The sequence below is a fragment of the Squalius cephalus genome, assembly GCF_949319135.1.
Source record: "Squalius cephalus genome assembly, chromosome: 22".
Classification (NCBI taxonomy): Eukaryota; Metazoa; Chordata; class Actinopteri; order Cypriniformes; family Leuciscidae; genus Squalius; species Squalius cephalus.
In genome coordinates, this window is record NC_137143.1 from 27,360,426 (window position 1) to 27,499,979 (window position 139,554).

General features: G+C 37.6%; 2 protein-coding genes across 3 annotated transcripts; one reads left to right on the plus strand and one right to left on the minus strand.

Moving 5' to 3' along the window:
• Positions 1–31,857: 31,857 nt before the first annotated feature.
• On the plus strand, positions 31,858–74,000 carry camkvb (CaM kinase-like vesicle-associated b). Its single transcript, XM_079856842.1, has 11 exons — positions 31,858–32,067; positions 61,878–61,985; positions 62,500–62,631; positions 65,676–65,750; positions 67,163–67,301; positions 68,107–68,227; positions 68,456–68,531; positions 68,903–69,039; positions 69,183–69,261; positions 69,740–69,827; positions 69,923–74,000. The coding sequence occupies exons 2-11, from the start codon at positions 61,891–61,893 to the stop codon at positions 70,262–70,264; spliced, it is 1,284 nt and encodes a 427-aa protein (XP_079712968.1). The 5' UTR covers positions 31,858–32,067; positions 61,878–61,890; the 3' UTR covers positions 70,265–74,000.
• A 5,160-nt stretch (positions 74,001–79,160) lies between these two features.
• Positions 79,161–138,623, minus strand: sema3fb (sema domain, immunoglobulin domain (Ig), short basic domain, secreted, (semaphorin) 3Fb). 2 transcript variants are annotated; one of them, XM_079856832.1, is made up of 19 exons: positions 138,285–138,623; positions 135,648–135,801; positions 103,952–104,112; positions 102,763–102,825; positions 100,598–100,717; positions 98,254–98,343; positions 96,541–96,634; positions 93,881–94,000; positions 93,470–93,609; positions 89,998–90,112; positions 87,218–87,287; positions 86,895–87,039; positions 86,476–86,698; positions 84,657–84,745; positions 84,231–84,272; positions 83,312–83,469; positions 82,642–82,709; positions 82,042–82,175; positions 79,161–81,278 (listed from the first exon to the last, which is right to left on the minus strand). In XM_079856832.1, the coding sequence occupies exons 2-19, from the start codon at positions 135,757–135,759 to the stop codon at positions 80,859–80,861; spliced, it is 2,364 nt and encodes a 787-aa protein (XP_079712958.1). In that variant the 5' UTR covers positions 135,760–135,801; positions 138,285–138,623; the 3' UTR covers positions 79,161–80,858. The 2 variants fall into 2 exon arrangements, with proteins under 2 accessions (XP_079712958.1, XP_079712959.1); XM_079856833.1 differs by lacking the exon at positions 98,254–98,343.
• Positions 138,624–139,554: the final 931 nt, after the last annotated feature.

Genomic DNA, 139,554 nt, shown 5'->3' on the forward strand with positions numbered 1-139,554 from the left:
GCAGATGTCTATACGCAAGTCGACTTATGCCAGTTCAAACAAACAGGGCTGAGCAACCGCGTTCGTCATTACTTCGTATGTCAAGTTCAAGTGTTACTCTTTCGCCGTAAATCTGTGCGTATGGCCGCATGGCGGAAACTAGTTATCTTAGTCTATAAATGTATAAATATGGATATTTTTCTTACACCAATGCATCACTTCGCTTAAGAAAGCCTCTATTAACCCCTCAAAGCAGTTTGGGACACTTTTATGATGGATAGATGCACTTGTATGGACTTGCCATTCATTCCCATTATAAAGCTTGGAAGAGCCAGGACATTTTTTTTTATATAACTATAATTGTATTCGTCTAAAAGAAAAATGTCATATACTCCAAGGATGACTTCAGGGTGAGTAAAGGCCTCATTATGCTTCTGCGTCAACTCCACGGCGTAGCTACGCCGTCACTCCTACGGCGTCATGGCCGTTTTATGGTTGCATTTCACCACCAGAACGCTAGGGGGGTATGTGGTTCGCGAATCTCTTTACTAGTTTGTTTTGGTTCCGTGCGCCGGTTCCGCTTTTTCATTTCCGACAATGGCGAGCGAAAGAGAGAGAGTGTTGTTGCCGTCTATGGTTGTTGCAGCTGGAGCTAATCGACGTTGAACAACAAATGTAAATAAACTTTTTTTCAAAACAACCGTTGATCTATTAATGTGCAATGAGTAAAAAAGCACGCCAAGAACAAAGGGCAAAGGTTTAAGTACAAAAAAAAAAAAAAAAAGAGTAATAGGTACAAGAAACACACAATATAAAACACAATATAAGTTAACCGTAATATAAAACATTATCTAAGAAAATTAACTATTTACAAATATTTATAAAAGTGCACTGAATCACTAGGGTGCAAATGTTCAGTCTTGCTCTCTGCTCTCATACACCAATCACAGCCCTTGCGGTCTGCGTCGCCTCGACGCGTAGTTACATTTTTTTGGAGGTGCACGTCGAGCTACGGCGGAGGGGTTGGAGAGGGGTTCGTGGCGACGCAGAGGGGTCTGCGGGAGTATGCCGTCGATTCGACGCAGAAGCATAAAACAGGCTTAAATCATGGGCTAATTAAAATTTTTGGGTGAACTATCCCTTTAATCTAAGTCACCAGTCGTTTCATGTAGACCAAAGCATCAAAAACTGGACTCCAATCGCTAGATGTATGGTGAAACAAATTGAAACATGTGACCCGTATAAATTAGGCTAGTTTTATCTTTCATTTACTATGACTAATGGTGTTCCCCATTATTGATCCCGATTCTCTTCTTTTCCATTGTAGGGACAAACAGACATTGCTTTTCCATTGAAATATCATCTTTTTCATCATTGGAGTTTAAATCTGCATAAGGGTAAGTAAATGAGAAAATTATAATTTTTACATAAACCATTCATATTCTGAATATGTTAGGCCTATTGCCTCTGTAGAATATAAGCAACAAGTAGCACATTAAGTTTTAATTTTTTTATTTGCAGATACAAATACTGTCAGTCATCTTAAATTGTTTTCTTTACCAATAGATGTCTGCCAAACCTGCTGACCTTGAGAAAATGCTTGCCTGTGTCTCCTTGTTTGATCCTTCTTGGTAAGTATGTCATATTAGACATGTCTGCATTTTGTTTCTCTAAAACAAAGCTAACACTCCAGACTGACACATAACTTTAGTTTATCAGGATAAGATTCACATTTATGTGCCTCAAGCTAGAATCTACTGACTATAAATGTACTCTGTATGATCTCCGCAGTTAATTCCAAGTCTTCAGTGAATTATCCAGTAGTTTTTGGTTAGAAATTTTTAGATAATCAAAATTATACACTGCAAATCATTTTAATTGAAAAATTTCTCCTCTTATTTTTCAGATACTTTATTCGAATAAATCCGGAAAAGAGAACCAAAGCTGCACAGAGAAAAGAGGTGTGTAAAATAACTGGGAAAACTGTGCAGAAAAAGACTTTAACCATCAGTCCAAAAGTATAAAATGCTGATATATATTTTATAAACTATTTGTTTTGATATAAAATAATTGGCTAGTGTTCACTGAAGCCAGACTTAAGAGTATATTTGTATTTTATGAATAGGTAATGTATTTATGTATGTATGTATGTATGTATATGTAATTATGTATGCCAGTTTTAAGGCATATGGTAAAAGTCTATCTAATGTTGTATGAGAATAAATCTAAAAGTTTATCTAGTGTTGTGTTGTTCTTAAAGGTATTAGCTTTAATAAAAGCATGTTTTAAGGTAATCTTTTGTTTGAGTCATTTGTTTGCAAGCAATTTTCAGTGTTTTTTATTTTTAGAATGCAAATTTTAAATTGTCAGATTCTAGTAGTGTTACAATGTAAAGATCACATTTTAGAGTACTTTAATACACTTTATAGTAATGCACAGTTTGTGTATATGCAGCCGAACACCCGACAGTATTATACTGTGCAGCCTATATTTTCTACAGCACAGTACTGTAATATTTTTTACAGTAATAAACTGTTACTTCAGATTACAGCATTCTACAGGTAAATCTAGCTGCCTGTAGTTTACTGTAAATTAACGGGAAAATGTTTACAGTAATAAACTGTTGTTTCAGATTACAGCAGGTCCACTGTAAAATTACAGCATTCTACAGGTAAATCTAGCTGCCTGCAATTTACTGTAAATTAACGGGGAAATTTTTTACAGTGTGTGTTTCAGTGCGAGGTAGCTCTAAAGTGTGGAATACTTTGAAAAAATATCAGAGCAAAAGACTTCCTGGATTTTCAGCAGAATGATAAAAAGATTAGCCTAAGCCTGTGAATGAAGTGAACCTTATGTTAGCAGGCAGTGCTTTTAAGGGGAAGTCTTTACTGCACTTCTAAGAATCACATCACCATAAAATAGGCTGAATTCAGGTGAACTGGGCCAGGTTTTGACATTGACAAGTTTTTTTTTTTTTATCCTGAGCTCACCCTACTGTCCACGGGTATTGCAAGAAGAAGATGAAGAGAGAAGCAGTAGTTCAAATAGTCTTTTAATAATACAACAGATGAGTCAAAGAAACAGTGTACACAAGCACAGACAACACCAGACAATGAGGAACTGAAACAGAGGACACACACACACACACACACACACACACACACACACACACACACACACACACACACACACACACACACACACACACACACACACACACACATATATATACATACATATTCTTTGCCTAAATGTAACTACCTTTTTGTAAAGATTTAAACATTTTTAAATGGAAAATTGTCGATTTTTTAAATTTTTTTGTTTTTTCAAGTTCTTCAGTGTCACTATAGTATTTATGTAAGCAGAGCCTAATTGTTCTTATCCCATGAGAATGCACTGTCTCTTAATTATTCATGACACAGCGTGACCTTTGACAGGTATTGATACCATACTGAAGGAATGGTTGCAGTTGTTGGTCTGCATGATGCAAAAATGTGAATATGTTGCATGGCTTCCCCAGCAATGGCAATAGAATGATAGGCTTTCAATTGATGACTGACACTTTTTAGATGTTTTATAGGAGAGTTTCTGGAACTCATCATGGTCTGACACTGGTAGTTTGAGTCCATAAAACATCATCCATTATTATGAGAGTGTGTTCAGATTCAGAACATATATAAACTTGCCTTCAAAAGTTTGGGGTCTTAAGACTTCTTTTAAAAAACATTTTAAAAATCTAATGCCACAAAATGCAGTGCACTTTTTAAAAATATTATTATAATTTATAATATCTTTTTTTCATTTTTAATATACTGTTTTTAATGTTTTTATTTATTCCTGTGATCAAAGCTGAATTTTCAGCATCATTATTCCAGTCTTCAGTGTCACATGATCCTTCAGAAATCATTCTACTGATATAAAAAAAAAAAAAAAAAAAGTCTTACTATTATCAATTTTGAAAACAGTTGTGCTGCTCAATATTTTTGTGGAATGCATTTTTTTTCCAGATTTATTTTTCAAAGTTCAAAACAACAGCATTCTTTTAAAATAAAAATGGTAACATTATAAATGCCACTTTTTTTTTTATCAATGTATGCATTCTTGCTGAATAAAAGTATTAATTTCTTTTCTTTTTTTAAATCTGATGCCAAACTAACCCTCACTCACTCACTCACTCACTCACTCACTCACTCACACACACACACACACACACACACACACACACACACACACACACACACACACACACACACACACACACACACACACACACACACACACACACACCTCATTTTTCAGATTAGCCCAGCTCTGCTGTGTTTTAGAGCATCATTTGCTACCATGAAGCTGGAGGCCATCGGGTCTTAACCAACTGACGCACATCTGAGGACCCAGAGGTCGTGGGAGGTGGGGAAATCTAATGATGCTGCACCTAACGTTTCCCCTCGTGATTTACAACCTAAACCTGAGGACATCCATAGACCTGATGGACGTCTACATCTTCTAACTTTAGTACGTGACATTTTTTGTTTCATCTGGGAAGAATCAGTAGGGGGAAGAAAAAAAAAAGATATGAAAAAAGCCATATTTGCCTTTCTGTGATTGTTAAAACTGAAAAAAACAAACAAACAAAAAAAAAAACCCGACATTTAAGCGGGTATTTGTTTTGACTGATTGTAAGGGAGCTGAAGTGCACATACAGTTATTGCTCTCTTTGTAGCAAAAGCATAATTTCAACAGAACAGACACAACAATTCTTTTGGTTTTGTTTCAAATTAGTCTTATCAGTGTGTGATTAAATGTGTCTGTGTCCCTCCTGTAATCCAGCTGTGGTGAATGAGTTATATATCTGCAGGCTAATCATTCGCTCCAGCCTTGTACGTATCTTGTATGAGTGAAAAACACATTAATCTTGTGTAGTTACCCTCTTACATAACCCCAAGCAGCTTTCCTCATTGTCATAAAGCTTATTATTTTTCTGACAGTTTCAGTGGTTGAAATTAGATTCTCTTTCTCACAGTAAAATCGTACATTACAGGCCTACAGGATTGAACCTCAGAATCTTGGTAATGGCTTTTTGACGCTAAAATACTTACTACTATCCCAGTTTAAAAGTGCACTCATTATTTTACCACTCATGTTGTGTTGGTTGGTGGAAGTCATCTTTGATTTACACTGATGTAAATCTGCGTTATTTACAGTGATGCAAAAGCTGCATTATGCACAAAAAAACAAAACAATTGCTTTTATCTACCGAAAGCATTGTAGAAATGTTATTTGTTGTCAGCTATTAATTCATTCCACAAGTAAATTCTCCCTTTCAGGAGTGTTCGGTAATAGCGACATTATCAGGAATAAATGAGTAGTGCTTTGCACGTCAGCCCGCATGAGATGGCCCTATGTTGTGTGTATATACGTATATACACTGAACAAAATTATAAACGCAACACTTTTGTTTTTGCCCCCATTTTTCATGAGCTGACTTTTCTATGTACACAAAAACCCTAAATCTGTCTAAATCTGTTAGTGAGCACTTCTCCTTTGCCGAGATAATCCATCCACCTCACAGGTGTGGCATCTCAAGATGCTGATTAGACAGCATGGTTATTGCACAGGTGTGCCTTAGGCTGGCCATAATAAAAGGCCACTCTAAAATGTGCAGTTTTACTGTATTGGGGGGGGGGGGGGGTGGGGGGGTGGTGGGGGGGGTCTGAAAAAAAAAAAAGGTTGTTGATTGTGGCCTGTGGAATGTTGGTCCACTCCTCTTAAATGGCTGCGCAAAGTTGCTGGATATTGGCAGGACCTGGAACACGCTGTTGTATACGGCGATCCACAGCATCCCAAACACATTCATTCATGCTGACTGCAGGAATGTCCACCAGAGCTGTTGCCCGTGAATTGAATGTTCATTTCTCTACCATAAGCCGTCTCCAAAGTTATTTTAGAGAATTTGGCAGTACATCCAACCGGCCTCACAACCGCAGACCACGTGTAACCACACCAGTCCAGGACCTCCACATCCAGCATCTTCACCTCCAAGATCGTCTGAGACCAGCCATAACCGGTTTGCATAACCAAAGAATTTCTGCACAAACTGTCAGAAACCGTCTCAGGGAAGCTCATCTGCATGCTTGTCGTCCTCATCGGGGTCTCGACCTGACTGCAATTCGTCGTCGTAACCAACTTGAGTGGGCAAATGCTCACATTCGATGGCGTCTGGCACTTTGAAGAGGTGTTCTCTTCACGGATGAATCGCGGTTTTCACTGTACAGGGCAGATGGCAGACAGCATGTATGGTGTCGTGTGGGTGAGCGGTTTGCTGATGTCAACGTTGTGGATCGAGTGGCTCATGGTGGCGGTAGGGTTATGGTATGGACCGGCGTATGTTATGGACAACGAACACAGGTGCATTTTATTGATGGCATTTTGAATGCACAGAGATACCGTGACGAGATCCTGAGGCCCATTGTTGTGCCATTCATCCACGACCATCACCTCATGTTGCAGCATGATAATGCACGGCCCCATGTTGCAAGGATCTGTACACAATTCCTGGAAGCTGAAAACATCCCAGTTCTTGCATGGCCAGCATACTCATGGATGGATTATCTCGGCAAAGGAGAAGTGCTCACTAACACAGATTTAGACAGATTTGTGAACAATATTTGAGAGAAATAGGCCTTTTGTGTACATAGAAAAAGTCTTAGATCTTTGAGTTTAGCTCATGAAAAATGGGGGCAAAAACAAAAGTATTGTGTTTATAATTTTGTTCAGTGTATATATATATATATATATATATATATATATATATATATATATATATATATATATAAAGGTTGTTGATTGTGGCCTGTGGAATTGTATCATTATATAGACCAAAACTAAATCTTGAGTGTGTTTCTGAAGCAAATGATGACAACTATTTTGACTGAACTATTCCTATTCCTATATATTATTACGTAATTCAGATCCCAATGTATCTCAGTGAATTAAAGTCTTATTCATATGAAATAAGCAATTAAAGCTTATCTTAGGACCAACCCTACATGCATATGCATTTTAGAAACACTTTGGGGCATTCACTCACTTATTCTTAACTTACTCAGTTGAATGCAGAGGTTTGGTATCTACAGATGTCTGTAGAACATTAAAATTTCATGGCCTGCCTCTGCATGTTGGTATAGTTTTTCTCTACACTGACAATTTAAAATATGGTCATGCACTGCAACAGAACCGCAGAGAATGTTTGAAGTCTGCACCCATGGTAAAATGATGCAAATATAGTAGCTCTACCTGCTTTTTTAATGCTTCCTTATTATCTATCCAGGCCAAATCACATGAGAAGCATCTTCGTTTGGAATGATTAATGTAATGCATCTATTGTGGGTGTCTCTCGTCTGATCTTACTACATAATCACCCATTTTAATACCGGTTCTGGCGAGCTGTGACCGTTTGTAAGAGCGTGGTCGTTGTCTTGTTTTCCTGTGCAGGGAAAAAATAAATGACTTTCTGTACAGCAGCCAAATACCTTTCATTTGTATTGCAGAGGCATTGCAGAGTAAATTTCCTCCGTCTTCAGTCAGAAATGGTAGGTCGTCCTTCAATGTCATTAACTTTTTAGGTACCCCATTAGAGTAGATGAACATATCAAAAGTTTCACATTTGCACACTAACTGCAATTTTAACGCAGCTGGGTGGCTAGAGGCAAGAACAACAGTCTGTTTGTACTACTTATTGTGTGTCACTTATTGTGAATCTACTAGGCTGAAATGTGGTATTCCAGTGTAAAAATAGTTATATACTATACTCACGCGGGCTGCATTTATTAAATTCAGTTAAATACGCTAATAAAACAGAGCCATTTAAAATAACGGTTTTATATTTTAATATAGTATGCCATGTATTCAGTGCGATGGCTGAATTTTCAGTGCATGAGTCTTCGGAATCAGAAATCATTCTAATATAATTTGCTGCTCAATAAAGATTTCTTATTATTATTATCAATGTTGAAAACAGTTGTGCTGCTTGATATTTTTGTGGAAACCGTGATATATATATATATATATATATATATATATATATATTTTGTGAATAGAATGTTCAAAAGAACAGCATAATGTGACATATTTCTGAGTGAAACAGTACATTCAATGAGAGGATTAGAGCTGGACTTGATTTTATCCAATGAGAAATGACTAGATTGTAAAAAGTGTTCTCTATATAATAGGTAGTTGTTAGGGAAAGGTTGAAAATAATGTAAGAGTGCTTGGAGACGTCAACAAAGAAAGCAATTTCAGGTGGAGCAAGTACAATTATATTTTGATGAAAGATTACATGCATTTGATGAAAGAAGACATACATGCACCAAGGATAATTTACAATAAGACCAGGAACGTGTTGTAAGAAAGTAAAGATACATTTTAAAACCATGTTGACTGTAATCACAGTGATGAATAGGGCAATTAAATGTGTATTGGAGATATATGGGATGCTGCATTGCTGGATTTAATGGTTTAAAAAGGAAACTGATGGGAATCTTTCTGAGAAAAGGTTTCGCTTTTTAGTAGCAGCTGAACTGTTTTCTAAGCACAGCTGTGGTCAACATCTCTGCAAAGTGCAGAATGGTAGTGGCAGTGAGAAAGAAAGAGAGGAGCAGATGATGGATGATGTCCTGTGTGAAATTTGAAATTTGTGACTTATCATCTTGGATCTAAACAGCATTGCATTACGAACGATGCAGCGTTTACGGCTGACTTATTTGAACATAACTTCAGATCTAAAACCATGCCAATGTAAAACAAAAGGTGGCCAATAAACAGCGGAAAAAAAGCATGTTGAAGCCAGTGAAAAATAGTTTAGCACTGCCACTAGGATTAATGTGTGTGTGTGTGTGTGCGTGTGTGTGTGAGCATCTTGCAAGATGAGCATTTCTATGACGATGTGTCAACTTTAAAAGATAGTTCAACCAGCCTAATTACAAAGGGCAAACACATTATTAGTTGATTTTTTTTAGGTGGATACTAAAATGCATTTGAATACCTTGTTGTGCATCTTGTTGCCATTGACAACTTTTTTTCTTCTTTTGAAAAGACTATCTGACTCACCTGGCAGAGCATTTTAGTCAAGCTGCTTAGAGCTGGTAAACCTCTTTGGACCTGCACAAATACAATTTCATCATGTCCCCCTTAACTAAATGTGTCCCTTTGCTGCTCTTCATCTTCTTTTTTTGTCCTTCATTATGATAGGACTCTTAGAGCTGGGCCTGAGCACGGCATGCTGTTCTCACCTCTCTTGGATAAAGGGAAATGAACAATTTCTCCAGGGACTTTAAATGGCTGCTAGCAAACCTGTGAAAGTCCCAGAGTGCAGCTCCCTCTGGTCTTAGGTAGTGTTATCCAGCATACATCATTTCCTCTCAAGGCTAAGTGTTTCTGTGCTCCTCCAGAGCTTCTTATCAAGTGAGTGTGCTAAAATGCCTGGGAGATTGGCTCACACTCTCTGCCTATATTAGAGCAATTTATCAAAGGATTGCATGGAAAATTTCAAAGAGTTGCACATGCATTTTCATACTTGGGCTCAGTTATTCTGTAACTATTATTTCCTCTAGGAATTCTCTGTATATAGTATTACAAGGTGTAATGTATTAAGTTAACAATTTTTTCATACTTTCCACATAAAGAGATTATATAGAGGATACAGCAGCAAGCCTATTGGAGCCCATAGCACATTGATTATGGCCTAGTGAGTTAAAAGCCAAATTCATCAGATTTTATTTCACAAACTATGATAACCACATTTTCCACCAAATACCATTCCATAAAAATATTCCATAGAGATACTTTGAGGTTCTTTAGGGTCAAAATATTATGTAGAATATAGAATGGGGTCTTTTGATATGGGTTAGTAAGCAATCGTTAGATTGTTATCTAGAAACCTTGTTAGAGTGGAAGTATTTTAAAACCACAAGCTTACTTAAGGGTGTGTTCACACTTTGCAGGTTTGGTTCCATTAAACAAACTCTGGTGTGATTGCTCTGTTAGTGCGGTTTATTTGAATAAGCGAATAACGCTGCTATCCGAATCCTGGTTGCGCACCAAACAAGCAGACTGAGGCCCCTGAAAAGGTTGGTCTCGGTCCGCTTTCAAACGAACTCTGGTGTGGTTCGACTGAAATATGAATGCAACACAAACCAAAGACATCTAGATGAACCAAAAACAGGACGTGATGTCACAAAATGCGACCCTAAAAAGGACAGAATCCTGAGGCATGCTTGTTTTTTTCTTGTCATACGAGATACATTCACCATTAAAAGTTAGGTAACTTTGTTTCCTTCTCAAACAAATCTTTTATTTTGATATTATTATTATTATTATTATTATTATTACTATTATCTTTTATTTATGTATTTATTACTTTTATTTTGTTTTTGTTTTTGTGATGGTTGTTTTATTTTGTGGTTTTAATTATTGTTTTGTATGTTGTATAACTATGTTGATTGTTTGAGATAAATAATAAAGAAAGAAAGAAAGAAAGAAAGAAAGAAAGAAAGAAAGAAAGAAAGAAAGAAAGAAAGGTACAGGCGTCAAATGCGTCTCCACGCAGCAGATCTTTGTTTGTGGTGGAGGGATTCCTGGTGCTTTTTTGACTCCTTTAAACATTTTATAAACTCTTCAGTTATCTTAGCTGGTCATCATACTATCATACGTACACCCATACGAGCGCATTTAGCGCAGAACACAGCTTTGTTTTGGATACGCAAAATACAGGGTTTTTTTTCTGTCTTAAAAATAACAGTGTGAATGCAAACCAATTTTTTTGGTCTGGATCAAAAGAACCAAGACAGCCGAACTACAAGTGTAAACCAAGCGGCAACATTCTAATCTGAAAAATGAAGCCTACCCGGAAGTGCGAAAAACTGCAATACATCGAAAATCCGCTAGGGGCAGGTTCCAAAAGGGAGCAAATGTCCATAGACCCCATGTTAAAATGTCCGTTTTCACAGCATAAATTCATGTTTTTACAGGTTGGTCCCATGGACTTTTATTGTATTTTTCGATAGGTTCCGAGTGCCTGACAACTGTGAGGGGGTGAATTTTTTTCTAACTTTTTTCTAACTAATTTTTTAGTTAACTTTGATTGACAGCTTGATTGACAGCTGATAACGAGCATAGGCTGCGCCAAGGAGAATGACAACATAAGAAGCGCCATTTTTTAATATACAGTTGAAATATAATACTTCTGTTTTTGTATCATGAAATGTTTTTATAGTTTTAAGAGTTTTTCAGGTGAGAATGTAGTTGTTTAAAGCTCAAATCTGTGTTTTATTTATAAAGATTTATGAAAATTTTATCCAGGTTGTGAGATGCAGACGACCACCGGGCGCTCGGCGCTCATGTACCCCGCCGGGAACAGCCTTTCCTCGGCTAGTCATTCTGACGTTTGCCGCTGACTCTGGCGTCTCTGTAGTGGTTAAACATGAGATATAATTCGTCTTGTGTATATCTAACCGGCGATTTTTGTGAATCATGTCTCGTGAATCTATAATTTGTTCCCTGGCCAATAGTTTTGGCTGAGGGCTAAGTTAAGTGAAATTTCATAACTTTAAGCTATTTAACTTTACCGTTGTATGGTTAGACTAGAGCGCTGACTTTGTATGTTTGACTGAATTGTTTGCTTTATTTGTATAGCTTCTTGTACCTTTTACTTATACTTTTATAATGGCTAATATTGATAAAACTGAAATTTAACAAAAAGAGACTGGGTTGAGTTTTGTCATTTTAAATTTTAATACAACGAAGATGATCTGTAATGTTGTTTACTGCAACATCTGTTGTTTAGTACAAATGCACATATTGCCTGGACCATATTAAAATGTTTAATATTTTTATATTATATTTAAACGAAAAGAGGCAGGGTTAGTTTTATATTTCGTTTTGTTATAAATAGGCTAACGTTATATGCAGTGAATATAATCAATACACGTTGCCTGAACCACATTTGTGTGGCTATAATGTTTAAGATTTCTTTAAATGAAAACGAAAAGAGGCAGTGTGGTGTTTTATAACTTATTTCGTTTTATTGTTGCCTAAAATATACATACAGAGATAACCGGAGTAGCAGAGCGAGCTGAGTGACGCGCGCAGTTCCATTTGCAGAATAACCGGACTCGCGTCCTTTACCCATATATGGATTGGCCAGAAGATGGGCGGGGTTAGGATTTCCCAAGATTTTCCAAGATGGCGCCGCCCATACCCCCCATAAACGGCTTCAAAACCGTTCTTCAGAAAGTCTATGGGTGACGTCACAGACGCTTTGTCCATATTTTTTACAGTCTATGGTGTGAACACACCCTAGGTCTTCCCTTGACTTTGGAGTGGACTGTTCTTTAAATGTAAAAGGCATTTACCTAATGGTGATGTTTTCCTTAGTGTCAAGGAACATTTACGATCTTGTGTTTGGATCACTGATCAACTATTTAGCTCTAAAATCTGATTTAAAGAGAAGATACATGTTGCTTTTTACATATCCTTATTTACTACCAATAAGGACAGAATCACACTCAAAAAATATATGACTTTACCTGGCTCAAAACAGTATTTAGTCCTGAAACCAAAGGCCTTCCTCCAGGACTGTATGGGTGTTTTAAATAGACATAATTTCCACCCAATAAGACTTTCCCAGTGTTTAAAAAAAAAAACAGGAATGGTAATGAATTTGGGAAGCTCAAAGGACTTAACGTATCCTCCACAGGCCCAATCAGTCTATGGAAATGCATTCATGGCATTGGAAAACATGAGTTATCAGGAAGTATTGGCTGATTCTTACACCCGCGTTTTCCACAGAGAAGCTGGCAAATAATTGCGCAGTCAACGGCACAGTTGGCTTAAATGAATTCTCATGCTGTTCCATCTTTAATAAATGTTATTTTCGCCGTGTGCTCGCCAAACTAAAAACATATTCCTCACCTATCCCCTTTCGACTCGGTTGTTGGCATAAAGCTGAATTGGAATCTAAGTGAAAATACAGCATGCTAAACATATTTCTGTGCTTTCATTTCAAAATGTCAGCTTAGTTCTGACTCAGTTAAACTGCTTTGTAAGACGGAGTACGTGGGTGTTGATGCCGCTCAATCCAAGGTGGGACCGCCGTGCCGCTTCCAGTTGATAGCAGTTAAGGATGTGTCAGGAAGTGCTGAAGCAGCTTGTTCTATCTCTCTGTCAGTGCCTGCTGCTCTCTGTAATCACCTGCATCTCAAATATTCATAGCTCATCTTCCACTTGGAGAAATTGGGATCACGGATTTCTTAACTCAGTGGGGAAAAAAGGGGATGATGGATTTCTTTTATGACTGCATAAAGGAGCTAAAGAGCAAAATGACGAGTGTGAGGGGATTGCTTTGCAGTAAAGGGCCCGATATACTTTGAGCGAAATCTAAGAATAAACTGCTGTGACGTAATTTCGAACAAAACCAGGCCAAAATGAAGTTTGTTTGGAGTTTGTTTTGGGAGTTCTAAACAGCTTTCCAAAGCGAACTTTTCCGGAAAAGTTTGTTTCGGCTGGTAAACACCTTTGTACTATCATTGGTCTGTGGTGATTGTGTAATAGGTGGGTGTGTGCGTAGGCCCCGCCTCTTTTCACGTGGAAGCCTTTTCCGGTTAATTTCTCCTGTTCAGTCCATCGAGGTCAAAAGAACTTCATCGGGATTATATCGGGGCCTTAAAGCCTCTACTCCGCCTCTGTTTTCTCTCCCCCCCCTCTCTCTCTCTCTTTCTCTCTCTTTCTCTCTCTCTCTCCATCTCTCTCTCATCTCTCATCTCTACAGACTGAATGCTCCTCCTTGGCCTTTTTAGGGATGAAATATGACAAGGTATGATGCAAGGCAGAAGCTTCTTTTCAGTAAATTAGTGTAAATCTGAATTTAATTGACCACACGCAACAATGTTGAATTGAAATTGGAGAAAAAGGACCTTATTTAATTGCAGTTTAAAATAATTAAACAGTTACACAACAGAGAAATTTCATTAGCCCAAAACACACAAAAAAGCATTCATTTCAAGAATTATCTTTTAAGATCTGCTTCATGTAGCTATATCCATTTGGAAGACTTTGGGAAAATTACTTTTTCACATTCTTAGGTTTAACCATAGAATATGTATTATTATTATTAAATATTATTATTAAATATTATTATAATTATTATAAAAATATAAATTCTATATTCTTTTTCTGGAACTGGACCATATGTTGTGTGCAGTGTTGGGTAAGTAATTAATTAGCTACTAATTATATCTTCAACAGTGTAATTAGATTAATGTCCTAATTACTCTCTCTAAAAAAATATTGCATTACTTATTACTAATTACTTTCTAAACCTCATACCAACCTCAACCAGTTGAACAATTTAAGGATAGATATGAAACTGCTCTTTAAATTTTTTCAAGTAAATAACATAAAATAGTAAAAATTAATCTTGAACTGACCAGAGTGTTTAAAGGGAGAAGGATACATTAACATAGACGTAACATACATAGATGTTACATTTTGATGTTAAATCCACTATTCTATTTAAATAGAATTGTTACCTTACTTTACCTTTTTAAGGGGAAATAAATTGAAATAAAAAAAAAAATTAAATAAATATAAATTAAGGGGAAACTGGTTGTGTGAATGAAAACATGTTTATGGGTAATTCATTTCAGGAGATATTAATTTCTTTTCTAATTATTTTTCCTTAAATTACAATTTAATTCTGCATCCAGTTTACGACCTCCAAGGGCTGAACTGGAATTTCAAAGACATTCTCAATTAAATTCTGAATGGTTTACAACATTTGCTACCTCTGCAGGCTCCCAGGCTGCCAGTTCTGCCCCAACTATGCTCTTCCTGGTCCTACTGAGGATGCAAACCATTGAAAGCACAGACCTCTGGGAGTGCAGTCTTAATTGGGCCTTTCGCTGCCATCCCTACCCCTGGCATGTGTTTTCACAAGCTCACACTTCCCTGGATAATCGAGTAGCCACTGGTGTAAAGGAAAGTCTACAGGAACAGAAAAAGAAAGGATGTGTATGCGGGGATGTGAAAGGAGGAGTAAATGAACTGCAATAAAGAGCATCATTAGTGTCTGGGCCATATTTATGCTGATTGGGCAGAACTGAAAGACTGCAGACAGCCATTTGCACCTCAGACCTTAATAGAAACTAGATTAATATTATTACAGATGTTTTAAAAGAAAATGTGAGTGCTGGACAGTTAAAAACTCGCTGTAATGATGCTCTAATGTTCTGTCATTGCCTTCTTGCATTCTTATACTGTTGCATTCTGTGTGGTTGCTAAGTGGTTATAAACAGGGCGAGGCAGGACGTTCGTATGCGCTTGCTAAGTTATTCAAGATGGATTTTAGTGCATTCCTATGCAGTTGCTTGAGTGACTTCTAATGTATTGCTAGGTGGTTTTTAAGACGTTGTTTTGGGTTATTGCTTTGGTGTTCTAGGCAGTTATTAGGGTGTTCTGAGCATAGATATACAGTGTATGTGTAAGGGATAATGTAGAGCGAGGCGGTTGTTAAAGTTGTAATATTGAGTTAATACATGTAAAAACACGTTCTCACCAAATGCTGAGTTGTTTCAACGCAAATATGGGTAAAATATGGACAAACCAAATATTCAAATATTCACAACCAGAAGCTGAGCAATGTTGTGGCATCATTGATTCTTACTGTAAGTGACGGCACGCTGACCGTTCCAAGATGGCCGGCACGCTGAAGTGTCTGCAGAGGTCCAATGTGGAATCTACGTATAAATATCTATGGTTCTGAGTGACTAATAATTGGTTGTTTAGGTTGTTCTGTGTGGTTGTAGGGTCTAGCATTCTTATTTGTTGACATTCAGAAAAATGAGAAAAACAAATCCCTTCCAAATAGTAAAAAGCACTGACAGAAAGACGGTTCTGTAAGCTGTAGAACAATTTGTCAAGTTATTCAAGTGCTGATTGTGTCTGAAAGTAAAATACGAACGGTTCAAAAGCAGTGCTCCAACAAATCCATGGGTTGCATAAAAATGAGCAAACATATTGCTAGCTTAATCTACTCTGTTCAAAGCCCGGTGAAGCCTGCGAGACGGAGGCAAATGCTGTAATACAATCTGAATGGCACTTTCTGTGTGGATGAGCAATGGATGTGAAAAAAAAAGAAAGAAAAAAGAAAGGATTCTGATAGATCTCTGTGCAGCGTTCTCTCAGCAGGCCTAAAGTGGAGCCCCAGGGGAGCTGGAAATCTCATTTAGACAGATCTATCCTTTGCCCTTAAAATCTCTTTCAAATAATATGTAATAAACATTGTGAGCAGTTCGCTCTAATATGACCAGTGTAAGATTTAATTATCTGTGAACAATAATGAGAGTTAGAGTTAGAGTTAGAGAGGGGCTGCTTGTATCTAAGATGAGTGTAGTGCTATTCAACAACCTATAATCATTGTTAAAGTCCCCGTGAACCGGAAGTTGCAAACGACTTTTCTCCAGTGTTATGATGTATTTCCAAGTGAAACGGAATATTGAACAGAGGGCAGGGTTTAACTCTAGCGCTCCTCCTCTCCATCTCTGCTCATAGCAGACTAACGGTTTGAGGGGAGTGGTTAAGCGTTTTCAAGCCAAGCCGTCAAACCTACATCATCAGAAAAAGACACCATTCCAGACCCGGAAGTAACTTTTCAGATTTTGATTAAAGATTACCATGGTAAAAAAAAAATTTTTTTTATATTTACTTGCACGGATTAATTGTTCACCACAAGACTAGTAATATGGGCTAACAAAGTAAATAGGGTCAATTTTGATTGCATGGGTACTTTAAGATTTATTGAGTTCCTGAGTTTAAACTGCAATCTGTCATCTCATTCGTGCTTTGCTGCTCGTTTCTAGAGATCTAGTGCATTAAAGGGGTGGTTCGGGATTTTTGACATCGGACCTCATTTTTAAGTCAGCCTGGTTGTTATTCATTAGTGGAGACATTTTTTTAAAAAAATGATCCAGTCCTTATATTTGGATAGTTAGCCGATGCTAGGCTAGCGCGAGTCAATGGTAGATGTTAGCCAGCCATTAAAAACCGTTTTACCCACTCCACAGTGCACCAAACGCAAATCAATTATAACACTAGACTATCGATGCAAATGTCCATTGAGAGAATAATGTTAGAAATCAAACTTACCTTTCATCACATTGCATTAGTTATAATTTGTTCCCTGTAATCATAAGCCTTGTCTACAGCAGCAGCGGAGTGATATTGATTACCTAGGCAACCGAGTGAGCCGGTACACACATGTACTACACACACTGTAGTGCGCTTCTGTTCTGTTTACTTTTTGCCGCATTACTAACCGGAGCAAAGTAAAATTACGCAGCTGCTGAGAAACTAGTTCCTTTGGGATCATTGAGATGAAAGGTAAGTTTGATTTCTAACATTATTCTCTCAACGGACATTTGCATCGATAGTCTAGTGTTATAATTGATTTGCGTTTGGTGCACTGTGGAGTGGGTAAAACGGTTTTTAATGGCTGGCTAACATCTACCATTGACTCGCGCTAGCCTAGCATCGGCTAACTATCCAAATATAAGGACTGGATAATTTAAAAAAAAAATGTCTCCACTGATGAATAACAACCAGGCTGACTTAAAAATGAGGTCCGATGTCAAAAATCCCGAACCACCCCTTTAACGTAATTTTGGGCAAGAGAATCCAGCTTTTTAGGAGAAAAGTACTGTGGCATTAGTTTTTAAGAACTGCTAATTTTTAATACTACACGATGACCATATGACTAAAAATACATCCAGAAATGTGTAGTGTGTGCACTTGTGCGTGGCATGTGTGTCATGAGTGCGATGTAATGTCACCATGAAATCGAAATTGACAATTCTTATTGTTTTATGGAATCTAGCAGTATTTATTATAAATGATTTATCTGTCATGTGCCCTCATAATCTTTAACCAAAATAGCTTTTCCTCTAGCAGCAACATCTCTTCTTTTCTCTGATTATGTGTTTACTGGGGGCGGGGCAACCTGTCACTCACATGAGATCAACCAATAGCAAACCACAACCATCCAATCAATTCCCCATGGATAAAATCAAGTCCCGCCCTACATTTTTTCTTGTTTAAGAAGCCATTTTGCTCGTATATGTGACAGCAGGGAAGAAAAGACTACAGCAAACTTGAGCTAATGATTTTATTATAATTCACAACATGGAAAAGAACATGAAAAGAAAGAAAGGTCGGTAAAGCAAAAAATATTTATTGAAAATTATAATTTTCTACCAATGGCAAAGTCATGGGTTTGCATGGACTGATGTATTTTGAATGAAGTCCCTTTGGAAAAAGGCATCTGCCAAATGCATAAATATAATGTAAGTAAACTAAAATATGTTGGAAACATTCAGAGAGAAAGAACATTGCAAATTCATATCTTTCTTAAGAGGAGCCAGATAATAAACAGTGTAATTTTCAGTGTTATGGATGCAACTGTACTTTATTTAGCTAATATCATCAGCGCCTCATCCTACGCAATCATACGCACAGGAACCGAAAACCTGCTTTCCCTGCGCCTTACGTCATCTGGCCGATGAATTGTCTGTAACGGAAGGCCAGGGCTGGTACAGAAGCCATGACGTTATTCCTCTGGGGCAGAACGGCATCGCTGTTTTTCTGGACCCCTGCCTGAGCGACAGAAGGCAGATAAGTGGCTGTTTGGTTATGCAAATTCTGATCTGCTGCCCAAGAAGATGTCACTGGTTTTGACTAATTTAAAATGTAAGAGTGCAAAGATAGTAGGGAAAGTAGGTGTGGCCTGAACTGCACTCATTTTAATGGATAATGTGCTTTAACTGCTTAGAGACATGGGAGAAATGGCTCTGATTTCTTGGTTGTTTTGTGATTCAGGCTTGAGAAAGAAAGGTCACATGAAGGTGAATAAATGACACATTTTTCTTTCTTGAGTGAACTAACCATTTAGTTCAATAGGTTTTAGCCTGATGCTGAATGTTGCAGAAAATATGCTGAGCTCAGTGATATTGAAATATATTCTGTGTGCTGCATGTTAGGCTATATATAGCACTGTTTAGCCAGTGTGTCAGACAGATTCAGTTTTTTTGTATCACAATATGTTAAATGCCACTCAGATGCTAATGGCAACGGCCTGACTTAACACTTAACACACAGTTTCACACTTACACCATCACTTTTACCCAGACTTGATTGTGTGTGCATGCTTGACAGAGTGTGTGAATTAATTCAAGCATTTACCTGGAAAGATAAAAAAAAAAAAAATGTATGGGTTCTCCTAAAAATTCAACAAAAAAAAACGAAACACTGGGATTATATGGATTATTTAACTTAGTTTATTTCCTCAAGTCATCTTCCGTTAAATAATGAATAGCATTATTTTTGTCCCTGTACTGCACTGATTCACTGAGCCCTGTAGGATATTACATGATGTTCTTGTTGAAATTTGGTTTGCCATTTATTTGGGAGGTTGTTGGAAACTGATTTCTTCCGTTTTGACAGTGATGTAGCTAGAGACCGACATTTTAACTAAGTTGTCAAAGTGACATGAAATGTTAATGCTGCGAAGGAAGTCATACACTGTATCTGTCTGAGGCATCAGTTAATAGCGATGAGTTTGGAACATATTGTGTCGCCCCAAAAATGTTGCCAGCCTTTATCCTACACTTTTTGACTTTGAGGAAAAGTTACTAAAATAAAGATGCTCATCAAAATGTAAAATTCTTTATTAAGTCTTTTAGTTGTTTTTTTTTCACCATCAGGATTAATTAACTAAGAAATGTTCTCAAATAAATTGCTCTTGAATGAGCTGCGTTGAAGCCATGAAATATATGCATGTCTGTCTTTTTTTATCATAATATATAAATATTATACTACTACCACTAAAATATATATTTATGTATTATTTTAACATTATTTTTTATTTATATTTTGTTTTATATTTTTTCATAAATATTTGATCATGCTTTCTGTTAAGAACACAAATTATGCAGTTTTTTATGTAGGTACTAAACTTATCAGTTTTGCCTTTGTATACATTTATAATTATGGTTTTATGATAAAATGTTATATTTTTCTAATAATATCTTGTTAACAACAATGTACTTGATTACATTTATCAATTAGGTGAAAACTAGGCTAGATATTTATTCAGTATATGAATTCCTTGGGAACCAAAACCATGACCATGGCATTATTTGCACATGAGTTACAGGAACGCTGTAGATCTAAATGCTAGGCAATGTGATTGATACTGTATTACGATATGCATGGAGAAAAAAAAACGAAAAAAAACTATAGATACTACCTTTTCCAAGTCCATTCAAAGAATGTGGTTTTTGTTGGAAATTTTCCAAGGCTTTATTTAGCTGTGTATGTCGGAGTGGGGGTATTCCTGTGGGGTTCATTACGGTGCTGTGATTTTCTAGCAGTTGCAGGGTCTCTCTGGAGAGTTGCGTTGGAAGGCTGCGGGTAAAAAAAAGTGCCTTTTTGCTCACATTTCCACCACCCTTTTAATGAGGCTAAGATCTCTGTCATAAATCTGTCCTTTATAAGTGGCCCTTAATTTTCAGAACGTATCTGTTCGTTAATTTTCATCAGTTTTAATTATGATGATTCAGTCAATGCTGATCTGAGGAGCCATACTCAGCAAATGATCCAACAAGAATAAAAATATACCGGACCCCGCTGGGAGGAGAGTTTGTACCAACCACACCACCTGCAGTCAGAGTCGGTGACGCTCTGGAAATCTGTTAGATCATTAAGGCTTTCAGACACCATTCTGGTGTAATGGTTCTTCTTTTCGCACCACTAATGGAAAAACAGCAAAATGTTGGTAAACAGAAAGCATTGTCAGTATTATTTGCCCACATAATACTTTCATTCCTATAGTCGCTTCCAGGAACATAGCAGAAACTCAGATAAAGACGCTTCAAAGAGACCTGCAATTCATCACTGTAGACTGACATCTTCCAGTCAGATTTATTGTTAATGTTTACATTTTCTGATGATGGATGCCCATGCAAAACTGTTGTGGGTGGTAGAGTTTCTAGGGTGTTCTGGATGTTTGTTTCAGCCGAGCAACAATTCTTTTTGATATTTTGATGCCAATATTTGTCTTAAAGGGTTAGTTCACCCAAAAATTTAAAAATGGTCATCAATTACTCACCCTCATGTCGTTCCAAACTCGTAAGACTTTCATTCATCTTCGAAACACAGATGTTTTTGAATGACTCCATTGACCTAGGCAACTACCACTTTGTTGCTCATACAGAGAGATCATAAAGATAAAATCATACAAATTGAGCGGTTTAGTCCAAATTGTCTGAAGAGATTAAATCGCTTTTTATGATGAACGGATTAAATTTAGGTTTTATTCACATATAAACATTGGTCAGCGACATAAATAGAAGCGCAACCGTACTTGCTTGATGTGCCAGAACAAATTGAATTGGTTCTTGCAGAAGTAGTCTTGCGGGTTTGGAACGACATGAGTGTGAGTAATTGATTTTAATTTTTGAGTGAACTAACCTAAATCCTTTCAGATTTTGTTCACCTGCTTTATAATGAAAACTTCTTCTCAACAAACCACATGATTTGATGTGTAATTTATGTTCGATACAATATCAAGCAAGTCTCTCTTTAAAGTTTAATACTTGTAGGGTTAGCGTATTCTTTACAACATTTACATTTACATTTATTCATTTAGCTGACGCTTTTATCCAAAGCGACTTACAATTGCTATATATATGTCAGAGGTCGCACGCCTCTGGAGCAACTAGGGGTTAAGTGTCTTGCTCAGGGACACATTGGTGTCTCACAGTGGATTCGAACCCGGGTCTCTCACACCAAAGGCATGTGTCTTATCCACCACGCCACACCACACCACACCACACCACACCACACCACACCACACCACACCACACCACACCACACCACACCACACCACACCACACCACACCACACCACACCACACCACACCACACCACACCACACCACACCACACCACACCACACCACACCACACCACACCACACCACACCACACCACACCACACCACACCACACCACACCACACCACACCACACCACACCACACCACACCACACCACACCACACCACACCACACCACACCACACCACACCACACCACACCACACCACACCACACCACACCACACCACACCACACCACACCACACCACACCACACCACACCACACCACACCACACCACACCACACCACACCACACCACACCACACCACACCACACCACACCACATTGTTACACCACAACATACAGTATACACTCTTAGAAGAAAATGTTATGGATCCTTAAAGGGATAGTTCACTTTGAAATTAAATTTTGGTATGTTTTAGCTTACCTCAAGGGCATCCAAGATGTAGGTGTCTTTTTTTCCGCAGTAGTTTCAATTTTGATATTTTTAGGTCAAACCGTTCTTGTCTGACAGTCATATCATGCAGGTCTATGGTCACCCCCTCAAAGAGCATGCACAGAGTCCAAATAAAAAAATTCCCCATCGTCCATATTAAACAATTCCCCATCGTAAGTACACATTGATGGCCTAGGACACGAAACGAGCGGTTTGTGTGAGAAAACGAACAGTATTTATATCATTTTTACCTCTTGTAACACAGCCACGTCCAAGTGATCTGAGGGCGCGGGCGCTTCCTGCTGTGTGACGTGTGACACTAGATGTCGCATTAAAGACATTTGTTCCAATGAACTGCCGTAGCCAAGGCGACATCTAGTGTATATATCTATGCACCAGTCTGCGTACACGTCTCACACCAGGATGCGCTCGCGCCCTCAGATCACTTGGACGTGGCTGTGTTATAAGAGGTAAAAACGATATAAATACTGTTCGTTTTCTCACACAAACCGCTCGTTTCGTGTCTTAGGCCATCAATGTGTACTTACGATGGGGAATTGTTTAATTTGGACGATGGGGAATTGTTTTAATTTGGACTCTGTGCATGCTCTTTGAGACAGTGACCACATACCTGCATTAAATGACTGACAGACAAGAACGGTTTGACCTAAAAATTTCAAAATTGAAACTACTGCGGAAAAAAAGACACCTACATCTTGGATGCCCTTGAGGTAAGCTAAAACATAAGTGAACTATCCCTTTAAAGGGTTCTGTCAGGTGCAATACAGTATAGAAACTTTCAAGGGTCTCATCATGGGATCATTTTATGGATTTAGTTTTGATTATTTAATTATGTTTTAATTTATTGGTAGGACTTTATTTCCATAGTCCACTTTAGACATTTTACTAACTATAAGTAGCTTTGCAACTACATAAGTAGTTCGTATTAGTTGACTGTCTGCTTAATATCTGCTAACACTTTATTTTAATGCTCCCCCAACAGACATTCTATTGACTATATGTAACTTTGCAATTACATGTCAACTTATTCTACTAACCCTAACACACCTAACCCTAACCTTACAGTCTACTAATACTCTGAGAGTTAGTTCAAATGTAGTTGCAAATTAATGAGAGTTAGTTGACATGTAATTGCAAAGTCACTGTAACACAGACACCTTAAAATAAAGTGTATCCAAAAAAAGGAAGTAACTCGTTAAACATGAATGTAATAGGCAAGACATTTGTGAACTCATTTAATTGATGATCTTTACCAATGGAACTAAATCAACACTGAATTGACTTCATTTGACCAATGACACTCTTTTCTTTTAGAGCAAATAAATATAAATTATGTTTGCATCACTGAATAATTTTTCTGTTATCACTGTAAAGCTGCTTTGAAACAATATAAAGCGCTATATAAAGGTGACTTGACTTAACTAGACATTTCTCGTTATATAGAACCTTTTTGGCATAAATGGTTCTTTAAAATTGAATCAAGAACCCTATGGGTTCTATGTAGAACACCATTGAACCATTTTTTTTTCTAAGAACGATTACAAATTTGAGTAATAGGGATTCTGCTAATAACAGAAAACTTAAAACTTGAAATTTGTTGAACTTCCACACAAATGTCAGTAATTTCCACTGCAAAACAGAAAAATTAAAGCATATCTTAACTTTAGATGCTGGGAAGATTCTGAGAACACCTGCAATATAAAGTAAACACATTGACATATTTAAATTATTCGTGTGAGGGATTTTGCTACTTGGTGCAAGGTTGTCAGGGTTGAACGTTGTGAACTTTATCATTTTTATGACTACAGTATATCTAAATAAGCAAATCTGAATAATGTAAATCAGCTTCACTGGGATGATGCTGGAAACTTGAGAAAGTTTCTACATCCTCTCTGGTCTTTACTCTGTCATTTGTCTGAAAGAATTATCAGTGAATTCATTCTTGTTGTATAGTACTGAGTTTTGAGTTTTCATATTCGGGCTTTGTAAACAGTGTCCTTTGTAACATGAACAGCTTTCAGGCATAGTTTTAACAGCTTTTGCAAAGATCATATCAATGTCATTCATTTTGACTTTGAGGTTTGTTGTTGCTCACTGGAAATCAAACTGTTGCAAAGTTACTTTAGGCAGAAAAACAGTGAAAATAGCCATTATAAGAGGCATGCTGCCTCTGTAACAAAAAAAAAAAAGAAACAAAGAAATAAAAATAAACCTTAAACTTCATCGATTATAACCTGATTATTTAAACAATCACAATTAAATGAACCAAACAAGATGGAAATAAAGAGCTATAGCTATAATGTTAGAATTGAGCTTTACCTTACATGGGGACTTGAAGTATACACACACACACACACACACACACACACATACATTTTGTATTTATTTTATTTTAGTTTAGTTTCACTTTATTGTGATTTAAAGCAAACTCATATGATTTCCATCCTTTAAAAATTGTGAATTTAATATTTGATCTTAAAGCATAAGTAAAGGGGACATGAACATATACTACATTGTTTGAATGACCCAGCTATGTAAATGATACAACAGCTACATTTGCTTAAAGGCAACCATTTGAGTGTGTATTACTGTGACACAGAGTCTGACTCAGGTCGCATCCATCAGTGAACTGTTGACCTCTACCTCGAAGCATCTTTCTGTTGGGAGGAAAATCTCTCTAATCATAGTCTGTCAGAAAAGAGGCAGAGTATTAGACCTTTAAAAGGAGGCTCTATTTTCTTTCGGCCTAATCAGAGAGGTGGAATCTGAGAAAATGGCTGTGGATGATGATAAAGGTCAACCTATGCTGTTTGTTGCTGAATATAATCACGTTATCTATTTTCCTAACACCTATTAAGGTGAAGTGTGTAATTTTTTCCCAATGTTTAATCGCTTTCTACTGTCCCAGGTTATTATGCAGAGACAATAAGTAAGCTATTAGTAGGTTGAGTTCCTTTATAAACATCTCGACCAATTCTGTTTTACGGTGCTATAGTGGTGCAAAAAATGAGACGCTTCTCCTTTAAGAAGCAATAAAGATCTTGTTGTTATGATCCAGTTACCTGCAGGTTAACCATTTTGTTTGTCTTCCACCCAGTGTCCATATACAGACTACACCTTCTGAGAAGACTGTACAATGAAAGTGTTGGAGGAAAATTTATAAAGACAATGCATCTTTTGGAATTGAATTATATTTCCAGATCAAATCTCTTAGAGACAAAGAAAATGAAGATTTGCTTACTTGGAGGCACAACAGACTGACCCAGAAGTGATATATAGACCCAGCATGGATGCTGGAGGGAGAGTATTTTCTGAGATAGGATTTCTAAAATGGGAAGATTGCAGGACTGAGGAGGCATTTGGGCTGAATTTAAGTGCTTTAGAAAGCTCATAGTCACCTCTAAGCTCTCAATTGTTCTGTTTTGTAGTTCAGCATTCAAAGATAGGAGTTTAAAAGCTTTAAACTGGAGACATAAACACAATTAGGAAGATGTTAAGTCCCTTTCACATGACTTGCGTCAGAGCTTCAACACACAAAAGCGCTGCAGATAGTGCCACAGAAGGGCCAATTTACCATGTTTTGACATTAACTTTCTGCCACGCATTATTTTTTTCTTTGAATGTTATGAAATGCCTTCGGCTTTATGTCTTACACAACTCTTGACTTAACTCTTGCTAATCTTTAAGGAGAAAAGTGGTCACCTGCAATAGTCACAGTACTGTAAGGAGATATTTCCACCTGATCTAGTTTTGTTACGTGTTTAGATTGATCCGTGATATGTGAGCGCGAGTTGAACTTTAGCATCCGATATTCCTGTAATTCCTTTCAAGAATATTTATTAAATAAATAAACTGGAAATAAAAAATAAAATTACATCATCAAAAAACGGTGTTGCCCCAATCTTACATTTTGAAAAACTATCAGTTATTGCACCATCATCAAGCATGATTATTATTGGACCTTCATTGTTGGAAATATTTAAATATTATTGTACACTGTTCACATTGTATTTTTGTGACAATTTCTCATTTAGGGTCATGAACATGCCTGCAAAGTTTTGACACTCTGAGGTGTTAAGGAATGTGTGTACAAAATTTCTGACGATTTTGATGTTCACGGGTAAATTTGACCCACAATTTCATGGTTAACTGCAGCTGCACAGTCCCAAAATAAAATAACATTTTTTTTATTTATTTTTTATGTCAGTCAGGGTATTTAAATTTACATTCATGCATTTGGCAGACACTTTTATCCAAACAAATGTACACAGCATGAAGGTGTACACCTTTATCAGTTCAAGAATGGTAATTTCACTGGAAATTGATTGAATGAGTTTTTCTTGAATTGTATTGAATCCAATTAGGGTCAATTTGACCCGCAACATAAAAATCAGACCAAGAATTCAAACCTAATACAAGGTAGACTTAACTACATATGTGCTAAGAAATAAGTAACTTGTGGTTCTTACAGTGATTTAAAATATTTTTTTTGACTTGAATAAAATCATTTGATATTGTTACTGCATCAAGCACATTGTAAGATAAAATAATGTCAGTGTGAGAATGCTTATGCAAATGATGCGAAAGGGCCTTTAGTCTTATTTATAAAAATGCTGGAAGCCACGATAAAGGAGTAATTTCCATCAGTGCAGCCATAGCTCTGGGTTTAATGATTGGGAAGCTTCATTTATATTTTATACATTGAGATTTCCTCAAGCATTATCTAACTGCTTTTGCAGCAGGGTCCGGCTAATTTCACTCTCTCTTGTAGTGATTGAATTATTTCAATTATTTGTCACATTCAATGGAAGCATCGTAACATTGTCACAATGTCTTGACAGTAAACCATAATGTATGAACAGAGTGTTTCCCCCCATGTTCTTGATCCATAGTGGAGAATGTTTCCACACAGCAATCTCCAGGGAATGTTGTCACATTGCACACATTGTGCGTGTCAGCACACAGATATTCAGTACGTATATGTGATATAGCTTAGGGAGCGGCGCACATGGGACGGCAGAGCAGCTCCCCGAGGCAGCATTTTCCACTTTCTGCTTTCCTTATTATGTTTCCTTAAGGATTCAAACCATCTCTGTTTTAGCCACTGCAGCTGCTCTTCCACATGGCATAGACACACTGATGGCAGTTGTTTGAATCGCTTCAAAACAACCTGTAGTGAATGTAGGTTGAATTTTTGATATATGTGAGAGCTTAAGATGATTGCAACTTAAAGTAAACATGAAACAGAAGTTGCAAGAGTCTTTTCTTCCCTATTGTCACATATGTTCGAGTAAAATACTTGATTTTGTCCATTTGGAATTGATTGGATGGTTGGATGGTTGTGGTTTGCTATTGGCAGAGGTGGACAAAGTACACAACTTCCTTACTTGAGTTATACTACTGGTGAAATATTACTCTGTTACAAGTAAAAGTTGTAAAGAACGATTTTTACTTAAGTAAAAGTAAAGAAGTACTCGTTTTTAAAATTATTAAGTATCAAAAGTAAAAAGTAAATGTCAATGCATTGTTTTATTATTGTTGCATCATTGTATGTAATACTTACAGTACCTTATGCCTCTGAACCTGCCCCTACCCTCATATCAATATCAAATTTATTTCTAGAACACAGTTCCAGTAGTGGGATTGAATGCGAGATTGAATAAGTGAACTCAATAACGTCCAGAATGGTTTCAGACACCCAAATGGCTGTTCCCTCAAATAGTGCCCTATTTAAAGTTTTTTGGCTTTTAGTATGAATATGTTAGCCTTACTGTTATCTATAAGTGTGCTCCAAAACAATGACAAAATTCGCATTTAGAAGACCAAACCCAACGTTGAAAATGAAAATCAGGTTGATGTCAGAATCCAACGTCAGATTGACGTTAATCTCCAACGTTGGACAGACGTTGTATTGTGGTTGAAAATGAAAATCGGGTTGACGTCAGAAATCATTGAGTTCTGACGTCAACCCAACTTTCATTTCCAAACAAAATGTAACCCCTGCAACCAAAATCATCCCCTGACTGATGTTACTATTAAAAAGTATGATAATTGTCTTTCAAATGTAGTGAAGTTGAAGTAAAATTTTCCAGAAAAAATAATACTCAAGTAAAGTACAGATACTCAAAAAGTGTACTTAAGTACAGTACTCAAGTAAATGTACTTTATTACTGTCCACCTCTGGCAATTGGATGATCTCATGTGAGTGACAGGTTGCCCCTCCCTCACATTAGTAAACACGTCATCAGGGAAGAGAAGAGATATCACTACAAGAGGGAGGGGAAGTTATTTTGATTATAGATTACGCGTGCACATGATTTTTTAAAAATAAAATAATGAAGTGCATGCATAAATCATTTATAATAAATATAGAAATCATACATAAAAAAACAAGAATTGTCCTTTTTAATTTGATGGTGAAATGTTTACTCCAATTTTTTTTTGTGTGAGTAAAACAAGATATTCCATGAAAAGATGAGGGTAGGATTTGAAGGCCAGGTATTTGCATTAGAAAGGGGTCAGTTTTAATTTATGTTGACTTAAAGGACAGAGATTCGGTGTTGCCTCAAATTTTCTGGAGTAAAATGACTCAAACATGCCATACACCATTCATATTAAAAAAAAAACGAATAGTGTCAGTTTGGATTTGTTGTTGACTTGTAGTAATTGAGTGGAGGCACCACACTGATTAGTAAATCCTTGCTATACACTCAGCTGAGAGATCAGTTGTGGTAAGAAGGATATCCAATCAGATCAACATCAACTTCCAAACCCCAGGGTTCTTCCATAATATCACACCACCAGCTAGCATCACACATATAGTCCTTAAATACCAGGTTTCTTACTTTATTCTTGGAGTACGAGCCGCTGACATATTGGATAGCTTTATATGATAAATGATATGCCCCTAAATAAAAAACAAATCATAACTGGATGCCTTATAAATTGTGTCAGGGGATATTTTATGTGGATTTGTAGAGCAGTGGCTCACATCTCTAGAGGTCCAAGTCTTCAGAATTTATGAATGCTCCGCACAGCATAAATGCTCATTCTGAAGCCATAATGCATCATTTAAAGTGACTATACTGTAATGCTTCAAGCATTCCCTCATTTGATCAGTAAAGATGTTTAAAAGATTTCGGTGAATCCACTTTAACCTTTTATTACAGTTTAATTCTATAGATGATTATAAGTATATTTTGATGTAAAACATCACTTTTTTTGTCTCCCTTCCATTCCACCAGTCATGATTTTCATGCTGTGCATATTTGCCTGTGATAATCTGTAACCATAGTAACACAGGCTTGTGTAATTTGGTGATGTTAACAGTGCATGAGCACTGTGATAACACGGATGAGCACTACCCTATATTCAAAAACAGTGAGTGTAGCCTCATCTCAGTTTTGTATTTTTAACATAGACAAGGAATATATAAAGCTTCTGGTCACAGTTTCTTTAGAGTTTTTAAAGTTCAGAATTGACTGGCAGGTTTCATTTTAAAACCAATGAATGCGAGGACCTCCTTAGTGGAGGTAATACTGGTTAACTAGTCATTGGTGGTGATCAATCAATGTATATTGACAGCATCTAAAACATTACACTTTTTATGCACAACTATAGAGACAAAGTTTATACAAATAATTTGAAGTCTTTAAAATATTGAATTATTGGAATTTATTTGATTTTTATTGTTAATAATATTAAATTGGATTAATTAAATATGATGGTAATGGTGACAAAAGCTGGCAATTTCAGTTTCAACCACTTTTCAGAAAATTATTTGTGTACATAAAAGATTTTAACATTTTAGATGCTATCAGTGTGTTGATATCGTATATTTGAATGTATTTTTCTGTTTTCAACAGGTTTGAAAGACTGCTGTGATTGTTTTAATCAGTTTGTTAATGCAACAGTGATTCAAAACCCTCCAAAATCTGTGCCGTTTCATCGGTCCCTTTTGATTATAAAGGTCATTCATTTCCATCCTATGAACCTGATGGCGGGTACTTGCTTTCAGTTTTCAGCACTGTAACAGTAATAAGTGTCAAATGAATGTGAGGTTGTGCAGATTATTGTGGTCTCTGGTGGATTTTAATGTGAGAATGGATAGTATGGATATACAGATTTACAGTATGTCAGGAGATCCTCAGCTTGGAGTGCATGTCTAATCATCCGAAACAAATGTCTTGTTTACTCATAAGAGACTAGATTTTTGTATGGTATAGAGTAGAAACCAATAATGTGTGGACATAGCATAGATTCAGTCAAGGTAGTCTTCATATGATTGAATCATATTTCTTTTTTCATATTTTTTATGCGAGATGCATGAACATGGGAAGCCACTCAAGCAGACACTATACGCTTATGCTTCAACTAATTCTCTTAGACATTGAGACCCTTAGGGGCAAACTGCTATTGCGAGTAGGAATGTAGCTTGAAACAACAAATTCTCCATGGTGGTTGAGTTCGACCCCTTCTGCTCAACTGTTTCACTGAGGATGTGGTCTCTGTATTATCGTGATCCAAAAATATGTCCTTCTGATCACGTTTAACTCAATTCAAACGTGACATGAGTAGTTTCCTTTAACCATATGCCATAAAGTGATTCTCTAATACACAATTGTATAAATTTAGGTGAATAATTATAAAATAATCTTAATCCAATAATGACTGGCTGAAAATGGTAAACACTGTGTAAAGCTCTCAGCCGAATGATGTGCATTCATTCATAAACAATGCAGTTACTTTGTAAGTTTATTTTGAGTTGAAAGTGCCAGACCTTAATCACACTTTCACCTTATGATGATGTGTAAGTATTTCCTTTGCTGCATGATCATCAGTTGTTGACAGCGAATTCCTCACTCCCCAAATAAGACACTTGTATAGACTTATGTATGCTTTAAAGTTATATTTTTAAATAGCATCTTACCCCAACCTACCCTACTTACTCCTTATTATGATGCATACAAGCTGATCATTTTTCATTCGCTACATTCAAATGCATTATTTTCTTACACAAATGATATACCTTTATCTGTATAAACATTTAAAAGGTCGCCGACTGTAAACAAGGATTTTTTCTTTAATCTTATTTAATAAAGTGGTTCTATAAACATAGTTTTGCCCCGTCACACTACAGCACTTTTGTGTGATTAGCCACATCTCATATGAACTATTTAAAACCACTGAGTATTGTGCTGTATCCCCCCCACCCCCCATGAGCAACAGGACAAGAGTGCAAAACAGCACGTTATGTTCTTAATATTTTCTCTTCTGATACTAAATGGCCACACCCCTACAAACGACTGTCAGATTAACGCGCATTCTTTCTCTCACGCGCGCTGCTCTCTCTCTCTCTCTCTCTCTCTCTCTCTCTCTCTCTCTCTCTCTCTCTCTCTCTCTCTCTCTCTCTCTCTCTCTCTCTCGTTCGCGCGCGCTCATATCCATCATCCTCTCGCGACTGAGAAAAAAACCCGCCAGCGCGAAACAGATGGGAAGGCATCCGCGGAATTTGCGACCGTTACCGTGCAGAGAATAACCGCCAAAACTTAACGGACACCGACAAGAAGTTCAGTTCGTCCAGAAGACTTCTGGACTGAGAACTTGAGGGCATTTCACGTCTATTCACGACTGGAAAAGTAAGTTTTGCATTAATGGCACCGTGTTGAACAAAACTTAAGTGTGTGCGGTGAGTTAGTGCGTAAAATACGTCGAAGGGAAGCTTTTTGCAGGCTTTATTCGACAAATAATAACTTTAAATCGCAGAGCAATGATAAACATCACACGGTATGTACTCACTGTTTTGGGCACACTTTACATGTGTGTTCATGTTGCAGTGCAGTGTAATTATATAAGTAACGTTAGTGAGTAATACCTGCATGGATTCAAAATAGAAATCAAAATTAAGAAATCTGTTCAGCTTTATTTATATATATATATATATTTAATGTGATGTGCTGCATTAAAGACGCACTGCCTCGGAAGGCTTTATAATAGGCTACGGTGCGTCTGTGTTTTAAACCAAATTGTTTTTGTGTGATTATCTTAAAATGCAACAATATTCTATATTATAAATAATACAGTATAATTTGTTTATGTTTAATAATAATGATGCTGAAAAGTCATATAGTATGAGTTCTACCTTATTCTGAGGGTCTTTATTCGACGTCTTGATGAGATGAATAACGAAGTTATTGACGTACTTGCTCATTTTAGTCTAATAAATTATGCGAATTGGTAACTGGTAAACGTTTGACTACTTGTTGAAAGGAGAGTCGTGTAAAACCATCAGCCATCATTGAGGGATGATAGACACATGCATTCATTCATAATAAAGACTCTACTTAGTCGTCAAAAAACACTTTCTTTGCAAGAGCTTGTTTAATTTCATTTGTTTTGAGAAAGAAGACCATCACATTTTTTCTTTGTGATCATGAAGTGTAAACGTTGACACAAAATACCCCTCCCCAATCCAATTAGTCACTTTTAACAAGCAATTACATTAAGCAATATTCTTTGACAGTGATTGACCCATTTTTAAAAATGTATCATGAAAAAAAACCAAAAAAAAAACACTTAACCAACTCATCAGTAGTTGTCTAAACATAAATGATATATTATTCATCAATGTCAATTATTCATTGTTTTAATGGTGCTTTTATTTGGTGCCCACATAATGTAAATGATAATATGATGTTGCTCCTTTTAATCTTTAGAGTGGTATTGAGATCATTATGCTAAGAGAAAACAGAATAAATAGTGTGTGCATATTCATTTTCTATGTTCTTATCATTTTCACTTTGCATGATGTGATTGTCTGACTGTATAAAATAGTGATGTTGAGTTGTGCCACATGATAATATGAGCCATTCACCAGAACTGCTCATGTACTCCTATCAGATGTACCATCAGTCCTTTCTGCATATAAATGAAAATAGGAAGGATTGGGTTATAACTATCTAAGTTTGTAGTACTCAAATAAAGAGCTTCATGTGGGCTGTGCAGACAGTGTTGCTGTCCGTGGTGCTGAAAAGTGGCTGACACACAGTACTACTCCAGTGATCAACACCAGAGTTCCTCCATACTTGTAGTCAGTTATGTCAGTTATGTGAACAACTACCTCTGGATAGCAGACATCCTCTTCTGTCCATGCATAACAGGAGCTGCTCTGCTGGAAGCACATATCTAGCTAATCCGAAATGACATTAATAGTTGCAGGACAGTTAACCTGATTAATAATAATAAGACAAAAAGACTCATACGTGGTTCAGCGCTTTTCATGATTATTTTTTTCTGCATTTGAGAATTTATGCAGATGTTTGATTAGCCCTTAGGAGCATATGGGGTCCAACTGTGTCTCAGGTGGTCTTTTATAGCAAGTGCTATAACCGTTGACCTCTTTTGTTGCTCAGTTTGTGCATGCTGCTTAATGAGTGTTCTTTAAATGAACATTACATTGTTTTAAATGATTACATGTAGCCTGAATTGTATTTTACCAACTGTGAGTACATTTATTACATCCAGTGGTGATGGAGTGAGCTTACTCATCTCGTTCTGACAGATCCCTGGCTTTTTATGAGGTCTTCTACCAGAACAAAGTCATCCCCTATCATTTTCTCCTGAGAGATGGATTATAACTTTTGACATGTGACATAAATATTATTACACTTTTAAAGGGTCCTGAACTGTAATTTGAATTATGGGACTTGGTTTAGTAAAGGGCTTTGTATGGCTAGAGCTGATTGAATACTGCCTTCAAGTAAATTAAATACTGCCACTTTTATTGATAGGAATGGTAGAGAGAGGACAGGGAATGAAATGGGAAAGAGGTGAAATTGTGATCTCAAAATGCTGCAAGATTAATGTTTTACTAACCACTATGGTGTTGGAGCACTTGTACTAAGCAACGGCTCCTAAGTGAGTTGTGTGGTCTGACTGACTGTATCCCAGAAAGTAGATCCAGACGAATGTTGCATAAAGTGGACAGCAGTTTAAGCCAGCATTAGCTTGGCCAATTTAATGTATGTTTGTAGGGATTTCTACTGGGAATCAGATCAGTAATTTTTAGGCACAAGAGGCTAAATAGCATTCTTCAGTTTTGATTGTACCTCAAAATGACACCGTACAGTTGGAAACATGGCTGATTTATTGGATTGCTGATGCTTTATAAAAGGCAGTAACATTCAAATGAATCAGTTCTCTGCATAAGGTCTGACATTGCTTTTTTCATCCCGAAGGAATCCAAAAGCGCTTATAGAGTACCATGCTTATTCACTTTTGCTTTGTTTTTAATGCATACTGTAGGCTGAAGCACATTGTACTCTGGCTCAAAAGCATTGAATAGTGTCAAGATATAAAAACAGCTTTTGTGATCAGGTAAAGTCTGCACATACTGTATGCTTCAACTGGATTGTCTGGGAAACAATCCAGACAGAAAAGCCTAATGCTGTGGCACAGAAACGGCATCTGTCTTAACACGAAAAGGTGCATTTACACAGGCAGCCTACGGCTTTTCAAAGGCATATATAAATGCATTTATAGAAAATTCACACTCAGAAATAATGCTATGAAATTATATATAGAGTATAGAAATAAAAATATGAAACTATGACTGTCATGACAATTTCAAAAGGCTCCACTGTTTCATTTACACAGAGCTAAGGGGCCGCTCACACAGAATGTGTTCTAGTGTCCATCTGTGCTGTTGGATGTCTTTCACCTTAAGTGGCAAGATTTTCAAGTTAAGAAATTAAACTTTTAAATGTTTCCTGAGACACCCCGTTCTGTTCCATTCCTCTTTACAGGGCCTCACTGTTGAAAGCAAGAACATGTATGAACGGCTGCTGAGGAGGGTCAGAGCTGGCGTATATTAGCTTTTATGCAGTATTAAGTCTTTACGCTAAATTTTAGATGTCATGGAATAGCCTTAACTCGCTTGTGCTCACAAGTAGAGATGCACCGATTGATCGGCTGGTGACCGGAATTGGACGATTTTCACGTGATCGGCCATGACCGGCGACCGGCCAGTCAGTCTGACATATGCCGATTTTATGCCGGTCAAATGCACTCGGGCGCCGCATGATTAACCTTTTGAGCGGTATGGTCTCATATATGGGATTTTTATTTCTGTGCCCCTGAGAGTACGGTGCCACATTTAGAATGTTCAGTGACGTCGCATAACTGGCAGATTCAAACTGCTTTCGCGCATTGGCTGGCGCTGAGCCAGAGTTGGACGCATTCAGCGCTGTCATATATCACAACTAAGCAGTGTTTTCAACCTCATAATGTTTATTTTAGGTTTCAGATATTTAAATACACACAAGCACGAGTATAACAATACATTTGGAGTTTGTAAAATACACACTGATAACAATCTATTAAAATATAATTTGCCGACATGTGTTATTCATATCAGACAAACATAGTGGAAGTAACTATAAAGTTTACTCTATTCTTCTCAGTTCACCGGACACTTTCTTGCATTCATTTCGTGAGAAACTGATGAATTTACGTGCTGTAAATCCGACTGACAGGACAACATTGCGGCGCCCATCTCATGTTATAGATCAAGATTATTTATAAAGGTTTTTAAATGACCAAACACACTCACTTACACGTATTTGAGAATCGGAATATCAGATAGGCAAGTTGATGACATGGTAAGCAAGTTTGTGAATATTTTGAATAAAAAGGAAAAGCGGAATAAAAAGGGAAAGCGAAATAAAGGGACACATCTGTCATACAGTATTATTGTGGCTGCGGTGTATCGCGTGACGTGTCGCCATGGAAACATTAAAGGGAACGTTCGCCTTGAAAAAAACTCACTCTGGGGGTGGGGGGGTCAGTTAGAATATTTTAAACTTACGCGTGAAAGGGTTAAAGAAAAGATCGAAAATAAATATTTGTGTGTGCTGTAAAGTGGTTAGAAAAAAATTAAATCGGAATCGGCTAAAATCGGTATTTGCAGGTCAAACTCAATGAAAAATCGGAAATCGGAATCGGCCTAGAAAATTGTAATCGGTGCATCTCGACTCACAAGGTTTAACCATAAAATGTAACCCTTTAGTCACAGGGTTAACACTTTTGGCATGTCATCAGCCTGAAAGTGTATAGTGTATGCAAAACTTCAGCCGCCAGGAACCAGCAGGCTCATTTGTATATTTTATTTGTAAGCCATTAGTGTTCAAGACTTCAGTCAATAGGTAACTGACCCCTGGGGCATTCTGTTGGCATTCCTTTGACCTTTCCTGAGAGATAACAACCAGAGCGAACCTCTTGCTCTCTGTGTCTCCAAGACTATAATAATGATCTGGTGGAGGTTCTAAAAAAAAAAATCACACAAAGCTGAAAATGTCACACCATCAGCAAAACTGGAGGAAGCAGCCAAATTTTGTCTCACTGAAGGATTGTGTGTAAAGTAGCTCATGTTGGCCAGGATCATATTAGCTTTAGCACGACCCTGAAATCCTCAGCTAACTTATTTTTTTGTGTATTTTTATAGTTATTACAGTAATCAGCATAAGCAATGATTTATTGGCCTAATGGTGTTGGGAATTAAGTGGTGTAACAGTTAAAGCTTCATTGGGCCATATGCATAAGAGTCACTGAAACAAAGTGCAGCAGTCTTGGTCGTGTGATGATTACTAGAGATTATATGCTCCCATTCCCTTGTTCTTTATGATCTAAGGTAGCCATTATTACTGGCAGCACTGTGTCCCGTAGGGAGAGACTACAAGAGGTCATGGATTTTACTTAAGCCTAGCAATTGTGATAAATGAATCTACAGAATAGTTGTGGCAGGTTTTTATTAAGATAACGATTCTGTTCAGTTCTGCACCATTGACTAGGACATACTATTTTAGCTTTGGTAGAATTGAATATGTCGCACCTGAAAAATGAAAAGGCTGTAGGCATTTCTCCCCTTGTGGGTACAAAGTGATGTGTCCAAAATGGTCCATTGCAACACGTGTGTCAGTAATCTTTTGGCAGACCATTCCTTTCTCCAATAGTAAAAAGAATAATAACAACATATATATGCTCAGTCACATTGATTGAAGGGAATTGGTCCTTTCATTTTTTAAACGCGAACAACATAGCCTTCAATGACGTCAAGACTTTCTCAGAGACAAAAGGGTAGTAGGATATAGCTGAAGCATGGCTCTCCGCTGAAAGGGTTACTTGTGGCATAAGGCAACTTCAAAGCTCCACTCCAGCTGATAACCCCCATAAATAGCGAATTTGAAGGGGAATTTTAAATCAAAAATTGATTAATATTTCACCTCCGCATTGATTCATGCTGCCTCTGAAGACATTTTCATCTCTCTGAATCGTTTGTATGAGGAATTATGATGACTTTATTCCCATGATCCATGACATCATCTGAGCATCACATCTTTTCTCACATGCTTTTTAAACTTTTTTTTTTTGTTCTGCAGTGTAACATTTCATTATTTTAAGTTATCCATCATTGTAGGGGTGGGCTTTATGGCAAAAATGTAATATCAGTACAGCCAAATTAATTTCCCTATTGTAAAAATTTAGCCTTACAACTTAATTTATTTAACTTTATTTTATTTCATTATTTTGTCTTTGTTATTAAAAATTAGAAGAGTAAGAGTAATTAACAATAATGCAAATTACAAATAAAAGGACACATATAATACAAGATAGAAATGTTATAAACAGTGCTTTAATTTTTGCCAGCCAAAGTAGGTCTATTTAACAGCATTCAAGTTAGAAATTGAATAAGCAAATGTAAAAATGAAACACTACACAGACTTTACTGTATGAATATACACTGATTATTATTAAAGCTACTGAAGTTATTCAGTCAAGAGCAGTGAGTGATTTTCATTTTGTATTTTGTTTGATTAACCTTAATTACACAGGCGGCAGCAGGTTTATTAGGCCTGACACACAGATCTAATATACACGCATCCGAAATGTTTACTTACATTCACTTAAGATATTAATGACTGTGTTTATGCTCTTAACCTTGTGTGTATTTGACAATTTAAGTACAATAAGATGCGAAAGAAAACTTAGTTTAGTACTCGTGACTAGCTTTTATTGTGCATGTGCTTCGGGTATACACACTCAGAACAATGTGGAAATAAAAAGTTCAACCGGCAAGGCTTTAAAACGCATGCAAATAATAAACTAATAATAAACGGCGAAGATCTGCAATTTCATATGAGCGTAACCCTACTGCTGCGTTGCTAAAAATATGTTATGTGAATGTACACATTCTACAGTATGTTAGGACATGGGTGTCAGAACTGCAACTGAATGCACTGTAGCACAATACTACAACCTCTCTTCAAAGGCAGAGAATCGTTTACTATCTAAAATCATGATATTGCACACCCCTACATCATTGTCAATTTAAGTTCGAGAACTACAGTAAAAGAAATGCATAATTAGACAAGCTATAACAACTATGTTTTAGAAATGCAAATTGTTTTTATGAATCAGAAAGCCTGTTTAATCCACTTATATTTTGGATCTGCTCCCCTCATGTTATCTCAAGGGCACACTGTTTCTTATTCTGCAGCATTTTTGACGAGATTTATACTGCGCTCAAGGTGTCTTGCTTGATCTCGCTCGGTTTCTACTCCAATAAGAATATTCTTTGATTGACAGCGAGTGACACTTTAAAATGTCCATGTAAGTTATTGCCTGTCCTTGTTCTTTTTTTGTTAAGCTAGCTGTCAACAGATGCTGTGATTTAATTATAGGACTCAAGTATTTGGCCTGTGTTTGCATGAATGTCTATAAAGAAATCAATAAAGAGCAATCTCCTCAAGCTCTGACAGGTAGTGGATTTGTACACATAGCTGATGGAGTTACAGCCCACCCTAGTGTGTAAAAGCTGAATGAAGTGCCTGGGTTTCACTCTTGGAACTATTTAAGAAGGCCGTGTGCACTAGACTAGATGAATGCAATTTCATGTTCCTCTTAAGTTAATAATGCACTTTTTTTAATGACTCTTTTTGAACATGTAGCATGCATAATATAAGATGCGTTCAAAATATGAATAGAACATGTGAAAAAATAAGTTATAACCTCTTCAAAACCAAGAGCAGTGGTGGAACAGGTTCCCCAAAAAGACCGTTTAGAGGTTGATATGAAATATTGGCTTTTAATTTATTTTTTATTTGATTAAATTTCAATGCACGCAATTATGGAGGAAGCACTATGTTGAATAATCTTTAGATAAATGTCTCTCTGTAGCATACATGACTAGGGTTGTGCCGATGAGAGCCACCATCGTGATGCCCCGCCCCCCAAATTTGTACCGGCAAAAGTGCGTGTTCAGTGCTGTTCGCGAGTGTCACGAGTCACCGGTCCACAGCAATCAACTAACCGCTTACGTTTCTGTGGTAACCTACAGCTCCAGCACTGGGATTCAAGCAGCTGCAGCTTGTTTAAGGTAATGGCGAAAATCATTTTAGAACAGCAGCGAAAATGTAAAAGTAGGCTATATAAACTTTAATATATCCTTTTATTGAAACGGGTGCTTTGCTGTGCAAAGAGACATTTCGAAACATTTCACCCGCTGACCGCTGGTACTTTCACTTTTGCCGCAGACACTTTATATATTATAAATGTGTCTATTGTTGATAATCCGTGCAGATTTCAGTTGACGATTCTGTTTAAAGTTATTAATAACAAAACATGAATAAATGAGAAAGAAAAGAGTAGGATGTGCTTTATATTGAAAAGAAATATTAAAAGCGCGATAAGTCGGATGCTGTGCGCGTGCTCCGAGCGCAACACGGACAAGCGCTTTGTCTTCGGTTGCGCGCCTAAACTGCCAAATAAACACAGAAAATTTTCTAAATGCCAAGTCGAGTATTCCCGTAAACACAGTAGATGTAAGTAGCTACTATGTGCACTCTCTCTCTCTCTCTCTGTGATGGTCAGCACTATTCCGTAGCATTAAGAGGACCCCCCCCCCCCGACGATATCATCGTCCATTGCGATGTTTTACTGTTAACATCGTCAACTGCCAATTTAGGGGACATCGCCCAACCCTATACATGACTATTATTAATCAATGCTGCATTTTATACCAGGTGATTAATTCAAAGAAGGGTGAGACAGATTATCTAGTGAGAAGGAGCAGTTTCATTGATTCACAGAGATGTAGTTGACTTCATCAGGCAGAACATATCCAACAGATGAATTGAGTGTGCGTGGGATATGTTGTCAAATACTTCCAAGCGTATTTGAAAGCTCTAATTCAGAAGGCTTTCATTCACGTGGTTCAGTTACCCACACAAAGACCTCATCTCCATGTGCCTGTCCATTTAAATGTTCTATTTTAACTTCCTGATCTTAGATATAAAAGCGAGACATTTCCTTTTTTCCCCTCCTAATTCTGAGTGACGGATGTTGGAACAGGCGGCTCCTAAATTTAGCCTTGTATAACATCATGCTCCCAAACCATGTGCGTTTTCTATTTTTTTGCTTTCTGATTTACTGGAACTGTAGAGTGAAATGCCATTGAGGGACTTTGTAACCAAGGCAACAAACAATAGCGGAGCAGAATGGTCAGATTAGTGTGTGAGGAGTGAAGGGCTTAAACTTGAGATATTTCTCCTTTATTTTGCTTAGGTGGGAGCCATGCTGTGAAATGACTGCCACACCTCACCCGCAGTGGAGCTGTTTTGCATCAAAACATCATTCTGTAGCTTTAAAGACAATTGGATGACAAGAGTGATGCATTTGGGGCTGTTGACACATGCACTTTTTATGTAAACACATACAATTGTAATGGATGTCTTTAACTGGTGTGATATATTTCACTGTTTGAATGATGTGTCTCGTACCATGGACCAATGTTTTCTGGACTGGTTTTTAATGGAACTCCGTCATTGCGGAATCTACTGCGCCATAGAAAAAATGAATGAGTTTTAAGCTAATAAGCTTATAGTGTGAGAGAAATGTGATGAGATTAAAACAAAATATGAATTGTCTACTAATTAAGTAATGGCAAGAAAATATGCACTCAAATTAAGTTGTCCTGCACAGGAAAATAAACATACAGTGAGACTAGTCAGACATATTAATAAACTCACAAGTTGTCAGTCTTTCAGTCTGACGATTCCTTCACTGATTGAACTCACTGAATCAGTCAGAGAAGTTACTGAATCGTCTCGCTGAACTGCAAGTCATCTTTGCTTTCAGGAATGTCTTAAAATGAACTAAAATCTGTATACTTAAGGTTCAGCATCAGTACTGACTGCTTGTTCATATGGCAATGTGTAGTTAAGAAACGCATTTCTAAATGAGTTTTATTGTAATAGAACGCGTGAATGGCTGTTTAGGCTGTTGATGATGCGCTGTTATAACCCGGATGTAACAGACGTAGGTCAGTAAGAGCTGTGCATGTAAACCTCACTCCCCTGGTCTCAAGAGGCGCATTAGCGGCCACGGTCTTAGCATCCTTGTAAGCGCGCCCGCCTCCCACGCCAGAGATCACGGTTCAAATTTCGCTCTAAACGGGGTGAGTACAACCAGTTATGGAAATTTTTTTTTTAGTTACTCTTTCAAAGCTCAATAGACTTAATGGAGGAATGGATTTATGTTTCATTTAACTATCAACCTTTAATTTGGAGTAATACAGCTTGCATGCATTAACGGTAGGGGTGGGACAAAATATCGATTGGGCAATATATCTTTGTCCTTCTCCGTGCGATACAATAATCGATATGCAGGCGCCAAATATCGATATTTTAATTAATAAAATAAGGCACTCTAAATTGATTTTCCTGCTCCCAGTGTCGCTACTTCATGGCTCCTCGAGGTGGCGCTCAACACGTGAATGAGGGAAACGTGAATATAAGTTAACTTCCCTAAGAAACAGAGGTTTTTAATGGGAGGGTGGACAGCAGTATAAGTAAAATAATAGATGCCCAAACCATGTTTAAGTCCAAAGTCTGGACGTACTTTGGCTTTTATACCATTTATGGGGACGAACATGTTGTAAATAGACATCTTTGACACTCTTCACGCTCTTAAATGAAAGAGTTGGGTAAATTTTGAAATGTACCAGGTTTATATAAAATAGTTGATAAGCAGGTAAATGTCAGTTTACACACAAAAAAGTGTAAGCTTTTAAAAAGAATAAGCATAAAATATTTAATTGACTTAGAATGGGTCTTGGACTTGGACTGAAAACCTGCACTTAACCTTTTCACAGGCATTTTGTTTTCATAGTTAGATATTGTGATGTATCATTGTAGGATTGTTTAGCAATATATTGATTATTGCAGAATTGCTGTATTGGGATATTATCGGTATTGTGAGCCATGTATCATGTATCATATCGTGAGGTACGCTGTGATTCCCATCCCTAATTAAAATTTTAAGAGTTATAAAATGAATGTGGACAGCATAACTCAGATAAGTTGGCTTTGGAGTGATTTAAAGACAAATGTTTTGGCTCAAATTGAAATCTCTGACTTTTAGTTGCAGATTTGGTTATCTTTGTTAATCTTTGTGACATTGTAAATATCTCTTTTGAGACACATCTCCTGAGATAGATGAGAAGGCAAACGTCTCCATTTAATATCTATTTAACCTGATTCTTTTCTTGACTGTGACATTGTGACTTTTCTTTTCTGTTGGAAATGTTTGCAGTGTGTTCTGGATAGGGTGTTTCATAGGTGTTGGTTAGGTTTGGCAGACTTCCTGCAGGGTGAGTCTAATGAGCAAACCAACCGTTTGAAAAGAGGCTTTTTTCAACAGCAACAGCAAAAGCAAAAAATAAATGCTGTCAGATTGCACACAGTGAGCTGCGTCAGCTGGAGCACAGTCAAACAAATGTACGTGCGCGCACACACAAACTCTACATGTATTAGCGTAGCACGACTAACGGGGGCGTTAGTCCTCCATTAACCAAGCTGTTTCTCACCTTCATCGCTCAGCACTCCTCATCCTCCCACCGTGCTGACCTCTGTCATCCGTTCAATGACTCATCCCTCTCTTTCTCTCTCTCTGCAGAGCTGTACTCTCCAATCACACTGTGTACTGACATAAAAACACTGACTAGCCACTGTCCAGTTCAGTCCAACACTACAGCAATGCACCTCCAGTTATATTTAGTTTGCGGGAAAGAAAAAAAGCTCTTACACTCAATTGACTGGGAGAGATAATCGAGCGAGGTGGGCTCTTTCACCCATGTGGGTGTGAGGATGCTGGAATTCATCCTTTGTAAAGCCTTGTGGGGCTGTTTTGAGCAGTGAAACGGCTTTCAGCTCTATTAACATATGCGGCAGAGGACATTTTTGTTGGCTCACAATGCTGATCTGAAAGCTTATTAGAGCAGCAGTCATTCTTTTATCTTTCACTCTGGCTATGACTGCCTTATAATGTAATAAAGTGGACGATAGCTTCATTCCATGCGCATTTGCGCATTACACAATCTTAACTAGGGGAAAAACATTAAAAATCTACAGTATGTGATGCCATTCCATGAGTTTTGGTCCTAACCAGGCACAAGGAGTGACAGGACATTTTGCAGATTTCTTCCTGGGTAGCGGTGAATATTAAGCAGTGTCCTTAATATTTTTAACACAGTATATTAAAGGTATAGTGGAGGATTTTTTACTTCCGGGTGGATCACCTATACTATTGGTCCTCCTAATTGTCAATCATTCTGGTGAATCAATCAAACTTATTAAAAAAGTGGAGAGGGCAGGTCTTATCTAAAATTCGGAAAGATCCTCCACTATACCTTTAACTTTACACATCTTTGTTTTCAATTACATTGCTGTTCTGGACTCTTTATAATCAGCACTTTTCCTTTTCTTTCCCTATGTTTTTATGTTAAATGTATTATTTTGATTTCTCAGTGCAGCAGGATTTGTTTGTGAAGATAAAAAGTACAGGGTCACTTTCCTGTGTTGCTTAATCTGTTTTCTCAGGTCTTGAATTTAGGGGCAGAGATAGATAGACAGAGTGAGTGATTTGAAGAGAGGGAGGGAGAGAGAAAGTTCCTGCTGTTCTTGGGTAAGAGCTGGCAGTCACCCTTTTGAGCATCCAGGACAGATTTTTGCAGGCAGGATGTGTGAGACATGCTTCAGTTCCCAGAGCACTCTGAGTGTGTGTGTGTGTGTGTGTGCGTGTGCATTTAAACACAACAAAACAGAGGAGTAGATTTTTTGTGTGTGTGTGTGTTTCAGGGTTATTATGCTTAAAAATAAAAAATAAAGTTCCGTCAATGCGTAAAACTCCCAAAAACGAATAAAAACTACAGAACACAGATTTTTTTTAAAACTAAAATTAAAAAGAGAAAATATAAAAACAACAAATAACAAAATCTATAATAGTATATCAATGATACTAAAATAACACTTTTTTGTGCATTTATCCTTTTGTTAAATTCACATTGCCTATTTTCTTATCAATTAACATCACTTTAAGCTTTGTAATATCTGAGGGTGAAAAGGATACAAGCAACAGCATGTCTGGATGGCAGAGAAGAGCAACATAAAATTATTGGCTTGCCAATGCACAGTGATAACACCACTAAAATAATCAGGCCATGAGAATACATAAAGGCCCAAGTAACTCTTGCAAATTTCAGTCTTTGGCTCTCTTTCCCAGTCTTAATGTGTTTGTGGGCTGCGTCCAATCTAATTACAGCATGTTCCAACACTCTGTGATGTTCAAAGTCAGAACACCAACACTAAAGACCAAAGCTGATGGATACAGAAATTAGTCATATTAAGACACTAGATAGTGTAGGATAGGAGCTCAGAAGCTGAACCTGAACAAATAAAACATGTTTTGTACTGAAAGTCGTCCTATAGCCTCATAAGGTTCAAAATGACATCTGTTGAGAGCATGTGGTGAAGCTATCCATGAAATAAACAAGCTGATATGCCTCAGTTGGCAGTGTTTGTTGCAATTTTTCTGCACACGTTTGAGGTGGCTCACTTAAAGATACGTTTAGATCATTATTTATTAATCTGCATTTCTATAATATGGCATATGAAGATGATTTGTATTAGCTATTGCTCAGTATTCTCTGTTTAATTGGCAAATAACTATCTTTTACCTCTGTTGTCTCAATCTGGACGTATTCCTGCTTGACTGCTTATTTTTTCCTTTGTAAACCCCACACGCTTTCCACCATTTATATGTGTGCTACAATGTGTCTGACAGATTTAGTTTGAAATGCCATCTTTTTGCTTTGTGAGTCAAAGTGATTTTTCCAAAGGAGTTGGGTCTTTCGGATTTTGGAGATGTCTCTATAAAATATCTCTATACATGTCTCTGTTCACAAGACCACATATTATCACATATTGCAACTCCTCACATAAAGTAATCTATATATTTGTAAAAAAATATATTTTTCTACATCTAAAGAGCTTGAATTCATAATTTTCTGCTTGCCAGGCATACTTTGCCTTAGACAGTAACTTTCTCCTTTTCTGATTTTTTAAAATGTTTTTAGATTACTTGATTCATTCACTGCACAGTTGTAGAAGGATTGACATTTTTCTTTTTAAAACAAAATGTATTTGTAAACAAAAAAAAAAAAAAAAAAATTGATTGAATCTTTTATATATCTTATATTTGTTAGAATATTTGATGGTCTTAGCTCTCAAACTATATGTTTTGTAGAATTAAGGCCTATATCTAAATATTATAAATATTTATAAATATAAATATTAAGTACTGTTGGACCATTTTTGTCTGTTCGGGTTTCAAATCTGTCTGTTAAACTGCTTACTAATGAGTTCTATTCTGCAAAACTAACATAGCTTGCTTCCTGTTTGATTAAACATCAAAGACCCATGCAGCATCTACCGAGCACAAGAAATCTGTGAGCAAATCCTGTAATGACCAGAATGTAATTTTCCATTTAGAGTTATGAAACATGCTTTACATGAAGATGGTGCTAGCTTCCCCTAGTGACTCGACACCAAACAGCATCGGCCATGCAGGAATGCGGTATGACTCTCCTCATCGATACATAATAGTCATAAAAGTCAGTCTTAATGAGTATTTCATCTCTACCCACTGTTCTCTTCTGATAGAAGACGGATTTCCACAACATAAAGAGAAATATGAATGAAAGCTACAAGGCAGCGCTTTAAAGATTGAAATGGGCGAAAAATATCAGATGGCTCCTTCATCTCCTTTTGAAGGGAAAAGGCATACAAACCCTTAATTAAGACCAGTGCCAGTTATCATATGAATTGACAACAGGGGGCTCCACATGCAAATGTGGCATGGATTGCAAACATAATAGTATGTTTGTTTGTTCTCATTTGTGAACCAAAAACATTTAAAACATTCTACTGCAACGACAGTACCTTAATCATATAAGTAGTAAAGGCATCAACTAGTGTAGTTACTTTGTTGCAGCAATTTTTCACCAATGCTGTGCTGCCAAAAGTGGATTTGTTATAGAAATACTTATTACCTACCCTCATAGGTGAAATTTCTTCAATACACTGAAAGGAAGATAATGCGAAAGCAGGCAGCATTCATTATGTTTTATCAGTCAACCGTGTCTCCACATAGGAAATAATACATACGAGTAGATGCAGAAACAGGGTTAACCTGAAATATAAACAGTTTCTGCTACACACAACAGTCAGTTTGCTCCCATAATACTTTAGTGCACTCTCCATTGTGCAAGCAATCAAATTCACACCTTCAAACTGTGAAAAAGGACTATTACTCCTCAGGCACTGTGGATTTGCCCTGTTGTGTGGTTTGAAACTTTATCTGTCTCATCCTGTAGTGCAAAATGCATTAGTGTTAAAAGAGAAATTGCTGGGAGTTGTTTCTTGTCACCTCTATGGAGTCAACATCTGTTACCACCATGAAGAGTTGACGTCAAATATTAGATAACTCAAACTCCCTGGGTCTTACTGTCTTTTTATTTCCATCTGAGAAAAATAAATCAGTTTCTTTTGATAAAGAGAAGAGGTCTACATACTCTATGTGGATAAAAAGGAATAATATAAGATCGGATTAGCTGTGGTCCATCCTAGAGCAAGAAATGAACTCCATGTAAGGAGACCATGTAAGAATACTTAAAATCTGACGTTTTTTGACTAACGTTTCTTAATGAAAATTATGTTTCTGCAATAATCTGTTTCCTTCAAAAATGCCCTTTATGCTTGATAGGCTGGGAAGTATTATTGGTGCATATTGAGTGAGGCAAATGAGAGCGCAGTTACCCCTGAATAATGTAGAATAGCCATTGATTAGTCATATTATTGATTTCCTTTTATAAGTTACTTGGTTCCATTTTCCTCAGAGCCTTTTCTAATGGCACAAATGGGGACTTCAATTCCAGGAAGGAAGCTCAGTAGGAAATGAACACAATTAAACACCATTAAACTAAACTTCTTAGCTGGTTACAGAATTGAACTGAATGCAATGGCATAAGAGAAGTTATTCCTGAACAGAATAAAACTGAACTGAACTTCTGTGCGTTTGTTCATGTAGTTGTAATGCAGATGGTGCAGTCGTTGCCAGCTGACACTGTAAGACACATCTAACTATATTTAGCATGTGAGAGGCAGACTGTACAACTACAATATAGAGGACAGCAATGGCGAATAGAAGCACAGTGTACTGCAGTGCTCCCCACAGGCCTGTGTGCACCTGTCACAATTGAACACCTTTATACGAGCATGGTAGGATAGGTGCATGCATGCATGAAATGATCTTTAAAACGAGGACTCATTTAAAAAAATCAGGTAATTATAAACAATACATTCTAGAAGGACATTAGATGTTGAATGTGTCTGGTTTTGCGGTGAAAGTATTTGTAAAAGGTTTTATCATGAAAAGGATACTTGAAAGTGATCGGATGAATCTGAAAACACATGCACACTCCTTCAAATTGGATGCCACGCACACTAGAATTTATAGCCTGTAATTTGTCTCGCCTCTCCTGACTACTGCAGTCAGCAATCCGAATGGACCTTCAATTACTGGGCAGCCTGCATTCAAACTGACTTCATTATTATTTATCTGCCGTGTGAGCTTAAAATATTTCTTGTAATGTAAATTTTATACAAGGCAATTAAAAAGTGTGTAGCTGAAGCAGCATATGAGGCATAGAGATCTAATGAGATTAGAGCGTGCATGTGGTTGTTTGGGGTGTGCACACTCATAAACTCCTTGTTCTGTAATGAAGAGACATATTTATGACAGTGATTTTGGAAAACATCCCCTAGAGTCACTGAAAATGTGCACACGTCACTCCTTGCTGCCCTGTAAGATTCATTTGACAATCCTGCATTGGAATTGCCATCGATGTTAAGCGTAGCAAAAGATGTGAGAAGAGCATATAAAAACAAAGTAAATGCATAACTCTTTCAAATGAGACTGTAAAGTCTGACAGAAGTCGATGATACATCGATGCACGTAAAAATGATCCCTTGCTAGTTTTATTGCTGGAAGTTGCTGTTCAGTGTGTATATTATATCAGTGTTGGTAAGAGAGCAGTCTGCTGTTGTCATGGAAATACTGGGAAGTGTGTTAGTATTTGTCATCACCCTGTTTATGCTTGTTGCCAAATCTTCTGTTAAGCATAAATGAATCTGTCTGATGTTGTTGCAGAATGTAAATGCAGTCTTTAAAATGCTAAATCAGTCACAGGGTCACTTCACACACACTTTGTGCCACTTTAGACCTTCACAACTTTTTCTCAGTTGTGAATAAAAAAGATTTCGAACTGCATTTAATTATCAGGATGTCTACATGAGTAGCCTAGCTCATATAATGTGGTGTGTCTACATAATACATTTAATCATGGAATCATTAAAGAGGCAATATTATGTCTTCTAGAATAAATTTGCATTCTTGAATGTTCCTTATTTTTCATTTTACATTGTTGCAGATCTTCCCTTTCCAGTCTGTCATTAATGCTCTGTTTAGTTCCAGTCTCTGATTGGTCGGCTATACCAATAACCACAAGTTTCAACACACTACTAATGCAACTCAGTTAGGCCTGTTTTTTGTTTATTTGTTTTTTGTTTGTTTTTTGCATATGCCTCGGGTGGGAATTATTTAAATGAGGAATGTTGTGATGTCTACGTTCCCTGAAGAAAACTCAAGACTACAATCAAGAGACGTTTAGAGGAGTTTAAAAACAGTTCTTACTGATATAGAGAAAGATCCTACAGAAATCATTCTAATATGCTGATTTGGCGCTCAAGAATCATTTCTTATTATCAGTGTTGAAAAAAGTTGTGCTGTTTTATATTTTTATGCAAACCTTGATACAATTTTTTTTCAAAGGAACAGTATTTAAAATAAATAAATAATAATAAATAAATAAATAAATAGAATCCTTGAATATTAAAAGTATTAAAAGTATTCCTTTAAAAAAAAAATCTTACTGACCCCAAACCATTGAAAGGTAGTCTATATTAGCATGTGTGAAGCATTTGTCTCCTGATCACTAAGCTGCACTGAGGAGCTCTGCACAGTGCTGTACATTCACAGTGTATATATTTACACAATTCCCTGTGCTCTCAGCCTTATGGTCTGAAGTTGAATTTATAATTGTGTAATCTACATACATTCCAATGTACATCAGCTGTCCTCTACTAAGCCTGAAAAAAAAACCAAAAAAAAAAACAAACTCTCTGGTACAGCTGCTGTGATTTAAAAAAAAAAAAAGGCATTGCGCTTCAGTGAGAGCTTGCTGCATGGTTTAACCTGTTAGCCAGCAACCCCACTTTTGAAAAATGCGCAGAAATGGCATACCTAAACTAAAACAGATACAGTTCATTAACCCTTTGCACTAAAAGCACAAGTATGATTTCATTTGAAAGCTGACACATGGCAGTTTATTGTAAATTTAGAATCAATTATTGTCATAATGAATTTCTTTTTTAAATAGCTTAAATTTTTTGTAAAGTTATTAGAAATATATTTGTATGAAATATCTTCATGAAGTTGGCATTGTATCAATCTAGAAATGCACTGCAGCTAAAGTCACATGCCTGACCATGTTATATTTAAAATCTGAAGATAAGTCTAAAACTGTATTTAATTAAGCTAAATGTTTTTAAAGATCATGTCTTATGACTTTAATTTGATTAGACTCTAAAATTCAAACTGATGCTTACTGTCATCTTCTAAGCATCCATTCAGTGTATTGTCTCTATTGTTTTGTGGTGCAAACATTACATTGCATTACATTATATTTAGTCATTTAGCAGATGCTTTTGTCCAAAGTGACTTACAAATTAGGACCAAATTAAGCGAGTCATCGTGAAGAGGCAAAAACAATGCAAGAAGTGCTCAAAATACGAAGTGCAGGCATTGCTCAGAGTAGCATAAACCAGATAAGGGAGGATTAAGGGAAAAGGAAAGACATTTTTTTTGTATTTTTTTTTAATGAGGCTCATGGAAGAGATGAGTTTTCAGTTGACTTTTGAATGTTGTCAGGGATTCTGCGTTCCGGATGAGGGTGGGGAGAGCGTTTCACCAGCATGGAACCGTGAATGAGAATGTTCTGGAGAGTGATTTTTTTGGCTCTCTGTGATGGTACCACGAGTCGTCGCTCGTTGACTGATTGTAGGCTTCTGGTAGGGATGTAGACTCGTTGGAGTGAGTGAAAGTAGGAGGGAGCTGAGCCTGTGATAGATCTGCAAGCAAGTGTCAATGCCTTGAACTTGATGCGAGCAGCGAGTGATAGCCAGTGCAGAGAGATGAACAGAGGAGTGATGTGGGCCCTTTTGGGCTCGTTGTAGACAAGACGAGCTGCAGCATTCTGAATCATTTGTAGAGGTTTAGTTGCACATGATGGAAGTCCAGCCAGAAGAGCATTGCAGTAGTCAAGCCTAGGGCCTACACGAGAAGTTGTGTTGCATGCTCAGTTAAAGGCCTGATCTTCCTGATGTTGTGCAGTGCAAACCGGCATGATCGAGTGGTCTTTGTAATTTGGTCTGTGAAGGTCAGCTGGTCTTCAAATATTACTCCAAGATTTCTGACCGACCTTGATGGGGTGATTGATGATGATTCTAGCTGGATAGTGAGGTTGTGCTGTAGAGACAGATTAGCAGGGAGGCATAGAAGCTCAGTCTTTGCCAGGTTGAGCTGCAGGTGATGTTCCTTCATCCATGCCGAGAGGTCCGCCAGACAGCTTGAGATCCGTGCAGCTACTGTGGGATCATCTGGTTGATGATGTGGTCAGTTGATGTGCTTTGGATACCTCGCCTCACCATGCAACCTTGAAGGATCTACCTGTGAGATAGGACTCGAACCAGTGGAGAGGAGTATCTGTGATGCCCAGTGATGAGAGGGTGGACAGAAGGATCTGATGATTCACAGTGTCGAAGGCAGCAGACAGATCCAGGAGAATGAGAACTGAAGATTTGGAAGCAGCTTTTGCGGTCCATAGGGCTTCTGTGACCGACAGTAATGCAGTCTCGGTTGAATGCCCTTTCTTGAAGCCAGATTGGTTGACATCCAGCTGGTTGTTCAGAGACAGGAAGGATGTTACTTGGTTGAAAGCAACTCGTTCAAGTGTTTTCGCAATGAATGGTAGCAGAGAGACAGGTCTGTAATTCTCTACAAGTGATGTGTTTAATGTTGTTTTTTTAAGCCGTGGAGTTACCCGAGCCTGCTTGAATGCGGTAGGGAAAACAAGCCCCATTCAGTCTCAGCACACATTCACACCTCTCCGGCCTGGTTATGGCTCTAAATATTCTTTTCTTTTGTTTTCATTATAATTACTAACGACTGGCTATTCACGCTGTTTCAATCCCTAATCAAAGTTCTCACTTCACATTTGAAACTGTATCAAATGCCCTTCTTGAAAAAAGAAACATTTCAGTAAGCATTCCTATTTAAAAAAATTCATAAAAATAGCATGTTAGCTTAGCACACCATCAATACACGACAATTTATGAGATTAAAACCATGTTTTTGCTCCAAACTTACTTTATAACGCAAGTCGAGTGTTTTAAATAACCTTCTTATTCTGATTTGGCTTCGGATAAAAAAATCAGACCGAAAATATATTATTATATAGTATTCTGCATAATGATAAAGTCTATATTGATTAGCATTACATTATAAATATAATCTATTATTAAGAAAATACCTGACATGGCTCGAAGAACACGGATAAATCATATATCGTTGCAGTCAAGTTTTTTGTCTCCAAAAGTCTTTATCAGCATGATACAGCAATCTCTGGAAGCTTTGTTTATGTCAGGGAGTTCCTGGAATGTCACATGATATGGCTCTTCGTCATGTGTTCCATATATGGACTAAATGTGCATAGGGCGCCCTCAGGCTGCCAGTATGGATTGAAAACAGTACATCAAAGTATCCAGTGCTCATAATTAGGGCTGAACGATACATCGAATTTTCATCGTCATCGCGATATGAACTCGCGCGATGAACACATCGCAACAGACAGCCTGACACGATGAATAATGCCTGGTTCAGATTACAAGATTTTTGTGTCTGTTATGATAGTCACGGAGTCAGATTAGGCCACGTTTTTGACTCCTAAAATCTTGTTGTGTTGTGGACAAGAAACATGTCAGACTACACGCTGCTTTCCGACCAGTCATCGCGTGCCGTCACACTCACACATTCACTCGCAAACATTCACTCGCACGCACACACACTCGCGCACACACACACTCACTCGCGCTCGCTCACTCACTCGCACACACACACACACACACACTTTTGCTCGCGCTCGCTCACTCACTCTCGCTCACATACTCAACCCGTCATGGAGGACCGTTAAAAAATTAAACATGCTAGTCTTTCTGTCGTCGTGAAGCGTTGTCGCCCACCATGACACACTATACGAGATGAAACGATCGAATCTTGCGTCCCAACGTCCGTTGTCGTTTACGAATCCCCACGACACGGGTCCATACGTCAAACGGATCGTGCCAAAATCGCGCTAAAATCGTGTAATCTGAACCAGGCAGGTAATAAACGTTTGACCTATCACGCAAAGAACATTAAAGCACTAAGACATGGGAACAGCATAGCTAACATTCACATTTGAATATTTATCGCAAGTCATATCGTCATCGCAATATTAAACAATCTTATCGCACATCGCAGCTTTTCCTCATATCGTGCAGCCCTACTCATAATGATTACATCGGCCTATTTTGGGTACAAATTCAATAAATATTATTCCTTTCTATAGAAATCTGACGTAAACCTATGAGAATCTATCATTATTTCTCTAAATCTGCACATTTTTGAGCTAAAAGCCCTTGAGCTAAAGGGATGTTGTTTGGTCAAGTGCTTTCATGACGACTGCACAGGAGTTTTTTTCTGAATGGGAGCGGCTGACGCTCATAATTCATATTAAAGGTATTGACTCATTTTTTCATTACATAACTCCTGACACAAATTAATACATAACTGTCACTATAAGTTTCTCAGAATAAAATAGTGGTCAAATACTGAAACTTTAGTCTTATCTTTTTAATGATGTATAGTTTGTCAAGGTAATAACATTAAATCTGATAGTAACTTTGAACTATTAATAAAGTATTTATTTATTAATATAGTATTTAAACTAAGAATGATTCAGTGCGTCCGCGTCCTTGTGAAGGCTAACAGGTTAAGCGTGTTGTACAGTCTTCTGTTCCCATGCATTACTGACATCTGAACTGTCTCTAACCCTGGATGTTATAATTGGAAAAAATCCTGTCGGAGCTTAAGAGCTTTCAGAACTTTACATCTTTAGCAAGTCAAAGAATGCTCTGACCAGATTGGTGTATTAAAGACTCTCTACATGACGATGATGATGATTTAATTCTCTATGTAGTCGACTCACAAAAAATTAGGGTAAAGCTTCTGCTGCCATACCATAGCACTCTGTCTTACACAATCCTCCACAGAACAAGATTAATGCAGAGAGAGAATTCTTTTGTCTGATAAAGTTTCAACAGCGGAGTGCCAACCCTGCCAAGCACAAAGGTGTTGTTTGTGTATATACTGTATGATGCATGAATTGCATTTTTCATTCTCTAACAAAATGATCAATAATAATGGAGTATACACCACTGCAAAACAAACAGCCACAGGAGAGAGAAGGAGAGAAGCCATGCAGAGAAAAGGAATAACAATGAGGAATCGGAGGAGCCGTTGTTCAACAATACACAGGGAATAACTGAGAGGAGCAGTCGTTCCAGAGCCGGAGAGCTCCCAGAGCCGGAGAGAAACTGTCAGAGAGCTGCACTAGACAGAAATAATTGATAGAGTGTTCCTCTCTTATTTCACCCTGCTCATTATTTTGTGTGTTCCTCCGTTGGTCCAACAATGCGATGAGGCTTGGAGCTTCTCGTGGAGGCAGGCGCTCTATTTGTGCCGGACTCAAACATCTCATCGCGTTTGAAACTGGCCTCAGAAAGTCTTTGAAAAACACTCCAATGCCCAAACAGGATAGAGTGAAGCCCAAATGACAGCAGATGCTCCTTTATCAATACTCACATTTTTACTCAGATTTGTAAGTAAGAATGTGCCAGGGGGAGCTGTCTAGAGATGAGATCTGAGCATCACATTGACTGAAGACTAAATCAGAGGACAACCAAGCTAGACAAAGTCTTCAGCGACGTGTCAGTGATGTTCAAGGGCCATCTAGAGGCCTGGCACAAACAATATTTATACTTCAGTTCAATCTCATCCAGTCTAAACTTTGTATTAGTGGGGCATATTTGCACACTGGAAAGTGATTTATTTAAATATGTATTTATTCATTTAGTTATAATGCTGTTACTTATATCAATTACTTTATTCATAACAATTGTGGCTGTAACTTTTATCAAATAAAATAAAATAACGGTATTTTTTTTGCCCATATATCATCCATAAAAGGAAAATCATAATCTGCTTTAAAAAATAATTTTAACTCTTCAACAGATTTCAACAGCAACTACATGATTTTGAGATATTATTCATATCTGTAGTATGTGCATGATGAATCGCTTACTGGATTTTATTATTTAAGGGTTTGTTTAAATCCCCAATTCTAAGTATGAGCCATCTACTTAGAATTGGCCAGTCCCTATTGGCTACATTACATTTTCATAACTAAGTTGTTGAATCATATCAGTGTTTTGCTGGTTGAGGTTTTAGGAGTATTTTCAATGTTTTATGTTATCTTATTAAAAACCATTTGATATTAGCAATAGATCCAAAAACACCCTTTTCTGAGACCATGAACGTCAATACTGTCTCTGCAGAGGCTAAACTCACAGCTAAACTAGATAGGCTTGCATGCATATTATGTAGTATCAGGGGCGGTTTCTTCATTAGGGCGATTGGGCGACGCACCACCAAAGTGTCAAAAGGACTTTTTCAATCACATTCACAATCGCATTCAACCACAGAGTTACGCTAGACGTCACTGTAATCTGCCTCTGGATATAGTCAGAGAATGTCTAGTCCAATCAGCGCCATGTCACGTTCTGTGGAGTACCGCCTCTTTTTGGGCGATTTCACTCTGGCTGAGAATCGCCCAGAGTGTTCCCATAGACTTACATTCAAAGATGTTTTTTTTCGAACTGCAGGCACTGCAATGCATTCTCTATGGGTTCCGGGAGGGCTCGCACTAACGTGCTTACGTCATCATACGTACCCTTAACTTGTGCAGCGATTGGTGGGAACAAACATACACTATTAAAAATCTTTAAGATTAAGTGACAAATAATATTTGAAAACAATTTTGAATTTGAACAACAAGAAAAAATGAAACACTACTTTAATATCTTTATCAAATGTGATTAAAAAAATAAAAATAAAAAAGAGAACGAGAGCGAGAGCGAGAGAGACTGTTGGGACATCTCGCGAGTTGAGGCCAGTTGAACTTGAACAACGTCATGGCGAACGCAGTTAATTCTATCGTGTCATCAAAAGAAATACCATTCAGCCGTCGTAGTGATCAGGATAAATTGGTTCAGCATCGCTAGACGAGGTGTTTGAGGAGCACTTGAAAACTGCCACCGTCTTTAAAGGTACATCAAATAGTGAATAGTGAGTAATGTGCAGGGTTCGTACGGGTGCTTGAAATCCTTGAAAGTGCTTGAATTTGGATGTGTTTAAGGTTTGAAAAGTGCTTAAATTTTGGATAAAATGCTTGAAAATGTAACTATATTTCTGTCACAACAAATATTTATCTGACGGAATATTTCGTTTATTAAATGGAGAAATAAATGTAGCCCTTCAGATTCAGAGCGATTTGCGCTACGCTGGCCAGAGCAAGTAACGTTAGCGTAAATAGTGAGTTATGTGATTTCAGTTGTTTCTTATTGAATTGAAAATGGAATAAACATTTTTGGAAATTCGCATCCTGGCTGGGCTTTGTTTGAATTGATTTGGACTTGCTGCTGAATTGTTAACACTCATATAGAAACAAACAAGGAGATTTATTGTAAGAGTCACTTTATTTTTCATTAATATTAAAGTAGTGAAAGTTGCCTTTACATGCTTAAGCTGTTAATTTATCCATTGCATGGGTGGACCGTATCCTTAACGATCATCCAAACATTTGCCCCCCCTGAGAGATTTTGCAGGAGCCGCCACTGTGTAGTATATTAGATGTTACACCATGTCTATTACTCCAGCTTGAAGCTGTTTACACTGGTCGCAACAAAGCAACCTTTGCAAATCCATTAGTTCTTCATGTCGGAAGTAGTGTGAGAGCTTTAAGTACATCAGAAATAGAAGGGCATCAGTTTAATGTCGGGAATTTGTTGTGCAGCGCCATGTCATATCCAGTGTAGACAGCATCACTGATTATAATGGGTTCTATTTGCTTTTGTGGCGTCGCACTGCTCGCATCTGGTGTAGACACGGTTTTAGAAAAAAAAACATTTGAAATATCAAGTGGATTTTTGCCACATTTAATGGTATTTTTACCCCGATCCCTGGCTAATTTGACACAACTCAGTGTGCAGTAGGATCTCAAAGCGTCTCTGGATCAGATGTCTAAACCACCTGCTGTAAGCCAATCTGTGGGCCATCAGAAGCTCAGCGATCTCCGTCTCGGCCTATCCGTGGCCCAACCTGATGTCATGTATTTACAAACTACAGGCAGATGGGACTGATAGAGGGAGGCACAGATTTTGCCAGCTCTGAAAAACTGGAGAAGATGGTGTGATTATGAGAGTGAAGTTTCAGCTGGTCGGGTAGCACAATGCCGCAGGAAACACGAGATGCTCGATTACTAGCTGCAAACCACCCTTCCTGAGAGACGCAGATGCTGGTGTGTGAATAATGAATACTATTGTCTTCTCCTTTTGTCTCTTGTCATTTTATCAATCCTCATGACTCATGATTGATGTGTGTAGCAAGACTATCTCTCTTATTTCTCTCTCCTTCCCTTGCTTATTCCCTACATGAGATTATTATCATTCCCTCTCCCCTAGTTTCTATTTTTTTGTATTTCTCTACGGCGTGCAGAAAGGTTGAAACAGAGTCTAATGTACCAGCCACTGGGTTTAATTAGCATTCACAGTGCCCTTGGGAAAGCAAAGGAACTTTCATTTCTTTTTTCTTAGAAGTTTCCCGTTTCGTATTAAGTTCTGGATCGCCTGATTTCTTTCGAGAGGCGGTAATGAGGAGCTGGAGATGATGTTGCAGAATGCAGTTCTACCCCGCTGTAATCTTCCTCCTGCTCGCTCTCTCTGTCGCTCACGTGGTCGGTTTCTCTTGCTTCCTGTTGCTCTCTTCGCTTCTCCAAAAACCTCAAGAGTTTTCAGCCAATTAAGTTCTTTGCTTGTTGCACAGAGGAACGCTTCTTGAAAGAGAGGAAAGCTCTGTAGACCCTGATACATTTGAAGAGGGACTGGTCTTGCAATTATTCAAAATGTATTATGAATTACTGTACGTTATTGTAATTGCATCATTGGAGAGATGAAACCAGGCCAGGAAATTGAAGACAAATTGCTTTTTTGTGTATCATCTTTTAAATGCACAACAGCATTTATTATATATAATATATGCCATTTTACATCACCATTTAAACATTAGCATGGAGTAGAATTACAAAATGCTTATTCAAATATGAAAACTCTTACTCAGAAAATCAATATACACTCTCAGAAAATCAATATATTACGCATTAGCATTTAAGGATAAGCATAAGAGTATGAAGATTAATGGAAAAAAAAAATCCATAAACAAGGCATCTGAAGAACATAAACAGTACTTTATCCTTGAGTAGGTAAATATTAATATAATTTGTGCATGTATATTAATAATATTGTATATTGATAAAAATAAGAAGCATTAATATAATTAATAACCTAGAGAAGTTTTACTCTCAACCTGCATTTTTAAATATTTTTTTCTTTCTATAGAAAATGACTGATGATACAGAAGCTGATGATATTGGCTAGAGCACACAGGCCGCTGTAAAGCATCTCAGTGTATTGATCAACATATCTGCCCTCTTAAAAAGACCTGCAGGCCAGATTCCTCGACTATAATGCTTAATATACATTATATATTTGTTAACTAATATATTACTAATTACTAATTAACTAATCCTGGATTGATCATCCTGTGTGTGCTTGTGCCAAACTGCCCATTATGCTGTGTTAGTAATATCAAAGCATATGGATGTGGAGAGATGTGCTGTAAATGTGCTTTAAGAGCACAGCCCAACATGGGGAACTTTATAGTGCCATACTGGGAAATCAAGAGCGAAAGTGCATCTACATAAGATCAAAGTTAACGTGTTAACACATGCAATTATAATATATATAATTATATATTACTGTATTGAATTTTTAATGCCATTAATACATTCATGTTATTAGAAAAATATGATGAAAGACCCTCTTTATGGATCGTCCACACAAATTACTTAAATATGCTTTCATTGTATAAATAGCAGCAACTTGAGCATTCATCAAAATTTCAAAATTGTATGGGTTTGGAACAACATAAAAAGAGTAAATGATGACAGAATCTTTATTTTGGTGTGGACTATCCCTTTAAGGAAATTTACACAGCAAACAGAAGTGTAATTAATCATAGAGCAAAGAGCTTCATCACTTACATAACAAACTTCTTAGCATTATATGTAGGTTTACAAAACTGAACAAAGAGGGAAGGAACAAGATAAAGTGGAGCACAGCGAGAGGGGAAAAATGAGGAACGAACAATATGAGAGAGGGAGAGAAACAGAGGACACAATCTGTGTGTCTGAAGATGTACAGTAAATCAGAAAGCTTGTCCTTTTTCTGCTTGACTGTGTGTGTAAATTGTGTCCTGCCTTTCTCTGTGTTTGCATTATTATTATTTTTTTTAGAATATATATAGGGTACTCTGTAGACCTTGTAGTGCTCATACATTACTGATGATGAAATAATTAAGTCAGCTGTACAATCATTTCCTAGTGTTGGGCCGTGTGTCTTCTAGACTAGTTTCAAATTGCACACCCACGACCAGCCGGAATCCGTTCACTGTGACCGTCTGATGCATATTGCACACAAAACTAGCAAGAGCTGGATTGAATTGCCAGGTTAAATCTCATTGGCTGGTGTTTTAATCATTCCGTCTGGAAACAAAGTCATATTTCATCCTGGATTGATCTTTATAACATTTAGTCAGAGGACTGGCTACATGAAATGTCTTCCAAGCTGTTGATTAACATCACATTGAAATCATCTTTATCAGTGGCTCCTCCAGGATATTTTGAATGGGCTGGCCAGAGGGGCGCAGTAAAAATCCTCACTAAAATGTAAACTGGAATGTGTGGTAACCTGCAATTGTAATTTCAATGATCTAACTAAATCATAAAAATGACCTAATTTGTTTAAATAGTCAGATTAAATGAAAATTTTGACTTGCATGAAACCATTTTGATTTCAAACCATGTTTGATGCTTCACCTCCATTCCTCTGTGGTGAAAAGCGAATATATTTTAGTATTTTTTTTTGATAAGATAATTTAGTTGCGGTATGGGTGAAACCATTCAAGATTGAATGGGAAATTACATTCTTAATTCAGTTAAAAAATTAATTTTAATATATGAACATATACTAGAATATCAGATTTCCTATTTCGAGTTACAGGGAGTTAAACACTTTGGGTTGACTCAGGGAGACTAACTCTATCAAATTCATCTCTTTTACAAGGTACGGTTTTTACAGAAAGCTAGCATACACGAGTAAAGTGGAGGCAGAGTTAGAGTAGGAAATTCTCAATAAACAAATGGCAGAGTTTTTTTTTGTCCAAGGAAATCATGGGAGGTTTCTAGTCAGCAAAAATCAAAAGTCGATTGGTTCTCAGTTTCCTCAGTACATGCATGCAAGTTTCAATAAAACCAACTCTACCGACTAGACTGCCAATAAACAAGTCTCACTTTCAGCAAAAAAGAAAGTAAGTCTGTTGGCTTGGAAGAAGTGGAACAAAGTGATTTAGACTGTAAGTGTGGTAAAAGGTGCACAAAAGTTTTTCATTTGTCTTCATCACCCCTATTTCCTTTGCCCATAATTATTCAGCTGGATTTCAATGGATTTTATACTCGCATCACATACTCAGAATTAAGAACATATCTGTTTTCTTTATAAATCAATATTTTCAAACAATGTAAGTTTATAAATTAGGATGTATGTACACCTAGTATGTACAGCTATGTGGATTTTTTTTTTTAATAAGCTACTCAATCAAAAGAGTAAACACAACAACTAAGTCAAGTATACTTAGAATAGTTAATTATACTTTTAAGTATATCTCGATCCAAAAATTGAGTACAAATATAGGCCAAAGATACTTGTACTTTTATATACTTTTCTGTCAGTATGTCAAATATACTTAAGTGTAATTTTAAGTATATTTCTTATAAGTACATACAAATATACATTATTTTTTAATTAGAAGTATACTAATAGCACACTTGTTTTTTGTTTTGTTTTTTGCCTGGCAGACATTAAGAAATCCCATAGACTTGCACAGAAATAGGGTCCCAGTCTAGATGTAGATAGCAGATTATCATAAAGAGGTAAGCAACCACCCTACCCTACCAACCAACCAGAACACCATAGGGAAAACAGCAACACATTATATCACAATATAAAACCATACCAACCACATGGAAACCACCCGGAACACCCTAACATCTCACATTTTTCATAAGTTCCATAAATATTGTTTCATTTGAAATTAGACTGGCAGAGAGACGAATCCCTTAGCAGTGCAGTGTTTGGAATTTGCTACTGAATTTGTTTTGTTTGTGAATGTCAAAGGGGAGTGTTTATGCACAGCTGTTATTTCCCTTCGGAATGAAAAATGTCACAGAATGTGATATGAAGTGAACATGCATATTAATCCAGAATAATTGGTGTGACTGAGTAATACATATTCACCACAATGTGCAATGAATTAATAGTGTTGATAACTGGAATTAAATGGATCTATTCTCTAACCTCTCTCTCTCTCTCTTTCGGGTTCTTTAAAGGGCAGGGTGGGCCATGCCATTCGGCTGTTTAAATCCTGGCGAGAAGAAGGACTACAATAGTCCTACAGAAATTACAGACAAATATGATCTGGGGCAGATTGTTAAAACGTAAGTGAAATATGTTTTTGTGTTATCCGTCCTCTTTATTTGTGCATCTAAGCTGCAGTTGCAAAAGTTATTCTCAAATGTATATTCGTAAGGGACAATGTGCAGTCAGCCATGATTATCACAAAATTTGTATCAAATGAAGGGGTTTATTTTGCAACAATGATTGACTAACTGTACATTATGACTCTAATTATTTGGTTACTTACTAAATAAATGGATATAAAATATTGATTTCAGTTGAAATGATTTGATTATGTGAGACTGTAGAGTGTTATGAGAGACATGAAACTAGTATAGTCAGAATATGGTAGTCAAGGACAATGGTCAGTTATACAAAATGTTTTACAGCTGAATGATGTCATTGACCAATCAGAATAGAGCTATTTATTAAGAGTTAAGAGCTCATGTGGTAATTCTCTGTAGAGTTAATGGATTGACATTTTGGATGAACTATTCTATAATGTGAATATAAATTCTAATGTAATTCATGCAATAAATGTAATTTCTTCTCAAGGGAGGAGTTCTGTGAGATCTTCAGGGCGAAGGATAAGAACACTCTAAAAATGTACACCTGCAAAAAATTCCTGAAGAAAGATGGAAGAAAAGTGCGGAAGGCTGCCAAAAATGAGATTTTCATCCTAAAGATGTGAGTTCAACTCAGTTTTCTTTTTCTAAAACCTTTACAATCATTTTGTAGACTGCGGCTTCCTCTGCGGTCCTTTGATCTGCTCTTTTGATTTCATTTGGTGGAAAGAGAATCATATTTTATGAATAATGATTCTTAAAGCTCAGTTAAAAAACTGTAATTCCTCTGGAATGATTTGTGTATCCCAGAAGCTCACATATCCTCATTGTGCTGGTCACTTCTGGAACTCCAAAAAAAAGAAGAGAGATTTAAAAATGTCAACTGTTTGCATCAATAATTTGCATCGGCAAAACTAATGTCGACACAGCCCTAATCATTTACTTCCACTGCATACTTTATGCAAATCTATGAGTACAAACTTCAAGCTACTGCACATAAGCATGATTTGAATAAAATCACATCCAGTTTAATGGCACAGAGATTTGAGATTTTGTATTGAACATACTCTTACGTCTGCTTCAAAAACCCACATAATATTGCTTGCAAATTGCTTATTTTCTTTAATTCTGTAAAAAGTGGAATCCACACAGTCGATTTTAACAAAAAGCTTATTGACTTTGTGGAGCTATGCGTAGCTGGTGTTCATTATCGAGATTTTCAGTCCTCTCAAAGAACAGGAAAGTACACTAAACACCTAATGATGCAATGAATTTTGTTTAATATACCAAACATGTCAAAGCCTTAAGATATTAGAGATAAATGCTTTGCATCAGTGTATGATTATACTGCATCTAAAAGGCTGATCTACCGTGAGTCACTGATGTCACTTTGATCCTGCAGTGCTACATTTGTGTCCCCGCTCACAAATCACAACAGCAAGAGGGATTTCTTTATGAGTTCACCTTTAGTTCCCCTCTCTTTTGCTGGCAGAAGTGCACATTAGCGTCTTCTAAGCATAATCAGTGTATTCATTTCTTAATTTAAAAGTTGGCTGACATAACCACCTTTACAAAATTCTCAAACACTCTTTTACAGTGTCCATGTTGCATAATGAATTAAATCATACGATTATACGTGCTGGATTTAAAATGTAATATGCTCTAAGGGAAGTTTCATGGAAACTTTCCGTTACATCTGCCATTCAGTTCATTTCATTTCATTAGAATACATATTCAAAAGCAAATTTAAAAATAAGAACAATGCATTACAAACACCCCAGTGATTAGCTAAAGGCAAGAGTGGCCAAGAAAATCTCCCCAAGATTTAGTAGATGAAGAAGAAACCTTGGGAGGAACCAAGACTCAGCTGGTGAAGCCTTCTCTTCAGGCTGGCATATATTTGAAAACAATTACACAAATCATACATACATAAATGTTGATTTGAACAGATGTGATATAGAGATGTGACGATAATAATATTCTCCCACCTGTTAATCGACTTGTAACAACACCGGTATTACCGGTTTCACCGTGGGGGTAGGGGGTGTTAGAGTGATGTAAAAAATGTTTTACATGGCGTCAACTCATCATTCGTATTGAGTTTGATTGACATGCGATCTGACCAATCAAATTCCACCATTTTTGTGCGACAAAGCAGTCAGAAGAGTTATTGATTAACTTCGGTGGATTTGAACTTGACTTTAACTGAGGCAATCTGTCACGACACATTAAAGAGCCAAAAAACGGTAGGCCTATTTTATTTTTGTTTGACTGACCAAATTTGAGAGTTGAGACTTTGTTTCACATTAAATATTACCTGCTCGGTCCTGTCTTTCAGCGCGTTGTCAGTGTCCTCTATTTTTCACTGCTTGAGATCATGTTGAGAACAATAACGCCCTATTTGAGGGTATAGGGCGCGATTTCGGATTCAACCACAGTGTTTGAATGGTGGGTTCGTTATTATTCATGAAAAACGCATATAAGGTTATATTTCAGCACTTCGCGAATGGACAGCGACTCTTAAGTAGCACGAACGCGCTCTCACGCATTCATGTTAAGTGCATTTTTGGGAAACGCGCGTGGAATTGCGGCGAGCGTTCGTAACCTTGCACATAGAGAACGCTCTTAAGAGCTAAGACACATCGTTATCGGGAAACCCGGGCATGGTCTCCGCACTAGCCTAACTGAAAACTATGAAAGCCGTGTGACCGGCCAACCGGTAAAAAATAAAATAAAAAATACATTAAAGAAACTATTCCCTTGATTTTGTTTCATTAATAAAGTTTGACTAATCGCAGCAGTCTCGCATTCGTTTATAGCTTGTGTGAATTGCACGTTTAAAATGAAGTTAACGAACAACCTCGTTCCATCAGGAAACGCCACATGAATTTCACCGCGCTTTATGAAGAGTTTTTCTTTTGCGTGAAGAAGCCGTTCGCCGGATATGTGTTAAAAGATTCATTCAAGACTATTAGGCATTCATGATTATTAGGCTACCGGTATACTAATCCTCCTGGCGTCCCATTTTCTCACAAATCTCTACATTCATTTATGATATTATTTAAATCATTTGCTCTTATGAGGACACTCGACAAAACGGACATTTTGGCATAATTTGCGTGTGTTATGTTTTGTTCAAGGCCGAAAAGAGAACTCGATACTGACGTGCGTCTTTTCCGTGTGTGTGTGTAATAGGCAGGACTTTACAGCGCGGTCTCTTGTTTTGTCGCACTTGAATGGTTGAGCGTGATCATACAACGCTAGTCAACTGGTGACAGAAAATACGGATACTGCGTAATTGCTTTAAAAAAAATTTTTGCGGTGCTGCGGTGGGCAAGTGATGAAACCGGTGTTGCGACTGAACACCGTGTAACACCGGTAACACCAACTATCGTGCCAAGCCTAATGTGATACAGCCACAGAGCATTAATGGTAATACTGACATTTGTTGTTTAATTAAATATGATTATAGCGGATATAGGGACCCATGCGATATGCAAATGCAGGCGTGTATGACTGGCATTGTATGAGTCTGCGGTGGCAGATGGGGCACGAGTGTGGGGTTGATGGTGGGACGGGGTGGATCTGGGCATGACGCTGCATGTGTATCAGCCTCCCATGTGCTGCAAACTGTCTCTTAACTGTTTGTCCATCTCTCCTCCCCAGGGTGAAACACCCCAACATCCTCCAGCTGATCGATGTCTACGAGACCCGGAAAGAGTACTACCTCTTCCTTGAGCTGTAAGTCCTGAAATCAGTTTATGAGGAAATAGTTCTTTACTGTACAGAGAGGAGTGTAATGATTTCAGTAGTTGGTATTTTCTCAGTTCTCAACACCCCAGCTAAACTAATTTGCTCTTCAGCATACTCATTTGAAATAGTTTACTTAACTATTAAAATGCATACTAATAACTATACGTTAAAAGGCATACCTTCAGGTATTTTCAAATTATGTAGACATACAGTATAATACAATGTAATACAATGATGATTGAGAGAAGTACAAATAAATGTTCCTCAAAAGCCTGTTGTAACATATTTATACTCACATTTTAACATAATTTTAAAAAATATGTTTGGATAATCAACTAAACCAAAGTTGCTGCAGTCTAGTAAGTGTTTATCTTGAAATATTACTATCAGTATAAAAGTTATTCTTAGGTTTACTTTATTAAAATCAGTAAATATTTCACTACATTGTACCATGACCTGAAGGGAGACATTTTAAAAATGATACTGAAAGGCCTTTTACTTGCTAAAAAAATATACAATATCAATCAGATGACAGAAGGCATGTAGTAGATTGTGTACAACAGGTTTTTCAGCAGAGTTCTGATCATGTTGATCATTTAGAGAACTTAAAAAATTGAGTGTAAATGATACAGTAGGCTTTATAGGGTTATAGTTATAATCTAAAGTTATAGAGATGAGAACAATTTCCTTTTCTTGTGAATATTTATTGCTGTTTGATTATTATTGATGACATTCGAGACTGGCAGGTCTATTTGGCTGTATTTACACTGCAATGTGTAATGCACAAATCTACTTTGAAATGTCAGACATTTTGTCCCATAACTTTACATTCTGAATCTGTGTACATTAATATTTTGTCAATTAAGACAAGCGTTTTAACCAAGAAGTGCATTTGACTGCTTGCATACAGCACACAGAACATGTGCACAACTTTGTATGTGAGCGATTGCAAGCAGCTGCCTGTTTCTCAGATGACGTGTGGATGCAAAGGGCAAAACAATGAATTAAAAAAAAAAAGTAGCAGAAACCAAATTCCTCCAGCATAGGTTGTTTGGTGACATAGGTTCTCTTCTATAATGTTGATACTTACTTCAAGAGGCTAAATCCTCTGCTGCTGTTGCCTGAGACATAACAGAAATAAACCCTGCGCTTAGACTGTCCTAGCACGATTATACCGCCTCATCCTTGTCACATTCCTACCTGTCTGTATGGATTTGCATTCATTATTTTAATGCCTCGTCCCTTCTGTACGCTGTATGTGTGGCGTGGACTGGCTGATTTATCTGCTACACCTGCATGATTAAGTAAAGCTTTTGAAGGGGCCAACGTTTAAAGCAGGATGTGAATAATTCATAATTGCACAGAAGCAGCAGCTCAGCACGTTGTGTGGTTTCTTGCAGAGCCACAGGTCGCGAGGTGTTTGACTGGATCCTGGATCAAGGCTATTATTCTGAGAGGGACACAAGCAATGTTATCAGACAGGTGATGGAGGCAGCTGCTTACCTGCACAGCCTGAAGATCGTTCACAGGAACCTAAAGGTACGTTGCAAAGCGCCCTCTGGTGGACACTATTTACTTTATAACGAACCCTATAAACTAGAAGCTTTGCTTCCACTGCACTCAGTTCTGTTTTGGTTTCCAAATCCAGTCTTTAGAATTGATGTTCGCACTTTCATTTTTTATTAATTTTTTTATGCGATGAAATTAGATTTAGTTTGTTGTCAACATACAATATTCATTGTTGTCAATATGTTTATTATTCTCTAAATATTGTTTTTTATATCAGCTGACAGTGAATTTAGACACATCTCCAATTTCATAAATGTATCAATTTTTTTATTGCTGTTCGTTGAGAAAAAAAACTTTCTTAATCAGTAAATGTTCTTGTTTAGCATCAAACATCCTTTAAACAAGATGAGTAAATTAGATTTGTTTTCAGAGAAATTACGTTGAATTACGATTATTTTTATTACCCTGTTCACAAATTATGCTTTATTATTACAATTTTTTAGTGGGGAAAGAATAATTTTACTGGAAAACAAAACAAAAATCCTGAATATTATCACGGAAAATTATTTTCGCAGTGCAGACTACAAACTACTTAACATTTTTAAATCGGATTTTCTTAGATCATGTGTTATGTCTTTTTTATCAACATCAAACACACATGCTTACTGACAAACAACTACACATAGTTGTGCTATATCTAAATCTTATATACATTCACTAATAATTATTCTTATTCAGTAAAAAGTGTTCCTAAATTTCACTCCAGAATGTTGTTTGTTTTACATCTGTTGTTTTGGAACACAGCATGTCATCTTGTCACTCTCATTCCCTCTAGCTTGAGAATTTGGTGTACTACAACCGACTGAAACATTCAAAAATAGTCATCAGTGATTTCCATCTGGCAAAACTGGAGAATGGACTCATCAAGGAGCCGTGTGGAACCCCAGAGTATCTGGGTAAGAAGCTCTTAAAAACAGGCTAAACCTCTTTGAACACTCATGGGGGCAGATGTAACAGATGGTCTTTGTTGAGGAACAACGAAGATTACAGAGCGAGCAAACAGAATTTTCTTACAAGATTTCTGTTTACATGGGCATAAATTGGTAAAATTAGAATAGCGAAGAATGGTAACCAGAGCATTTATGTTTCTGTAAATGATTTGACCTCCTCTTTTTTTCAACCAGCCCCAGAGGTTGTTGGGAGACAGAGATATGGCCGACCTGTGGACTGCTGGGCTCTTGGTGTGATCATGTACATACTGTGAGTGTATTCTCCTATAACCAGGAGCTCATAATACCTTTATTTTCTTCTACTCTTCCACACTTAGACTTTTGATTATCAGCTGAAGTGGCTGATAATCTGATGTAAAGAACCACCCACTTTGACAAGAATTGTCTGTTTTAGGAATACATTTTAAACTGATGATACTGCAGTAATAGATTAGAGTAAATAAAGCTGTATCTAATTCACATAATGTTGCTGCAGTCTCCACAAAATCTGTACAATAATTTAAAAAATGCCAATATTGTGCTCATTTTATGAGCAATATGCATCAGACAGTATGTCAGCGAGTCTACCACTATCCAGACCCTTCTCACAGTTTGTAATGATTTTCCTCATCTCATGCACAGACTCTCTGGAAATCCTCCATTCTACGATGAAGCAGATGAGGATGACTATGAAAACCATGACAAGAACCTTTTCCGGAAGATTCTTGCTGGAGACTATGAGTTTGACTCACCATACTGGGATGACATTTCAGACTCCGGTACTTTTACTGAAGAATACTGATAAAACCTCTCATGCTTAGTATAGCACAAACTTCTCTTTTGTAAACCTTGATTTTAAAGACATGATGTGAAATGTTGGTTGTGTTTACTGGGTTAAATCTTCCATTTTGTTGATCCGCAGCTAAAAACTTAGTGTCACGTCTTATGGAGGTGGACCAGGACCAGCGATTGACTGCACAAGAAGCCATCAACCATGAATGGTACTTATAGTATCAATATACTTGACAATTACTCAATATATTGGCATTCATAACTATTCAGAGAAGGTTTTGGGGTATAAAATACAATTCAAATGTCTGGGACCAGTAAGATTTTTTAAAATGTTTTTCAAAGAAGTATCTTATGCTCACCAAGGCTACATTTATTTGATCAGAAAAACAGTCAAAACAATATTGTAAAGTTTTAGTACAATATCAGTTAAAATAGCAGTTTTCTATTTGAATATTTTTTAAAACAATTTATTCCTGTGATGTCAAAGCTGAAGTTTCAGCAACGTTACTCCAGTCTTCAGTGTCACATGATCCTTTTGATCAAGTTACTCCATCCTTACTGAATAAAAGTATTAGTTTCTTTCAATAAAATAAATAAATCTTACTGACCCCAACCTTTTGAATAGTAGTATATATATCTATGAACAACTTTCCAGGCCATATAATAAGCTTTCTTGTACTATTAAAGGATATCTGGAAATGCTGCTTCCGACAAGAACATCAAGGAAAATGTGTGTGCACAAATCGAGAAAAACTTTGCAAAAGCCAAGTGGAAGGTAATTTCCTAAAGCATTTTACCCTCAATGACACTTTTGTGTTTTAATTTTTTTTTTTAAGTTGAGTTTGTCTAAATGACATCACCTTCCTGCAGAAAGCCGTACGGGTCACGACCATGATGAAGCGTCTCAGGGCACCAGAGCATCAGACGGCGGCAGCAGCAGCAGCTGTACCAGAAGTGGCCAACACTGCAGCTGAAGCTCAGGAAAACCCCCAGGCTCCATCTGAGGCCTCCACAGCCCAGTCGAGTACTGCTGAAAGCCACTCTGCCAGCACAGAAGCCCCTGTTGTGGAAGCAGTGGCCGCTGCCGCCCCGCCACCAGCTGAGCCTGTTCTCCACGTCCCAGAGCCCGAACAGCCCGATCCCACATCGCGATGCAACGGAGAAGCTTTAGACTCCCTGCCGTCGGACACAGGGGAGGAACAGAGCGGTTAATCTCGCTACCTCTCCCACCTGCGTTTAGCTCCCGCACTCTTGTACATAAGCAGCAAGCATGCTAATACTGATTCCACAGCACATAGCATTAATCTCAACACTTCTAAAGGCCAATTCACACTGCACCGAGATAATCCGAGAGACAGCGACAGACGCTTCATCAGGTGTTGTTGAATCAGTGTGTTTGATTGGCTCTCGTTTTTGCTGATTGAACATGTTGAATCTGCGTTTGACGGATGTCTGAGAAGTGGCGTACTTTAATATGGTGGTTGTCCACGTTGGTCGCCGTCTGTCCATGCAGTGTGAATTTGCCTTTAAACATTTTCCAGCAAGCATTCTCGTTTTCTATTGAATCACAACGCCGTGTGACGCATATCGAATGCTCTGGCCACTTTAACTTTGCGTAAAATAAGAAAAAAGCTGTTTTCTGCTTACATTAAGCCAAGATTGGAAACTTTAGCACTGATCTGCATACATGCTTTAGGATAGATAATCATTGTAGGCCTCATTTTATAGCTACTTTTATTTTATTGCATTGCAATTTGTTGACATCTGTCTTGAACTAGTCAGAGGACCACAGAGACACAGCTTCATGTGCAATGTACAGTTTCTGTAAATAGCTTACTTACCTCTGTAGATTAGACGTAGCCAAGAACAGCATGCTTTTTTTCAAATCTGCTGTTTATGACACACATGTCCAGGTAACTGACACATTCAGCTTCAGCTTTACATGGACATTTCATGTCTTGATCGAACACGCACTCACGAAACGTTAAGAGGATTCATATGAAAAATACTTTTACAGCAACTAAGGCGGCTAAATTCATCTCGTAATGGTGTTTTAGTGGTTGAGACGTGTGGCCCAATAAATGGAGCAGAGTAGGTAAGCATAACTAATACCTCACATCTGCTTGGTAGCTAGCCACATGAACAGTGGAAAATGTGTTTTGTTCTTATAATGTATTATATACTCATTTGCATACATTGTACATGTTTTGAATAATATACCTTTCCATTTTAAAAGTACACAGCCACACACAGTGATCTTTGTTTTTAACAGGATTTCATTGGAGGCTTAAATGTACAAGTTACAGTGGCCATTTTATGCCTACTCTGAGACGCTTTCGTTGGGCTGAATATTTACTCATAATCTTTATATATTTTTCTTGAACCCAAATCTTTTTTGAATTGCAAGTATATAATAGGCATCAGATATTTAGGCCGTGGTATTAAGAAGCATTTTCGTCAAGTACACTAAATACAGGTGCAAACGGGGTCTAAAATGTTTTGAGCTTGTCCACTTTCGACCACTTCCAGAGGTGGTCAAAAACACATTCAAACGGATTGCTTTCGTAGTGTAAACACTCATGTGGTCGAATGTGTTCGAACAACCAAAAAGGACCTCCTACTCTCCGTCTACTGACCTAACATGTATGGGAAGCGCGCTAGCCAGACAGGATTTAAACTTTGTCGGCTGAAGACAAATATTCTCTCACCATTCAAGATTTCTAACACACAACTCACAGCGTTCTCTGTTCTTGATCTCTGTTCTGTGATAGTCTTGCGGCTATCAGAGCAAAAAGGAACGCCGCTGCTCTCTGTATGTTTTTCTGTCATCTCTGGGCACATTTATATATAAATTGCACAAGCTTATTTCGTCCATTAGATCAAAAGATCTAAAGAAATGTCCATTTATCTGCCCATAGACCCCTCCTTTCGAAGAAGTCAGGACAGAAGTGGTTGAAAGTGGACAAAAGAGACTAATTAAAATACCAGGTGTAAACGGGTATATGTCTCCCTCGTCTACTTGTGATCCAGTCGACCAAAACGCATCTTAATACCAGATGTAAATAGGGCCTTATTTATAGTCATTCAACCCTTTGCCACCTTTCTTTTAAGAAAGGCACATTAGGTCTTATAACAAAAAAGTCTCAGTGACAAGTATAGAGTGCTGCAGGAATGAGTTCGAAAACCCAGAAAAAAGTTAGCATTTTTGCACTTCAGATCGTCCCCAAATCAATGTTTTTTGAATGGGGTTTTTGTTACTCGCCTGAAATAAAGTCTGTGGTTAACAGGCTCAAGATATTTTACATGGCTAAATGGGACTAGAGGTTTCCAGGGACATTAATGGCCTGTTAACACCAAGGATGATAACTGTAATGTGTTTTAATAATCGTTCTAATTCTATAACAGTAGGGAAGTACACCTCACAATTACAATGATAACGACCGTTGGAATTACTTTCAGAATAATTTTTTTTTTCAGCTGACTAATAATAAACTTTGATAGCCAATCGGAATCCATTTTAAAGACTTTAAGGAGCTTTAGCATTTAGAGCAGTGTTGTTGTAGACGCTAATATAGTTATCTTTATAGTTATCATAAATGGTGCGAACGGGCCTTAAACATTATACCGAGCAGGAAACTTTACAACTTGTAGATTTTTAAGTCAATAGTCAATAATTTTATCCATTAAAACTCATCTTTGATAATCAAAATGACATATTTAAACGTTTTTTTTCCTGTGAAAATATTTGATCTCTGAGTTAGACAGCTGCCTTCTAAAAATCAGCATCCCTAGATGCTTTAAACATCATAGAAAGCCAGTTGAGAAAAGCCCTGCACTCTGAGGGGACTGGTTATTTTGAGACGGTCTTAATTTTTGTCTGTGCCGTCTTAATTTTTTACACGATTAGGTTGTTTTGTTTTCAGTATACAAACATATTTTAGCACAGAGAAGCGGCAGGTATAAGGATATATAGGATTACTAGAGCTTAACGAAAGCAAAATCGAAACGGTTGACCTCTTTATATGAGCAATAGTCTACAACTGCGATACTGTGATGCTACTGTCAATGTCAGTGTCCATGTGAACACTCTCAATTTCTGATTAGACTGTCCTCCATTGAAGTTGACAATAGTGACGTCATTCTGGAAGGACGGGAAGGTCAGGACTTGAGCGGGACAGATGAAGCCAGTGCACCTAATGGTGGTCCTATTATTTAGAACTTGTCATACAGGAAAGGTGAACGAAAACAGTGAGTTTCCCCTCCAGTGGCCAACGATTTGTAATTGTTGTGCAGTGGTGACAAGCTGTAATTTTCTAAACATCATAGGAGTCAGTGGAGGTTTGACTGAAGAAGGCCTTGATATGCAATTATGCTGTCAGTGCTCTATTGATTTCATAATGATGCTCAGCATGGGTTGCCACAGGTTTCTACTGAAGTCAGCTTTGATATACTTTAGATCTCACGTGTGTCATTGTCATTTTGTAGCTTTCATTTCTCTTTGATCTTATAAAATGATATTTCTCTTCTAAAATCTGTCGCATACCTTTATTCGTTCTATCTACCCTGAGACTTTGAGATGTCATTTGTTTTTCTGTCTTTGATTTCGTATAAAAGTTCAAAAAGCGCAAACTGATAAGATCTAAAATAAAAAAGTAGAAGTAATGTTTCATGTAGGTCTGAAAAAAAAAATGTTTTTATAGCATTCATGTATACTAAAACCGCAACTAGATACTGTGTTACACAATTCAAAGCAATTTTTTTAAAATAGTGCTTCACTATTGCCTTTGGTGTTGGGTGTCTGTTGATTTCCTCATTCTCTCAGATGTTCTTCTCAGTTTGGTTGACTGTGAACCTGTGAATACACTGAGGACTGGCCTCTCTCCACTTTAACCTCTGTATTCTTCAAATCACTTTCATGCTTTCAAAATAAACACATCCTTGAATGATCATCCATTAGTAGTCGTAGTTCTTTGTTGTATGCAACAAGTAGTGTTATTCATTTTAACATGCTTTGAATGTGAGACTTTGAGAGTTAGATATGATGTTGTCAAAAATCTCAAAGAAAATCACCTCAGGTTATTTTTAAAAAGTAGACAGTCACATTATGGGCTCATGTGCACAGGGCTCCAAGAGTGATTATTTGCAACCCATTCTCACTCGCAAGGGAGTTACAGTAAAGCATAGCCTATAGGATATACCTGTTACTCCAGCAGAGTTCTTCACTTATATGGGCAAAATAATTGTAAAATCCATATGCATATACAGACTTTTATATAAATATTTAGCCTAAATAAATGGCAGAACATTTATAACATGAAATATTATAGCAGTGGCCTACTCCTCCTATGCAGTGCATCAGAAAGCAACCTAGAGGCTTATTAAAGCTTGCCCTCTGCTGGTTCACATCATTTAGTACACATTTGATCCGTAAAGAAAACCAAGTTTATGACAAAGAAAATCAGCCAAACAATAAGCGCGCAATCTTCTCTCTCTTCTGTTGATGAGAAGTGAGAAAATTTTATTCTCTGTCCAAATGCATTACTAAACCTCAAATTACGTTAGGCTATATGAAAGTCTGTGGATGATTCCACAATTAGCCTATCGTCTGCATCTAAACCACTTTAGAGGATGTTTAGAGTGACATCAGAGTCTTTTCTGGCTTACTAATGTCCTGTCCAGACCACAAAACATTACAAACATGACGTCCTGTAGACCCTACATTCGTCATCTCACCCTTTCATCAGCTGCCTCTTCTCAAAAAGTCTTGACACTCACTCCATTCGCTTCCTCTGAGTCTCTGATCTCAGCCTGATAAGACCAGTAAACGTCTCTGATGTCCTTCAAGACCAGTCAGGTTACTTAAAATTAGTTTTCAGAGCTTTCATTTCTCACCAGAGTGCTACAATTCTCAAAACATCTGCTTGGAAGTTGGACAAAACATAATCGATAAAAGATAGGCCTATTCTTTTTTGTCGGACCGATAAAGAGGTTTTGAAACAGTGAACAAAAGACTTTTTAAGCATGAATAAAGGCCTTTCCATAATGACAGCCTATGATGGCATGTTGAAAGGATGGCACCGCTTCCCCCTCTGAGATGGGTCGGGAAGATAAGCATGTGGGTTTCTGAGCCGTTCAGCTATTCACTCCGATAATCATCCATCACCCCGGTGGGTGAGAACAGCCAGTCACTGCTGACTGATGCGACTGTGCCCACTGCCCACCACCGGCACTGGGAATGATGGGAGCTATCAGATAAGAGACACAGAGGTTTGTGTGTTGGGGAGATACAAATGGGACAAAAGAGGCTAGTGATGAAGTCTTTTTCTGCCTGAATGCGATGCCTGGGATGCTCGTGGTGCCCAGAGAACAACAATGCTGCAACCTATGTATTCACTGGGAACAATATTCAGTAACCGTGACTCGCAAGTAACACCACAGAAAATACACCAATGTGCTGACAAATACAAAAGAATTAGTTAGAGTTCATAAAGCCCGAATTGGGAGTTATAAACTCGGAATTGCAAGTTATAAAGTCCGACTTTCGAGTTATAAAGTCCGACTTTCGAGTTATAAACTCGCAATTACGAGTTATAAAATCCGACTTCCGAGTTATAAAGTCCTAGTTAGAAATTATAAAAAATAAAGGAGATTGTGATTTTTTTTATCTCACGATTTCGGATTTTTTTTTAAACAAGTGCATTGGTTGATGTGCTTTTTAACATTGCTAAGAAAATTCCCGCTCCTCTGTCGCTCATCAGTAATCACGCCACCGGCCTCTCATCGTTCTCCCACGGCCCTCAGCCTCGTCCTGCTCGACACAGTAAACATAATGAACCGGACATTTTGGGCTATCTCGAAATCCCGGGCAGACTCGACACGGAGACTCACTAATAGCCTATAGTCTTGTTGTTTAACTGCGCGCTCTTACCGGTAGGCATGGCTTGGGAGTGTCCTCGTTGAGCAGCGAAGCAAGTGCATTCTGGGAGTTGTTGTCTTTCATCCACATAAGCCAAAAATACATTTTCTGGCTTTTCTCAGTCTAGAAAGCTCCAAATTCAAAAATAATTTCACATTTCTACTACATAAATGACCCATTTTAAATACACATTCATCTTTCCAGAGGTGAAGTATCCCTTTAAAGTTTCCTGAACAGGTAGAGTATCAGTCAACTTTCTATCTAGGTCGATTCTATTGTCGACTGCTCGTATAAAAGAAGGATCACACGTCATTCTCTAGAAGAAGAGAACTCACTGTGACTTGCTGTGAGACTGGAGCAAGGATTCGCTGACTGGATTCAGCTCTGTTTAATTAGTTTGTTTGAATCTTCCTGTGAATCTAACAGAGCCTGTTAGACTACACTTCTCAATAAAGTATCATTTGACAACAACTCTTCATTTGATAAGTCTCTGTTCTAACCATACAAAGCTGTTCAACCCATCCAATCCAGAATAGAAGGGGTTTCTAACTCACTCACTGTTTTTTTTTTTTTAAATAGTCTTGTAGGTTAACGAGCAATGAGTCAAGAAAAAAACAAACAAACAAAAAAAAAACACAATGAACTTACCAACTCTTCCGAGTTATAAAAGTAGGCTACGAATTAAGAGATATAAACTCGGAATTACAAGTTATAAACTCGGAATTGCGAGTTAAAGCAGAACTTGGTAACTTTTTTAACTTAACCCTTGTGTGGTGTTCATATTTTTGTTACTCAGCCAGTGTTCGTGGGTCTGGTGGACCCGCTGCATTTTTGGGTTTTTAATTCAACACAATCAAAAATGTTATGTTAAAATACTCAACAGATGTTTACTTCATCCCAATTACAAGCAATATAAACAGCATATATGGTCAATATTTTCTCTTTACCTTTGTTAGATCACATTTAAGAATTGCAACCTCGTGTGGGAATGGCAGGAGTAGAAGCACAAAACTCACTCTTGCACTCTTTCACACTTACACACAATCTCTCTCTCACACGCACGCACACACACAGACACACACACACACAGACACACACACACACACACGTACACACACACACACTCACTTGGATATGTGGTGTACGGTCACTCTCCATAGGCATAATGGTTTTTCTAATGTACAAACTGTATAATCTATCCCCCTACACTAACCCTACCACTAAACCTACCAATCACAGACAACTTTTGGCATTTTTTGAATTTCAAAAAACACCATTTAGTATGTTTTAGTATGAGGACACAGATGTCGTCATAAACCATGTTTACGTTAATACCCATGTCATTATACACATTTGTGTCCTCATAAACCATATACAAGAACACACACACACTAACAGCAGGCCCTGACAGGAGGAGGACAGAGTAAAGGTACACAGGACCTACAATTTCCACACTTTTATTATCCCCGGGTCCAGTGGACCCGAACATCCTGTGTGTAATATAAATGTGTAGGGGGGTGTACAGTGTGTTTTCATTAAAAATGTGTTCTGATATATATTCCTCACAGAAAATGAGCCAAGGCCAATGAGTCTCAGTTTGAAAAAATAATTAATTGTATAATTTTTCTTTTGATAAAAAATGAAAACGGGTCCAACAGACCCGAACACCATACAAGGGTTAATAAAACTGTCTAGAAATCATTTGGATGGTTAAACAACCTGTTCTGGTGATATTGGTGACTTTCCCCGCTCCCCCCAGCGTTCCCAGGCGGAAAACCAACCTTGCAACTTGGGGACTACTGTCCCGGGAAGATAGAAATTGGAAGTCTCGTGAGAAGCGAGAACGAGAACGAGCGTGAAACACGAATTGCTTGGCAATTCGACATAAACACACACGCATGTATGATGTATTACCAGATACCCACCTCGGTAAGTTAGACATAGCTCCACACGATACAGTTGGCTTGCTCCGATCAAAACAAACGCAAATGAGCAGCGGTAGAGAGGGGGAGGAGGCCGCCGCAAGTGAGTTTTTTACGACCGTGTTGTGAAATATACGCCCCACAGCTGTAGGGGGAGCTCGTGGGGAAAACATGCAACAACAAAAGGGAAAATCAACGAAGAAGTGACTAGAGTTCGCTACCTGTGGCAAAGAGTATAGAAGCCCTGTGGTTCGCTAGAGTTGTCGAGTTCTGCTTTAAAGTCCGACTTCCGAGTTATAAAGTCCGATTTCCAAGTTATAAAGCATAAAAAATAAAGGAAATTGTGATTTTTTTTTAAAATCTCACAATTCTGATTTTTTTCTCAGAATTGTGGAGTCTATTTCTCAATTCTAAGAAAAAAATCGGAAATATAAAGTCACAATTTCCTTTATTTTTTATTCCATGGCAGAAACAATGTTCCCAAACATTTCCTATTTTTTAATACTTTTTATAATGATTGTTTTCTTGATTCATCCAAGTAAAAATATTTTTTTAAAAACATCAAATCTGTCAGTGCAGTGAGAAAAAAAAAACATTTTATGAAAACAAGTTAATATCTTATGCAAGTGTTGCTTCTCATTTTTCAACATAATTGGCTGGTTTGAGTCAAACAAACAATCATTTTTGCCCTTTAACATGAGACTTGCAGAGCGCTTGTTTCGGTAATGTGCAGTTTGGGTAAAAGCATCTGCTAAATGCACTTTGTAAAAACACCTTGTATGTAGACGAATAGGCTAAAGAACACTAGGTGTCATTGACGACCTGCAGGTTCAAGTTGCTATAGCCTAGTCAGCTTATAAGAGACGCTGCAGAAATCTCACTGCAAGATGCTTTGCTCTCATGAAATCGAAATGAACTGCTTATTTTGGTCTGTTCCTCACACAAAGCTATAAGGCTTTATAACATACACATGGAGTAGGCCTATGGTACTATTTGAAGCTTGACAAGTAATTATGCTTTCATTGTATGTTAAACATATTTTGTTTTCAATGGAACTATACCTATAAAGTGGCTTGAAAAATCTGCATCTCTATAGAAATACCAGGAGTGTGCCAGCATGCAAGGGCTATAATAGTGAAATATTACTTGCACAGTTTCACTGCCTGTCCTGTCGGTCCAGGATTCTTCCACAAAAACAATCCATAACCATTCCATGAGTCTGTGATCAAATAAATCAGCTGGTAAAGAAAAGAAAAAATGAACAACTGAATTACTATAAAATATAGAGCTTTAATTTATTAGTTAGCAACAGCAAGAGGGGAAAGAAAATCATTTACACAATTATCACAGTAACATCACCTGTGCATTTAGTCAAACTGATGACAAAATAAAAACACAAACATTTCTAAAGACACATCTTAAAAATACCAAGAAATTGTACAACCATTTTCTCTCCATGTAAGACACTGCTTCTTACTGGTTTTGGGGCCGTGTGGTGTTTTGCAGGGAAAGTAACAATACCATCGACTGTTGAGGAAACAGTTTGTCATCGTTTTAAGGTGAATAGTTGCCCTCCGTTTTGCATGTATAAGACCATCAGTCTTCTGCCCAACACTTACCGTAAAAACATATCAACAGAAAGAACTGTAACGCAGCTAGCTTTAAATTCGTAATTACGATACCACTACATAAATCATGCACACAATGAAAAGCCAGCTTCCCAAGACCTTGAGTAGTTTAAAACCGTGATAAAATGCTCTATACAGTGTGAACACGTTTTGAAAATGAATGTAGCTTTTGTCATACATCAGCATGTGTCTTTTATAATATTGTAGTCTTCAACAGTTCATCTAAATTCATATTTAGGTTATGTGCCATAATTGGCTGAATCTCACAAAAACTGGTCCAGATCATATTTCACCCCGGAATTAAAAATAAAAATATATGAAATTATGTTTTTAGTACCATTGACATCATTTTCAGGATATTTTCCCCATTCAAATCTAATTATAACATTATTAAAAAAATATATATATAATTGTGAAGCATTTATAAAAAGTGCCAATTTAAATAAAATGTATTCTACTGAATTTTAGTGTAATTCAGTAAAATAAAATGTGGGAGAAAACATTTGTATATTTTCAATTAATGGCTTAATTTATTAATGGCCATTAATTTTAAATGGTGAAATATGACCTGGACATATATGACCATGACATCATTGCGGTGCAAGTTGGTTTGTGCTTTTAGTCTTTTCAAAAGTGGCATATAAAACAATAAAAGCTTACTAAGAGCCCTCAGCAGCTGTTTTACATTAGTCAAAACTTGATCGAGTCCATTCACAAAAAAAAACAAAAAAAACATTATTGTGCCATGAAATTCGATTCATTTGTGCAATGAAAACAGAAGAGTTGTGCATATAGAGTGACATTAGGAAGACAATATGAGCTGGTGTCTCATTGTAACCAATGAGAGACCAGAATGCACTTAGGGGTGGGACTAGTGGTGAAGAGCATGATGTCTGTCTTTCTGTTGAAGAGTCCAAGGGCCAGATTTGTCCCCAGTCGCTCGTTCCTCACCCATCAGTTCAACGTAGTTCATAGTCTATGAGTTTATGTCAATATACACGAGTCGTCAATGCCCGGAAGATGGAAACTGGAGATTTCTTTTGTTTCGTTTGAACTTGTGACAATAAAAATAATATTACAATAATATTTGCCCGTTAGGTACTTATACACAAAGAGCATTCATTTTTTCTATTTAAGTACAAAGAAATCCACAGAATGGTACTATATACAACCTACAATAAATACTGTGTATGATATCATCTTTACGTGTTAAAAGGGAATTCCGTTTGTTTCTTGCAAAGTTCGGTTTCATGTGATGGAAGTTTTTTTTTTTATTCGATTTTTTTAGGGTTTCCTCTTTTAGAAGTCTTTCCTATAGGACCGAGGAGTGGAAAACCCCCTCATGTCTCCTCTTCGTCCCCGTGATGTCTGCGATTCCGCGGTTTCTTCTGTTCCTTCAGCTCTTTGAGGTCTTTGGCCTTGATGACCCCGGTCAGCGGGTCTCCATACTGCCAATAGTCCTGGCAGTACTGGTTTATGAGGCCCATCTCGGGCTGACTGAGGATGGTCAGAAGGTCTTTGTATTGTCCAGCGCTGGGGGTCCAGGCGCTGGACTGGAGCGGAGAGGCCGCGGGACGGCCCGTTTCCACCAGGATGTTGTTGACGGCCTGGTTGGTCAAGACCACCAGCTGGAGTTTGACCAAGGTGTGCTTGAAGTTCTTCTCAGTGGCTGTGCAGACGTAGATGCCGGAGTCTGAGGACTGGAGGGAACGTAGAAGCAAGCCTTGATCTGTCTTCAACACGCGCCCATCGGTGCGGACCTGGAGGAACAGATTAATAAATCAATGAACTTCGTATGTAAAATTCAGATTGCTTAATTGATATCATTACAATGTCTATATATAATTTACTTTTTTTTTTAATACGTCTATACTGTATTTACAAACATGCACTTTAATGTTACAAAATCTTTCTATTTCAGATGCTGTTCTTTTGAACTTTCTATTCATCAAAGAACTCTGAAATAAAACTGTAAATAACTGTTTTCAACATTGATAATATTAAGAAATAATAAGAAATGAGCATCAAATCATATTAGAATGATTTCTGAAGGATCATGTAGCACTGAAGACTGCAGTAATGATGCTGAAAATTCAGCTTTGATCACAGGAATAAATTACACTTTACTATATATATATATTCACATAGAAAACAGCCATTTTAAATTATAACAATATTTCACAATATTACAGTTTTAATAATAATATATATATTAAATATACATAGATATATACATACACACACATATATATATATATATATATATATATATATATATATATATATATATATATATATATATATATATATATATATATATATATATATATATATATATACATATACACACACACATACATATATACATACATACATACATATATACACATATATACACATACACATGCACACAACCTTTAAAAAATGTTTTTTTTGGAAAGAAATTAACATTTTTACACACATACTGTGCATCTATACTATTTATTCATACATGAATATGGATATGTACTGGTGTGTCCTCACCTCTCTCCTCCTGTCGCTGTTGTCTCGGTGCAGGTGCCATTTGATGGCGGCGTGAGGAGATCTGGCCTGGCATTCCAAAAACGTGCTGCTTCCCTCCACCCCGTACTGCACCGTCTCTAGAGTGTTCTTATTAGCTGGACAACAACAACAACACAACGTCATTTCTCATAGACATCAACACAGCACTACAGCGAGAACGAGAGCTGACCGTGAATTCATACGGCAGAGCCGTGTCAGTCAAACTGAGGCCATGCAAATAAAACAAATCCAGATCAGAGCAGAATGATGCTTTCTGTTAACAGCTCATAAGGGCTGAATAAAGAAAGCATGACTGAATTTTACATATACGCTTCATTTATATAAACAAACTTGACAAATCAATGAAAGCGAGTAAAACAGAATTCATGAACTGATGTTGATAAATGTGTCATGATATGAAAACAAGTATTAACTGTGAATGATTTACTAATAAATTAGTTGTGCACACAATATGTTTATTAGATTGATATATTTACAAACAAAACAGACTGGACTAAATATATTTATTGATATTATACATTACAACACATTTCTGCATTTACAAATATGAGTAAGGCTTACTGTTGGAATTGTATCCTCTGCACTGGCGTATGGGATTCCCGTATTTGACATCCTGTCGCCGACTGCGTCTGAAAGGAAGCCAATATGGCAAGATAAGACATTTATTTCCACCTGTAACTGATTAAGTATGAAAACATATAACTAGACAAAATTTTAGTGGACAGCTCATCTGATTAGCAGATTGGGTTTTTCCAAATCTCAGTTTTAACGCTCAACTTTTAGGGTTTTTTCCAACCCAAACAATGTTGCACCATCTACTGCTTCAATAAATCACGCTGCGTGTGCAGTCAGGCTAAAGATATGACAGGTTGAATGCTTGTGTAAAGTTCAGAAGAGGAAGCAATGTTCAATGTGTTTCTCTGGGATTTCATCTTTCTGCAACTCAGGGAAAAATCCTTTCCTGTTTCACAACGATAAGACTCACCCGTCCCTAAATGAGGTTCATATGGACACACCAACAACTTCAAACTGATTTCCCCTGAAATTGCCCAAAATGACTAATGCATCTGACTGGATGATAGCAAAATACCTGCAGTTGCAACATTCAATGCACAATGTTCCCAGAAATCAAGCAAATATGACTGTAAATGAGGATCATATTCTTATGTATGCTCATGACTGGGAAGTGATCTTTGATGTGTGTGTTTAGAAGTGTTTTTGGCATATTTACCTCTTCTGCGAGGCCGAGTATCTAGAGCAGGACTTGCCGTCCCAGGCACAGTAAGGGTCTCGGGCTAAACAGCAGTCAGCACAGGCCTCGCCGTACACGTCACACCTGTGCAAGGCCAGATGAGTCACGCCAACCGCTGACGCCACGTACAGTTGTTGCTGCAACAAAGTCAAAAGTCATTTAGTAGTTGTTTCCATTTGTATTCTCCCTTTGGATGAAACATAGGTTGGTTCGATTAAAATGAACTCTGGTGCGATTGCTCTGTTAGTGTGTGAACGCTGCCATCGGAACAAAACAAGAGGACCGAGAACCCTGAAAAGATTGGTCTTGGGCCGCTTTTGTTTTGCATGTTTGACAAGTTCCATCGCAAAATATAAGCCATATTTTTTTGTATCTTAAGGTTCGGTGTTAAAAATGACAGTGTGAACGCCAAGCGAACCAGGACTAAATCTATCATTTTCTTTTTTGGATTTGATCATGAAAGCTCAGGGTAATACATGATCTTCTGTCAAACCCTTTTGGAAAGATGTCAACCTCAAACGTCATGAATTTGAGATGCAGGCAGGTCTGTGCAGGGTTGGAACCGCACATTCAAGCCTGTTCTGATAATGGAGCTTTTTTCTCCAGCGTTTGGACACTTGGCATTTCTGTTTTTAGGATCAGCTGTTTTGAATCAGTTATTCTGGGAGAACTAGGGTTTCAAATATGGCCTTGTAATGATGTCATACCGCATCTGCCAACAATCCCAATCACGATGAAAGAATAAAACACAAATTGTGTCATAAATTACAGGGGATCATTTTTAGACAGATAGCAGCTGCATGTCCGGTTTATTGTTATCTTCTTTATGGGTTTGGTTATTCATCCAGTATTAATAAGACATCAGTGTTTGTGAACCATTTATATAGCTAATTCTTACCCGTTTTGAAGAAATCTTCATAGTTGTGATGGGAGTAGGGACCTGAAAGTGACAGATATGAAAACTTTATTGTACATTAACCTTTACTTTTTGGTCATTTGGTTATTAGGTGTAATGTAGACTTTGTTTTTAGTTTGGTGTCAGTAAGATATTAGTTTTTTGGAAAGATATTAATACTTTTATTCAGCAAAGATGCATTAAAATGACCAAATAAAAGACATTTATAAAGTTTTTTTTTTAAATAAATGCAGTTTTTTAAAACTTTATATTCATCAAAGAATCTTGAAAAAAGGTATCACGATTTCCACAAAAATATTAAGCAACACAAAAGCAGCATAAAATTCACCTTTGCCGTCACAGGAAATAAATACATGTATATATCACAATTCACCAGCGAACAGGAAAGTCCCAGGGTTCAGCGCTCACCTTAAAGACCTCCACTTCCTCCAGCACGAGTTCCTCTGTCTGCAGGTCATCTCTTGGCAGGACGATCACCTTCTGCACTGTACCTCTGTCTGTAGGCCAATAGAAAGACAGTCAGATCATTCACTCAAGTGCAGTTCCATGTTACAACAAAGCATGGCCGTCTTTGACCCAAAAACATTCAAAGTGCCATGACATTCCTCTGACAACTTTCTCTCTATTCCTTTTTTCCGAGCCTTTTGTCTTTGCATCTTATGCCCTGATAAAATCACGATTATTATCTTTCACTGACTCCAGACACTCTTGAGTTACTCTTTCTTTCCATCCCATCTAACATGCAGACCCTTCACGTATTCCATCTACCATCCCTTCCTTTTAAAATCCCTCTTTTGTCTTTTGTTTTCACTGCTTTTCACGGCATGCTCATCTTTCAGCTCGGCTGTACCCTGTCAGGCTCCATCTCTACTGGAACGCTGAGGCTTTCCAGCGGCTGCGCCCTACCGAAACGCTTGTTTGATTTAAGCGTGCCCGTTGCATTCCTCTGTGCACGTCGCTGGAGATTTATTGCAACCGGAGCAATACATCTAACCTGAGCTTTGAATGGAGGCGCGCGACGGCAGCTGAAAGCTAGAGACGTTCCTGTGAGTGCTTGTAGGTGCAATGGGGCACGCAGAGTTGATTTAAAAACCCATTAGCCTCTCAGACTCACAAAGCAAGAAAAGCAGACATAAAGGGATAACCTACAGCATGACGAGACCGTGTACAGAAAGAATGATGGCATTCTGACTCTTTAATGTTAAAAGAGAACTAAAAGAGGAGGAGACGAGAGAAAGAGTTTAGCAGATCGGTGTAGGTTGATGGATTCTCTTACAGTGATCCTCCAGTCTTAAGGGGCTGCATTCACAGTTTTTATATAAAGAACAGAAAGAAGGAAACATGAAACCTTTTTTTGCGTTTGACTTCCATCTAAGTAGAGTCAGATGCTTTTCACCTCATCTGATAAACGTAGAGTTACAGTACATAGAGAAGGAATAAAACTGACTTTTTTTTTTTTTAGTTTATCCTGCAGCAGTTTCAGAAAAGTGTCTTGATAAAGGTTTAACGGGAAGGCAAGGTGATAGTTACTGTACCTAAAAAGCTCTTATACACTACTTTATCGGTTATATTGTTAAAAAAAAATACAATTAAAAGTAAAACAAACAAATGAAAAAATAACTAAAATAAAATAACTGGGATAACGGAAACTAAACTAAAATACATTTGCATGACTCAAAGTAAAATAAAATAATGTCCGTGATGCACAACTAAAAATTAGATTTTTTTGAGACATAGTATTTATTAAACTTAAAAACTTACATCCTGTCTGCATTAATCATGAAAATGTCATTAGACAGCAATAACACTAGATTGTGTGGAGAAATGTAATACTGCTAAAAAAAACTTAAATGATACCATTACTTTTATTTTTAAATTGAAAATAACATAAAAAAAAAAAACCCAGATATAAAAACTATATAAAATTTGTTAAACTACAATAACCCAGTGCGGAGCATTATATTACTTTTAAACATTTTTAAATGATACCAGTTTGGGCATTAATTTTATTTGTAAATATTTTTAATAAAATGAAAACTAAACTAAATTGAAAAGACAAACTGAAAATTATAATTAAATACTTAAATACTAGAGCATATACTATGCTCTGCTATACATCTAATTTTAAGTTACTTACATTTAAGTATGCATATTATATTGCATATAACATGGTAAATTTACATGTAAGAAAAAAAAATGTAAAAATCGGGGTAGTTTCCAAACTCACCGGTACCCAGGAAGAGCACCTCATAGTTGCCGTCGGCAGCAGTCACCTGGTCCACAGTGATGGTGGTGAACTCATAGTCCACGTTGGTCCTGACCACCAGGGGGCGCTTGTGCACCGGATACACAGTGTTGTACATGGTGGGATGGTTCCGCATGAAGTTGATGACCTCGTCGGGGTAGTCTTTAGTGGACTTCATGTTGGGGGTAAAAGTCCCACCAGGACACTGAAAAAATTCATGAGGATCAATTTTAGCCAATCAGATCCCTGTACTGTCCAAACGCAGCAGCACTAAAGGCTAACTGAAGTTTGAGCTTGTTGTTTAAACCTTCAACAGCAGGTCTAGATTAATATTACTACACCGGTGAGACAATAATCCATCTTATTATTGGGATTCTGATTCATTAGAGGGTGAAACTCACTGTTCCTGGACGAGGGTAGGGGATTTTTCCAGTGTAGGCCACCCACTGATAATTGGGACCTTCTTTGTGGGCAAAAGGTCCATTGAACACCATCCGAATGTCCGCCATGGAATAGACGCAGACTGCAGAGCCTTTGAATACAGAGCTGGGGGGGGGAAATATGACAACGTTTTGTTATAAAGTTCATAATATATAAAGTGATGTTTAGAAGTGAACGTGGAAAAAAACAGATGCAAATGTAGTGGACAAATGCCCATGCTAAACAAGCCCTTCCAGTGTTTACTACAGTTCCCAGATGGAGAAAGACCTGGTCTGACACTCACCCTGACACAGAGAAGACCCCATAGATGACTGGATTTTTAGTGTCCTGCGTGGGCTGTATGTACACATCCCCTAAAAGACACAAACATAGAACAGCACTGCAGTGAAAAAGCTGGAGGAACACTTAGCTAATATTTGCAGTGCATAAATCAAACGCATTTACTGAATCTTGGGACAAACTTCCTGTGACTCAGTTTCTCACTGCATTTCTCTCATCAGATTTGTGTCTTGTTTTCAGCATCTCTTTCAATCGGACTTGATTGGGTTATCTCTATTACAAATTATATTCTCAGTCTTAGACTTTGTAACAGTTTGAGACTGGATGTGTTATTTGTGTGTAACCTATCAAAGCAGAGGTTGGCAAATGCAAGATATTTCTCATAAACTTTACAGTTAAAATGTGTGTAGAAACCTCTAACATTATAAGCCACACCAGTATAATACTTATTGTAGTATTTTTGGGAGTAATTTTGTTCCAGTAAACCGGACAGAAAATGAGGTGAAAGACAGTCACTATGATGAAACTTGCTGAGTCGGCTTGCATAAACACTTATGAGTGCATGTGTGTGTAGGGAATAAGTGAGTGATAGAGGATAGCAAAGCATATGGTTCCTATTGCTTCACACACACATCCTGCCAACCTTTATACAGTATCTGAGTGTAGATGTATATGTATAGTGCAGGTGAAGCATCTTGTGTATATGGACAAGGCTTATGAGACTCAGTCACAGAGCTATAAACTCATGATCACATAAATGAAAAATGAAAAAAAGTATGACAGTTGTGGTATAGTTGGTAATGCACATGTTCCAGACACACTGAGGTGCTTTTGCCATAAATGCAAGTTAAGTCTGCAACATGTCCCAGCCCCTTATTTTTTATGCTTTCAACTAATAACACTTTTAAGACTCTCTCTTGCCCATGCCAATACATATGGCAACTCGAGGCAAATGTCCTCCCCCTTCCTCCTTCACAACAGGAGAGATGCAGTTAATGGTGTATATATAAGGATCCTCAAAAGGGATGAACACACATATTTTTAAATGACACCTCTTTAATGATTTTTTTAACAAACAATTGGACATCAGGGACGAATTTTCCAAATCCTTAATGTCTTCCAACAGTTCAAACTCCCATAATCTCCTAAAAGTAAAGCCAGAGTCACATGAGCAGCTGTATAGAATCTATGTAAAGATCTACACAATGATTCCCAATAACACTGAACAGAAAATGGAGGAATTTTAATTTAAAGACATGAAACAGCACTACTAAAAAAGGATGGGACTTGATGTAATGCATCAAGAATTGATTGAACTAAACTTAGGCTATTATATTAATGGTTAACATTATTTTCCCCGCCCACGTGGCCTTTAAGAGTCTGAGATAATCAATTATGATGAATAATGATGACAATATAGATTAACGTGCACTGACGATTTGTGAATAATAAGACCAGAAATATTTATTAAAAAGGTACTCTACAGTTCAAAAGCTTAAGATCAGTCCTTTAAAAAAAACAAAAAACTTTTATTCGGCAAGGATGCATTTTATTGATCAAAAGTGACAGTAAAGACATTTATAATGTTAAAAAAGATTTATGTTTTAAATAAATCCTGTTCTTTTCTATTAATTAAAGAATGCTACAAAAAATATTAAGCTTTGCATCATAGGAATACATTATTTATTATTATTAAATTTAATATTAAAATAGCTTTTTTAAATTGTAATAATATTTCACAATGTTAGATGTATTATTAGTGAGCATAAGGGACTTCTTTTAAAAACATTCAATTATTTTACCAACCCTAAACTTGTGGGCCGTTGTGAATATATTAGCGATCTTTTGCTTTCCATATAATATACGTGTGATTATAAACATGGCACAGTACTTAAGCACAGTGCTCTCTCTACTCTAATAAAAGCTTAATCCTGTTCATTAGTAGACTGTCACAACTCACAATGTACTACAGCTTTACTACCTTATTAAAAATGCCTGCACATCCCTCCTTCAACACACACACACACACACACACACACATCTAAAACCTCTCCACGAGCCTGTGTAAACATCCTCCCCACTAATAAAGAGCCAAACGTGTTTATAAGTGTTGAGCGGCTGTGTTCGGGAGCCCAGACCTGCTCTTTTAATACGAGCAACAGCTATAAATTCCAGCGTGATCATAACCCACCGTTTCCCAACATCACTGGGGCCAATTAGTCTGGAAATGGCTATAAGTGCAAGAGCGAGACCCTTATTGGACCCTGCATTTCTGTCGGTCCACCTGATCCGTCCACAGGGCATGCCCTTCTCTCTGGACGTCATCCGAACTCTCTCCGCAGCTCATGGCACATCTCCCACACCTTCAGCCTTCTCAAAAGAGCCTTTTGTTCGGAGAAAGAAAGGTGGGTTTCTGTAACACCGCTCCGAATAAGCCATTATCCATCTCGGCATATGGACTAGGGGGGAATCTGGTGCCATATGGCAGGGGGGTGAGGTACGTCACCTGGCGCGGTGTAAATGCAGACCTGGAGGCCCACATTAGGGGGATCCAGGATGTAGTGGGTGGATGGAGGGTTTGCATGTGGTTTTGTAGTAGGGTGTGGGCGACATTGGACAGGGCCACTGAAACCTGACTAACCAGGAGAGGATCTTTCTCATTCACACACTGCTAAAGTGATCCCTGACTGGCCCGCAGCCAACACAAACCACTTTAAGAGCCGAGATGGGACTTTTCCACTGACGACTTTATCTGTTGGAGATGAAACGGAAATGGAGACTTACTGAGATCGTCGAAATGCGTTTCAATCCCATCAGCTCCTGGGACTGAGCAGATGAGACGGGCTTTCAGGAAGGTGCTCCACTTGTTGACCAAGCAGCAGTGACCGCCATCATCGTTCTGTAAACACACACACACGCGGTTTGAGCCGAAATCAAAGAGAGGAGAAATAGCTGTATTTAATTCATTGCAAGCCCCTCCGCAGCGGGAGAGAGAGGAACAAACAGCCAGGAAAAGTTAGCTGTGAGAAGACAAGATTGCAAATAGTGTCTCGTCTGATTCACAAAACACACCCATCTGGTCTGATGGCCGGCCAAATTTTAGGAAGAGGTGGCTGAGGAATCCTGATTTATCATCTGACTTCAAATCCCAACCTATTCGTTTGGGAGGTATATATGAAGGGATAGTTCGCCCATAAACAAAAATGCTGTCATTATTTATTCATTGGGTCATACCAAACTGGTTTCACTTACTTTCTTCCATAGAATACAATATAATTTTCCATTCAATTGTAATACAGTAAATGGGGATTGGTGCTTTCAAGCTTCAAAAATGACACAAAAACACCATAAAAGCATCATTAAAGTAGTCTGTAAACTAGCAGTTAACCACTGTGAACAGGAAAAGTTTAACCAAAATCTTCATTTAATACATTTCTACAACTTACTAGCCTGGATGCCAGCCGAACTTAGCCCCGCCCACAAAATTTTTAGGTCGGGAAGTTGACTAGAATCTGAGTATGACGACGTCAGGCTAACAACTTACAAGATAAATTGTAAGATTCTCATAAGAATTTTAAAGGGAAAGTTCATGCAAAAATGAAAATTGTGTCATCATTTACTCAGTTGTTCTAAAGCTGTAAGAGTTTTTGTTTTGTTGAACACACACAAATAAAAGATATTCTGAAGAATGTTGGTAACCAGACAGTTGACAGGAGCCATTGACTTCCATAGTAGAAAAAAAAAATACCATGGAAGTCAATGGCTTCCATCAACTGTCTGGTTACCAACATTCTTCAGAATATCTTTTTTGTGTCTTCAGCTCATACAGGTTTGGAACACCTTGAGGGCGAGTAAATTATCTGGGTGAATTATCACTTTAAGAACAGTTCTTGAAAAATTCTTAAGTTCTCAAACATTTTAATAAGAACTTTTATTTTTTTCTTAAAAACAAAATGACAAACTTTGAAGATATTTGATTGTATGACGGGTCTTGTCGAAGACTTGGTGATCAGCTGAATGAAACATTTTCCAAAATCAATTGCACTTCCTGCAGATTTTATAATAATAAATGTGCACACATTTATTTAAAAAAAAACGGGCTTGACGGGAGTGAAAAAATGTATTCAGTTTCTTTCTTTTGGGGATTTAAGACTATTTGGAGGTTATTAGAATTACAATAATTTTAAGAGCATTCTTTTTAGGATTTCAAATTCAATTCATCAAAGTTTTTTTCTTTAGAACATTCTTTAAAAAAAATTCTAGGAATAATACATTTTCTCTTAAGAATACGTCCCCAGATCAGTCCCATCTGGACATCAATGAATAAATCCAGCTAGATTTTCAGTGAGTAATGGCTTAAATTTCAATCTGTTCCTTACACAAACTCTTGTATGACTTTAGTAGATTTGGAATATAATGCACAAAGGAGGCCCACATTAGGGGATCCTAATCTTTAGCAACTTTAAGGTGCTTTACTGTAATTTTGTAGCTTGAATTTCCCAGTCCTCGTTCATGCTGATTCAAATTCACCTTTTGTGTTTCCCAGAAAAAAGAATGTCCTTCAGGTTTGGAATGTGATGAGTAAATAATGAAAGAAATTTTTCATTTTAGGGTGAACTATCCAAACTATACAGATGCAGCTAAATGAGTTGTATACGACAAAATATATACATGATATTAATGATCATACCTCAGCCTATTTCTGCATGCTTCATCTTTGATCGCATGACTCATTGTTATTAATAAAAGCTAAAGATATTTGTGAGAGGGTGGATGGTGACCAGATGGGTTCAGATGCGAGATGCAGAATGGCTGGTTCTCCGTAGTGTGATCAATAAAGCCCTGAGTGCAGGGGTGTGTTTGCATGCTAGGTCACCACATGACCCCGACTCATAAACAAAGACCTGGGGGGCCGCACGACAGAGACCACGCACTCATATAAACACACCCGTAAACACAAAACAGAAAGCGGATAAACACAAAAACTCACCCACACAAACACACATGTAATGTCACCACCATGTGGTTCCACATATGAAACTGCTCAATGAACAGATGCATATTAAAATACACACGCACAAATCCATTTGTAAAGACACACACACACACACACACAAAAACATTTTGTATATAGACTACCATTTAAAAATTTTCTTTTATGTAATTACTACTTTTATTAAGCTAGGAGGAAGCTTTAAATTGATCAAAAGATATATAATGTTCTGAAAGATTTGTAATTAAAATATCATAGAATTCATGAAAATATTAAGCAGCACAACTGTTTTCAACATTGTTGATAAAATTAAATGTTTCTTGAACAGCAACTCAACATACATGATTTCTGAAGGATCATGTGACGCTGAAGACTAGAGTAATGATGCTGAAAATTCAGCTTATAAATTACATTTTAAAATATATTAGAATAGAAAAGAGTTATTTTAACTTGTAATAATACTTCTCAATATTAGTTTTACTGTATTTTTGATCTAATAAATGCAGCCTTGTTGAGTAAAAGCGATTTCTTTCAAAAACATAAAGTCTTACTAGAAACAATACAAAAAAATCCTAAAGCTTCAAAGACTTATATATAGCACCTTTACAGTCATAAGACATTTTGGAGCTTTTATTGTATTGCATAGCAGGCTGGACATTCTGCAATTAATTGACCCATTTATGTGGGTTTTGTACAGTTTAGCTAAGTTTGTGGGGAACTTTTCATTATTTAACCCTCCTAATACAGCTAAACAAGAACAAACCCACAAGCTTACATTAAGCCCAAGAAGATGCACCACAAACCCCTGAGTTTACCCCTGTGGCCCAAGCCGGCCGCTCAATGTTTGTTTTCATTGCCCTGCTCAATTTGCAGCTGTGGTCTGGCACTATTTTCATTAAGAACTTGTGGTTAAGCTCCACGCTCGGGACAAATGCTTTGGTGCTAGTAAATTAGCAGTCTTTTCCATAGTACGTAAAGAAACTCAGTCATACTCAGAAGGGCTGATCTGACGGGTCAAAAGGTCACAGGTTCAGGGGTCACATGGATAGAGAGACGTATTGTAAGCACGGAGGTCAAATATGTGTGGATTTCAGCACGTCAGCGGCAAGCAAACAAAAATGCCAGTCAAGTATCCACAAACCACAGCTCACTCGCTCTCGGCTGTAGCTGGAATCTCTTCCAGAAATGCTGAATGGTATGGAATGTCTCAAACTTTGGGTTGTATTCATCAAATCATATATTAGGGCAGAGATTTAAGCTCACCAGGCAGATTCGGCCGATGCGTGACTGTGATTTGGGGCTCTGGCCCATCTCGGAAGACTTCTCACGGAAGAAAAAGTAGAGTTTGTCATCGTTTTTCTCATTGCTGTCAGGGATAAGGTGCACATGGACAAATGAGGGGTCTAAGAAAAAGAGAAAGGGAGAGGGAGAATTTTTACAAATTGCATGATTAAACATTTATCAGCCTTTTCATAGTAACTGAGAAACTACAAGGAATCATTAGGACTATTTAAGTGACCTGCAAAAAAGCAAAAGGTAATTAAAAAATGGAAAAGCAGACAGAGCACTAATCAACAAACACTTTCTCTAGACAGACAGATAGATAGACAGACAGATAGACAGACAAATAGACAGACCGACAACTACTCATATCCACTTATTTGACATATTTACCATTCAGCCATCTTGAGTTGTATTGGTCGGTACGCATGACTGCGTTTTTCCCCAAAGTTCGGAAAATAGCAGAGTCTGTTCCCATGAAGTCAATATACACCCCTGCATACAGTTCTCCATCTAAGAGATACAGAAACAGAGAGAGAAAAAGAAAGAGTCAAATGTAAGAATCTGCAAATGTGAAAGAATGATGCATTTGATTTATGAGCTTTTATGCCGTCTATGATGAAATGTCAGCCACACCCAAAGTCTAACACCGTTCTTTCAACATCTGTGCAGAGATCCATCAGGACACAGACAAAGAGCATTTAACTGATCAACTGTTCAACTTGCAGTGAACTTACAGGGACAATCAGCCAAAATAATGTTTTTTTTTATCAAATAAAATACATTAATGATAATAACTTTAATTATGCACATATTAATATGACACCGTTCAATGATATAAAGCTTGGCTTGATGGCAACTGCCAACTTACACTATACACAGTTATGCACAAGATTGATGCCCACTGGGTTTCACATGCGCTGGTCATTATGCATGCGCATGTGAGGGGTTATTATTGCCTCTGGAGGAATTTGTTCCTTGTTAAGTAGTGTGGAGGTCAAGTGTGTGTGTGTGTGTGTGTGTGTGTGTGTGTGTGTGTGTGTGTGTGTGTGTGTGTGTGTGTGTGTGTGTGTGTGTGTGTGTGTGTGTAGAACCCAGTTGCAGGCCATTTGAGCAGGTGTCTCAGTGTGTAGTTGGCAGAGGCCACGGCTGTGAAGGAGGGAGCGCAGAACCACGGCCAGACGGAGCTCTGTCGCGGCCCTCAAGATTAATTCCTTCACTGAGGTATCAAGAGCACAGAGCCTGCCCGCTTTTGCCCACACTTGCTTCTGTTTACAGCGGGAGATATGAGTTCAGTTTGTAGAGGAAACGGGCTGGATGTAGAATGAGTCTGTTGAAACAGTCTATTTGCTCTGCCCGTTGGCGGTTTTTCCAAAGGCAGTTCAAAACTGTTGATTCTTAGGGGAAGTCTAGGTGCCAACCTGTCAGAACGTCTTGTAAATTCAACCAAACAACTCTAATATATGAGGTGGTGGTTAAATACAACAAGGTAGGCAAGCAATAAAGAGTTCTTTCAAGGACTGGCATGCCAAAGTTTGCAAAAGCTTCCTTGTCATGTTTGTTTGTGGCTTTTAAGGTCGTACCGCGTGTAAGCCTGTGATAAATTGTTTTACTGGCTTAGCTAAGTGGTTTTGCTAGTTGTGGGCTTTGCTAAGCTGTGCTGATTAGATGGTTTAGCCAGTTGTTTTCCTAGTCAAGGGTTTTGCTGAATTACCTGCTGTGTAAGTCCTGCTAAATTGGGGTTTTGTGCTGTTGTTTGGTCTTGGCTGATGACCCGCTAGTTTGGAGATTGTTTATTCAGGAGAAAAAAAACAACAACCTAATATACAAAACTATTTTGTCAGAAAATACTATGGATTTCCACACTCTAACAAACTAAAATTGATTAAGGAAAACATTCTTTAACATACTTTATTCAAATACAAAGACACAAATGCTTTGCTAACATGATAATATTCAGGCTGCTAGCTATGCACATTTTTAAAGAAAAAGACTTTCAGATTTTAAAAGAAAGAAAAAAGCAAACCAACGAATGCAACACCTACTTAAAATAACAAGTAAAATTAAGCTTATTTAGCTAGCAGCATCTACGCGGCACGACTTGGGGGAAAACAAATTGCGATTTTTGTTAAAAATTGAGATTGAGATTTAAAATGCCATTTTAAAAAAAGCTTCAGGTTTTCAGTGCTTATTTGATGGGCTGCTAAATTTGCTAAAAAAAAATGTGTGACTATCAGTATGACTATAAAATTAATATTAATATTGTTATTATAAACACCTGATCCAAAGGTGCTCACGTGCAGAACATACATTTATTGAATTAAAAAACAGCATTTGCAATATGATAATTGCACTAAACCACATTACGATTTCGCATTTCGGTTTTATTTAACTTAATAGTGCGGCTCTATTTCTATGTTTCATACCTAATTTAACAACAAGGAGCCAAATAAAACAAAGCCGTCTTTTCCTCAACATTACGCTGTTTCTCTGTGAATATGGAACATATCTAAATGTGAAAAGCTTTTTTCCCCTCAAGCACTATTCTGAAATGACCCGTTACCAATGATCTATAAACCGTTGAGTTTGGTAGTGCATGAAGAGTCGCAGTGAGAAGCATCGTTAGAGGGCTTGTTAAAACACACCGTGCACTTCATTGATTCGCATGGTTCAATATAAACAGCTTTCACTGCCATCTGAGTTCTCCATCAAGAGTTACTCAAATCATGGATTGGACGTTTCCAATAAAACGCATAACTAATAATCCCATGGTTTCTCCATTTAATTAAATTTTCATTCAGTTAAATTTTTTTCACCATCTTATGGGAAATTGCAGGAATGCAGGAAAAAAAGAACAATGCTTAGGAGCAAGTCACTTTTTTAGGGCAGCAGTTGAGCAATAGCTCTCTGAATAAAGCGAGTTGCTCTGATTAGTCATTTAAAGAGCGTTCACAAGAATACAAGATGCCGTTTTTTTGGAGCAGGACACTGCACGTTCAACACCCAACTCTCTGAAGTGGAAATATATTTTCCACCATTTTGAAGGGACTTACTAATCAAAGCAGAGACGCTGTTCAGTTTTGGATCATATGGGCACTTTCCCTTCCCAGAATCCTCTCTGCCGGGCTCCAAATGGAACACGTATTCCTGAAAGGGAAATTGAAAGCAAAGATTAGATCTCTCTGTCTTACAATCAATAATTCAGAAAAAAAAAACACTGTAGTCTTCAGTCCTCAGATCCCTATAAAACATGACATGGACTAGGCAACAGGGTTAGGCATGTGACAAAAAAGACTGATGCAAAACAGCAAAAGAGAGAAGCAATGATGCAAAATTAACTAATCTCAGAGTTGGATCTCTGAATATAATGCGCAGATATAAAGTTTCACTATCCAAACTTCTCTGCTCGTCCGTAGCCTACAACACCTGTCTAATCCTGCACAGCGAGCGTGGCGGAATGGCTTACTGACACCGGCCCATCCCAGCATCCCTCGGGCATGATATAGAAACACTGACTGACAGGTATTTGGATGTGCGATTTAGGAATTGCCACGAGCGTGTGCTGACATGCCCTGGAGACTCGCCATGAGCCAGATCCTTAGCTTTCTAACCCGAGATTTTCCTTTACCGTCAAAGATGCAGATGGAGGAGTGGAAGACATTTCTAATCTTATCCATCAACATTCATTTAAATGAGAGCGGAAAGGCTGTCAAAATATTCAGTGCTGTCCAGCTTTAACAGATTCCCTTTCACCCGTTATTAAAATCAACACTGCAGAAACAACGGCGCTGGCAGATCCTGTGCCTTTTAAGTGCCTTAAATTTGAAATGTCGGTATGTAAAATTTGTGACAGATTCCCTATATTCTTCTGTTTGACAGAGGAGATTGAATCGAAATTATAGTGAGCTAAAAATATTTTGCGACAAACTTTTGTGAGAATTGCCTGAATAACCATTTCTAAGAAAAGTTTTTAAATGCCTCATTTCATACATGTGCTTGCCATCAATTCAAAATGCTATTGCAATTCAATGCTTGCCAATTTTTTTTGTACTTGTTTCTCTAATGTTGTTTTTCCCTCACTATGATGTTATTATTATTATTATTATTAATAATATGTATATGTGGTATACTGTATGTATATTATGTACAGGTCACAAGAGGGTCAAGTGCTTTTTCTTGTGATGTGAAATGTAGGACGGCTAAAGTATTTGAGTAATGTTTAGCTCTGAAGGTCTATTATTTCCTCTGCTTCTTTGTGTTTGCTCTGAATCAACTGCCTCTGTGTGTGTATTTAGCATTTACTTTGATGGTATGAACATTATGTATTGCAAGTTAGTTAATCATAAAGAAATAGCAAGGTCCAGAAAAAAAAGAAATAGAGTTGCGAAATATCTTACAAATTAACTTGAAAAGTTAGGTTTGCGGGTAGAAAGGGTACAAAGAGAGAAACATTTAACAAGCTAAGACACCATAGACGAACAGAAATTAAACAAAGATCAGCTATCAGCCATGAAGACATACTAAAACTAAAAGAAAGTGACTTAATGCACACAAAACAAGATGTGCGCCACAGAACAAAGCTTAAAAAAAACAAAAAATACATGTTAGAAAGACATGACAGAGTCAACAACAACAACAACAAAAAAACTCCAGACATCAGACAGATGAGACGGAACAGGAAAAACACAGAGGAACAAAGAGCATGCAGGTTAATGCATCTTTAGACAACGGGGAGCCAGCAGCAGACGTCCACATCCGTGTCCCACCTGTAGTCCTGTCTCATCAAACACGATTTCAGGTTCAGCAGCACGACTAGTTCTTCCTCTGGTCTGGGGCATCTGGAGATGCATGGCCGTCTAAAACACAACATAGTTGCATGATCTATGATGTTACCCACTTACCAAGTAAGGTCCCCCTTTTTAGCACCCCCCTATATAAAAAAGAATAAATAATATATATATATGGACAATAATCATGTGTGCTATGTATTTTCTAGCTTCGAGAAGTGATCTCCAGTAAACAGTATAAACCAGCCTTAAGGTGGTTTAAGTTGTGCAAGTTAGTCCCCCAGTCTGGACTAGCTGGTCAGCCAGCTAAAAAGTGTCTAAAACCCCTATAAAACAATCAAAACAGTCTAACAAATCACATGGTTTACTGTATACTGTTTTTCATCATGTCCACACGGTTCACTAAGTTGCCGAAGAGAGTTAGTGTGCGAAAGATATTAGGCACTATAGATATCTTGAAGTGTAAATCAAAACCCGTCTGGGATTGTGGTGTCATGTGTTCGAGTCAAGGGTGTTATCGTAGCGTGCTGCTGTCGAATGGTTTGACCATTATGGGTTGCACAGCTGGCTTTCGGAAAACCCCAAAAATCAACATTGTGAGTCAGCACGTCTGCTGCGGCCACATGTGTTTCTTTCAACATACTGTCTTGGGTACAGTCTGAATGCAAAGCATGGATTAGCACGCCAAAGACCTGCTGCAGTTGGCCACATCTGGATGTCTTTGGGTTAATGTGCGTCTGTATGTGTTAGACATGATGTGTCATGCTCATTGGCACAGACATGGAGATGTTTGCCTGGCTGGAGGACTTTGTGGACGCAGTCTGTGACCCAGGTTTCCTGTCTAGAAAGAGCAGGGTGTTAAGGGGTATATCACATCACCTCTCAGCTCTTGTACCAACATTCACACGCGGAGGGCATTAAAAGGATGTGTGCCAGTTAAAAATTACTGGGAAAAGTTGAGGCAATTCATTATGATGGGAAATAGATCTCCAGCACCATACTGAGACGCTATAATGGGAGCTCCCATAGCATAACAGCCTACATAATACTGCTTTCAGAATTAAAACTGGGAAATTATAGGAATAATTCTGTCATATTTACTCACACTCAATTCCAAACCCATGAGACTTTCTGAAGAACATCTAATGGAGGTATTTTCCATACAACTAGTGACTACAGCTGTTAATCTCTGAATCAAAAAAAACAAAAACAAAACTGACTGAATCATTGAGACAGTGAGTTAAATCAAAGACTTTAGATATACAAAGATGGCGCACTCATATTGCTACTGAAATATACACTTTATGGTACAGTTCATGTCAGATTTTGTTGCTGATTTGAAATGTTATTTAATTGAGAGTTCGGCAAGCAGTTTCTGAGATTCCAGGATTTCCCCATTTAAATAGATAGGACTTGGTCTTGGATGCCCGGAATAGCTGCCCGGATATGTTGCAAATATCGCCACCGAGTGAACAGACTTTCCTTGAAAGGGACTTCAGTTGAATTCCAACTTATGAACAAATCTGTTCACTCTTGTTTGTGAATTTAATCAACTATTTCATTAACAAGAGCCATCTAAAGTTCAAAATTTTGAACAGCAGTACAAAAGCATTTAAATGTAGTTGATTCATTAAATGGCTCGTCATAAATTATCAGTAAACACTGACATTTAAATCTGTCAGAAATAAAACTTTGTGAAGGTTTGAGATAAACTTACAAAAATAATTTTCATTTTCGGGAGAATTATTTCTTTAAGAAATGCATCGCTATATAGTATAAGTATAGGTGTGATTTTAAGTGTGTGTGCGCGTTAAAGAATAAAAAGTATATAAATGGTATTCCAACTTCTGACTTCTATTAATTCTATACTTTAAACGTCCCTGGACCATCATTAGAGAAAAAGTGTTGTGTTTAGAGAGACAAAGTGCTAGCTGTACAAGCAAGGGTCCTAAAAAGGCAAAGAGGGTCCACAGAGTGATGCCTGGCTCGAGCGAAGAAACTCAAGCTCCTCAATTAAAGAGTAAGACTAAACAGGAGAGAGAGTTATAGTGCGCTGGGGAAGGCAGCTGTGAGGGTGAACGCCAGCCAACACCTGGAGGGTTTTTACGGGGGGAAGGAGGTCACACAGGGGGACGGTGAGTGACAAATCACTATTGATGGACTGTAAGAGTCGGTAATGGATAGATTTGTGGAGAAATCTGGAAAAGGCGTATCTATTAATACAGGAAGAACACCTGTGCCTCACAGGTATCCAGGTGTACCAGCCACGTTTAAGACACACCTCTCATGCCCTGTTACCCCACTCTCAGAAAAGGCTATTTACCATTGGCTTGCGTCCTCTGTTGACATAAGTGCATATTGGGTTGTAGGCGCCCGTCCCGCACACGTACAAGTGCGTCCTGTTCCATGGCTCGATCAGACGGATGAAATTACCGCACTCGCCCTGAGAGAGGAAACAATCACGTTAACTATTTTCACACATGTTTATGACAGACTGAACAAAAGACCCATTAGGCCAGACATTAAAAAGCCAGTGAATTTACAATGTGAGTTTTGTGGCTTTTAGCTCACGTTAGTGCTATGTGCGACATGCTACCGCTAAATAAACTTTAAGAAGATATAAACATTTGAAATTTAGCCCTAAACTTCTGGGAAAATGGACCAAAATGTTGATTGCTGTATGCAGAGGCGTTTGGTCCAAAAACGAGAACTGTACCAATGCCAAAATCATAGTATGCTAGTATGCATACACAGATGCTAATGTTTGACCAGCACATTCAGGTATTCGGGTAGCTAGCTATAAACATGCCAGCATTTTAACTGATTTCAAACTTATACTTCCACTCTCACTGTAGTTGACCGAAGAGAAAATAGCTGTAGAATACTTTGTAATATGATAGTTTATCATAACACTTAAATATGATGCAGTTGCACCATTAATTTTGTTCTGACATACACTGCCTTTCAAAGGTCTGTGGTCGGTAAGATTTATTTGATCAAAAGTACAGTAAAAACAGTAATATTGTGAAATGTTATTACAATTAAAAACAGTTTTATTATTTATTATTTAATTAAGTCTGGTGATGCAAAGCTGAATTTTCAGCATCATTCTTCCAGTTTGCAATGCCACATGATCCTTCAGAAACATTTTAATATTCTGATTTGCAGCTCAAGAAACATTTCTGATTATTATGTTGAAAACAGTTGTGCTGCTTAATATTTTTGAGGAAACAGTGAAATATTTTTTAGGATTTCTCTGATGTATACAAAGTTCAGAAGAACAGCATTTATTTGAAATAGAAATCTTTTTTAACGTTTTAAATGTCTTTACTGTCACTTTTGATCAATTTAATGCATCTATACTGAATACAAGTATTCATTGAAATCTTAATGTGTTGTTTTTACACAGAATATTTTTCAGGCCTAACACTATCCGTCACTAACTAGCACTTGCAGCTAATCATGGTTTTGTCTAGCTGTGATATAAATCAAAGACTATTGGCTGTTTAAAAATGTATAATTTCCTGTTTCAATATGAAAATCACAGGAAAGAAAAACCCAACTACTTCTTTGTCTTTAAACTTAGGACTGGAAGTGATTTCAGCAACCCTATGTTAAGTTCAAAAGAGTCAAATCAGATATCAGAAAAGCACCTCTAGAGAGCCACATGTGGATTCATTTCACAGCAAGTGTATTCAACATTTTGAATAACTCATGAGCTGTGGTAAAACCCAATGTCCCTCTACCATACCAGACACTAAGTACCATACCAGTGCACAACCAAACACCCCCTTCCCTGCAGATGTGCAGATGATCAGGTGAAGCTCACAGTTTCTTTACCAGACCACAAAACCACACACCCAATTCCATATGTCCGCAAATCCAGGAATTTGACTGGTTCGAGTTCGTTTCATGCTGGATCTAGCATCTGTTTTCCTTCTCTGAATATCTATGAGTGCATATGTTTTTGTGTGTGGTGTCTGACCAGGAAGGTTGAGGTTTGTAATACATATATTTGACCTCAGCACTATTCTTAAACCTGAATATCTCACTTTCACTTCATTTATATCAGCATATATAAAGCTTTTTTTGTTGAGCTTGAGGGTTGTAGACCCTGACCAAATGGTTTTATACAAGCAGTGCATTTGTAATGACATATACAGCTAAAACACAAACTTTAAGTAGATTTCACATGCAAAGCCATAGAGTTTCATAAGTGAGAGCTGGCTGGAGTTGAGTTAAGATGTCTAAACAAAGATATTTTGCAAGCAAATGTAGACCAACTGTAAACTGAGAAACTGGTTGTGTATATTGTCATAACACTTTCTGTAGCAATTCTTGGAGGTCTTAAAAACAAATTAGACAACATTTAGTTCCAGTCCTGTAATTTGATGGGTTCCAAGAGTACTATTCTTCGTTTTCACACTGTTCCTGATCAGAGTATGTGAGCGGTGTGGAAGCAAAGCAATTGAAAAAGAAGGCACTCACGTTTGTGTCTTTGCCACTTAAAATACACTCCGTCTTCCTCTGCGGGGAAACAGGCCAGTGTATCTGAAAGAGAGAGTACGAAAGAGAGAGAAGGGTCAATCCCATTTGTCACAACAACGACACACTATCTCAGAAACAATCCCATTTAACTCAACAACCTTTCACCATAATGAGCTGAACTAGCCAGGGAATGTTCACCCTGCATTTTTATAAGGCCCAAGGGTTCCCCCCATATCCAAGCTTTAGTTTTATAGAATTTAATAGTCAGTTTCCTGCATTGCTGTGAGCTAATCAGTAAAAAGTAACAGTGATACAGGAATGACCCTTGGAGCCTGTTGTGATTTAGGTTATGGCTTGTGCTTGTCCAGGAACTAAAGCCAAAACAGGGTGAACAGTGTGAAAAAAAAAGAAAAAGAATTTAAAATTAAAAAAGTAAATAATAAAATAAATAAATACAAGCCTTAAAATTAAAACTAAACAGTAAAAAAAAAAAGTACTACTACTACTACTACTACTACTACTAATAATAATAATAATAATAATAGCATAAATACTACTACTAATAATAATTATTATGTAAATAAATAAAAATAACAAAAGTAAATACATAAATATAATAAATAAACAAAAAGAATGAAATAATTTTTTAAAAATACATAAATGTATAATAATGTATACATTTATAATACATAATAATACATTTAAAATAAATTATAAATAAATAAATCTATAAATCGCTTCATCCATTATTATTATTATTATTATTATTTTTAGTAGCAATATGTAAATAAATGAATAATACAAAATAAATGAATAAATAAAAATAAAATACAAAAGGAAACAATACACAAATGTATTATAATAAATAAATAAAATAAACAAACAAACAAAGAAATGAAACAAAATTAAAACAGTAAAAAATACATACATTTATAATAAATACATTATACTAAATCAAATAAATCTATAATAATAAATGGCATGAATACATTTAAATAAATAAATAATTATTGTTGTTGTTATGCAAATAAATGAATGAATAACAAAATAAAGCAACAGTAAAAACATACATTTATAATTAATAAATAAAAAACAAACCAATTTTTTTTAATTAAAATAAATAAAGATGAAAACAATAAAAAAAAAAAAATTGTAATAAATAAATGGAGTGTTTTGTGCTGGTTCTTACTATGAGTGGCTCTCGGTTTATGTCGTGAAGGTCCAGAGAAAGGATGTAGTCTTTGCTGCCCACATACATGCGGTCGTGATCCTCATCCATGCGCAAGATGCGATAGTCTGATGTGTTCAACAGGAAAGAGAAGTAATGGGCTGTACCTGTAGACCTCATATCTGCAGAGAGAGAGACAGAGACAGAGAAAATTCAGTCAAAATCAGACAAAAACAGACAAGACATTTAATTCTGAAGTAAAGTATTTACACAGAAGCAAAGAGAGAAAGTGTTTCCAATCCCAGTTTCATGCCATTTCCATAATTGCTTGAAACCATGGTAACTTGACAATAACAATAGTTTTGGCTACAATTCTTCTACTCCATCTATTTCATCTAATGAGATAATACAGGGTTTGTTATTGCAGACACAAAACATGTTAATCTGTAATTATGTCTTCACGTTTTTCCAATCTAGTCTTACAGAGACACATACGAACATTTGAGGTCTAAAAAAAAACTTCACCTTGTTTCCAAAGAAAAAGGAAGTTATCAAAAAAACTAATTATTTGTTTGTGCTAAGCCCTGACTTTATTTTAGGGAGTTAAAGAATACAATTTTGGGATATTAAACTCTATTGAGAACATAAAGCATTACTCAACGGATAGTTAACAGACAGGATAGTTGCCATCTTTGTACACGCAGTTTCACAGAGGACAAGGAAAACACCCATATACACACAAATTCACACGCACACACACATACACCTCTTCTGTGTTTTTGCTACTCAACACCCTGCAGAGATAAGATTACAAATAAATTCTAATCTTAGTAATTTATCAAAACAAATGCAACGTAAAATTACCGGTTTATCTGCCTAACAGGCCCTGAATTCAATAGCATAATACACTGATTAATCACATTACCATTGCTCTATTTGTATAGTTTGATTTAATAAATCTTTGAGCGAGGGTTGTGTTTTGAGGTCAGGGATTTGATTGACAGCTGTCCGAATGGTGTGTGAGAGCCTCCTTCTGTGAGATTATTTGTGTTTGAGCTCAAGCCGGAACCAGCAATCCACCATGTAGACTGCGTGAAGATAGACATGAACAGACAGACAGAAAGAAAGAGACAGAAAAAGCAAGAAAAGAGACAAGCGTAAAAGACAGAAAGGTGTGAAAGAAAAAAATATATATAAAAGAAAAAGAATGAGAAAGAGAAAGAAATAAGGAGAGAAAATAAGAGTGAAAGAACGAGCAAGAAAAAGAAAGAAAGAGCAAAAGAACGAGAGCGAAAGAAAGAATAAAAGAAATAAATGAGCAAAAGAGAATGAAAGAAAGAAAGAGAGCGAAAGAAAGAGCAAAAGAAAGAAAGAGTGAAAGAGAACGAAAGAAAGAACCAGCGAAAGAAAGCACGAGTGAAAGAAAGAGTGATAGAAAAAAGGAATGAAAGAAAGAAAGAACGAGCGAAAGAAAGAACTTAAGAAAGAAAGGACTTAAGAAAGAAAGGGTGAGTGAGTGAGTGAAAGAAAGAATGAGCGAAAGAAAGGGTGAAATAAGAAATAAGAAATCAAGAGCAAAAAAGGTAAACAGGCCCGACCACTTCCCAATAAAAAATAGAGCAAAGAAAGAGTGTGAAAGAAAGAGTAAAAGAAAAAGTGCACAAAAAAGAAAGAGCGAAAGAAAGAGAAGTAGATTCAATATAGTAGTTCCAGCTCCTCTCAGTAAGAGTAAAAGAACGAGCAAGAAAAAGAAAGAAAGAGCAAAAGAACGAGTGAAAGAGAGAGCGAAAGAAAGAATAAAATAAATAAATGAGCGAAAGAGAATGAAAGAAAGAAAGAATCAGCAAAAGAGCGAGCGAAAGAAAGAGAGAGCAAAAGAAACAAAGAGTGAAAGAGAACGAAAGAAAGAACCAGCGAAAGAAAGCGTGAGTGAAAGAAAGAGCGATAGAAAGAACGAAAGAAAGAATGAGCGAAAGAACTAAAAGAAAGAAAGGGTGAGTGAGTGAAAAAGAATGAGCGAAAGAAAGGGCGAGTGAGTGAAAGAAATGATAAGAAATCAAGAGCAAAAAAGGTAAACAGGCCCGACCACTTGCCAATAAAAAAAATAGAGCAAAAGAAAGTGTGAAAGAAAGAGACCATGAGCTCCATCATTACACACTACATGCCAAAGCTGGCACCATGATGCTGGGATGTTCTGAGTGGTTGTTAGGGTGTTGCTAAGTGGTTGCTTAGTCAAGTAATAGCACACTTCTCAATAAACCACACAACTTGAGTTATCATTCATGTTCGTCGCACAAACAGAGCATCAATAACGGTTAATACCTAAGATTAGGGATCTGTTTAAATCTTTGCCTCAGCAAGCAGCTCTAATAAGACCGTACAGCCAATCTGTCCGCCACATAACCTAAATATAACACTTCCACAGGATATTCTCCACGTGTATTCAATGATTCTTGCCGAGCCGTGCAGCAAATCCAGTTCCTGAAGCCCTCAAAGAAAACACTAGTGTTTAAAGTCTGGAATGTTTTACTGGGAGGGGAAATGTAAGTTTACTATTGTTGGAATTCAAGTATGCACTGTGTCTCTGAATGCACAAAGCTCGCTTCAGCTCCAAGGCCTGGCATATGGTCGAAACCAGAGTAAATACGGAGCGGAGGCTGTGCATGCCAAAAACTAAATGCTACTCTTATCTCCTCTTTTTCTTGTTCTCTCCCTTGATTTTCAACTCCCTCCTCTTTCTCGTTCTGTCCTTTTCTCTCTTGCAAGACAGAGGGCCACCTGTGGAAACAAGACCAACTGGCTAAAGATCCTTGTACTCCAATACCAACAGCTCCATGTCTATCTGGGATCTATCCGGACACATGAGCCGACAACTTCCTTCAGACAATATCAGGCTAGAGTCTACCTAGAAGGCAATACAAGCTACTATGGTGTCTGATTTGGATTAAGCTAAAGACAAGTCAGAGAGACTAATAAAACAGTAGAGGTGCTGAAATATTGCAAGAACAACCACAAATTTGATCTACAAGGCCAACGTCTACCACAACCACAACATTCTTTGATAGATCCTCTTTCAACCTTTAGGTACAAGACCTGTGAAAATCCAGTCAAGTGGATCCAGATAAAGCCTGGAGGAACACCATTGCCCGGTGTAGTCTTAGTGGCTAACTACTGGGGGGTCTGTTTTACACACATACACACACTGGGGACTTTGTGTTGAGAAAGGCCCCTCTCTATGCTTCGCCTCCGTAGCATGAAATGGCCTGTTGGAGGGGAACTAGAACTTGGTCCTGCTAACGAGCAAGTAACCGGACCCTTACTTGCACTTTTTAGCCTTTTTTTTTTTTTTAAACCCCTCTCTCACGGATACATGCCCACCCTGTTTCTTTGCATGAGCAGTGTAGCAGGAAGAGACAGAGGGATATTCGTTCCGAAATACGGCTGCTACGTTCTCCTCCCTCTCTACTTTTACATTCTCACATGGTCTTGTTCGCACAGAGTTTCTCCAATCAACTGAAAACCTTTTTGCTGCCTTCACGCCGTGTGCACTGTTAAACCCTAGGGAAGGTAATGTAACCTGGTGTGGGTATGTGAGATCAGCTCTAATCCATGCTTGCTATATGATGGTACCAAGATCTCCAGAACTGACCTCTTTCTTCCTGACTGGCTTTTCCATTTGCTGGTCTAAGACAATCACAGCCATGCATGGCCACATCTAAGACCGAACAATGGGTCAACTCTGCTCCAAAGCCCACAAAGGTACATGTTCCCATAGCATTACAATCATATGCTGTCAGATAAAGTCACTTCCCATAAGACGTTCTGTTACTTAGTTGTATTTAACTCTAGTATGGTTCAGTCCACGGACCTTTGAAAGTCCACAATGGTCACTTTATTGAATACATGGCTGCAAAGAAGACTGCCCAACTACAGAACATCTGGCTTAGTTGCTTTCAGAAAGTGTGCTTGACATTGGTGTTACACTCAAGAAGTGAAAAACTATATACAATATTGTTCTAACAATGGCAAAACTACTTTTCCAAAATGCTTTCCACTTCTGAGAGACATACAAAGTTCATATTCAGAGATTTTGCTGTATTACAAAGACAAAACAGCTGGTGAGTGGTGAATATCATAAGCACATAATTTACTCTTTCCCCCCACCCCATCTATTGGTCAGCTGTTCGCATTGTGCCGCCAAGTATGCTTGGTTTTGGCAGCGGGAGCAGATATTACGAAAGGTCTCATCCCTTTTGTTGACGCCACCGTAGGACATTTCTAGCTTGGGGAACACTTATCTCTGAATACAAACTTTACACAAAACGTCTTCATGTATTATTCCACATACTTTTTTTCATAGGAGTATTTGTGAATTCTGTCGTCCTACATAAACCAGTATTGTTTGGTTTAAATGTTTTTATGTACGCCTATTTACACATACTCAAACATCATTAACTCCAGAATATATATTTGGAAGCACAAATGGTAATGGGTTTAGAGGCACAAATGGGACTAATAATAATAATAACAATAATATAAAATAAATGGAAAAAGGATCAGAAAAATAAAAAGTGACAAAAATATGGAATATCAAAAGAACTAGTAATGTGGCATATGCTGGAGTAAAACTAGAGGGGGAAGTACATGAAGACGTCAGTCGAGACGTCAAAAAGGTTCAATTTTGGTCTGATTTTGATTTGGCTTCATTTTATTCATGTTAAAAAATATATATATTTGAGAGCGGAAACAATAACAATCATTCAACAACATCACTACTTGTGAGTCCAGGTCGCTAGCAGTGCGGTTATCTTGATACCGCCTGAAATTACAGTCCATCCGGCGGCAGATTTCTCCAGTTTCAAATTTTGTTAAATTAAAGAGCCTCAGCCAAGGCCTGCGGAGCGAGTTCCTGCACGAAACTCAGTCTGGCCCAGAAGAGAGGAGAGGTGCTTGGAAGAGGAAGAGAGAGATGAGGGTGGTTTGGGATTAGCGTGACACCATGTATGCAGGCGGTCCGCGGACAAAGCCAGAACCCACATCATCACTCTTCGCAGCGTATGCCGTATGACTGTGCTGGCTCACTCGCTCACACGCACAACACAAGCAGAAGTGACATACCGTACACTTATAGAGTGATAATTACAGTTTAAGAGGAGCAGGTGACACATAAAGCACAGGTTCCACCTAGTCACACACACACACACACACACAGACAGACATAGACACACAAAATCAAAAGAATGACAACAGCATCTTCCAAGTCAAGATATACCTTAACTTATCTATAACCAGCCGTTAAGTCTATGTAATTGAGTGGTATTTGGATGAGCTTGTCCTACACAAGTGTAAAAAAAAAAAAAAATAATGAGCAGAAAAGTAGCCACAACTAACAGCTACATTAGTAAAAAATGAATGGCAATAATAATGTCTGTTTTTAATAGGACTGGCTCGTACATTGAGCAGACAGCTGTGTTTAAGAGTCTTGCTTAGCAGCCATTAAAATTTGCACGTTTTAATATCTTGCTTTGTCCAAAACGTCACTTTGCACTAAAATTTATGATGTGAAGTTTTGCTAAACCCTGACAACAGCCAAACATCTGCTATATGTATATACTGTACGTCTACTTGAAATCTGTAACATGAGTCTGATTGGTAAATTATAACTATAAAAGAAGGGAGATTGGGGCCTAAAGGGGACATTTGAGGAAAAAGGGATGCGAGGGTGAGCAGTGCCCATTAAAAAGAAAATTTTTGGATCATGACAGTATTGTTTAATTCTTTCATTTATACATTTAGCAGACTTTTTTTTTTTATCAAAAGTGACTTACAAAAGAGCAACAAAAAGCAATTTGTCAGAGCCAACAATATTTGTAATATACAATGCCAGGATAAATGGACAACTAGATCAGGAAGCAAGCTAGAGAAGTGCAGAAATGCAGACCAAAAAAAAAAAAAAAAAATCTGATTTTTTTTTCTTTTTTATGAGTTTTTATTACTTTAGTTGATCATTTAAGAGTATAATGCCATAATTAGCAAGTCTACTGAGTATTAGCGACATCACAGATACTGCAAATGTTTGTATTTTCTGCCAACCTTTAAGCCCTTTAAAGTGTGATTACTGTATAGTCATGTGACCCTCCTCAATGCCCATCCATGTAGAACAGCTTGCCTTGTCTACGTGTGGTAAAATGGGCAGACCAACACACACTCTCACACACATAGATGGAAGCAGTCCAACCCACTGTATGCCGCAGTGCTCTTGTGTTATTGTTCTGACAACTCACACATGCTGATTTCCTGTAAGACTCTGATAAGAGCTCAGAGAGAGAGAGAGAGAGAGAGAGAGAGAGAGAGAGAGAGAGAGAGAGAGAGCGAGAGAGAGAGAGAGATGTCTTTATCCCTAATATGTTCCAGCCGGATGTTGCACCTGATTCATATCTAGAGTTCTGGAAGCCTGGTTGTATATGAGGTAAGCTGTGTCTTTATCTGCTCACAGTACAGTTACATTACTCCTGAAGCTATGACTCATGCTGTTAAAAGTCTTGCCTTAAGAGCAATATCCTTTTGTGTCATAAATTAATACATGCTTGTTCCTCAGCCTCTCTCTCTGACACACACACACACACACAGTTTTTGTTGGCCTCCAGGATCAAAAGATGATCCAACGGAGAAGGAATGCTTCTATAACTACTGAAAAGCAGGTCTGGTGTACTCTTGCTGTTTAGTTTGGACCTGTTTTAATCACAGCTGAGAACCACAGAAAGACCATTATAAAATACATAAGCGTGGAGAGGAATAGACGATCGTCCCTGATGTGATACACACACACACAATATGTATACACATTTATAAATGCACTTTTATTTATCTGACACAAAAATAAATATAAAAAAAGGATAAGGATTAGATAAGGATAGAATAAGTAATTCCTCAATTGATGGTTTGAAATGAACAAAGGACGGTATGAAGGAATGAATGAAGGACAGAATGAATGAACAAATGAAGGATGGACAGAATGAACAAATGACAGATGGAATGAAAGAAAGAGGATGGACGGAATGAACGAACAAACGAACAAAGATCTTAGGATAAATCACTTGTAAAATGCTGCTTTGGATTAAAGTAATGTAAAACAGACAGTAAACTGGGGACAGATCTTTCTGTAGTAAATATTAGCGCATGTCTACAGTGCATCAAACTCTTTTATCATGATGTCCTTTTTAAACCCCCGTCTGGTTTCTGGGGCAGCAAATAAAAACACATTTTACTGTATGTCCTGCAGGGACATTTATTTTGCATAAATTGAGGGCCTTTATCTCTCATTCAGTCAGTAAAATTAGAGTTCATTGCCTCATGTTTTGGCCTCCATCATCTGTGTGACCTTATAAATCTGCAGAATTTAGATGGTGTACAATTCTTTTGCACTTTAAAATGCACATGTGTTTTGAGGTGTTTTCAGGTACACTCCATTTCTTCGCTGGTGATTTCATCAGTAATGAGCAAGTCTAATAAACTACATCTGCAGATGTCTTTCTACCCACAGACTAAACTATGCGCCGCTGTGTGTCACATCAGTTCTGTTTCAGGATCATTTTAAATATTTGTGCCCAATATCATGCATCACCACCTCCAACCCAAACTCTTGAACTCACCATTCTCAAAGATATAATTAGCACCCAGTGATTGTGGGCGTCTGTGTGTACAAGACTGTGCAACAAACAATATAATGGCATCCATTTGTCTTAAAGAAAAAAATATACAGGCTTTGAAACATTTTAAAGGATCAGAACCATACTCTTCGCAAGTCCGCCAATGTGATTGCTAGATCATTGCGTAAAATACCCATGGTTAAAGTACCATATGCTAACATTAAAAATTATCATATATCTGCCAATACGACGATTGGTGGACGATATATTGTTCAAATAGCAGTTCAAATGTTATGTTTATATAGTTTATAATATTTATTATGTTCATAAATCGACCAAGGTGAACATATTTAGACTGTTTTGTGAACCCTGTTCAAGAAAAAGAAAAAAAAAGTCCAACACAAACGTTACTGCTGCTCATCAACGGCTTGCAGGTGACAAGAGCAATCCTCTGTTGGCTAGACCATCCCATTTAACAAAGCTTCGTCTGAACTTCACGGACTTCAAAGGTGTGGCCTTTGAAGTGCGCATCCTTTGAATTGGGACACAGCTTGTGTCAATGGCTACTATAGCACCCCTTGTGGCAACAGTGAGAATAAAATGCATAATGCAACAAAAAATACACATGAAATTGAGCTTGCATAGCTAGAAGCATAACCATAAAAACCCACATTTCAACCACTTCCTCTTCCTGTTTGATACTAAAGACTAAATAAATGGCAGGTGAAATCAATGAAAGCATCACTGGTGTTTAAATCTGCTCATCTGATGGAAAATCCATTTCCTACAGGAAAAGCTTGAATGTCAACAAACCGCAGATAGTTTTCTCTCTCAGCGCAAGGTATCCGTTAAGAAGGCTTCAATTGTGAAGGAGAGAGACAGCTTGCTTTGAATTAGACACATCTGTGAAAACACAGCTCTCTATCACCACAGACATGTTTTATTAACAAGCGCTCTCTCAACAGTGATCAATCTCGGACGTCTGCCTCTCACACGCGTTGCCCTCTTGTGCCCTGACCCCAGGAGGGTGGGCGGCCTCGGATGTCCAGGGATCAGGTGCATGTTGGAAAAAGACACCTTTATGATTGGCAAAATATTGCAAAAAACATCAGCGGGATCAGCGGATTTTGAAATATTAGATTGTCCGAGAAGGGTGAACCAGAAAGAAACTGAACAGCTGTTCTTTCCGTACTCTCCTTTCTTTCTCAGAGAAACACTCATTCCCGCCAATGTAAATACATCAGACCCGGAGCGCCAGGGCTCAGAAGTCGTGAGGCAGCAGCAAAGACTGCTTGAGCTGGAGATTAATCCAGGATTAGCCCCGGGGTCAGGGTCACTGGCCCCGACCTGAGCGGAATCAGGAAGCAGGGATTACACAAACAAAGTGGCATTACTGCAAAGAATCCCAATGAGGTTTCCAAGCAAAAGTGAAATAGAAAAAGGGAAAGTCCACTACAGTCTAAAAATTTGGGGTCATTAAGGTTAAAAAACAAACAAAAAGGAAATTAATACTTTTATTCAGCAAGGACGCATTAAATTGATCAAAAATGACAGTAAAAGACATTTAAACTTTCTATTCATCAAAGAATTCTGAAAGAAATGTATCATGCGTGTATTACTGTTTTTACTGTATTTATAATCAAATAAATGCAGCCTAGGTGAGTATAAAAGCCTTCTTTCAAAAACATTACATTAAGAAAAATCTTACCGACCCCACAATTTTGAACGGTAATGTATATTCAAAAGAGTAAAGACGTGCTCACGAAGATTTTACAGAATATACATTATTTCAAACTCAGCAGCTGTTTTGAATTGGTGTCTAATAGTTAAGTAAATAATATTCCTAACTGATGACAATTTGAGGTCCAGGCTGCAAATGAACTTACTTTGAAACGAATCATATTAGTTTGATTGAGCTTTTTTTTTGGTCTTCTGAGACTACAGGCCACCCTTACTTTGTTTCCAAACTGCCAAAAGCCATACACACTTTCATAGTGTCTGTATGAAGATGTTTGACTTGGCCTGGACCAGAAGGAAGTTTAAATTCAGCAAAAATGTTCCACTTCATTGACCCTTGTTATTATTAAAGATCGGAGTTTTGAAGACCGCGCTGAAAGGGTAGAGCCTCAATAGCTCTCAAAACAAAAACGTGAGGAAAGGGTTTGATTTCATTTGGTATACTTTTTCCATTCAGGTGTCCAAAGTGGTATACTAATATAGTTTTGATTGTGACATGAGAGTCGAGGGAAGATTTGCACTTATGAGAAGGACAGATGTCTGCACCATAGTCCCTTACTAAAAAAGGTTACCCAAAATGACGCCACAGGGAGAATTGCTACATCATCTTTACAATGAAACAATGCCCTCCTTATATAAACACAAGCACCTAAAAAAGCCTCAGGAAAGGGGAACGGAGGAGAAGCGCTTCGTCAGCGACACGAAGATTTTCAAAATGCTGAATGCCTGAGACTAGCAGGTTTTCTGCGAGAGTTCCTGTCAGTATCCTGTGACATGTCGACGGCTAATTTACGATCATGGACATCTAGGAAGGTGATCTCTTGTGGCTCCTGGAGGTGATGGGAAATGTCCTACGTACACCCTGGTGGAAGCCTCCGACTGCTGGGCTATCACAACAGAAGCTGAGGGGTCAAGGCACGGCAGAGGTGCCAGTGGAATTGTTCCCCCGTTTCCTCTGAGACAGACGGGAAGGAATGCTAAAAGTGACAGAAGCCATTGTGTAGAAGTTCTATCCTTCGGCTACTCTCCCGCTGATGCATGTGTTTACCGCCCGCTGCTGGGTCTCTATAGCGCTGCCTCGATGCTTGTCACTACAACCTATGGGACCTGAAGATGGAAAAGTTTATATATAGAATGACTCTTTTCACACCATTCATCCTATAAGACCTATAAGAGCCAATGCATGAGGGAAAGCCAACATTGGTGTTACATTTGGCAGATGCTTTGGATGCTATCAGGGCTGCATATGTTCCGTTTCCCAGGCCAGACAGGAAGGAAGCAGGATTAGGATTGAGTCAACATGTTCATCTATTTCGCCCTGTCTCTCTTCCTCTCCATTTACGCAAGCGCTCATCTGAGAATGAGGTGATTAGCTGCGGACAAACAGCAATGAGGTTTGGTGCGCCACACTTTCACCCGGCACCCCACACACACGCCCTCCCATGGGAATAAAATGCCAGATGGTTAACCCTTTCAGGACAGGTTCTGTCACCACGGGTAGGAACTCATTCTGAGGGAGAGCTGGACGGACAGGTGTCACCGAGCCTACAGGGTCCCTGCTGATAAGCCTTGCAAAATGACAGGCTCAAATACTTTAATAACTGCCCACGTTGACTGTGAGAAAACTGCAAGATCTGTCTAATGAGAGAAGAAAAACAATACAACAACTTATGCTATAAGTACCTTTTCCAAATGACACTTTTTCAAGAAGTAGTTCAACCAAAAATGAAAATATTTTCAATGTTTTTTTTAGAACATAAAAGGAATACACAAAGTTTCTTTCCGTACAATGAAAATAAATGGATGTTGTCAACCTAAAAAAAGCCATTTGACCAGAACTTCTTGCCTGTCTACACTTGACTGTCCTATAAAACAAAGAATTTATTAGTAAAAATAATGAATAAAAATAAGATTAATAAAGCCAAAGGTCTTAAAAAAAATAAAGAAAAAAAATAATAAACTACAATTAAATTAACTAAAAAATGAATTGAAGTACATCAAAAATATAAATAAAAATATAAATTAATTAATTTAAAAATGTAATTTCAGTAAGTAAATAAATAAATAGGAATGACATAAGGATGAGTAAATTATGATTTTTGACAACTATGAACATGCCAATTCAGTTAATATTCAAACAGAATTTAGCTTAAGCTATAAGAAAGCAAACATGGCAATAGTTAATTTATCCATTTGGGAAATCAACATAGGAGTGATTGTACATGTGTGTTACTTGGTAACATGCTATGAGATAGAGCTATACTAGGGAAAGATCTGTTATCCTGAATACACTGCAAGTGCATATTAGCACATAGATTCCTTTTTTAAACCTGGTAAATTTAGTACCTTCACTTTCACATGTCTTTAGGAGTCATTATAACACCTAATTCTAATGCACTTACAGCTAATTCCCTTATATATTATCTAGCATTGACTAATTCTGACATGAGGATACAAGCCAGTATGTCCTCACTGGAAAGAGGAAGGACTTGACAGACTGAAAGGAAGGAAGCAGGGCAAGATAAAGCAGATAGTAAGAAGAGGAGGCCGATTTAGTGACTCCCTGTTTGCTGGTAATCGGCTGAGAGAGATTACCAACAACATGACCGTGAAAGTGGTACAAAAAAACAAAAAAAACATTCCAAGACCCATTCCAGAAATGAGTGCAAACAGAAAGGTGCATGAAAATTACAAAGGGTACAAGAAATAAATTGGTTCAAGTGGTTGTCACTCTCACTCATGGGGAGAAGACGGCTGAACCCCTTCAAACTCCAAAACCAAATTATAATCAGCGAGTCAGTATTAAACACTCTTTTTGAAGGAGAGCAGAGCCTGAAAGAAACGACGAAAAGAGAACCATTTCAATTACAGGTATGGAAAAATTCAGCCCTATGAATAGTTTACAGTACTTGGAGGCGAATGAGGTAACCATGCAATCAGACCTGGCATGGAAGGTAACTGTCAGATGATTTACAACCCAAACCTTGCCAACTTCAAGACACAATGTTGAACAAATACTTCTGCGTATAAGGAATGATGTGTTGCTGTAGGGTCCACCATCACGAAGACCTGCGAAATGAGCTTGCTGGCTCATTTTTGTTAAAGTTTGAAAATTAGTAGGAAAGAGAGTGCATGACATCTTGAAACGATCTTCTGGTTACCATCAGTTCAAAATTTACACTACAGGGTGTAATGAATAATGAACAATATAACGTTTATAAACTTAAAACAATATTTTAAAAATAAGCCATTGAGTGAAAATCAGTTAGCAGCTGTACGGTGAGTGTGGATTCATTCACAAGAACATAGACTCATTTTTCTTTAAATAATAGCCCAATTGCAATAGCAGAAAGTCATTATAGAGAGCTACAACTCACTTTCCTGTTGTTTTAAATCCAGCTGGGTGGTTGAAGGTTCCTAAAAGCTGGTTTGATCAATGATGTGTAAGAAACAAGTTCATGACATTTTTTGATTTATCGATGCAATTCCCCAGAGCCTAAATTGGGCTTGATGAACTCGCTTTACGTTCTCACCCAGAAACTTAGAATTGATATTGATTTACCATGTTGCTACACCATCAGGAAGACTATGTTTTAGTTTTTATATGAAATGATCAATATCAGACCTTTAGCTTGCATACAAGTCCAACAGTCCATTAGGAAACACTGACAAAGCAGCACATTTTCTCAGCAAAAAAAAATACCAGCATGAATTTCCATGCTGGTTTATGCTGGTCTAACTGGTGGAACACTGCCAAAAATGCCAGTTAACCACCACAGTCTTTCTGGTTAATCTGGTTGACCAAGGTTAATGCTGTGGGAACAAATGCTTTCCTAAAAAAGGCCTAACAGTCTTCGAATAAATCCCTTCAATGACACGCTCCGTGTGAGTCTCTCACTGTGTTTTAGATATAGAAAGCATCCCGATTAGCTTCCAGCGGGAGCAGGGTCGTAGGGTTATCATAGCACTGCGTTCAGACGACCAGTAGACAGGGAGGGTCACAGGCTGTCCAACCTCGTCCAATGATAGTACGCCCAACATTTCAACCTCATCCTCTTGTCTGCTGCAGATAAACAGTCTCCATCTTTAACTTCAGCTCTAGATAACACCACATCAACCAGAATGCTGCAAGTGCCAAACAAAACCAGAGATAAATGAGAGGATTTCTATGATATTAAAATTGTATTATGATGCCCTTGGTGGCCTGCTCAACCAGACCAAATTGATCTCTGACACAGTTTGCAGTCGGCATAATGGACTCTCACATAAGCTGACTGATGCGAAAGAGATTTGGCAAGATTTGGCAGTTGCTATTGATTTTCTAAAGAGAAATGCAAAGCAATGAGCAATACTCTTGATTTTTTCACTCCATTAAACATGAGTGAATTGCTGTTGTCCATTGAGGATTTTATTTTTATAGCAACAAACATATATTCACTTTAAGTATATTAAGATTTTGAAAAATGAGCTTAGAATCAGAAAGATGGAAACAATGCATAAAACACACAATTTCATTTCTGAGGTAGTGTTTCTGTAATCATATGAGAGCAATATAATCCTCTTTATCCTTCAACTAAAACCCAAAGACCTCTTCTAAATATCTGTGTTATTCCTGGAAAGTTTGGATGTTCCAAATCCACTAGAAATCTTACTATGCATTTGAACAGCAAGGCCAAGAACAGAACATGTGTTTTTATGAGAATTTCAGGCCTTTTCATTAAGTTTAACCACGATTGCGGTAGGGCATGTGGATGAACTTTACAAAACATGTCCAGGTCATATTTAACCACAAATTATTTTTTTTGCATTTACAGTAATCAGAATTGGGCTTAAGAATTGGGAGAAATGTAGTTTAATAATTTATACGCCTTTAGATTCAGGAGGTGAAATATTACCCAGACATGTTCTTGACCGGTTCACTCATGCACATGCCATATAAGACAAAACTTTGTTCTGCACTCCTAGATTCCTGTATCTTTACCCCATATACTGTTTTACACTACAGTGAGATTTGGATACCCAACAAACCCAATTCCTCCCACAGAAGTGCACTTATAGGTCTGTTCTCAGGAGAGGGAAGCTGAGAAGAGAGAGCTCTCATCCATCATCAGAGGTCTACCCGGATTATCCAGGCCTCATAACTTCCCAGTGCCGAGCAGTGGTGTAAACCTTCCCTCCCCACCCTTTATCATCCGAATCCCAACCATCCATTCTCCCTATCAGCCATTAGGAGTATACTTGGGTTGACCTCACACTTCCAATTAATAACAAAAAAAATAAGCCAACACCACCTTCTTAAAGTGCATGCACAGACAGGGGTTTCATGGAGATGTAATCTATTACCCAAGGTGCAATGGGAGTAGTATGGTAGTCACGAAAAAGAGGACAGAAAGGAATATGTAGGAGGAAATAGGGTCTGAATAAAAAAAAATATATACAATTCCCTAGACTCAATACAAGAACTCAGGAAATGGAATCCTACTAGTCCTACTCAAATGAACATGACAACAATTCAGCATTCATTTGATGGTTAATAATCTAGGAATAATTATCCAGGAGCACAGATTTTATGAGGGGGCAATCTCTTGATAATATTGAGACATCACAATATATAGATTTTGAACGGTAGGGCATTATATATTTTAAAGGAGTATCACCTGCAACTGATATTTCAATTGCATTTAACATTCTGCCTCCAGGAACACCTAACCACAGTCAGGCCTGTCAGATATCCCAAAATATCTCCCCCAACTCATAAAACTCCAGCCCCTGAGGCTCAGGTCTCACACGTTTGGGGTGAAAGATAAACAGCGAGGGGAAAGAGTGACAGCCCAATAAATTAACACCCATCTAAGGAGCTTGTTTATCTTTACCATCTCTCCCCTACCAGCAATCTCAACCCTCACAAAGTCTCGAACCTGTCAGAGCTCATTCTAGTTACACATGATTGACAGATGAAACACCCAATCAGGCTTGACAGGCAGGCAGGACATCCTAAACCATGACCTAACGGTTGACCTCTCACCTCTAGCAGTCAGGTTGCTAGACTGCCGTAAGATGAAGACATGAGATACTGCTGTATTTCCCCCCACGTATTCTGAGTTAGCGTCTCGGTTAACAGGGAAATATTCCATTTTTTTTCCATAGCTTCATACTTTAGGTTGCAAAAACTTAAGCCAACCTTACACTTAGGTGATTGTCTTGAAATAATAAATACCCAAAAGGAAACCATTGTCCACAAATCAGTATGTGGTTTAAAAAAAAAAAAAAAAAACACAACAACAACAACGAATCAGAGGCTTTGTAATTAAAAGCGAACTATGCTATATAATGAAGTACCTATGGCTAAGAATCTCCAAAGCCCATTGAGTTCCAGTGGAGGGGAAAATGAGCGTTGTTCCCAAATCTTGGAGGCAAAGATCTCTCTATCTGGGTCTCTGGTCACGGTTCAGCAAGATCAAGTGAAGAAGAACCTCCCTTTTTCTCACACTCCTTTGTGGTCTCCAAGTTTTTGAGAATTAAGCATAAAATGAGCGTAACCGTCTCCATTGAGAATGCCCCCTTGTCCAGCGAACGAGATTAATGAAATTCCCACACAGTGCCAAAGCGAACAAATACCTAGCGTCACTGAGTTAGCCATTAATACTGCTTGTTATTGTTGGCTTCATTTTACAACAAAACGGCGAAACCCTCATAAAAGCTCATAAATTTCAATCACAACAGCCATACTGAGAGGCCACGTCAAGGTAATTTCTCTGATTACTGTCAAACTGATCAGAGTTAGATGAAATCTGAATATGTTTTTAATAATGGCAATGTATTTCAACTGAAAACTAACCAAATTTGACTTTAAATTAGCAGGTTGTGAAGTAACTTATGTGCAAAACCCCAAATCTCTCAAGTAATTTTCTATCGCAATATCAGCAAAGCTACCTGCAGCATCGGCATGTAATCTGTCAAAGTCTTTTCATGTTAAAATCTCGGCAACATCCTTAAATCAAGATGGCAGAGTTTAGCCTCTCTTTCTCTGGGTGATTTGCTAATCATATTTGGGAAAGAGCCAATGGTTTTTTCCCCTCTTGTTTGTTGTGTTTCGCTAGACTTTTCTTCTGCAGCTCTTCTAGAGATAACAGTGTGCCAAAACGGAGTAAAAGAGAGAGACCGCCGAGGTGCCACCCCATGATGTTCAGCAGAAAACATTTTAATTGCTTTAGCAATTAAGCAAGATGAGTCAAAAACCGAGCATGCCTGAAAATTCCCACAGCAAGACGTTAATCTACCTCCTCGGGCAAAACTGTTCCTCAATGGAACAAGCCAGCGAGAGAAGGAGGTGTTTCGTTTTCTAAGAGAGGAGAACTGCACAAAATAGAGAAAATTAAAAACAGATAAGTTCTATGTTAATCTTCGTCAAACAGTATGTCACTCTGTGTTTATAGATTCAAACATATATGTTTCAATCTGCAAAGTTTTGTTGGACCTATTCAGCCAATGGCATCAATAAAGTGAACTAACTGTTTTAAAGACGGTATTACGGTTTCTACTTGACAAGTTTTTAGATGCTGGTTATTTAGTTATTCTAAGAGAGCTCAAATATGTAAATTGTGATTCTTCTGTAAATGTACAGTATAAACTAGTAAGGAATGACCTAAAAAGGAGACGTCTACCAAACATCTAATGAAGATATCCCAGTTGCTGCCATGCACTGGTGCTCTTTGCATGTGCACTGAATCTGAGAGTGTGTGCATTTGTGTGTGTGTTCAATCTGGGTGGTACATTAGAGAGAGGGGAATGGTATCAGTCTCCAACATCTTGTTCGACAGATTACAGCACAAAGCATTTCATTAAAGGGATTAAGTCGTAATTCAGTCCTCCAAGGATTCACTGCAAACTCTGGCTTATGGATCGTAAATCCCAGTCTTTTGGCTGAACATCTCTAAAGTGTGTTTTCCTTTAGCCTACATAAAATATGTTTAAAATATATTTAAGACAACTTGGATGTATCCTGTTACCAGCTTTCCTTGGCACATTAAAACGTGGATATTTATTAAGTAAATGGTCAATTTAGTTGTTTTTTTTCATGTCTTTAAGTTTAGGCCCCAATATACTTCAAGTGCAACAGAAGAACATACTGGTGTGACCTCATTTTGAAAAAGTTAGTTTGGAGTTTGTTTCAGGCGATTAAAACATCATTCTAAAGCGATATTTAATTTTCACTCCGGCTGGCAAACCCTTTCGTACTGCCATTGGTCCATGGCGACCACATAATAGGTGTCCTCTGAAGCTCCGCCTTTATAGACGTGGAAATATTCTCCAGTTCATTTCTTCTGTTCAGTCCGTCGAGGTTGGACGTCCACAAGTGAAAACATGAACACAAACGGAGAGATGCTTCATAGTAGAAAATGAAGTTGTAATTCTAATTGAAAGAGACACTGACACTGTTTTTCATGTTTAAAACTGTAGAGCTGCTTGTGTTTAATACAATCTATTGTATATAAAGAAATGCAACGTGACTTTGAACGTGCAGAATTGCAAAGCTTGTGCAAACATCAACATCGCTATGATCAGATGCTTTCTTAACTACGGTTTACCCCCCGCTGTTATTTCTGTTGTGCGTTTATTTTGTTATTGAGAGGAAAGCACCCATTGCACAGATTTCAGTCCAATAAAACTCTCTAGAATGGGAATGTCCCTCCTCTTGATTCCACAGTCATCCATCCAACAAGCAACTAGTAAATAATTTCATGATGTAATTAAAGCCTATTTGCTACTGAGAAATATAAATAGAACGAATCCAAAATGATCAGGTTTCACTAGGAAATTCATTAAAGCAGCTCACTGTACTTTGGCTTTGAAAACACTTATTCTGAATATGTGTTGTCACCGAGAATGTAAATCATTTTGATTTGTAATGGCTTCTTCTATCCACTCATAAAAGATCTCATTTTCGTCTTTTTAATTTGCAGTGAAAAGACTGTTCTACTGAGAGACTTCTGACTAGCTATGGGAGAAAACGGTCTTGTTCAAATCAAAATAATAAACGTGTGAACTCTAAATCAAGTTGGACTCCATCTGGGAACAGATCTCTCATAGAACTGAACTCTAGTCCAAAACCAACCCTCTGTTTCTGCATACAGCCGAGCCATTATAAGCACAACTGGAAATAATACAAATCACCTACAGCGAGACGTAGCGAGAGAAACAAATTGAAGTCTATGTTGAGAAGTGCATGGGCCTGAGATGACAAGTTTTAAACATCATATTTTCCAGCGGTTTCCGTGACCATCGGCGTGATGTGATTGCCATCAAACAGCGCTGGACTTGCGTGCCCTCTTAACCGTAGCTTGTCAAAACTAAGAACCGAATCTTAGAAGAGGTCGTCCATCTAGCTCCACTTGAAGTTTCCAGCAATTAATTCTGTCACAGAGTAAAGAGCGGTGAAGACCTTGGACACAGTGGACCAGCCACAAGATCTTGTAGTGCTTTTTCCTGCATTCTAATGAAATGCCATAAATCAGAACAGATGAAGGCTGTTAAAGTCACCTCTCAGTTGTTAGACGTCGTCGACTGATGCCAGCTCTGTAACTCCAAGCAAACTGTTAGTTTTTTCCAGGCCTGAACAAGGACCGCTTTGGCAATGCACGCTGGCACATAACCAAGAGAGGGCTGTAACGCAGGTCTGTCATGGCTGGACAAATGTGTCTTGATCTAGAGCAGGTTTGGGCTTCAGGTAAGAGATTTTTGGCACGAGTGCATGTTGTACTTTAATTAACATAATCAGTAGTGACACCATGACTTAGGAACTTGCTCAAGCAAAACATGCCTCGCTGCCACCATAATAATAATTTAAAATACATTCACACTTTTCAACTAAATCCTAACTAAATAATTGGTTCTAATAATATCAGATCTAGCAATGACATAAACAGTGGAGTAATGGTATTCTTCACCCACCAAATGGAAAAGAAAACAGTTTTCACAGGTAAATAACTTAAATTTGCTAAAATACATAGAATTTTAAGATCCACAGTTAGAGAAGTTTAACAGAAAAAATGAAAATAACGGCATAATAATAATAATAAATGTATTATTATGATTATTATTAATATTATAAAATATCATTAACAATATTTTTTATATGCTTAATGTTATTTATTCATTATTATAAAATAATATAATTAAACAACATGTTTAATATTTTATTATTATTAAATAACATCCTTAATACAAACAATTATTTTAATAAATGTATTATTATTATTATTATTATTATTATTATTATTATTATTAAATAATATCATTATTATAAACATAAAATATTTAATATAATAAATTAATTACTACTGTTATTAGTAGTAGTAGTAGTAGTAGTAGTAGTAGTAGTAGTAGTATAAACCAATATAAACAAAATGTTAACTATATTGTCAATAGATAATATCAAACAATATTTACACTTATATAGGCCCAACCTAGCAAAAATGACTACATCTTTCAGTTGTCAGTCACCAAAATGAACCGTTCTAAAGTGGTCTGATTACTATAGGTCTTAGGGATCATTTAAAGGGCGATGTGGAACTTATGAACTCAGCCTTAAAGAGACGTAAACACACATACATGAGAACAAACCTTGCCTGGCCTTTTAAACGAGTTCCTCTGACATTTATTTTTCCCTAGAGTGTCATTAGAAGCTGCTGAGTCTCTGCTCATCATTGTTTATCTCTACACTGCTAATTAGTTCCAATCAATTAAAGTTGATCAATTCTGCGTCACTGGGGCAAGCGTTGATCTTTTCGCTTCTTTGCATGATGAACACTTTAATACTGAACTATCACTAACACTGAATTTTAATAAGGTGCAACACAAAACATCAAGCAACAAATCACATCTCTTCTATGATTTTTTTGTCTTGCCTTAACCAGCCATGAAATCAGAAGCCCAGAAAGACAACTTGACCCTCAAAATTCATCACATTGAACCAAGTTAGAGGAAAGTGACGTTATTATTTCCGTTGGGTGGATTGGTTTGTGATTTCCACATATTGTAAAAACATTTCAGTGAGTCATGAATATGACGCAATATGAAAATAACTTTCCAAAAAAATTATTTCTGAAAGCATTGGGATATTTAAATAGTCCATTATCATCACCGCAGCTGTTCTACTGGCTAATTGATGGAGTTATTAGTCATTTCGTACAGAAAATAAACCATGAGAAGTGGGTGATGACAATCATAATCCCGTGGCAGCGGTCACACGCTTACACGTTCACACAAATGCAATCCCTGTGAGTCAGGATATGTTCTTAATGGCAGTGAGAATAAAAATGATGGCTTCCACACATCTGGAGCACAGCCTGATTATACACTTGCTTCACGACACCCAAGAGCCACCAGCACACATTTACTCAACAGCAAGAATATAGACTGTAACTCAACGCTCACATTAACAAGTGTGTGCATGGAAGATAAATTCTAAACATGTCCAAACAGGACCGACGTAACAGGAAGATTGCTGAGGCATCAACCTTAGGGTCTGGAGGGAAATCTGATTCCTACTGTATCCCCATCCTGGACAACCACACAAACACACACCCACACCAAAGCAAATTCAACTCCTGCCCCCTTCCATGCACGCCATCCTCCTTTGCAATCTCTCTGCTCTCGTCTTTGTGTGTGCAAGTCTTTCCCTCACTTGTACTCATCCCACGTTTGTGTTTTCCACAGAAAGGAAATGCAAATGTGTCGTTTCCCCACTTCTCTGGGAAACGCCACAGGGCGCCTGGATTGAGAAATTAAACTAAGTCGCCGTGATGCATGCGGCAAAGTGGCAATAAAGTATTCATTAACAACCATTCAGACGCTAAGCGGGGCAACAAGTGGTCAAGTTAAGAAGTTAAACAGGGACTTTATGTGGCAAAACCTCCCCTGGGCTTATATATTTACAAAACAAAAGAGCTCCTTTGACGGGTCTCGCGGAGCAGTGCACCTTGCTTGGGGGGAAACGGGCTCGTGTGAATGGGACTTGGAATAAAGTGCGTTTACCTACTGAGTGGCCTTGCTTTGATGTGAGAGGAGTGGGTTAAAACATTCATCATCAGAGAAAAGGCCCGTCATTTTGCATTTTGAAGGACTCTGGTCTTGGCCATTAGATGCAAGAAGGAGTTTTGAGGTGAAATGACAATGCCTTTCTTAAAGAAAAACAAATAAGAAAGTTTTGGTTATATGGTACATCTGGGGTGGAACAAAATTAGCAATAGACTTGATATAAAGTTCAGGAAGATTAATTGGACAAGGTGTGGCCATTTGGAAATTATCTGCATCAATCATTAACAACATTTGCTGTCAGTAAATTATATAAAATAATAAACAAAACATTAATAATAAACCACACTGCTCTCTAGGCATTGGCCACCATTGAGTTCTAAACCGGCTTGAATTTCGATAAGATATTTCCCTATCAGTTCTCAAAGATCTTGATGCTAGTTCAAAGGCATTGTTGTCTTGGTTCAGAATGCCACAAAAAAACAATATGAATCAGCATGTGCAAGGCATTTGAATTCCATAATGTGACATATCCGAGTCTAATAGAATATTTAGTCAGAAATAATATAAGGCTGACACAACCTAATTGAAATTAATATGAATATTTGGTGATCTGAGCATTCTACAGCTACTAAATTCTGTAGCTGTAGCTACTAAAAAATCTAAATAACAAATTAATCAAAACACAATAAGACCAGGGTCAATTATAAGAAAACGGAATTGGGTTAGCTTTGAATTTATGTCTTTAAGCAACACATACAACTAATTCAGATATTACAAGTGCTGCATGCTCTTCAGATTGAATTTATTTTATGATCGATGACATTCATTTCAAAGTTTCCTTTCTACACAAATTCTGCCATCCTCCGTTCCCTCTATACGTTCATAAGTTAGAGGTTAATGTGTATGTGTAAAGTGTGTGTGTTGCTCTGTGGCACACTGTGCAAGGCACTCATTGATGGAAAATAAAGGCCCAGTGCCAGTCACAAGCCCACCCCCAGATCTCCCAGAATGTGAATGAACTGCTGTGAATGGAACGATGAACCCACACAAATGCCCTCTCACCACTCACGCCCGCCCGCTCGCCCTTCGTATGTGGATGAACGCAGGGGCGAGACGAAACAACAACAACAAGGGATGTGTGAAGCCCCGCCCCATTTTCATTCCATCCTTTTGGACCCCTAGGTCTACAATACGCCCCCGACTCCTGGCCAATTCCACAGTCCACAGGGAACTTAAAAAGTTGATCTTCTCACAAAGCCATACCTCCACCCATTTCCCACCAGGAACAGGGGGTGGATTGTGGGTGGAGGGTCAGTGGTGGAGAGGGAGGACCTGGCACGGCTTCAATGAGAGCAGATGAGAGCTCATCTCCTTCCATGACAATTGCCACCCACTCGAAAAGCATGCAGTGTCGGGTGACTGAAGAACGTGAATCAGCATCTCAATGAAGGCTTCAAAGTCTTCTGATGCAGGGGCGGACGCTGAGTTCCACACTTCACAAATGTTGTGTCCTCTCCACACCACTACAGATTGAAATGCTGGGGGATTGATTGAGAACAAGATTAAGTAAAGCAGGAGGGATAGAAAACATTGGATATTTTTTCATGTTTTGGCTTCCTTCTTTAGAGCTCATTCCATGAACTGTCATTCTGGTTCCCGATGACTCATTATTGACTTTGAGAAAAACTTATAACAAGTTTCTTCATGTTGCATGGTTTAATCAACTGAGAAATGAGCATTCTTTTCAGGCATACACACTGTAAATCAGGCAAACTGAAGCGAATCCAGATTATCTCTAGAATCTAAATCTGAAAATATCTGAGATGAGTAGATCTAGTGGGTGAATGACTGACAGCGTGCTGATTAATGATGCCCAGCTCATTAAATAGAGCGTGCTCTTGACCCCATCCCACGGAGAGGTCAGAGCTCCTCCAAAACTTCACAGGAGGACGTTCTGGGAAAATTTGCCAAACTCTGAATGATACTGAACTGTAGACATTATAACAGCACATGTTCTGCCTTCTATTTTGCACTAAAATGAATCAAACAATATGTGCAATAAAATGTCTTGTGAACCATACAAATTCTACACAAAATAAAAAAATTGTTATGTACAAATTTCTACCTTTCAAATAAGAAAATCCATTCAGTTCTATATTTTTTAGATAATTACAATCAAAACTGTGATTTTCTCATTGGTCACTATCATTTCATGGGTGGCCAATGACAGCACAGCGATTCAGGATTTCTTTATCCTACTATGACGATCAAATGGTTATGAAATGCAAATTATACTCTAAATGTATATAAAACTCACAGACATGATCGAAATTATGGCTCAAACTAGATATGAGAGACAATTCTCTGGTCAAGACCTAATTAAGACATGCTAAAAATCACCTCTCACCCCCCACTGAGCATTCTCAGCTTATTTTCCACTGCCATTCCACTCACACACACAACGTTTCCGCTCACGGCACAACAAACATGTCAGTAATAATCACACTCTCTTAATCCCACTAGACCATTATTCTATCTGACACTTTAATCTGAGAACGATAGCATTAGATCTAAATATACTCCATTTAAATCTAAGGTTGAATTCAAAGCCACAGGTATCTTAGATAAAGAGTCAGTTTTCTAGGCAAGTGATTTCAGATTTTCAATATTTGGTAATTTGCTGTTGTTGCTGGTTGCATAGTTTGTTCCTATTAGAAAGAATCTACAGATAAACTTCACAAAACACTGCAATTGTTTTTGTAATAAAATCATCATAAAGGCAATATAATAATAAATTCAATTATGTATAGATCATTTTAATGAATATTTTTCATATTTTCACATTGCAGTATGGAGAATACGCAGTGTGTGCTTAATTGTAATTTCAAAATCTTAATTTTGTGAAACCCACCGATATTTCTTGGGTGATATCATGACAACAATGAGAAAAATAACTGACTCAGTTACTAGGACAAGTTAAACATGAATGTGATTTCCTGAGTCACTCTCCAGTGTGGCACATAGACCAGAAGGAATGAAATAAAGAAGTGTGGAGTGGCATCTCTGAGTGTTCCTGCTGAGGAATGATCCCAGTTTAATCACAGCTGAGCTCTGACAGACGGCGAAACCCAAAACCCCCAGAAGCGCACAGGTGAGAGTCCAGAAGGGAGGCCACGGTAAACTCAACATCACTCTTCCTGTGAGAGCTAAAAGTGTGCACTGCTGCCGCCCCAAGAATTCAGAGTATTCGGCCTCCCTGAGATTCCCCCGTGTCAACGGATCAGATGAGAGAAGAGAAAGGAGTTATGGGGAAAGACAAAAAGAGAGTGAGAAAACAGAAAGAGAGAAAACGAGAGAGAACCAAGACAAAATGCAAGAGAAAATATACATGTAAGTATAGTCAAGTCAAATATACAAGTGCTAATGTATAGTCAGATGGTCATTATCGCAAAATAAACTAGATTTTTATCACGCTGAAAGGGTTTATTTTGTGATAATGACATGGATCCCTCTTATTTCACGGCTACTAACCAAATAAACAAAACTGATTGAAATATAAAATACTGACCAACATGAAATATTGATTTGAGTTGACTCAACAAAATACAGGATATTTAAACTAGCACAGCTGTGGTTGCCTGGGACAAGATACAAACATTTTTTACAGCAGAATGAAGTGACTGACCAATCAAAATCAAGTAGGCCAATTCTAAAGAGCCATTTTGTAGTGAACATACAGTCACCTATAGTTCCTGTGACCTCAAATGAATAAACACTTCATTAAGTGAGAATCCATATGGACTTGTCCATGTATGTGCGCAAGTACGACACACTTCATCCTCACCAGGTGTCCACATAAACATCAATCTCCAGCATCTGCAGATAAATCCCATGGAACGCACAAACAGACAGACACACAATCCATGTCCCAAAATGAGAAATGAGGACCACCTATGCGAGTTCTGATATGCAGACGCACCATAAAACTGTCCAGTGTTGGACACATCTGACTGTATGAAATAACCAGTAGCATCCAGTGCTTATAAACAGGAAATCTTCCCAATTATAAAAGCTTTATCATCATTTACTCAGCACATGTCATTCTAAACCCGTATGACCTAAAGGAATATCCTTTTAAACTAAAGGAATACCATGAAAAATTATATTAAGAAACACTCTGAATGGACAAGTTTGTTTTAACACTAAGATATTTTTAAAAGAATGAAAACATTTGGGGCGGGGGTTTTAAAAAAATTGCCGGGGTCATATTTCACCCAAAAATCGAAAGAACAACAAACAGAATAAGAAAATATTTTCAGCATAAAGAAAAATTAAGGATTTTGCATTGCAGCAAAGATGATTCTCATTGCATTCTAATTATTGTAAATGTAATAAAAATGACAGTTAAAATAAAGGTTAGTAAAATGTTTTACTTTAAATATTAAAATGGTAATACAGCAAAAATATAATTAAAATAGTAAAAAAGTTTTTTTTTTCATTTTCTATAAATAAAATATAGGCAAAACAAGAAATATTTAAATGATACTTTGCAATTTAAATTAATAAATGATTAAATAATATTTTTGAGAATAGGGGTAAGGTGCTTAATTATCATTCTTAAAATAATTAGAGAATTAGAGATTTCATGCCTTTGGCAGTCTCAGAAGCCTTTCCCTCTATCTACAGTCACACTGAACCGGCTGACCTGAAACTCGTGTGAAAGGGCAGTGATAATCTGCTGACCTCACTCTGAGCGCTTGCAGTGCATGCTCCGGGTTTGTGAGGGTTTTTTTTTAGGTCCAGCTGCTGCCCGTGTCCTGATGAGATGCAAACGGCCTGCATTATGATGCAGCTACACGGATTAGAGCAGAGGTTTGTGGGAAAGAGTCAAGACATCATCATATCACTCCAGATTAATGAACCATGCCGGCCTGTGCAGTCAGAAACACTGAATGTGGGTCAATGGTGTTGAGCAACCAAAATTGCTGGTCATATTCCCCTGTTTTAGAGCGGTTCTGTGCAAGTCAGCAGAATCTGATCTGTGCATGAAGTGGTCCAAAGCAATTGTTCTGTTTAGCCTGCAGCAGAATAAATATATTTTGAGTAGGACTGATTGACATACTATTACAGCCTTTGTACTTTGTACATATAGTAGCATTGTAATGCATGATAAATGGCACGGAATGACTTTCCATGACAGTAAATGAATGAGTTTGAACTGATTCATGTAAATTTATTAAAAATACATACTCTAACACCATTTTTGCTACTGGCATTTTATCAAAAAACCTATTAAAACATCTTAACACTTTCATATGCACAAATCGCAAGACATCTTAACACTTTCATATGCACAAATCGCAAGACAAGGAAGAATTAACACACCATATATAAATAGCCACATATAAAGCACATTAACAACACAGCAATATTGCTTCCTTTTATAAAGAAAAGAAATAAAGCCCTTTCTGTGATTGTAAGGACTCGTAGGGGCCAGTAAGTCTGCACTACTTATCTTTACTCAGAGCAGCTATTTTAATACAGGACTATGACCTAGCCCATTTGTGCGTAGAGGGCAGGAACACCCTCACAGGGTTAACGGTCTCACAGTCTCGAATGCCAAAGGCCCTCAAAGTGAATTGGAGCCTCCAGTGTCGCAAGACAGTGTTTTCCTGAAATCCGAACAGCCTCTGAGGAAATGGCTTAGATGGAAAGAAAGAGAAAAAGAGCTAGAAAATAAGAAAGAGGGACTCTTCCAAATGGCTCTTTTCCCCTTATCATCCATCTGTCTATTCATCCTTATCAGATCTCCTCTTGAGATCCTCATGTGGTCGCAATGCCAGGTTTGAATGATCATTACCCCTCTCAAATACAATGCGTCCAGTGTTCCTCCTATAAAAGCGGATACTTAAAGGCCTGGAGAACAAATCACTCTCGACTGACTTCATTTCAAATGACCTGATTTTACATGACAGCACAGAACTGTTTATAGAGATCGGATGACATCAGACACATTAGAGGGAGATCACGGAGCGCTGAAATAAAAAAGAATGCTCAAAAGTGCAGCTACAGAAATGAAGCCCCATCTTTTAATTAAAAGAAACAATGAGTTTCTGATAATAATAATGATTTACTCTAAAGGTGCATTAGCTGGAAAAACACCTGGAAATATTTTTTAGTGTTGTGGTGTACCTAGATATATGACTCCGCTGGTAAAAATAAATATTCCCACTTGCCCATAACCTGTCCATAAGCAGTTCTGTTTTCATCATATAAGTGCTGTTTCCCCTGCTGGCAGACACTTTTAGCACACTAATTATAGTGTATTATGGCTGTATTTGTTATTGTTGCATTGGGTGTAATAGTCAATGAGACGTGTAATGTTCACCACCACTTTGGCCAAAACCGACACCTCAAAGTAGTTATTTTACAAAATTAAAAATGATATTTTGTGGGCAACTATGAATGCCACATGTTTGGCATAGCGGTTAACCACATAAGTAAAAACAAGCTGAGACTGGTATGGGGCTCTCTGGTTTCGTCCAGTTCCCAAAGTTCAATTCTGATAAAAATGCAGGACACTTAAAAGCTGAGATACATGCTGAGACTTCTACATGTGTCCAATTGTATTTTTAAATGTAGAAAGTATGTGTACATTATGAATTAGTAAACTGTGCCACTCAAAGACATGACAATGATCCATGCTACTTAACTTTCAAATTCTAAAGAATATTTCAGAACATTTGCATGGGGGTTTTCAAAGCCCTTTTTGCTGATCTGACAACAGTGTTGCTGCTTTTGTCACAATATCAACTGGATTATTGGTAAACTGCTCTAAGATCAGTGTAAAAATGGCATCCATTAAAATAAACTGGGATGCAAAAACAATGACCAAATTACCACCCCTTATTTATAAATAGGTAGCTCCGCCCCCACACTCACACCACTGGAGGAGAGCCACCACCCATTTTTCTCATTGGCTTTACCCTTGCTTTAAAATATAATAAACCTGGCATAAACTGAGATCTGTACATCTGCTACCCACAATTCAATAAAAAAAAGAATACAGAAATCATCACAGTACTGTGAACTGACCCAATCTATCCCTAATTCACATTGCCACCTGGCTCAAATTACTCTTCTTAAACTGGCTTTGCAGAAAAAATATCAGCAGAAAGCATACTATGATTTTGTGCCAAGATGAATTTAAACCCAATGTCACCTGTACAATACCATTTACCGTAGTCAAACTGAAACAGGCAGCATATTTCACATGCATGTCATTAAAAGCTTTAAAGTCAACTTTGAACTCTGTTATTGCGTCACAACAGCATGAGCTCAACGGTTCCACCTATGAATTCTCCAAGCACGAGAACTTAAACATTTTAGGACATCACTCTTTTACACTTATCCAGAGCCATGTTTACTTACTCTAATCAGTCCCAGACCCTTTTAGAAAAGCAGCAATACTGACATCAGATTAGCAAGTTAAGCCAACACTAGCCAAAGCACCCAGTGGGATGTGTGTGTGTCCGTATAGTTGAAGGGGTCAGAACCCCCTAGAGGGAGGCTGGCGACACAGACTCCTACGGCTCTAAATCAATTGTGCATGCTGGGTCACCTTTCAACGTTGGGGACAAGACACGGAATTAAATCACACATTCAAACAGCGTCAATTTACATCAAATGAGCTGTGGTTGATAACCCTCCGTTGGCTCAAATAATTAACTCGTGCATGCAATACGACTGAAAACAGGCATCTGGATCCAGCCAACGGTTGGATTAATCATCACTGAATCAGTGTCATCTCATTTACCATGACAATCCATTTCTACACAGACCAAACAGGATTGGGTTTCTCCTAAATCTGCTATGGAAAAGGTACCACATCTGCCACTGGTTTAAAAACCCTCACCGTTGGCATCATGGGAGATTTTCCCGAGGGAAACAACCTTGACGAAGTTCAACACAAGGGGGAAGGAAGTTGCAAAGCTCAAAGAACAATTAAGATGTTTTTGATTTACTCTCCAAGTGGGGTGGAACCTCTTTACTAGAAAAGTGAGCTGCTCTCGTGTGAGGGGTCGCAACTCTTGACCCCTAAAGTGGGTTGACAGAGCAATTCGATTTAAGGCATCATGGACAGTCGGACATTTTCCTCACAGAGAAACAAAAACGAGATTCATGAGCCTTAAACGTGTTCAGCTTGCCATGGTATACTTCTGTCACGGAGTTCCTGAGAATAATAGCACTGTAAAGTGGAAAACCTGATAACGTATCTAAGAGCGGTCGACGTATTGACACAGCTAACTTAAACAAAGACGGGTTGGGTTTTAGATCTTCAAAGCTTTGAGAACTACTCAAGGAAAGTTTTAGAGAAACGCTTCAATGATCATATAATGCACACAAATTGAACTCAAGTGAGAAGGGAGGTTTAGAAATCTAAAACTGGGCATGGGTTAGACAATAATTAGCACATTCCTGTGCTTGCTGTGAGGTGTTATGTGGTGAAAACAGTAGGCCTGCAGTTTGGGGTGGACTGCAGGTGCTGTCTTATGATGAGGTTTGCAGTTGCTCTCCAAAACCAATTAAAAGCGCTAAATGCGAGTTTGGCTCGAGAGCTCTGCGACTGCAGGATCCAAATAACGCTGCGCCCAACTTGATGGGGTATGCAAGTAAGCAATGAATCAGCTTTTTCTCAAGAGAACCCGCAAAATGACAAATCCATGACCCTTTCAACCATAACCACATTAGATCCTGTTGGTACAATTTACACATCATGGAGCTAAAAGACTGCGTGGGTGCAGGGTTCTAGCATAGCATAGCTTCATGAGGTAAAGCGATTCCTGAGGGACCAATATTTGAAATCCTTCAAAAATGACTGGATCTACAAACATGCTCAGTGGAGTGTTAAATCCATCTTGATTAAAGCGGGGGGAAAAGCCTTGAATAACGAACTGTGCCGGGGAATTTGGCAAACAGTGGAATTGCGTAGTCCCTTCTCTGAAACGGCTAATCGCAGGACGGATCTCCAGCAGTGCAGACCTGAGGCATATTGATGTGCATGGTTGATCTAGACAATTTAACTCTACGAGATGCTTTTAAAACCCCAGACACAGCCTGGCCAATTGAACTCTTAAAACTAAAGCTTCTTTAATGCTTTTTGCAACACATTAGAATCAATCAAAACTAACTTTAGCTGGACAATAACTTTATTCTAGAGCTGCTGTAAAGCCAAAACAATCTCTGTTACTTTAATTTTCTATTATCACTGTAAAGCTGCTTTGAAACAATCTATATTGTTAAAAGCGCTATATTGTTAAAAAATGAAGGTGACTTGATTTGACATAAGGTTCAGCGAGAAACATTTTTCATTGTATAAGGTTACAGAGTTTACTATATGGATTTTTGGGTTTAAAAGTTGAACTTGATGTTGTACAAGTACTTGATGTACGCTATTAAAAATACACACTTTTTGGTTCCTCAAAGAACCTTTCAGTGAACGGTTCTTAAAATAACCATTATTTTTCTAAGTGTGAAGAAAAACATTTTATATAATCAAAAGAACATTTGTTCTGTACGTTAAAGGTTCTTCATGGAACCACAGATGCCAATAAAGAAGCTCTATTTTAAAGAGTGTACATTATTGTTTTTTTTAGGTCAAAATGGAACTGACTTTGAAATGAAAAGGTTATCTTATGGCATCAGGCTGTAAAAACCTTTTAAGCAGCTTTAAGCGTGAATCTGTTCAGGCCCTGAGCTAAAACAGTAGGCTCATCTGCCATCATTTCATCACTAACTTCTCACATCTCCTGTTTTGCATCTGCAATTGATTATTTCAGAAATGTGCTTAAAAACATACTACCGAAAATAACCGAGACGGCATGTTCGGCTTTCTGTAAATTTCTCTGACCTGTGTTGAAGTTTCGGAATGATTGTTTCTTCAACTCTTGTTTGTGTCTTTAATTACTCTGACACCGGATAAAAGTGGACGCAGCTGGCTGGGAGAAAAAAATCGAAGATGTTTGATGGGAAAGCCATTACGAACACACGGAGGGTTTTCACTCATTCGGCGTGCGGTTAGAATCCGTCTACGCTGTGAATTTCCCGCCGAACCTAAAAACATTTATCAACTCATCAAATTCAGTCATGAAAACCAGAAGGTAGCATGTGAAAAAAAAGTATACTCCAGAACGTTCACACGGTTCCTCCAAACCACAGGCCACACAACTGGATCTGCAATCCCTAAAAGAAAACCAGAAGCAAATCAAGAGAAAGCCAAACAGCCAACCTACCTTTGAAGGACAAGAAGACCCGGGGGGCGCTCTGAGGTTCGCTGTCCAAACCCAACGTCAGGACAGACAGAGCCAGGAGAACCTGGACTGACCAAGGACTGCCCAACAGCATGGTGCATCCGTTGAAGTCAGAAAGACACAATTGCAGAGGCCACTGGCGAAAGAAAACACATGATTGTAAATTATATGACTTCATATACTGCTTTCCAAAGGTAAAGCATGGCTCAAACAGAATAATAAAAAGTTCATTTCTTTGGGTTACAGACTGTAGGGCGAATTCGACATTTGGCATGTCGTATTTCAGTGCAAATTTATGTGATTTATTCACTAAACACTCGCAAAAAAAAGTGCTGTAATAGCACTGCCCTGTATTCAAATTAAGTCACTGTCATTCTTCAAAGCACAAACCTCCTTTCAATGTAAATTAGGTTCATTATAATTTAACCTTATTCACAAAACTCACAGCTGATTTCTTTTAGTTAAAGCTGCACACAGAAAGCAGGTGGAAAAGAAATATTTGTGTACATTTGATTTTATATTGATGATCACATCAGCAATAACTTATCAAATGAAGAACAAAAGATTAAGAAAAATATGCAATGAATTTTCCCTATGCATTCTCTAAACGTCTAAGAAAAATCCAAAGTTATATCTGAAATCTTGTTCGTATGTACTTTCTGTATTCCAGATAGTTTAAAGTTCCAGTTTTACCTCTGGGCTCCCTGCTTTAATAAGAGAAGCTAAGAGGCCCTCCACAGTAAACATTTCACCAAAAAATAAGGGTTTGGTTACATTTGTTTGAAACATACAGCAAAGGGATATTCCCCAAGGGAGTATGTTGACAAACCCCACTGCTGCCACATAGTCCATCTCTTTCACATGGGCAGGAACAAGGCTGCCACCCATAGAGGGGCTGCACTCGTGTTGCTCAGCGGTGGCGTGACATAACCTTAAAAACTTAAATCTGTTCGGATAACTAAATCAACGAGACCGTTCCCAAACCCACATAGTATTGACATCAATCACAACTGTATATGCGTCATATTTTTTTTCTTCTTTTTTAAGAAGGAGCAAACATCTCAGAACAGAAAAAGTAGTTCTGGCGGAAGACGATCTGCCCAAAAAGCGCTGCCTGGCCGCAGAGCGTTTATGAGTGGAAGCAGCTGTTTAAACCTCAGCTATTTGCAGGCAATTTGTTAACTGTCCGGCTGTTTATCTAAATTCTATGCCTCTTTACCTCACACAAGCCAGTGAAATTAAACAACAATTATATGAACACAAGTGCACACAGACACAGTTGGAGGTAAGCAATTATGGATACAATCTCACAAATACACTGAAAGCATGAATCAATCCATAAACCCCAAAATATATGGCTTTTAATGTTTTTTTAAAAACAGGCTAAATTTTATGTGAAAAAAATGTGGGATAGCAAGAAACATTTAGTCCCATTTCTTTTTACTTTTTGATCTTTTAATTTGTTCTAATCTTAAAATGCCACTTAAAGAGGATTCTATTAATTACTTTTTTTTTTTAAAGGATTTATTTATTAACTATAATAATAAAAAATAACTCAACTACCGATTTAATCAATTCTGATGACAAATTTAAAAAATAAAATCTAGATTAAATAAAAATATGAATAAAATGGTCTCTTCTGCTACTTATAACTCAAGAAAGTCAGATTTGGCTTGTAAATTCAGCCTTCCTGGTACACATTGAAAGTTGTCAACATTTGTGAGGACTTGTTATGACTGATCAGCTTGATGACTGGTTTCACTTATTTTTATGCAACTCTTGCTTTCTGCATGTTGTTACCCCATTCGGCACTAGAATATATATATTTACTGTGTTTGTTTAATGCTAGTTTGTGAAATTGTTACAGTGTTTATTTTGTACATGCACTCTGGCCCCTGGAGATATTGTATTTTGTTTCTTTTTCCTGCCACCCAGCCGAGAACTGAAAATAAACTACTTTGACTTAAATGCCTATTGTGCTGTTATATATACAGGAGCTCTCAGTGTATGGTTAACTTATTTTAGAAAAACACTGGGAAACAGCATGAAAGGAGATGTGCAAAGCAAAGCAATTTCGTCACGCCGTGAAGAGTAATATAAGTGACAATGCAAAGAATTATTTAAGGTTATTTAGTGTGCATACTGCCATATGAATGTTTGTGGGTAATACAACTTCAGAGCATGTGTTATTCTTAATCTAACCAACATTGACATGAAATGTCAAGCAGTTTCTGCAGAGTCCTTTGGCATGACATTCTGCAATTAATCTGAAACTACTTCTATACATGTGTTTGGGACCATTACATTAAGGTACTATGTGGAATATTTGTACTTTTAAAAATCAATGTCACCAATGAATACATTGGTGGATACGTAGGATACATACAAAAAAAAAAAGAAAAAAAAAGGGGAAAAAAAGGATTTCTGCCAACACTGACTGTTATATTGGGAAATAATTATTATAAGATACCATTTTAACAGCAGTCTGCATTCATTGCAAAGTCAACTGAGATCAAAAGATGCATTTAGAAATGAACTCCAAACGTTGAAATGTGACTCATACTAAAATAGTACGATGATAGTGTTGAGAAAATGAAAACAAAAGAAATTAATGTTTACCTGCTTTCTCCAAACTGTCCAAAAGCAACTTTGAGCTCAACTCAAAGAGTGAATCCAGTTCTTGTATATGTTCGTGTGTTTATGTCCCAGGTTCTGCAGGTATAGTGAGGTACAGTCCTTATCTCTCTGAACACCTGAGCGCGGTGTGCTTCTTCTCTATTATAGTGTTCATTTGGCACAGTTGTTATAAAATCCCGTTTGATATCGCGCTAAGAATCGTTAAAGAAGCGTAAAAGCCACCTGACAACTCCGAGAACAGCTTCAGCGCTGTGGCTGCCAGTCTGAATATCTCCAAACACAAGCGCACTCCTGCCCGCACTCATTCGCTCGCCTCAAATGCTGCCCAAACAGCTTGGCAGGTGGATGCAGTGTCGCTCATTTGCATACGACACACCCACGGGGCGAGGTTTACCTTGGAGCTCCGCCCCCTTCAGCGCGCGTTGCTGTGATTATCTTCAGCTCACTGTACTGTCACTGCGATTACATTCATGTTTCATTAGGTGGAGTAAACTCAGTAAGTATTCACAAGAACTTAGATATGAAGTGCAATTACTGTGTGGAACGCTATATTTGTGATTTTTTTGTGTGTAGGCTATGGTGTACACTGTAGTTCATAATAATCCTCTTAAATGACAAACTTTGGTATACTTTGTTTGCTGTTGAATAACAAAATAAAACTACACTAACATACATTCAAACAAAAGTCATCTAAAGGTTGAATTATGTTCTGAAAGACGGTGTATTTTTAATAATATAATAATAATAATGTACATTTTTTATCACAATATTTTCTGGTCAAAACAGTGATTTTACATTTTTGTATGTTAGATGTTGCTTTCATTAATTATTTTGTTTTTCACAATTGTTATAGTTTTGTGAAAAGCTTTTAATAGGCCATTTATTTAAAAAAAGGTGACAACTTACCCCTTTACTTACTCAAAAAATGTCAATGTGTGTACTGTATTTTAAAAACAATATTCAATAGCTTTTTTGTAGCTGCAATATTAAGTTGTATTGTGTACACAGAAATTGAATTATTGTATTATATAGAGAAACAGTCACCAGAGTGAGATAAGCAGCCTCTATTATTTATCCATGTAATATTTATCCATCTATCGACACATGACCTTAAAAAGACACTTATTAAGGTCTGTGAGCGAGAGCAGTAGAAGTTTCTCATGGCCAAAATATGTTATTTGTTTACATATTAAAGGTCAGAAAATTGTGCAAGATGAAGATATGTTTTAACTTAGTGTTTTCCCTTGAGGAA

Coding starts and splice junctions, on each gene's coding strand:
- camkvb (XM_079856842.1), top strand. CDS start 61,891: ATGCCATTCGGCTGTTTAAATCCTGGCGAGAAGAAGGACTACAATAGT. Junction 62,632..65,675: donor GAGATTTTCATCCTAAAGAT/GTGAGTTCAACT, acceptor TCTCCTCCCCAG/GGTGAAACACCCCAACATCC. Junction 69,040..69,182: donor GGATGACATTTCAGACTCCG/GTACTTTTACTG, acceptor GTTGATCCGCAG/CTAAAAACTTAGTGTCACGT.
- sema3fb (XM_079856832.1), bottom strand. CDS start 135,759: ATGCTGTTGGGCAGTCCTTGGTCAGTCCAGGTTCTCCTGGCTCTGTCT. Junction 84,746..86,475: donor GGTGCTCTTCCTGGGTACCG/GTGAGTTTGGAA, acceptor ATTGGCCTACAG/ACAGAGGTACAGTGCAGAAG. Junction 81,279..82,041: donor ACAGCGACAGGAGGAGAGAG/GTGAGGACACAC, acceptor CTGTTCCTCCAG/GTCCGCACCGATGGGCGCGT.